The sequence below is a fragment of the Acanthopagrus latus genome, chromosome 12 (assembly GCF_904848185.1).
Source record: "Acanthopagrus latus isolate v.2019 chromosome 12, fAcaLat1.1, whole genome shotgun sequence".
NCBI classification, from domain to species: Eukaryota; Metazoa; Chordata; class Actinopteri; order Spariformes; family Sparidae; genus Acanthopagrus; species Acanthopagrus latus.
The window spans coordinates 16,835,272-16,944,177 of NC_051050.1; the positions used below are offsets into that span (position 1 = coordinate 16,835,272).

The following is a 108,906-nucleotide window of genomic DNA, read 5'->3' on the forward strand; positions in this document are numbered from 1 at the left end:
CCACCATGCAGCCAAAACACTGCAGAGTGAAGGTTCTGCCAAACATTAGTTACATCAAGTTTCATCAGGGTTGTTACATCGAGTTATGACATAAAGAAGCGATTAAGTCTTGTTCCGGCTCAGTCCATTTTCAGTGAAAGCAATAAACAAATAAAGTGCTCTGAGAGACCAGCATTAGCAGTTAAGAGAGAGCTTGCTGGACAAAGATGAGAAAACTATAATCTGTTGTGGCAGCATGCAGAGAGCCAACCCAGAAGAAAAAACAAAACCCAATACCTGTAAAGCATTTAGCATTTGGCCAATGACGCAAGAAGCTCGAGAATAAGTTAGTTGTGGCTGAATAGGAATAAATGCTGCCTTCAGGTCCACCTTTGGAACAAACTATCTTAAAGCTGTTACATGGATAAAAGACAGAGCCATTTCCTATACTACTCCTCAGTCAAGACACTTATCAGTGAAGCTTCTGCTCTGTCACATTCAGATGTGTGTCACAGCCTACCTTTAAGGCGGTGAGAAAACGCTCTGTTTTCAGGCACCACTTTGGGGTGGCTCATTTGAAAGATCGACTTGAAAAATTCAGTTGGAGAACCCCTGACAACCTGGCAATTTAAGATGAGGAGACAAGGAAGGATATGTGGAGGTGAAACCGCTCCTGAAGTGGGACCTGCTGTCCTTTCCTATCCAGTCGAGTCTGTTCGTGGTGGGGTTCTCCATGGGTGGCAGTCTTTGGAGGTGTTCACTGCACAAGTAAGGAGACCATGGGGAAGTCTGGGGACATGCCGGGTTGTTTACTTCTCTCAGCTGGTGTGGGATCCCCAGTTAGGTGAAGGGATGGATTGACGTGTGTGCAGGACATATGGTACAGAAGTGATTTATCACAGTGATAAAGGTATTCATGAAATGCAAAAAAATGGCATGATTTAGGTAAGTAATTATACCTTTCAGAAAATGCATCCATAAAAATATAAAAACTGACTGGGTTATGAGGTTGAAGTATATTTTCCAAAATATCAAAAATGTATGGGCCTGCCTGGTTTACATCCAAATACCCCTCTAGCACCTTGTAATTTTAATACAAGTGAAGCTAGCACTAAATCACAAAAAGGAAACAGGCAAGAAAACCATCTATTTTCTCCACCTGTAACTGTGGTCCAAGTTTAATTTCGTGAAAACTGAAAATTTGCCAACTTCTTAAGAGGTGGCCAGAATACATATTCACTCACTGCTGCTCCCTATGAACTGGCTACTGTTCATTGCAGGGAGAGGGGAGAACAAGGCTGGACAGCAGACTGGTACCAAACAGCCTAAAAGCCTAAAATACCAACCGATGCCTGTTTTAACACTGGCGATAAAGTATGGAGGTGATTTACAGCGGAGTGACTATGAGTCCTATGATTAGCGAACTCGCCACTTTTACATCTACCAGCTGAAAACTACTTGGACTACTGCATTTTGCTGTACAGGACTGGTGGAGCTAGCCTGTAAGTCTGCTAACTTCAGTAGATATTGCTTCAACATGTTACACTGTACATTTTACAAGTTGATTTCCTTTTTAAAAAGGCCAGTAAACCACTTACATCAGTATTACCACGCTGACTATTAAACTTAAGTTGCATGGGCTACAACATTTAAACAACTTACAATGATTTGTCTACTTTATTCTGTAAGTGTACATGGACCTCTCTGACATGATGTCCAGATCACTGTTTCTTGTTAGAACATTTTTTTAAACGTTTTAAACCAAAATTCTGGCCATATCTTAGAAATTTCTCATTAAAATGAAACTGAACGTCTATTTTCTCATATAGTATCATTAGTATTTGACAATGTGGGGATGAGAATCGACAATCAACTATCTTTCTCCAGAAAGTTACATGCAGGTGCTTAAATGTAATTACACAGTAGGTCCTTCGTCACACGTTACATCGTTACATCACATTTCAGGGAGCAGTGACATATCCATCATGCAAAAAAGTCACAAGCAATTATATCAATGACAACTCATTGCAGACTCTACATTTTTATGAAATGACGCACACTCAATAGTTATTGGCATGTAGGAGAGCAGGGAGTGGAGCACAAGGAGCAAGCATAAAAAGAAGAAAAAGCTGTTATATCACCTCTGAGGTTTTTGGGCCACACTTCAGCTCCAGGGGCGTCTGCATTTTGAAGGAATGGGATTTGCTTGGAGCACACAGCGCTGCCTATAAGTTCAAGGATTACCCCTGTCCAGGCTGCAGATAGTCATTGAGGTGTGGGCAAGTATATGGGTGCCTGTGAGAGAGAGCGGACGTCTCAGTGAGAGACGGGGGAGAGAGGCTGAGCCTGTACACAGTCTCGGCGCATGTAAACAACCCTGTGTGCAGCACAGCGCCTTAGGGTGTGAAAGTCTGAGGGAGAGGCGGCTTACTCCGACTAGCTTCAGTTATGCTCATATGTAGCTTCCCGAATTCAACATGCCCTCGGGCTTTAAAGGCTTCCTGTCCGGATCAGTCACAGATTTGTTAACCTGATCCTAAGGAAGGTATTTAAATATAGCCAAATGGGAATGTGAACTGAAAATGGTGTGTATAAATATTAATGTTTGGTCCAACTAACATCATTACGTTGACACTCTTTATATACTAAGGCCGCAGCATGATAGTACAATTCAAGTTTTCCCATGCTTCTGCTCTGCATTTCTGATTTCACACACTTATTTCCAAGCAAATTTGCTGCTTTGACTCCACAATGTGGCTGATTGTCTTCTTCTGCTCATGGGCCAGTTGAGCTATGCATTCAAAGAAAATAACAAAATATAGCACCATCTGCTGGTGGCCATTGTTAATCCATTTATCAGAGTAATTAAATGTAATGGGACATTTCCCTGCAGCCACTCATTATGTGGCGTTACCACCAGCAAACCTTGCATTGTAATGAAAGCTAAACCGGGATAGTTTATCTTTTTAATTTTATCATCATTGCCGGTCAACTCTACACAATTGACAGTTAGTGCAGTACTTATGCAGCGCTCAGGGACATACAATTAAACACTTGACCTTTACGGTATAAAATCACACAAGGGTCACGGTTAAACTGAAAATGGGAAAGGTTCCCACGACTCACATTTTCCTTCCAATCATCTATGCATTTTCTTTTTCTGCTAATGATGTATTTCTTTTTTTGCACTGCACATTTCCTGTCTTTCTGTCATTTCTTTATAGCACTTTGTAAACTTGTTGGTTTTGAGAAATGCTGGTTTTAAATTAAGGATGTTGTTGCACAGGGATTTGAGAGATAGAGATTTAATCCATAGATTGATATTAATCCATATGATTAAGGATGACTATTCTGAATCTCTTCGGCCATTTTAATCAATGACTCACAGTCATGACCTTTCCTTCTTCTCCCACACGAGAGGAATTTAGTTGAAGGTTACAGAGCTCGACCGTGCCATTGCTTCCATTCACCTCCCAGTGATCTGTCTATTCATACCAGCTCAGCTCATCTCTCCTTGTCCAATCCCCCTTTTTCTCCGGCCTCTTTCCTCTGTACTTCTCTTGTTGCAACCATCTTATATATTGCAGCCATCGTTGGTTCAGAAATGAAATCTGCAAATTTTATATGTCTGTTGGCATCCTCACAAGACTTTATTCAAATGATGTTGAAACTATAAAAAGTTGGCAGAACATACAGCAAACTGGTGTTCTTGATGTACGTTACAGATGAAAACAGTTTGTCGAGTAGACATGACTCTTCACACAGTGTTCCGAACATGTATTAACTCTAACTGTGTTCTATTTCCGTACCAACATATCATCATAGCGAACGACTGAATAGGTCGATTGCCAGCAACTCAGAAAAACAACATATATCCCCCTTCCCAAAACAACATGAGTGTCGCAGCAGACCAGCAGCAGGCGTTCAGGCTTTTTGTCGCATGACACACACCGTTTAACCCAACCTGCTACACCTCACCTCCTCCTTTGCAGCCACAGTAATTACTACAGCCACTATAGGTCGCTGCCTAACAGGAAACCTTAACATAGCAGTTGTCATAACAAGCTGCTGGCGCTAATTGTTTTTAGAATATGTGCTGGGTTGATACAGAAAAAGCGACATAAAGTATAGTCAAAGGAGTCCGTATGCATTAATTACATTAATGACATGTTCATCCTCACATTTATTTGATCCATTTAATGATGAACACCAAGTCGGCTGGAATTCAGTTACATAGAAGTTTATGTTTGCAACTGTATCACAGAATGTTTGTTTAATATGTAAATGTTTGCATCCGACAGCCGGTTTGATTTAAAAAAAAAAAAAAAAAAACGGGAAGAGGGACAGCTCTGCTTTCAGAGAGGCTGAGCAGATATATGGGTCTGAAATAAAGTCCCATACCGAGAATATATGTGTCCAAATGCGCTAGCACATATCAATCAATTGTCAATCAACTGCAAACAACCCTCAAATCAGGTCCTGTTAAGTTTAAACTTATCACAAGTCGTAATCATGAATCCAGTATGATTTGATCGGTTGATGAGGAACAGGAATTCATTACACATCTTGTCATGAATGAGTTCACGCTGAATATACGATATGTCTCATTATAAAGGGATACCTGAATTAGCTTGATTTGTGAGTGTGCTGTTGCCACAAGTGGTGCAGTGTACACAACATGGAGAAATGAAAGAGCTACAGTCATTTAATGAAAGAAAAAAATAAGAAAAGCTCCATAAAAATCTCAGAAAACATTTAGCTATTAAATCTTTGGACAAACAATTCTAATTGTAATCATTAGCCTACTTTCCGATTTCAATTAACATCCTTCATTATATCGTAGGTAAGGCTACGAGCTGACGAGCACCATTAACAAATACCATCTATAGTAAATTGATTAAGATAATTAATTGAACTCATTTTAGGCGAGCAAACAAGAGGTTGTTTTTCTAATAGTCTGACTAATGTCAAACACTAATGTGCTACTGACTCCGCTGCCCTTGAGAGCCTAGCAACACACTGATGTATATGGTCGGGAAGCAATTCCTTGGTAATGATAACACGGCACTTTTCTCCCCTTTGTTCCTCCAAAAAATCTTGCACATTTAGATTTTCAAAGACAGAATGTTTTTTTTTTTTGGAAGAAATCACAGCTCCGTACAATCCCGCTGTCTACTTATTCACATGTATAACACACAGGCTGTATGACACTGTCAGGAGAAAAATGCAAATCTGTCTCTCTTACTGACTCACACCTTAGTTTTCATAGAACAGAGCTACAAGAGGACCGGTTCTGCCCTTGGGTCGTTGTTACATGCTTTATGCACAGATAACAAACACATTTCAGCAGGCAGAAATTTTGCAGAAAAGAACAGATTTGTCTAGAGAAGTAAACAACCTGAAGAGGCAAACAAGAAGGCACACACACAGACACACATAATGCATTCATTGCGAGGCCAAGTGTTTCCATGGTCGGATTTGGAGGACATGGCAGCCCATAAACATGTATTGTGTGCCTTTGCTCCAGTCGTGAAAACACGATCAACTCTGTGTATGATAAAGGAAGAACCGAAAGGCCATAGATGGATAAAAACATTATTATTTTCATCATTTCGCCTCAACAATAAAGGTTATGTATGACTCATAACACCATTCTAGCAAGATGGCTCCCAATGTTTAAGATCATTGTGTTTCAGGTCACTCACATGGCCAAGGTCTGCTGAATCAGATGAAAATAGAGAAACAAGATGGACGGAGATTACTTTGCTGCGTTATTCAGTGGATTTGAATAAACAGTTTTTGTAAGGAATAACAACTGCAGCGTTTATTTTTTTCAAACACATCGCATCTGTGGAAGAAACTCAGAAAGTGACGACTTTTAAAATGATGATTGAAAAGAACTTGCGGTGTAGTGTTAATAAGTGTATTCTTCTTTTCCACTACACCTCAGAGTCAAGTATTTGTACCCTAATGTGTAAAATCAGCTCTACTTCGACCCGCTCCAACATATATGCTGCTGATACGATGATATTTAACTACTAGTCATACTATATATAATGTAATGTGCACACAGTAAGCCACTGGCAGGGTGACAGGGAGCGTTTTTCTGTCTAGCATGTACAGTATATATAAATACTTATTTTACTTCTGCAAAATAAAATGAACACTAAGCAAGTATTGTGACATTGGGGTGTTGCTACTTTTAGGATCTGATTACTTTTTCCATCACAGATGAAACCGGACTTTATGACAATGCTGCATGAGCAAAGCTGTGGTCCATGAAGGTCTTAAAATATCATCTTTGGAGTCAGAAACACTTTTTTGATCTTGGTTTTAATCTTGTGCCCCCTGGCGTGGGCTTCACACTGACTGCAGGCTGCACGCCCATGATACACCACTACAATCTGTCTTTTATGTGTTCAAACTGTGGTAAACTGTGAGCTCTCCTGTCTTCATGCAGAGCCACACAGCACATGTACACAGGGATCGGTAGAAACGGATTACATTTTAAATAACAGATTACATTTGAAAATAAAACACATTTTAAAGAAAGCAGAAACATCCCACACGTACAGAATATGCACAGGACACCTGAAGTTTGTGCCAGTGCTGTTTTTTTACAGGTGCAATATGTAAAAAGCACTTGTTTGCATTGCCTGTAAAAAAAATATTTATAAATACATTGTGAGACTCATATGTTTGTGAATATGTCCATTATTTTTCAAAAATATTCTGATTTTGTTTTGTAATCCAGTGGATAACCTTTCTAATTTTTTTTTTTTTTGTATTTAGTAACTGACAACATTTCATAGTAATCTGACCCAACCCTGCATGTACACTTCTTGTTGTGTCTTAACAACATTTTCCTCTCTGCTGCTGCATCTCTTTACTGTGGCAGCTTTTTTACGCAGCCATGTCATCAAATGGGGAACACAGTTCAGCTCACCCTCTGTGGATGTGACAGTCAAGTCAAGTGAAATATCGCAGAAGTGGTAGAAGATGAAACTAGTCAAATAACTAAGCCTTCTGCAACCTAATCTCCACAATAAATGTCGGTGGGGAATATTTATGGAAACCACAGATGTGCTGCAACTGTTTGTTTTCAAATTCGACAATGCTACAACTTTCTGTTTGTGAGCACATAAAACCATTTGGTCAGGGTTAGGAAAAAAGATTATGTGTTGTCTGAAAATACCTGCTTTGGTTGCCTCAAGAATTGCTGGAGATGTCCCTACTTCTCCTTTAAAATGTCCAGTGATGTCATGCTTACAAATGTTGAAAAGCAGTCTCAGAAGCACCCATGCACAACATAACTCCACCACCATCCCCTCTGCCTCCTGAAATGAAATGCATGAGGTTCTAACACATGAACTTGATATGACAGAAAAAAAAAATAATAATAATAATTAATTAATTAATACGTTTTAGAGTGTGTACTCTGGCTCTTTCTTCAGCATCGTTGCTCTGCCAAGTGTGCTGCATTTTATTCTATGATGTTAATTGTCCTGGGGGATGCTGGGTATCCTGGGAATGTGAGTACATGATGCTAGAGGTTTACCTGCTGCAATGTCACAAGGGTGGAAGAAAGACAACAACAAAAATACAAAGAATGTTTGTCATATTGACTTTATTAAGATAATATCGGACAAAACATATATTTCTTCAGAGACAACATAGACTTACATGACATCGGTTGAGTACAGTCTCAACAAATAGACCCATTTTAAATGGTAAAAGGCTGCCAAATCCAGCGCAAAAGTAAGACTGCATTTTATAAAGCAGACGCTCTGACACGTTGTTAAGGCTTCAGAGTGAGGGGTAAAAATTCTGAATTTGGAGATTATTAAGAGACTGGAGGGAGAATCTACTCATGTAGGCATAGTTTTTATTGTACACCTACACACAGATGAAGTGCAGTACATATAATATGTACATGCACACACAGACACACATTTCCTTGGCCGTGTCTGTGGAGGAGGAGGAAGGATTTTGTCAGAGCGAGGGGATCTGCAGGGTTAACAAAGTGAATTAACTGACAGCCTGCCTGATTTCACTGTCAGCACTCAGACAGAACCTGGTTCTAACAGGGCTGGCATAACAAAGGTACAGAATACTTGATATGTGGGGAGGGGAGGGAAATGTGTTATATTCTCACCAATTCCTAAAATTACATTTTCTTTTTTTAATTCACACAAACTGCACCATTTTCACAGTTTTAATTTGGAATCTTTGCTGCAAACAACAAGTTTGTGCTTGTTGAATATTGAACTGGGAGGCTTCCCTCCGGTGACAAATTAGACAATACAATGTCAGGATGTCAGTATCGGCTGAGATATGCTGTGTTTTTCGACAGTAGCGTGAATCTAGGGGAAAATGTCAAATGGGGTAAAACCAACAAACCAAATGTACTGTCTTTGACATGCGATGTGACACGTACTGTCTGTGGCTACAATGCTAGAATGAAAACAATCATTACTATACAGATCAAATCTTATGCATTCAATAAGTGCCTTCATTAGGTATTGTCCCAATTCTCCATATATGTAAAAGAGGTCAAGAAAAATGGTTCAAAGTAAGAATATCATACAACACTTACAAAAAAAACATGGTAAAAAAACTACATATAGACATTAAATACAAGTTTAACTCATCATATTGCACAAATACTCAAGTGGGAATTTGTACTGGCCCTCTTTGTTCTCTGTCTCGACACATTTACACAAAGACAATCCGGAATGCACACACACACGGGAGTGAGAGAGGGGTAATACGCTACATGGCTCACGTACAATGAGGACACATTTCACAAATGTAGAATGTTTTTGAGATTATATTCGTAGGTGAATAAATTATTTGAACAATCCAAATCTGAAGGTGATTAACTATCGGGAGTGTGAATATATATGTTTTAACATCAATGCAAGTTATGTGCTATGGATACAAATCACCATGAGACTTGGCGAGTGAAGAGAATATTTTTTAAAGAGGTAAAAGATTGGCAATAAAAATATAAAATACATTTACATTTGTACATTGAAACAAACAGTGGGTTCACGGATCAACCGTCGCTCTGCAGGTGTAGCCCTCATGGAAGTCCCCTTTATGCATCTATGCAGCTTTGTGTAGCGTTAGCCCTGCAGTGGCTGATGCAGCCTATTCAATGTTGACAGGAGAAGTGAATCATTTCGACAACAAACTCAGTTCATCCCACAATTATAAACACATAGTTTTCCTCTTACCTGTAGTACTATTTATCATCTACATTTTTTTGGTGTGACTTGCCAAGCTTTGGAGATATTGGCCATAAAGTTGAACTAGATTCTACAAAATCAACAGCAACATCTCTTTCAACAAACCATGACCCTATTACTCAAAATAATGTGTGCATCTACTCACAAATAAGAGGTTAGCTGACTGAGCTAGCTGATGTTACAGCTCAGCCGAAGGACGCTACTCATGCTTATGTCCCATTCTGTTATGAGGTCATGAGTAGATGCACACTTCCTTTTGCAAGTGATAAGGTGTAGTTCAGTAGTTGCAGTTTCTGGACAGAGTTCTGTAATGTTTTTTTCAGTTACAAACTCGGCAGCATTTGGCCTACACTTAAGAGGAAAAATAAGCATTTTTGATTTTGGGGTGAACTGTCCCTTTTAATGTGTCATGTAAAGCGAAAGTGGATTGACCAGTGTTTAGTTGCAAACAGCATATGCAAAAAGTGGTCAACTACTATAAGCTGCTATTGGTTATATTAAAGAGTGCAGATCAGCTGTATTCAGAGCTGGTGAATTTTATAGGAAGTTAAGGTGAAAAAATGTGCTTTCTTCTTGGGGTTTTTTTGCCTGTTGGTTAATAAAACAAACATTTGCCTTTAATCTCACTTCTTTAATTTCCGTCTGTGTGAGAAATACTAATCAAATCTTAATTTCATGGTTGAATATTTTGGCCAGTTGTTAGAACCCCTGCAACAAATCAAGTCTCTTGGAGGTGGCAACACTTCAGGGTGCAGCAGGAATCAAGGATTGCTTGTCATCAAAGCAAAGTCTCTGAATTCATCAGTGATCAATAACATTCATTAAATGTCTAAATATTCTGTTGCTTCTGGGCACATAATCTTCAATCACAAGATAGAGCAGAACACTAGTGTCTGGCTACATTTTGAATGAAAGGAGGTTAATTATGAGCAGACAGGTTGGACTATTTATACTTGCTTTATGGCCATCTTTATTTATTGGAAGAGGTATGGTTCATACACCATAAATAGCTGCTTCTAAGTATGTTGATTGATGATTAAACTGGCCTAAAAACACTTTAATGCAATAAATCTAATTACAACATATGAAGCTGATGGGGAAGATTGTGGTTACAACAAACAGTGAGACAGTGGTGGTGGACCTATTACTGATTCTGGAAGAAGGAAAAGTACTGGAATTCCACCTCCAGACAGACTATTTTGGGGAAACTCCACCCTGTAGGCGTAGCTGTATGAGTGGCGCTTGGTTCCATATTTAAGTCTGACGTCTGAAAACTGATGGCGCTAGCTTCCTCATTAGGGGCACATTACTCAGCTCTGAATACAGCCATGTGTCTCTGCTCGCTCTACTGTACATTGCAAGAGTGATTACTTCTGAGCTGATATATATATAAAGGCACTTTTTTTAATAATACTTAAGAATGTATTGCTACCTTTCGGTCATAAATGTGATTTGGTATTGATTTTGTTGTTATCAGGTAATCAAGTATATTCCTCTGTAGAGAAAAAACTTGATACAAGGCCCTGATATAGCTATTGGATAGCATTAAAATGGCACTTTATCTTTGAGAGTCAACTGCAAGATTCACCAAGTGACACAAGAATATAAAAACAATGGAAAAAAGGAAGAGAATAAGATCAATTCACCAGAGAAATCCAGTGTTAAGCTTAGACTTAGCTCCAGACTTCAAAATAATAGGAGGTAGCTGTTAATCATCGACCTCTAACTCCAATTAAGACAAATACCCCTTGAAGTGGGCATTTAATTGACTGGTTTGAGATCCTTTTCAAACCCTGAGGGGTTGTTGATAACATTTTGGACTGACCTAGCCAAAGGCCATGGGTATTTTTGTAGCTTAGATGTGAATGCAAAAAAGCTTTTCATCTGTTTTATCAAAGTCACTCTTTTGGTTGGTTTGTCTCCTGTCTAACTATTATTGTGCTACCATCACACAAGCACAATTCATTGAAAGGAATGCAGTGAATTTCCTGTTAGCTCTTGGGGGATATGGTTTGTTTTTCCTGTTACTGGGAGCCAATTTTTTTCCCTCTTGCCCTCTTTAACTTCCTGTCTAGGAGCTTGACTTTACAGAGAGGCTGCAGAGGTGAGCGTCAGAAGCCATTGATTAGACTTCTGTTATCCGTCACCCAGCGCCCTCCCACCCGCATCCACCCTTGCAAACTCCCAGATCACATCCATTTCAGGCTTGGTGTGTCAAAGACATGGGTTGTGCTTTTTAATGAGAATCTGAAGGGGGGCAGGGAAGGGAGAAATGCTTCTTTTAAGCATTACTATAGAAGACAAAAGCACAAACCCTGTATAGGTGACTTTGAGGGGAGATGGTGGCCCTGCTGGTGGTGGAGATTACAATAATCTCATGCCATGCTGCTAGTCGGTGTGCTCTGGGTACTTCCAATGCTCGCGTTGGCGCTGCTGTTCTCAGAGGGGGAAGGGTTGGTGGAAACAGGTTGTCGTTTTGCTCCTGAGCACGGACATCCTGTAGAAAGATGAGAGTGAAGCCAATAACATGAAAAGAAGAACAAGAAAACAATCAATTATAGTTGTCATTTACACTGGGGATGCTGGGAATATGTCCACACCACTTTTTTTTTTAAATGGCCAATTTTGTCCAATCACTTTTTATCGGGGATGGGCCTTTCAAGCAAAAACGCTACTCGATAATCACCAGGACTTATTCAACAGTCATTTTATCATTGCCACATATGTTTTACTGGAGCCTGGTGATGATAATGCAATTTTACCACAGCCTGTCATAACATGATAAATGGTGGCATCCCGTTATTTGCAGGCGCTGTTAAAAAAGGGGGAAAATATATATATATTTTTCAGACAAAACCGTAATCACAAGAACTATTTGTTTTTCTAATTTAACAAATATTAGAAAATCACGACCCATCCATACTTTTTTTGTGTGTAATTTGTTGAAAATGTACCAAGAAATGTAAATTAACAAAAGAGGACTGTTTTTTACAGTAGATGTGATATGGGCATTGTTCAATTGTTGTTGCAGATGTGATGTCTATGCGTTTATTTTCCCTCCTTGTTTATCCACTCTGACATCATACTGATCCCCACATTACATCGCCCAAAATCACATGTGTTGAGGACCATTTAAAAAAAAACCTCTTCATCTCAGCCCTTAAATGCCCACCACTTCTCAGCACAAAGTGCTGGAGCCATACAAAGAAAATTCAAAATTCCCTACCGGGAAGGTTTGCTGCAGTTGAGTTGATGTCCAATCCAGTTGGGTACCCTGAATAAAGCAGAATGTGAGCATTTCAAATTGAGAAAATCAAGAAAACATCAATTCAGATACACAGTATATTCAATCAAATTTAGAGTGTTAATGATACACTTACCTGTTTTAATTTTGATAAACCACAGTGCACCAATAAGTAATACTCCAATCATGAACCCTCCGAATGCAATGCCAAGTACACCTGGTAGGCCAAAATCAAAGCAGGGTTGGCCTGAAACATATACATAGAAAAAAACATTGGATGCAAGCTTGACTTAAACAACAGCAATCACCACAACCAATGTCAGAACTGATTAAAACTGAATGCAGACACAGAACAAAATCACAAGACTTTAAGTGATCTTGATAGAAAGAACGTTAAATCCCAGTAGACAGTCTCAAGTTGAGTGAGTTGAGATATTATGATATAGTGGCACATCCTGCAGAGATATGTAATATAATATGTTTCGTTTGGGTAACAGGATTGGCTCTGATCTGATCAGCTAATTTCTCCTGAGAACCCAAGTAAACAAGGAGTCAAAGTTTCTGTTGCCAGCAGCAAATTTTCTTACATTTTAACAAGACACCCAGACACTTGTTGTACTGTGTGTCAAGTGAATACTGTGTTTTTAGGCAAAAGAGTCTTGAGTTCAAGATGTGGGAGTTTCCTGGCATGCAAAAATAAAGGTGTGTGTGTGTGAAAATCCCACTTTCAACTACATAAATATGTAATGACTTTTTGACCAAAAATGGATGATTGAATTCAAGCTTTTTAATTGATGACACATAACAGTACGGTTTTCATACAACTCTTCCCCCTGTCCTAGATGCTGTGACAACACAAGCCAATGCAGTAAATAAAAGTAATTACTTTTGCAGGGTTAGACCTCAATCCAGCTGAAATAAAAAAAGTTATTTTGCCCTATCATTATCATTACTAATTTCAATTTATAATCAAGTTTGGCACTGCAGATGTGTGGCTGGCCCCACACAACGAGCTTCACTGCTAACAAACTTAATAAAAAAAAACATAAAATCTGATGCCAGCAGTGATAAAAAAAGCATTTTTCTCTCAATTCAGTTCTGAAAGAGTAAGAGAACAGGTGAACACTAAAGCTCGCTGAAGCCTCTGACATGCAGGGCTGAGGCACAGACATACTGCTCTAGCCCGGCAAGGCCATCGCACAGCTTTGCTTCACTCATTGTGGTCTGGCAAGGCCATGGAAGGATTACCTTGAGGCAGACTTCAATTCAAGAAGGCTGGATAATAGATCATTCACAGTTTCCCCTTCATTCAGACATCGACTTAAACTCTTACAACATCATGATTGTACAAACTAACTACTCACTGGGCAGTTGGCCATCTTTGCTTGTGATTTGAAAGCTAGAAAAAACATGTCAGACATTATTAAATCCTTGTGATCCTTATGTATAGTTTGGGAAGTTATAATTATTATCTGAACTTTAATGTCTTCAATATGCTTTGTACCTGACCAGGCTGTTGTTGAATTGTTTCGAGACAGAGCCAGTGTGCGTGCTATGTGTTGCATGTAAAAAAACAGCGGGCAAACGCAACATGAGTTTTCTTCTCCTATTCTTCTGTTACCTGTAGAGATCCTCCCACAAGTAACCAGAACCTTTGGAAGAAGCTAATCATCACCTTTGCATGAGTTTCTCTCACCTGCCTCTGCTGCCTCCTGCCTCCTGGTGGAATGTGCTTGGCTAAGAACTATAATGATTTCATACAGTACAGCTTTGCTTTTTCTGAAGTGCATTTAAGAGAGGACATGACGTACCGAAGATGGCATGTTTCTTTTTGTAGCAACTTGTCATCACTCTGTGCATCATATGTGTTTGAATAATTGTGTGTTGTGCGATTTAATGCTGATATCAGAAGACACATTTTACCTGAACTTCATGGACATTAAGGAAGCCTGATGTTGCACATGTGATTCCAGTTAGTTGCCTTTTGATTTTATTTGATCAAAATGAAGACTATATGAAGTTCTATAGTTGATTAAACAACACCAAATAGCAACTGAATTAAATATGAATTGGAGCACTGAAACAGTGACATCTTGTGGGCAATTGAACCAACTGCATTCCAGACAGCCAACCTTGTTTGTTGATTTTTCAGCAAGGAATATTCCTTGACCCTGAACGGGCCAGAAACATCACAGAAACTCAAGCAGGCTTTCTCTTGAGAAGTGTTTTTTTTTTTTTTTCTTTTTCTGTAATCAGTTGCTGCGTCGGGTTTGTACAAGTGAGGCTTTGACAGCAAAGCTGAGTAAACAGGAGCAGGAAGCAGAAGCTCCAGTGCAGGTAGAGAGGAGGATATAGACAGCAGGCCTGTGCTGTGACTCCCTGGAGCCCTCTGTACCAAAACTACAAAACAGGAATGATTGCTGAATGGAGCACTCAGCCCTTCCCAGTGAAGCCTCGTGACAGAATGCAGTCTGCTAGTCCTGCTGATACAACCCTTGTATCTCTGATGCTGGGATAATGAAAGGAACCCTCATAAACAGACACCAAACTGCCATTGTTCCTTTACAGCGAGTTCCATTCCTGTATTTCAGTAGTCTCCAGAAAAAACATCTCTAACTACGTACGCTAAAGCAAAACAGCAAAGGGGAGGACAAACCGGACACAGGAAAGCACGGACGAGTAGGTTAGTCAGCTTCCTCAACACTTGCAGTATGCCGTGTCCTTTATCTCTGGAGGATAAAGGAAGCTTAAAAAAATAAACAAATCTATTATCAGCTTTACAAAACGATCCTGACTAACTCCAGGTGATCCCCTATTCAATCAACATCCACTTCCTTTTGTCTTTTTAGTCACGATTTGAATCATTAGAATGTTCCTGGAGATTAATCATCTGGCTGGAGACTATTCATTCTTTGAAGAAAGACATCTTTCCTCGTTTGAGTCTACTGTGTTGAATGGTCCGACAATAGCGCTGAGACCAGTGGCTGTGTTTGGACAGTGTACACAGTCAGACCCACTTGGAAACACAAAGGACTTCGGCCCCCTCCCATGAGGGCCATTAGTTTTGATTGTGGCCACAAGGTCAGCCTGCAGACCTTCCGAAAGGACGAGGCCCGGCCCCACAACCCCTTACTGGCTTCACTGCTTATCCTGAGTTTACTGCTATGACAACGGAACGCGCAGCACTTGTTGTGCACTGAAAGCAACAATAGAAATGAAAATTACAGCAGCAAGTGGCAATTCACCAACTGAGCACCAGACTAGCAATTAAGTCCTGAGGGCAAAAAAGGAAATTTCAAAAATTTCACAATTTAAAATGCTACCGAAAGTTCAGACGGAGAATTACATTCATTTTCACGAGGACAACACCTGTACAACTTGTGCTACAATTTTGTGTCCATCATGACATTTTTGCATTCTGTATATGAGGAATTGTTGGGAGCGGCAACGTTATAAATAATATGAATAAGCTTTGTTTGACTCAAAAAGTAAACTGATCCATATTTTGGAGTTTAAACTGAACTCACTTGGTGGTGGTAGACACGGCTGGGTAACCTCCAGATTCCTCTTCACTCTTCCTCCATCTCCACATTTCTAATGAGGTGATGAAAGAAGAAAAAAAAAACTGATCAACCTCAATACAAAAAACAACCAAAGGAAAATTGTTCCACAGATTATGTTTTCTTAACACAGAGGAGGTAAATACATATATATACATTTATTTACTGACTGCAATGGAATGGTTTATTTATAATTAATACCACTTTCATTTCTCATGGTCTATTCCAAGTATCAGCAAGAAACAGTTGATTAACTCCTACCTCACTGTAGCAGAGTTTGACGGAGCATTCCAGGTCCCAAGTGGTGGACGTCAGCTCCTGGAGCTGATCCAAAGAGAAGCTGAGTCGGGTGCTGTTGGGACATGAAATTGAGGAGCACGGCTCTGGTATGAAGGGCAGCTCTTTCTCTACAGGGCAGGAGCTCTTGGAGCTCACAAAGCACTTGAACACCTTGATGTTCAAGGCAATATCCCCTAGTGGGTGCCCTGAAATCTGCAGGAAACAGAGAAAAGATCAAATGAACTGCAACAATGAATCTTTAAAATGGGCATCAGCATTGCAATGTTTGGGACAGACTGGCCAATAATATGAATTAGCTGCATTTCCCACCTTATCTTTAGCAAATTCTGTGCAGGATTTGAGGTAGGAGGTGTGAAAAGGGGTGAGAGGTTAGTTACCTCTGCATAAATCCTCTTGTCGCTCTGCACCTTGGTGCTAGGGTCCAGGGGAGAACGGTAGTCTGGGGAGGTGTACAGCTGCATCAACAGAGGCATCTGCTGAGGGGCATGAGTTGTATTGGGAATGACTGGCGTCTGCTGGTCTGGTATTTCTGTAACTGAGAGAAACGGCTGAAATTAAAAAGTGATCAACAAAAGCTAAATGTTATAGTATTGGTTTGAATTGCTCATTAAAAATGAGAATAATTGGCCGTGTTAATGTAATATTTTCAAGCCTGTTTTTTGTATAGTACTATTGGTATTTGTGCTCAGTAGACTTGGAGAGTGGAGTAACAATGTTTGTATCTGGAGACTTTGTTTTTTGTCACTTTCAGCGAGTCAAGTCAGTTTTTACTCGAGTCAGAACTCTTTACATCCTGCACGAAGTGGCAGGGACGGTCTTTAACAAGCTGCCACGACACCTTGTATGTTAAATATGTTAGTTGGGTTGATGTAATTTCTTTAATCTCTACTACCCTTAATGCAGATAGTTGTTGCTACTCTACCTCTGTTTTGGGGTCTATCACCCCCTCAGGACAAAATCAAAGTTTTAAGGTTTTAGCAAACAGTAAAACTCAAACTGAGAACTTAAGGAGAACTAAAAGGTTTAATTTACATTGCAGCACAGCATGGTACATTGCATTTTTTAAAAATTATACTAAATGCGATAATGATCATGATGATTATGTGATAATGATCACTGAAGCAGTCATTACCTTGTGACATGAATTGTGTGCTATTGCTTTTTCCATCTCCTCGCTTTTAAAGAGAAAAATGCCCTAATCCAAACCAAATTTTGATCTCTTATCGTCTTACCTACTGAGTCTTCTTTTCCGAGAACCAGAAAAATTGGAGTGGCCCCCGGCAGGAGTTCAGTATAGCTGGTGAAAGTATTAGCTTTAAAGTATTTTAAAGCCTCCCTTTGTACGCTCTCTGCACCGTCATTGTTCACTGTAATATTTGGCAGGAGTTTGTGTCCCATGGTGGCCAGCATGATGACATTGTTGGACTGTAGAAAGAGACAAGTTCAAATTAATCACTTAGAAACTGTCTTGTGCAGGTAGTCACTCAATAATACACACATTTTCACCGGCATTGTGTGTGAGAAATCATTTAACCATTACTTAGTCAGCTATATCACACTACTGACAACAATGTAAGCACACAGAGTCTAAATGAATTGTATCTCTGTGTGACCATGAATATGCTAACTATGCTAATATGAGCTGTAACAACTGGAGTGTGTGTAGGTGTAAACTTACACCAAATTGGGTGTGTTGTAGGTTGACGAAGGTCCATGTGGTGCCCTGAGGGCCTCGCAGAAACACACTGGTCCTCTTGCTGTCCACATGAACAAATACATTACTGCAGAATGAAGAATTAAGAAATTAGAAGATAAATTCCTTCAACAGCAATAACAAAAACAAAAAAAAATGCAATGACATTTCATGTCAATCTCAAAGTTTACCAAATGTTGCCATTCTCTGGAATGTTTATGATGTGGAGCTCAGGTTCATTGCTGGATGTCTGTGGGGAGCAAGATTGGAAGGCCAAAGGCTTTGTTGTGATCCTCATAAAGTGTTTCTCAAGTGCATTTTCGCTTTTTAGGATGCAGTCCGGAGAGCCAGGTTTGGTTCCTGTAAAACCACAAACATTAATTTTCCATCACTGTTCGCAAAACAAAAATGACATTCCAATTGAAATTATAGGCAATAAAATTACTTCTGCATGCATAATCCAATATAATAGAGAAGACAACAGCTCCAAAAACTGGACAGCCAGGACTTCTTTTTAAGTACTTCATTGTGGCAGTAAGGTGGTGGTTGCAATAAGCAATAAGCGATTTCAATTAAAACCTATTTTTTTGTATTTATTGAACAGGGAACTTAAACTGAGAGTGATGCTCTGAGAGTCCCATTCAGCAAGGCTAGTAACAAGGCTGACAATTCACAGCGTTTTACTCAGCCAGCCAGCACTAGGGATCCATAGGACAGTGTACAACAGGAGACCAAACTGCTGGGGCAGCCACATTAGCACCTTGTCTTCCCCACTATAGAGGATGATCCAAGAGCAGCCTCATGAGAGTGCATGATGCTCAGCCTTTGACCAAGTAAAGGTGACAGATGGTTTATGGGTGCACCCTGGTGCAGTGCTCAAATTGCTGCGCACATTTTGTTTCAAAACACTATGCTAGAAATGGGGATGATACATGTTTCCCAATGCACTCCATACAGTGCAATCACACCATTTGCAGCATTTTGAGCCCAAGTGCATGAGTGTTTGGAACATACTGAGCACATGGAGGTGGACACAGTGGAAGTGGGTCATGTCCAGGGCCTGGTTTGTGACATTTTTCCGCAATTGAGATTTGTTACTATTAGAGTACATTGAGAGGTGAATTTAAAAGAAAAATTCAAGTTCAGTCCTTAGTCATTATCTACTCATCCCCATTGTGATGGAACCGTTTTTTAAGTTTTGTAGTCCACAAAACATTTCTTGATCTTCAAGGCAGCAACAGCATTGCAGCACTCTATTAAACAACTAAAGAAGATGTGGACTTTTTAAAATGCAAAAAAAACCACAAAAAAAACAACAACACATAAATGGCTCCATACATAATCCAAGTCTCCAGAAGCTCAGAGATCCCAAATTGATTTGAAAAGACACTCAATTCTAGTACAAAACCACCCACTTCAGACCAGAGTTTACACTTTCAGCTTAGCATCTAAAGTGAAGATTGAGGCATTTTCTGAAATCAAAATGGGATCTCTAGGCTTCAGAAGACTTGGATTATGCCAACGCCATTTTTTTTTTTTGCATTGTAAAAATAAGTCTCCATCTGCTTGAGGAGTTTAGGAGAACGATGAGACACTTGATTTAACTTTTTGGGTGAACTCATCCTTTAACCTCATTGTTACCATCCAAAGAAGAAACTACCAGCTCTTATCAACATTTTTTGAAGCCTACAGAGGTCTACAATGATTTAAACTTTAATTACTACATCCTGACTGGCTTTTAGCTGGACACCTAGTATTAAAAAGTAATTTCCTTAACACAGCTAAACAAACCTCTTTTGAGCTGGCTATAAGATGTCCTGAATTTCAAATCACAGACATTCAAGTAACCTTGAATATCATGATTTTTTTTTCCTTGCATGAGCCTTCAGCTTGGCAACATCCAGCTGTGTACTGCACAGACTTTTAAATGCCTACAGCAAGGCCTACGCAAGTTCACCTAACACCCCATTACGGGCAAAGGGATACAACGAAATAGCGATGTACTGTAAACTGCTCCTCTGCTTGAGTAATCTGAATGCCCTTGTGGACTATGAGTCAGTGAAAACACGAGCTAAGACTAAGAGTGGCTGAAAACACAGCTTTTCATCACAATTTAACCAGCACATTTAAAATGGGAAAAGTGCAGTATACAATTGTCAGACAGGAACGTTAACCTGTAATACCCCAGAGCTGGCAGACCTGGAGAAGGACAGGCTTTCATAAAAACAAAGATTAAAATATCACTTGTGCATAATACTGTTTAAAAAAAAAAACCTTGCTCATAAAAGCAACCACCACTATTCAGCATCACCACAGCTCACTTGTAGCCAGAACCCATGTCAGAGCTCTGTTTTTGCTCAGACCACCCTAAGGAGGCTATGTTCGGAAATAATTGTGCTTGCATCGAGCATCCCACTGCTACTGCTGCTGCTGGCAAGAACAGCAAATAACATCCTTATTGTCCAGCCTTCACTTAGGCCACGAAAGCTTACTTTAAATCATAGTGTTTTTTGTGCTGCCACCTTCAGCATCTTTGTTCATTTTCCACCGCTTCCCATTGCCAACGTTTTGTCATATGCAATGGCACATCAGCATTGAGAACATTAAGCTCAGTCCCCCAGAACTTTACCTTAAGAAGGCAAAGGATTTGCACTGACTGCTTGAGACTTTTGTGAGGTATTTGAGTTTCAAACACGCATCACTATAAGAGGTTTGCACAGATTTAAAAAAAATCAGCAACAGCACTGCTTATTTTGAAATTTATGGTACAAAATTGGTTTAGTTGCAAAGGATAGCTCCATATGCGTGGTGCTTCATTAGGTACAATTGTTGCTGTTATTGCTCATAATGTTGCCTGGCTCACTGCTGTATATTAAACAGGATCAGAGGATTAATTTTTATAATTGTCATACATAGAGCTGTGCTAACAAGTATTGACAGTCTTAGCACGTACATGTAAAAAGTGATACATCTGAGTATGGTCACAACATGGATGGAAATATTAAGTAAGGAACTTATGGTCACTAAATGATCAAATGCAACTTGTCGATTTGTGGTCAGAGGGCATATCTGGGCTGGAAAGTAGGAGTCCAACAGATCACAAAACTCAGAATTCAGAATATATCACTGTTGTGAGTCGCAGATCGGATTAGTTTTAAATGTGGAAAAGAACACATGTAACTTTGCTTTCCATCTGCTGACCATCTGTAAATGCTCTTAAATGAATTGAAAACATTCAAGATGTCCGATGTTAAAATAAAATCTTAAATGACATAAACGTTCAACACTTAATTGTTAAATTAAGGTGGACAAATGACCCCAATGATTAGCCGGAGGTGTCATATCACGACTAAATTATTGAATTTCAAGGTAAGGTATTCCTGTCACTTCATGTTTTGTTGTTTTGGTAGCACGACAATGTGACAATACTGTAAAGTAATTACATGGCCATTTGTGCTTACTACATGACCTTATAACACAAGCCAAGGCAAATAGAAAAAAGGTTGTTATTTTAGCCCTGCTTCCTTTGTTATTTCATGGTGTTTACAAGGTTCATTACTGGAAGCTAGGCCCGTTCAATTTATATGAATTATTAAAGTTAAAATACCCCCTGCCCCTGGAGGTCTTTCACGTGGACAGCCTGTTCAACCAAACTCCATTACAAAAGCATGTGTTTCACATTTTGCTATAAATCTGCAGTTCACATGCATGGTAAACCTTGGCACTTGTGGAATGGCGGCCCCAGATACATTTTACAAAGATACAGTTTTAAGTATATTACATTATATTTTAAAAAGCAGTCTGGCTCTGTATGTAAAGTAACGTAGGGGGGCTGCCTTTGTTGTCACAACTCTCTGTTAACTCTGTAAATGTTCTGATCCTATGGATTAGGTAATATGTTTTCTGGTTTAAAAAGAAAAATGTTCAAAGTAGCACATTTGATTTCTTCCAATTTACCCATCATCAGTTGAAAAATCGGTTGTAATTTAAGAATTACTGAATAACAAGTATAGTCTTTCGGTCCTTCAACTAAAACATATATAATAATCAAAAAAGCTTGATAGCATCTGCAGACATTGCTTTTTTAGATCAGTGTGGTCTTCATCGCAGCACAGTGCTTTCTTAGTGATTTCATTAGAACATACTTAAGATAAGAGAAGAGGTAGGTAGGAAGAGAGAGCCCTGAAAACAGTACATCCATTCTCGATTACAGACTTGCTGCTGATTTATGTAAGCTGGAGCAGTATTTGTCGCCGACCGCGATCACTTTGCTCTTTTCAGCACCAGAAATACTGTTTCAGACCAAACAAAGATGCAGATAGCATATTCCAGATAAGCAAAGTGTCAAGGTTGACAAATCTGAAATACTTTTAGGTGAGCAGAGCGTCCTTCTTTATGATGGAATCCTATAAGGTATTGGATATATTTAGGTGTTCACACCCGACCCATAGGCCGACCCGCTCTACCACCTATAGGTGGTAGAGTTTGGAGGGTCGGTGGTTCGATCCCCGCCCAGCCACTTGTGTCCTGGTCATTGTGTCCTTGGGCAAGACACTTCCCCCACCTTGCCTCATGTGAATGTGTATGACTACTGTATGTATGAGGTGGTGGTCGGAGGGGCTGTTGGTGCTTAATGGCAGCCACACTTCTATCAGTCTGCCCCAGGACAGCTGTGGCTACTATCACAGTTTACCACCACCAGTATGACTGTGTGTGAATGAATGGAACCTGGAACCCTGTAAGAGCACTTTGAGTACTTAGAAAAGCGCCATACAAATCCATTATTATTATTATTATTATTATTATTATTATTATTATTATTATTATTATCATTATTATTATTATTATTAACATGCCATCTCACTATACCCAGATGTTGTAAATGACTCCTTTAATACTACCGAAAACTGCCCACAAGTAATACAAAATATTTTAATAACATAAATAATTCTCACCATCTGTTCCTGTCGATGTTACTGTTTCAAGATTTCTGATTGTTGTGAACGAGGTCACACCCCCAAACTTCTGTTTCGCCCACTCGACCAGCTCCTGACCTTCAGCTGGGAAATCCTCCTTGTGGATGTTGTTGGGATGATCATTACCATGAAAGACAATTTGGGAGTCGTTGCTTACCTGCAAAGTAGAGGCCAAGTCAATTAGTTCATTAAATACTTATTCCAGAAACAATCACCTACATTCTAAAATGTACAAGCCTGTCTTTCACCCATTGCTACAACAACACAGAATTGAGTGAGTCAGCTTTATACTTATTTATATTTGCTCACATTTTGTCATATCAAACATGTTTGCCCATCCCTCTTATTCTCCTTTATTACTCCACCCAACTCTCCCTCTATTCTCTAAGCAGGGTCCTGTTAAAAAGAAATGTTTATTATGGTTAAGTGTGCACGAGCCCAGTTGCACAACCCTGTTGGAGCCATGGTCTTTCCTTTGCTTCCTGAGTGGGGCCAGGAAATGGGACCTTTTTTAGCTTTGTGCGTCACCAGAGTCGGCTGGAATCTGGCTCCATACAAGGTATAAATATATACATCCATCTCATCGACTGGACAACGCTGTTTCCTTGTCTGGGCCAATGGGAAATAATGGAGTTTACATTAAGCCCCACATGAATAAGAAGGAAGGGTTACAGAGGAGTGGATATTGTCTACAGTCAGCTTTTAGACAGACATATTTAAAAATGTGTTTTATTTCTGGCTCAACCTTCAATGTATCTTAATCTGTACTGATTTGTCCTTCTCTTCTTCAGCAGCCCAAAGGCTTAAGTGGAAAATAAAGTGTTGTATAAGTACTGTGCCTCTTCATTCTGTAAACACTTAAGCCCACTGACACAATCCATTCTGCTGAAGGAAGCTCTTCAAACTTTTATAGGATGGTACAACGAGATCATTGGCCAGAAATACTTCTGGGAATTCTTCTATTTCAAGTGCAATTTTAAATTCAAATAAACAGAGCTGCACACAGTATGATGGGCCTCGTATTTTGGTACACGTTTGAATTATTTAATGTATTCATTTCATCAGCTTTAAATTCTTCTCCAATTATGTGGACAGTGTGACACATAATTACTGGATTCTGACTCAACAATTATTCAGCTTCCTTTATGTCACAATCGATACTGCAAGTGCTGTACAGATGGATGTTTGACGAAACACAGCTCATAATTAACCAAAATGGGGTAAAGTGGGAAAAAAAAACATGAAAATAGAAACAAAGTGTAAGGTTAGTAATTTTAGAAAGAACTGTATTTTCTATTAATCATCCTGTTCATGTATATCAAGTGTGATATGCTTGTTGAAATAACAAATATCTCCCTTCTGACCTGTCTACTCTGTTTGACTACTTGCGTGTGTGTCCTTGTGTTACAAAGCAAGACAGGGAAAAAAAATAAATGTTGAAAGCCAAGTAAGCCCGAGGGAGTTATCAGCCTTTCTACATGAATATTTGATTGACGCAAGATCAAAAATAGTGTGAAGGGAAACTCCAAAAATAAAAGAGGGAAAACCAGTCACGATAGAACCAGGAAGACGGGGCAGGCCTGAGAGGACAGACGGGAAGAAAAAGGGAAACAATAGTCGTCATTTTAATGGTAACACTGAAATTTACCTTGGATTAGTCTCCATGCAATCAGTTTGATATTACGCATGCTTACAGAGAGGTTCAAGGAACTCAAAGATGTTTTCAGAGGAAAACAAATCTGATGATAGTCTTTTCCTGTAAGACTTCTTTGTAAAGGATGTATGAGTTAGAGATGCAAAGCTTATGCTAATTGACCAGATGCTCTATGCTGGTCCTGCGCATGACTTGCAGCCTTGCTTGATCGACTCCATGTAGCTTGACATGGCTGCACCCTATATTTTATACTACACAGTGTGTTAAAAAGTCAAATACCTGTGATTGACAAATTGTTAATATAATGAACAATAAGTCAGAAGAGTCATGTGACTTTATGGACAAAAATCTTGCAGTAACCATGTTTTGTTTTGTGCTCTGCTTTTTTTTTTAATAACCCTGTGTACTGTGATTGTGACACTGTGCCAAGCTGTCAAGCCAGTGACGTACTTTCTCAGACACAAAACAGATGGTGCTTCTCTTACACTGCAATCTGCAGTAAAACACTATTATCCCCCAGTGATACTGCTCATCCCACGAAAACATCCTGCAGTCACAGGCGATGTTGTCCAGGCTCTCGACAGGACATGATACAGGATGTGGTGTCACACTGCTGTCAGCTTATCACTAACTGATGACACTCCAATAAACATTTCATCATTGTGAATGGTCTGCTGTGGTTTTTCTTAAATTAATTTTTGTCTATTTATAGGTGTTAGCCCATATGAATATCTAGATCTACAATCGTGCTGCTTCTTTTAAAAGCATTTTTCAGCTCTTTTGAGTCTCTTCCAGCAGTTCAAATTCACTTCAGTACAAACAAACTGACGAGTAGGTTATGAACTCTCTAAACATTAGTTTATCTTCACTATTTTGTCACTATGAAATTATTTTTGCGTGATAAAGTGGTAATAACAAGACAAGGCTTATGCAAAGTCTTCCAAGTGATGCATTTCTGTGCGGGAGGAGAGCTCTGACATTTGAGCGTTAGCTGCCAAAGAGCTTTGCACTCATGGGTAATTTAGTCATGAACTCAAACATTGAAGACAAACAACAATCTCTATATCTACATGATAGTAGCAGGAATTAAGGAACCTCTTTTAGAGGCTGCCATTTGGCAGCAGACTGTCAAATCTTAAGCATTCCCATGAAGACAATCCAAAACTGCAAAAGGATAAAATCCGTTCATTGTGATTCTCCTTCTAGAGGAAGTTTCAACTGTCACGATGTACTAATATGAAGTGACTGCCTGTAAGGTGAGAAAAACACATTAATCATTGCACAAAAGTGCAACTTTGACAACGCAAAACCAAAATGTGTAAGAAGGCAGACAATGTTTCTACAAAAGAGCACAGAAGGCTGAAACTGCTTAGCTCACAAACCAGTAGGCTTTGGAATATATTTATTTGCTTTAACCAAAGTTATTACAACTTTACACAAGGGTAAGGTTCTTTGTCTGCAGTAGCTTGACTCTCATGTCATGTCACAACTGACTAGGATCAGTGTTTTTGTGAGGAAATTTGTTTTTTCATCATTAACACACTTAGAATTACTAGTATAATTTTAAGTGACCTCATTTGTTTGGACAATCAGTATTAGTAAGATAGTTATTATACTCAATATTATTTCCTATTTAAGACATGCTATTTAGTTTGGTGACAAAAGACTGCAACATAGTCTGAGAATGCTTTTATTTCAAAACCAAATCTAAGGACCTATTGGTTTGTTTTAAAACATATACATTTAATATTTATATTTAATTTAAATAGTCTGACACACTGCAATAACCAAACTCTGTTAACTGCTGCAACACGTAACAGTATTATTTGTCTATTTGATTACACACTCAAGTGACTGAATAAAAGTTGTTTTGTGGCCTCAATATATTTACTTCACAGACACAATCTTAGATCACTGTGTTAAAGTCAGAAACTAATTTAATTGGAACATTAATTCTACAGCCGATTCCACCAGCCCATTTCGTTTCTGGCCACCCTTAAACTTTTCTCACTGATTTTAATGGTGTGGATAATAAACATACAAAAACACACAAACTGCCTCGTGCACAGCAGCCACATGGGAATATCAATGGAAAGCCATGACTGTCTCTTAACAGGCCTGGAGAGCTGCGCAGCTGTGGCAGTTTGACTGTATGTTCAACAGCTGGCACTTGACAGAAGCTAAGTACATCTGGAGAAAGTATAAAATTATACAATACTGAAAAAAGAACCACTTAGACTGTTGTCCCCACAACCTCTTAATTTATTATGATTAGTTAGTACTCATAGAACAACCTTTTTTATCAATGGCAACCCTCATAATGGAATCACATACAACAGTGTCACATATCAAGCTAATTTATTTTCCCTCCACTCCTTGTATAGCCGCCCATCTTGCATCCAGGAAAATGCTGGATGTGAGCCTGAATGCTGGCGTAGAAACACAAAGAGGTATTACTCACGTAAATGTTAACATTGGCGTTGATTCTGCATAGACAGTAGGCGCTTCCTGGAGAAATGAGGATGATGAGGTTCATTGCCGTGGCATTAACCATCTCCAGCGAGAACATTTTGAGGTCCTGAGGGAGGGAAAAAATTACATTCTTACTAGATTACTTTAAAATAAACCCAATGTACTATATTTCCAGTTTTCACGTCCAGAGTTTATGATTGCGTTGCAAGCAAAGAACGTTTGGCAGTGTAAATCTCCAGGTGGAACACTGGGACTGATTAGGAACATGAAGAAATGGTGTGGCATAAATATCCACTCACCCCCATGAAGGCATCCATATTGGAACAACTGTGCTGCCTATAATGAGTTTTGGTGAGTGTACCATGCTGTGTTCGCACTGTGTTAGACAAACAATTGGATAAACCAAAAAAAAGAAAGACTTTATGAAATGTTTTCAGCAGTTTAAACAATATTGTCTGGCAACAATTTTGCACCAGTTACACAACTCCTAACTGTGCTGTAACGCAGCACAGTGTATGGATACATTTTGAAGATTCTTCCTCCCATTACATGCACAGCACCAAAGATTTTAAGGCGTGACCTTAAGCATGATTGTGCATTAATTTTACGAGTACATCAAACTTAATAGATGACAGATTAATTTATCATTTGCTCTAGCTGTGGGATGTGGGGAAATGTAAATGTAAATCAATTAAACTTCTATCACAAATGTACAAAGTAATAATAATCATTATGACCTTTTTGCACAGATTCAAATCTGCCAAAATGCCAATTTCAAACCATCATTTATTTTGTCTGTAAAATAGAATATGACAATTCCTCTACATGCAAACCTCCCCATCTGGCATGGAGTATCATTAAATGAACAGACCTCAAGCAGATGGAGCAGAGAGACATTCTGCTTGCAGCACTTAGTTTAAAAATAGTTCCAACTGCAATTTAAGTTTGATTCCATTTCTGCCCTATTGCAAAAATCAGTGGGGGGGATGTGACAATTATCCTTATTTTCACAACAATGAAACGTCAACACATACACCTCTCTGGAAAAAGCAGTGCCTGTCATTTGAGGAGGGCTCGCAAAGACAGACAAGAAGCTGTCTTTGCTGTCTGCCTTCGTATTGACAAGAGACATTAATGAGGTATTGCTGCTTGGTTCTATTCTTGAGTCTCTATGCAGTGCGAGTCAACAATAGGAATAAGACAAAAGCAAATCAAAAGTTATCAGAATCATATATTTACATGATGTGCTGTGAGTTGCATGTTTTATGAATGTATGCTTTTTGTCTTGGTAGCATTGAAACTATGTAATAAATTATAATTTGATGTATTTTTTTAACTTACAGCCCAGTGTACTCCCCCCACAAATGGCTGGTCATGTTGGTATTTATATACTGTGTATAAAATGTAATTAACATAATTTAACACATAATGTAATATCTCATTAACCATATTTCCAGCTGAGGGAAACACAATGGCGATGTGATTTACAAATCACCACCACAGTGACTCTATGAATCAGCCTTAATTACCATGCTCCACATGTGCGTTGGGTAAAGCTGGTACCACTGAGTTACGATGAGTAAACCTTTTCATTGAGGACTAATAAGTCTTTGAGTTTACAGTCATTTGTTTCCAAGGTTGCCTTAATTCAAATAAATCCTAGTTCTAATTACTTTGACTCTTGTAATAGACCTAAGATAATTGGGTTGAGAAAAGTAAAATAGTCATGGATTTCAAATTGCTTCAATTGTATGACTCAATGCATTAGAAATGAACAGCTTTTTTTCAAAAAAAAAAAAAAGAAAGAAAGAAAGAAAAGAAATCCAGTGTAATGCTTTTGTGGGAACTTAGCATTCATAAATACAAATTTCTGCTTTCATCCATCTGTGATGCCTATTGACACAAAATACTTTATTCTGTTTATGTGGCGGTGGATTGTTTTCAGAGCCTGGCCTGCTGGGGAGACAATGAGCATGCTGGGGAAACAGTGTGAATTCCTAATATTAAATTCATTTACTTGCTACCTGATGCTACCAGGGTTTGATCCATGAGAATTATGATGAGCTAAGGCCTGTGCGATGGAAATTTTCAGACCAGTGCGGAACAAATTAGGTCTAAGGAGACCATCAACAAATTGCCTGCAAGCAAAGCACAGATGCATTGGAAAGAGACACTTGCATGCCCAGTGCCATGGTCAGAGATCTGTCATCACATACACACACACAAACCATATTAGCAATGCCTTGTACAGCGTGGGCTTTGCATAATGGCTGCTGCACCTCATAAATGTGTTCAGTCTTCTCCTTTAAAATATGGGGCATTGCCAAGGGGGCACTGCAATCCCGGGTGAAAACATGGTAACATTTGTTAATGAAAAAAACGGAGGCAGGATCATCAGTGAAAAAGACCTGCTCAGTGGTGCCTTGCTTTTTGTTGTTGTTTCAACATTTCAACGAGACATCGCTTTCCATCATCTGTTCAGAATTTATAAAAAGACATATGAAACATAAGAGGGACTGAATTATAACTTCCACCAAGAAGGTTGCGTTTTCTTATGAGTCCGCTGGTTGGTTGGTTGGTTGGTTGGTTGGTTGATCAGTCAGTCAGCAGGGTTTAACAATAGCTACTGACCATATTTCCATAAAACTTTGATGGAGGACATGTCTTGTCCCAGAATAGATCCTATACACTTTTGGTGCAGATCAGGATAAAAGGTATAGATCCAGTGACATTTTCTCACTACTTTAACATTGCAAAAAAGGGCTTTTTTCTGAGAGAATAATGCATGGATCTGGAAGAAAAAAATCTTGCATATTCAGGTGGCTGGTATCTATGAGTGAGTTCAATTTGATGGGGATTCGAGATCTGGTGAGCTCAAACTATAGTTATGGTCGGTTTAAAATCTAGAGTGACACCGGGCTATCGAGTTTGCTATTGGATTAAATGTATCTGTGGAAACTTGGTGGAGGTATACGCTCTACAGAATGCCATTCTAGTTGAAAACATGAGTCTCTATCTATCAAAGAAACTTTGCATTGTACTAATCCACTGTTTTCCCAGAAACACCACCTCAGTTTCACCTGAATTGTGTTGCATGACATGCAGTTAATGAATGAATGGCATTTCCTACGGCGTTCATTGTGCCTCACGCAGAGATAACTCTGTGGTGTTTCCCTTAACTACTCTTTCCTAATGAGCTTCATTGTCTTTGTAGTCTTGTTTCCCTACCTTCATCCTTTTGTGACTTTCATTCTTTCATTCTGAACTCCCCAGTCTTGACTGCCTCTGACCCTGATCACTCACCTTTGCTACTTTTGTTCCTGTGCTTTCAAGATACAATTGTTTTCCTCTTCAGACTTTTTTTTTTTTTTCTCGAGAGCATTTTTTGAAGGGCCTTTGCTGATGCAGTTTCCAGTTATTCTTTTGTCTCTCTCTCTTAACTTGAATTGGCTCCGTTGGTCTAGTCTCGGCCTTGTGCCAAGAACCCGACTACCCAAGCCAGTGTGTGACATCAATGGACCCTGTACAAGCAGCTCCTCCCTATGAATTCTCCTGGCCAGTGGCAGCCCCTTGATGCTCCCTTTATAATTCTCTGTGCGGTCAAACTGTGAGAGTAAACTGTGTCTGGCAGATTGTAAATCAGTATAAAAAACAAAAGGGATGGGGAAAAAGGTGATAAGAAAAATTTAGAGGACAAAGGAGGGGGGAGGCGAGTGCAAACCTCCCGTCCGACTGGACATTTTGGCAAGAGATGAAGACGTTCGCCTTCCTCTGTGTTTACAAGAAAAATCTGCTCTAAACAGACAGTCAAGTGTAGATAAGAGGTCTGTGTTAGGAGATCTCATGGCTACTTTCTTCTTTCGTTTGATAATGCATTCACTCATATGTCCAAAAGAAAACAGAATGTGTTAACTTTGTACCACATCCATTGCGTCATACAGACCCCCAAGCCAAATTCCACCCAGAAACCACAGGCCAATTTACACTATTTTAGAAGACTTGAACAAAACTTGAACAAACGCAAACATTTTGCAATGAAATGAGTCTTTCCTTCCTTTTCCACACAAGATAATGTGTCTGTTTTTTCTCTCCAGGCCTTATAAGATGACTGCGAGAAGCATTTCCCTCCTAATATGCTTTAAATCTGTTTAGTCATCAAACTGCTTTTCCTTCAAATTTCCAGTCCATTAAATATGCTGTAACACTGCAGTCCATTAAATGAGACTAAAGACTTGGCAAAAAGCAGCAATATTTATTCCAGAAACCTAGTCTGTGAGGGAAAAGCTTGACCTGCTTGCATAATGTTTGCAATTTTACTTAAAGCCAAGTAAGGAAACACACCTCTTACAGACCCAGGCACCAGACACTTAATGTGTCTTCTGTAACATCAAAACTAAACTTCAGTGTCCTAAAATGTCAAATTCAGAAGAATCATCTGAAGTAAAAGCCCTCACAATGTATAAATCAGCTTAACTTGCTAGTGAAAGTTTCCCTTGACAGAAAAATTATGACATGATTCTTGAAAGCTTTCCAAGAAGAAACTGAGGGATTTCTAGAGGTGATGGATTCAGGCATTGTATTGCACTATCCTGTGCTGGTGCCTGAGCCTAGACTGCACATAGCACATCTACTTCCCTCCTAATAATCACTACCAAATGAGAAAGAATGGCCAACAGAGTGAAAATAAAAAGAGACAATAGACAAACAAGAGTTGCTTAACACACGTTATGTGAAAGTACTACATAAAGAAGTCTAAGTGAGAACAAACAGAAGAAGCAAACAAACAGAGCACGCTGATAAAGAGATGACTAATGTGAGCTGACCGACAATGTTGGACAGTGAAAAATGGAGTCTGGCACAACAATAACAACATATAGATTAAAAGTTTGCTGGAGTTACTTTCTGCTGTCATTCCCCAAATCTAAAGGTTTCACAATCAAAAAGACCCAATACACTGCTTGCAATTATGGTCTGTGTTTGTTTAGCTGTAAAAAGGAATTCTTTAAACTCATAGCCAAAATTGCAGAGCTAGGTTGCCATAGAGGCCTGTTTAGCTGTGGCATGCTGACAAACACCATAGTTCTGTTATGTCTGGCATCTGTTAAGGGTTAGCTAGTCATCTGGCTGATAAAGGTTGCACATGTCGTGTATGTGTTTATATTTCATAGCATGGGAAAAAGGTTTTGAGGGGCTTATTTATTTAAAGATTAGGGTTAGAGTTTGTGCAACAACAATATTAAATGTACAACAACAATATTAACCAAAAGAATGTAAAAAGAGCGCAGATTTAGCATCACACTAAAACTGTTTGACTTGTGATGGACAGCTTGGAAAAACTATTCAAACTCAGTGCAGCAAAAACATATTCTTTTTTGATCTACAGATTCTTCTTCTTTGTCAAATCCTTGAGCAGAGGAGTGAGCCGAGGAGTGTGCGACAGAGGTCTGGTAATCTTACTTACTGTGTCTATAACCCATAATAAGATTTTCATATTTTTAAACCTGTAGCCCACACCGATGATGAATCAAGTGACATCACTTGAGGTGTTTTATTACATAGGAATTTTATCAGATTTCGCCAAACTCTCCCTGGAGCCACCAAAAGCTTTGTAAAATGTTGGTAACATATACAGTAGTACTTCCTAATACCTATAAACAGATTTTTATGTGTAAAATTGGCTCCCACATACCACCAAAAATCATATTACATATATGTTGCTCATTTCTTATCACCTCCTCTGACTCTAGTTTATCTTTTGACTCTATCTATTGGGCACACTAACCTCTCATTAGGTCATTCTGAAGTTGCCATATTTCTCCTGCCTGCCAACTAGCAGAGTTGAGTCAGCTTACCACTCGTCTGCCAGCTGCTCCTTGTTTGCGATTAGCCTCAGTATAGAAACAAGAGAACTATCAGTCAACCTCTGCCAGCTTATCCATTCGTCCACAGAAGAAATTTTGACTCATCATAGTTGGAAAACTACATTTACTGTTCCATGTAAGTGTCCCGGTAGTCTATGACATTGTGATAGTGAGCCCAGGTGGACAATAGCAGGGCTGCAGTCAGTTTTTTTTTTTTTTTTTTTTTGTTTAGGCAGGTTCCTAACTGGGTAAAACGACCAAGACTTATCTGACTGACAGCCACGATAAGAGCTGGTCAAATTCTCTAAATGCTGAGGAAAGGTCCCACAGTGTGTCCTTTCACATCTGCTGTAGTATATATAACACTTGATAATGGTATTATCAAAGGAAAGTCAATAATACAAGGCCTCGTGTACTTGCAGTGTGACTCTCTTGGCACTACGGTTGTCTTGTCTTTCCAAGTCCTTATGAATTGTCAGTCACATCTTTCCTGGACCTCAGGAAATTGTATTCAGGAATACATAGGACACAGGTCATTTTTTTACCATTTAACTGCGGCCAGTGACCCTGGAATGATGAATGATTAAAATATCTCCTGTCACAATGGCTGCTTTGCCTATTCTTCTGATAATTCTTTCAATCTATTAAAAATATTTACTTTTGTACCTTTGTCTTCACCATATTTCACCATATTCTCCAACTCCAGCTTTGACTGTAATGACACACTGCATGCAATGTGACAGAGCTTCCAGATGTGAACATGAAGGAAAAATGTAATTCAACCATATGCTGCATGTTTGTAACAATGAGTGACATGTTCTATTATCTGAGAAAGGTGTAAAATGCACAAAAGGGGAGCATACGTGTGATGCATGAACTGGCAGAAAGCTTCTTACGTGTGACTGGACTTGACATATTGTACCGTCATCCACTGAAAAGGATGATTAATTAGCTGATGAGAACATACCTATGACCGGCATTGGTATTGGATTTAAATGACAAGTGAGCTGAATTGTCAGCTTGACAGATAGCTGTGGTGTAGATTGTGCAGCCTTTTAAATTTATATGTTCGGTTTCCAATTATGATCTGGTCTGCAGAGAGGGTTTCGTTTGCCTGCTGAATTTTATTGCTACTATGCATGTTAAGCAAGTAGCAAGCAAGCATTTTTACTAAAAAAGTGACTTACATATTATCATTACCTGTCATGCATATTTTGTTCACATTTACATAATTAGCACTAGTAGCTTAGCAGCTCATTTGTATAACCTTGACATACTTACAGAGGGGGCAAAGTTCAGGTTGAGGATGTGGACCTCTGTCTTTTCCTCGCTGATGAAGCTGCTCCAACAGCCAATTTGCATCTCGCTCATGGAGATCCACGGGCTGTCTTCAACCTTCTTAGGATCACATGTCTGATGTGAGGCTGAAAGAGATCAAGCACAGATGGTTAAGCAGTGTCAGCAGCATAAATTCAAGTTAAACTAAATGATCTCTTTCCTTGACCACGCAAACTACTGCAATATCATACATCTAACAATGTGACAGATTCCTTGCCTGAAAGGAGCAAACTATGTTAGTAGTCATTGCGAAAGCATGTCCCTGGTCTCAGTGTATGGATGTAAACATGTGGGTAGGACTACATTGTTTAAAAACCAATCTGCCGTTTTAAGTTTATCAGACGTGTCAGGGTGGCGGGCTGCAGTCATCCATCAAGACTGCTCACTCTGCTCTCTGCTGCGAGCCTGCTGTTTAACCTGGGGATCCATGTCTCTAGAGGCTGAATTAATCAAGCCGAGGCTTTGTGGTCATGGATGAGGTTGGTTATAAATGCCTGGTGTTTGACCTGGGTTATGTGTGTCTGTGTATGTGTGTGTTCTATTGTATCACATTGGAGTGAGTATGCACACGTTCAGGATAACCTGTCTGAAGTTGGCGGGACAAAATATTCTTCTGCAAACTTCCTCTTTCCTCAAGGGGAACAGTGGAGAATACAGTGCGAAGGGTCAGATGTCTTTTCTAACTCAATCAGGAATCTCTTTCCTGGACCACCTCCCACCTTTCGCTGATTAGATATGAAAGGGTTTGACTGGGGCATCCTGTGGTACTGCAGTCCTGTTGGCAACTAGGGATGGGTATCCAGTAAGGACGAGAGCTAAATTGGCATCCCCCGAGTCAGTACCAAAACATTGATATCCTCCAAGACAAATGCTGTTGCTAAATCTTAAATTTCCTATAAACTGGAAATCGATTGAAATGAGCCAAAAAATTCAATCTTAAAAGAAAATATCAACACCTAAAAAAATTGGCACAGCTAGCTTAATGGCAGTCTGCAGCTGCTCTTCCAGCCCCCTAACCTGAGTACACGAAGATAATCAACTGACTGGTACTAGAAGATCCTTATTTAATTTTTTAGAAAGGAGGAATAGCAGTATTTGAGAAACAAAACTTTCTAATAAACAGAATTTCTATCTTTTCCAGTTTTTTGTTAAATTCCTTTTTTTGATGAACTCTGGTGTCTCTAGTTTTGATGAATATTATTTGAACTTGCCAAACCCTTAACAAACCTAGATGAGAAAGTCTAACAAAGGGCATAGCCGTTAATGCTAAAAATACATTTTGAATTGAAAATAGCATCAAATTATGACTTTAATATCGGAACTAATATTGAATCTTGTATACTGACAGTCTTGGCATCCCTACAATTTACTGAAATTGTAGTTGCACCCTAATGAAACAATATGCAACAAATACAACGTTGTATAAATCTCAAGCAATGCAATGTGTTTGACTGCTTTAGCAGCACTGATGCTGATGGGTCAAACTGAAAAAGTGTCTCTCTTGACATTGTCAAGTAAAGGTGACACGCATTATGGTTGTAAAAATAAGTTTGTTGTTAAGTAAGGAGACCTCAATCTTTGGCTTCAAGCATTTCAAAATTATTTTCCTAAATTTGTTATAGATGTCAGTCAGCAGTAACAGTTTTGTCAGTGGATTGCACAAGTCAGATGCCAAAGTCTGACCCATTCTCCATCACTAGGAGAAGTAAAATGACAGTGGTAAACAGAAGAATGTATCAGGGCTGTCAAATGTTTCATGTAAAGGATTTTACAACAATTTACTACACAGTCCAGTTGGTTTAGGTTTCCTCTGTAGCAAATAGCTAGATTTACTCCTTAGGATAAAGCCTTAAAGCTACGCACCTCTCATGGGATCAGTCAGAACTACTCTAAATATTAGATAAGCCTATCTACAGTAAGATTAATATTAGCAATATATGCTGAAGCGTCCAATGTGCATGCCTCAATCCCTCTCAAAACAGCTGGTCCTGAGGCACATAAGCGAGCACGTGTGATATCATGGCAGAAACAACTAATTTAGTAAGCAAATGCTGCATGACATACCGCTCCACTGACTTTTATGATGTATTTGGTCTGTTTACCCAGCAGGACACAATCCCTCAGAGAGGAGATGTGGTGTAAAAGGAACTGATGAGAGAAAGAAAGAGGAACAGAGCGAGAAGAGTTAATAGGAAATTGCAAAGTTTGGAAGGTCAACAGGATGTGCCTTATTTAGAAGCGGCACTAATCAAAGACCTTGGTTGAGGCAATGTCATCACTCAGAGTTGAGCAGAGTGGACAGAGATGGATAAAATAGAATAGAAAGTGATGAATGCAATGAAACACAGAAAAAAAGGGAGCTTGAACATGTTACATAATCAGCTCTTTCCCCTGTTTTTGTTGTCCCCCACAATGAAATCTGGTCAGTGTTATCGACTCTTATTCATTTGTTCAATTCATAAAACCCCTGACCCAAGATACCGCTGATGGAAAAGAAGCGCTAATGGGATATTATTTTAATTGGATCACTGTTGTGTCATACCTTTTATTAGCTTTATCTTTTGTTTGCATCCCCTTTTCTGTGGGAGTCAAGCTGGCCTTTCGTACTACTTTACAGTCAAATCAAGGACACATTTGTCACTAATTAGGGGACTGTGGGGGCTGTAACATTCTTGACCCAGCTTGATGGTTTCTTTTTCTGCTGCAGCTTTTCCTGCAAATAAAGATGGAGAGCCATCCATGCTTCTTTGCCATCTCTTTTTCCCTCCCTCACCACAGAGGTCAAGGCTGGTTTCCTGTTATTCTGGCCCTCTCTGTTGATGTCTGTTGCTCAATATCCACATCCATAAAGTTGTTTCTCTCTTGTTCTGCTGTGACAGAGTCAACAGCCCATGACTGTCGCCTGAGAGGTCTCGATATAAATCACACTGACTGCGTAAGGCTGGGCGTGTGCGTGTGTGAGTGTGTGTGTACATGCATGTGTCAGTGGTCTCCTCTTTACGAGTCACTAAAGGATATGAAGAACATTCATTTTGCCCTCTTGACCCCGGAAATGCCAATGGCCTCGCTAAGCGGTCTGCTGGTAAATGAGGTATAGAAGAACGATTCTATTCCCTATCCCCTTTATCTACTTATATCAGTCCCCTGCATTTTCCATTCCATGAGAAGGCATGTTTATGGATGCTGGTGATTTCCATTTAGATGTTAGGTATAAGGGGAGATGTGATAGAAAACATCAGGAGGCATTAGGGAGGGCAGAAAATGGCCTCAATTCATGAAAAGTCCATATAATCAGATTTGATCTTAAAGTCCGAGTTAATTCTTAATGCAAATTCCATTTCCGTAATTACACACATATTAAATTGGCATCAGTGCCTAAGGAGACTCCTACTAATTGCCATATTAACAACACTATATAGCCAAATTACCAGCCCTAACAGGCACTTTGTTTTAACTGAAAACGTATTAAACATATTATAACAAACTGATCAAATGCTTATAAAATTAAGACCCAAGAGAGTGTGCAGCCAAAATCAATAATGGCCAATTTGCTGTTAACAAAGCAGTCTTTAAAGAAAGCCCATTTCTGTGGACCGTGCCAATACCTGGGAGTCATGAAATTACAGCACGGTGTGCTTCAAACTGCCCTCTGCAGTTCTGGTCGTCTGCAGACTGGAGTCACAACTAACAAGGAGAGCAAGATCTCCCATCTGGTGACTTCACATGTCCAGGGTTTGTCTGCTCTGTCTTTCCTGACCCTCCAGGGCATTCCTCAAAACGATAGGAGACTAGTTCGCCAAATCACAGACATCCGTTTTCCGCATGTGTTCAGTTGTGCATAGAACCATTAAGACAGAAGCACTACTGTGACCATTTTAGGGCATATTAGGGTCAGCCTGACAATAACTATGCTCTGCTTCCATCAATCAATTTTGCTAACATCAGCATGTCAGCTAAAGTTTGAACTGCAGTTCAGTCTTATTGATGTGGAGCTTACCCTCATAAGAACTTACATCGATAGAGTCCAGTATAGAGCTAGTATTTACAGTAACATTGTTGTATTGATTAGTTTTTCCCATCTCATAAAATTCCCCCACACCCCCGAACAACAACACCCCTCTTAATGACTCTTAGTGTGCGCATCAAAGTGTCTCTATTGTTTCAAATTTTAAAACAAGACACTGAAAAAGTTAATTAATCCAAGTTGCCAACCTGAACATCTTAAATTAACTTTCACTGCCCATAATTATGCACCGTAGGTGTAGTGAGGCCAGGATCTGTGCTTGGGTATTACTGGAGTCTTGCCGATTAATCATTATTAGGGATCAAAGTACAGTCCCTGACAAAAGTCTTGTCGCTTATCCAAGTTATAGGAACAACAAATAATAACTTGACTTGTAGTTGATTAGTTGAAATAAGAAAAGGCTTGTATGAAAGGCAAAGGCCCCTAGATTGTGCTTATTATACCAAAATAAAGTTGTGTATCATTCATTGAGTTAATTTGGACAGAAAGTTCAGATTTTGCTTGGGAAAAAGTCTTGTTGTGTCTTTAAATGATTTAACCAATCACAGATTAGCGCTGACAAATACTGTAATTGACACATTCCCAGGTGTGTATAAAAAGAACCCCAGCACATCAGACCTTCATGTGAAGTGTAATCTGACCTCTGACATCATGCCAAAGATTCAACCACAGACCGAAGTGCTGATCATCAAGATCAAGTCTGCTGCTGAGGTGGCAGACATCTTCAGAGTATTCAAATGTCAAGTGGCCAGGATTAAAAAAGATTTGAAGAAACTGGTGACATTCATGACAAGCCCAGGTCAGTCAGGCCCCATGAAACAACTGTTCGAGAAGACCGTTGTTGCTTCGGCATTCCAGGGCCAGCCCTTTTTCAACTGCAGCAGAGCTACTTGAGAACTGGTCACCAGAAACCCCTGTATCTACAAGAACAGTTTGTTGAATTCTCTCACGCTGTGGTCTCCATGGCCGAATTACTGCTGACAAACCAGCATTAAAGGGATAGTTTGTGTTTTTTGAAGTGGGGTCATATAAAGTACATATAGTCGATCTGTTCCCTACCGTAATCACTGATCAGCGCAGCCTCAGTTTGGAGAAGTAGAGAGTCGCTCCAGCCCAGACTCTCAGCTTTGTACTGCAGTGAGCGGAAATAAACCACCTAAAACGATGCTCACCCTAAAAATCTATAACTGTTCAAGTGTACGGTGTATTGGGAAAATTCACACTTCTTTACATCGCCGTCAGACCTGCCTTTCTTTTGGCACTACATTTTTGTCAACTGTAGAACCTCCAAGCTCAAGGGAGTCATACACGATATTAAATCTTTCTTTTTCCCAAGGCACCATGACTTTACGTTCTGTATGTTAGTGTAGCATGTTTGTGTTTTCAAGCAAATCTGACCTTCTCTCCTAATTAAAAGATAAAATTTAATGAATGATACACAACTTTATTTTGGAATAATAAGTGGGCCTTTGAGGCCCAAAGAGGCCTTTACCTTTCATGTAAGCCATTTCTGATTCCAACTGATCAACTACAAGTCAAGTTATTATTTGTTGTTCCTACTTGGATAAGCGACAAGACTTTTGTCAGGGACTGTAAGCCTACACAGTGCTGACATCCTCTACTTCTCCTTCTGCTGTGACGTGCTAATGGTTGCAAATGCAGTACAGAGAACTTCTCTGGTAGACTCCAAAAATGGGACAAACGAGGATTTCCAGTCTGTCCAATAATCACATAAATGCGAAAATGAACATGTATATTTCAAAGTTGGGTGACCAGATGATGACACGATTATACTTTAACAAATGCTTTAGGAAATACGTTTCCATAATGTGGGTGCCCATGGAGGCAATAACGAGCCAAAAAGGTATGGAGCTTTATATGAGCAGTGTACTCGCAGAAATTACATTATGCTAACAGACCACAATTAAGTTCAGCATTCACCACACTGTTACACACCATGCTAACATTATGGTGCTAAGAAAAAATTAATAGTGAGAAGTCACTTCACAGTTCTTGGAAAGGATACACCGTGGCTCCTAACTGTCTACAAAAAGCAGAAGTTCCTAAATGCTGAGGCACAGTTACTGTATATCTAACTCACTATATTATCATTTCTCCTTTTGAAAATATTCTGGAGTGTCAGCATCTCATTGGTCAGCAGGAATTAAAATGACCTCAACATTTTTTTTTAAATGAAAGAGCGAAACAAGAAGTCACTTTCAGTAAAATTAAAGCACTTGGAAATTTGACTTGCTGGATTTTATTTATTTTTTGCTGAGATTGTTTGTTGCAATTTGCTGAGGTTGTTTTCCACATTTACAATGTATTACAGCCTATGTGCAAATTCTGTATTCGATGAAAGTGATGTATGAGATTTGCACTACCACCAAGGCTGTTTATGTTGGCCTGCTATGTCTGCAGGTAAATTAAACATATCAAGAGGTGCCAGCCCGTCTGTATCGATGATGCCTGATCTCTGAGCATCAGTGCTATGCCAACATTGCAGAGTACTGACAGGCAGTGGCGAGGCCTTGAATTTTCAATTTCTATCACACCATAACTAAATGTTGATTTACATTCAAGGGATTGACTACCTGCTGCCCAATAACTACCAGCTTTTTTCACTCCCTAGGCGAGCGAGCAGGCCAGCTTGATTTCATACCCTGTCTTTCATGGCCTGCCTCATTGTAAGTCACGGTGAAAAGGAGCATCAGCTACTTGCCTAGAGTTTAGATGCAAAATGAATTCCTGTAGAACTTGAAGCTAGAGCTAATGGCTGCTTTTGAAAGAAAGAAAAGAGAAAAGGAAAAAAAAACAGAAGGGGAAACCCTGACAGCAGACAACGTCAAGACCAACTGTCTCCCTTGGTCCCCTGGGGTCGAGTAAACTGTTTGTGTCCAGGGTCGGACAACGGAGTCATGATGGGGAAGGGGGAGGGAGGGGTCACTCCTATCAGAGTTAGTTGGAGAGGGAAAGGGGAGCTTCAAGGCTGGCTCGAGTCTCTCTCTGGACTTCACATACACACACACACCTATTGTCCCGACGTTTCCGCAACTGCAGATTGAGGCCTGACCATCCACAGGAAGGTAAACAAGCTCTTATCAGTGCTCTGCAGGGGCCTGCACTGTCCCCTGGCCTCTCACCCCTGCATACTACACATTACGCACACCACGCAACACACAAGCTTCCTGACCATCTCACCTCCCACTCCCGAATCCAGAAATTCTATCAAAAAGAATTTTGCTGATTAGTCTTGTCAGTTTAATGGCTCGAGACTTTTCGTGTGTGTGCCTGAGTGCCAAGTCCTGTGTCCAATGTTTGCTGGAGAGGAACTGAGGATGTGATAGCAGGTCTGGAGACAGCCTGTCTTCACACTAGCTCTGTTTACACCTCTGGGAGCCATTCGTCTGTCGTCTCATCATTGTCGGAAGCCAGCTGAACAACAAGTCCAACAGTGGCGCAAGGAAGGTCTATGCCTCACTTCCGCCGTTATTCACTTGCTGACTTTATAACCAGTCTGCAGCTAGTAATTAGCAGCTCCATATTGTTTGTGAAGCTATACCGATTAGTCGGATAATCAATTAATAATTCTAAAGAAAATTACGTGCCAACTACTTTCATAATTAATCGTTTAAAAAAAAAAACAGCAATTTTTGGCATTTTATGGATGAAAAGATTATTCATGAAAATGAACTGCAGATTAATTGACAATGAAAATAATTCTTTGATGCAGATAAATTTGATCATATGAGATGTGGTTCTACGTAAGCAAGCAGCAGCTGCAGGCATGAAAAATAAACCATCATTTTTGTGTGGACACTCTTGGGTGATGTGTTTTATTCCAGACACCATCAGTTACTGGATAAAATGTGTCTTTTCCATTCACTTAGTGGTTACTTTTTTTCTCCAACACGCTGACAGAGCACTAGCAAAACACAATTAATCATCTGAGTGTTAATTGGCGGATAGACAGACTAATTTAGCAAGTTTAATGCTAACTGCGAGCAAACCGCAGCAGATTGAAGCGTTAGAGATTCATTGCACAGTGGTTGCTCCCAATCATTCAAGATTAATGTAGCTTTGCACAACATATGCTTCATGTAGAACCAACACAGATTAGCCCGTTTTTCTCGACTGATTTTTGCCAGTAAATATTAATGCTTTCCGACATGAGGACGGCATACTAATGAAGGCGCTGTTATTTTTATTTTATATATATATATATATACATATATATATATATATATATATAGATGTATATATATATATATATATATATATATATACACATATATGTATATATATTTAAAGTGAGCAAAGTCAAGTGTAAACAAGTGAGATGACATACCACCAATGTGCACAACATGGGATCAGAGAAGCTACGACTCCCACATCGATTGACGGCTCTTTTAAAATTTACACACTAGACAGCCAAATATTTCTGATGCTATTCATTTGTTTACATCAGAAAAAAGAAGGATTTTCTATTGTGGCCAGTTGAGAAGCCCAAAAAATATATTATTAGTATGATTCCTCTCTACTTCAAAGATTACAATTTTTTTCATAGAGACAACTGTAAATTCATATGGTCACATAAAAGACTTACTGGGCTTCAAAAAGCAAAAGCTTTTTTGATTTATCGCACTGAGAGATCTATGAGATGGCTTCAAGTTTATGATTTCATTTTCACTATTTAACAAATGGAAGTGTCTCGACTAGGGAGAGTTGTTTGACAAGTGTAACTTTATTCCCTCCAGAGTCTGTGAAAAGATTATTAAGTATCCCATGTCTGACTGTTGGATTTGTTGTAGTTATAGTGTATGAGCAGATTAAAATAATCTGTCAGATGTCTTGAGGCTTTTTTTTTCTTCAAGTCACATTCTGCTTTCTGACATATCACAGATACACGAGCAAAATGAAAAATCCAGTGTCCAAGGGCTTTTCTCATTGCATCAAACATACACACGAAGTGCACACACAGGCACACACACACAGAGACGCACACAGTCAGACATCAGAGAGTGATTTCAGCTCTCTGAATACAGATTGACCAGTGTGGCACCTGAATCGACAGGAAAACTAACCACCCAGTGCTTGAATGAAAAGGTTCTGCCATAATAGAACACTGAGCTGCACACATTACTGAACATTTTAGAAATCAGGTTATGTCTATGCAGAAAGATTACATGCTGTCTTACAGAAAAAATATCAAGTAATTGCATTAACATTTACTATTATTGGTTTGGATGGCGTTTCTTAGGCTAACAGAAATGCTCAAAGCAATGCCTCTTTCTTCCATCAGTGTAAAATCATGACATGAAGTATTACACAACACTTAAGTTGAAGACATTTTGTTCATAGATAGTCTGCCAGGGACTGATTAAGTGGGTGATTCTGCCCTGCATAACATTACCCTCATTAATCAAAGTTACTCATGAATAACATTTTTTAATAAAAATGAAAACGATTTAAAACAATTTCCTGTTTTCCTGAGATCTGCAACCCTCCTGGAAGTCTCTTTAACCCTGCATCTTTAACTTAAAGTCATAGGTGAGTCCGCTGACCCATCAAGAGTTTTCCCTCCAAGTTCTGTCCCAATGTACAGGTACATTTCCTGCGTTTGTGCAGACCCCAGTGTTGACCATTGGCAGACAGACCTAAAGATAAGAGTACATAATGTCATGCCTTATCTACGTAGTCAGCGGGCATGTTGACACGAGCACAAGTGGTCGCCATGCTGACGAGGCATTTATCTTGCCCACAACTAATGAGCCATTCGGTGCTCATGCAACTGCATAATGAAAAGCTCTGGGCCAGAGGGCACAAGAAGTTGTAGTCATATGATGAAGATAGTCATAGAGGAAATTCAACAGTAATCAAAATCAATTTTTGAATGTGGGTGATTTCTTCTGATACAATGCATGATTAGCCAGAATAAGGTTGGTTGGCTGGTGTTCAGCAGGATTACACAAAAACTACCGAACAGATTTTCACAAATTGTATGGGTCTTGGCACAAGAGTAGTTGTTCTTTTTTGGATGTTTATCACTCTGGGTAGTTGACCATAACAGCGATCATAAAGCTGGTCAACCTATTGGTGTGCATGATATAGCCTATAAATACGGGTGTGGTTTCCTTTTTTAAAAAATATTTTTACCCGAAGAAGATCAAAGTAAGATCATACCACTCAACACAGTTTGCAGGCGTTATCTTTTACATTTCAAAAGCAAGAAAGATAATCTGAAGGAGCCATAATCTGATATCTGACCTATGATGGTGAACATTTTAGATTCCTGAACTTTTCACACATACTTCTGCACTGCTTTAAGAACTGACCATTAAAGCAATGCTGGTGTGCAGTTCCGTCACATGGAGGTGAAGATCAATCACTGTATGAAGTATAAAAGACAGGGTTATTGTTTTGAGATTTTAACCCCAGAAATGATCTTTTCTAATTTTTTCATAATTTATAGAAACAAGTGTCACTGCAACGACAGCCAAAAATATGTTTCTGGTAATAGAAAGTGAAGAGAAAAATAGGGAGACATCACAAAAGAGCTACAGAGTGTGCAGCAGATTGGCCAGAGTCATTCTAAAAGAATAATATTGACATGAGAGATTGCAGGATTTATTTAATTTTTCAACTATTTTCTATTATTTGCAATATAAACTGAATAAAATCACAGGTTTATTTTAAAATTTAAAACAGAAAGACAACTACTGTCCCAATACTTAAAGAACCCCCCCAGTATCATTTATCATCACTCAAAGTTACATGCCATTCAGTCGTGTTGTTTATTATGTATGTGGCATGTACATAATGATTACTGAAAGCTAGAGACATCTCGACAAACAGTCAAGTGTTAGCTAGTGAAAGTCATGTGGGAACAAACAGAGAGGAACATGGTGTTAGTGAGGCTCTCTTGCACTGCTTTCTGTATTCAAACAGAGGAAAAGCAAGGCAGTCAGAAATGGATTGTTATTTGGGAGGGGCATAACACTGGAGGAGATTGAAATCGGTCAGAGGCAGCGACAAGTGGTCGCGTCTCCCTGCCACCCAGTCTGACTGCAGGCTGAGCTGGCTCACTACAGTAAAACAGGGGAAGTGGACTGTTTTGACTCTCAACGCCATTTTTAACATGACGTTTTTTCTTTTCTTTTTTTTTTTCTTTGTTTGCTTTCGACTTATTCCACTACAGCATGCCTTGTGAGAAACCTTTGTCATCTCTTCCCATTTCTTTTTGCTTTGTAAACTCCCCCAGATAAGTGTTCTGTCAGTGTGATAAATTCATTTGTTAGCTAAGATAATGTATCATTCTCATTTGTGTAATTACTCATAGTCTTTTATTTTCACTTTTTCTGACTTAGAATTTAACTGGGTCTCCATATCTCCCCAGCTTTATCTCTGTCTTGTCCTTTTTCCTATCTCTCTGTTTTAATCCCCTCTTTACTTCTCTCTCCCCACATCTTCCCTCTGAACTACTTATCTGCTCTTTGACAGTCACATAAATTTGACCCCCCACTCCCTTACTGTCTCCATGAATCAGTCTTTATGAATTCTGTTATCTCTGTTTGTCTGTCTCTCTGTCTCGCTCCCTTTCCCTCTCCAACATTCATTTTCAGACGGCCCTCCCCTCCTTCTCCCGCGGCTCGCTAATCACTTTTGTGCTTTTCCTTCAGCCCGTGGAGGGAGACTCTGGGGTAGGCTGAAATGCAGCAGGAGGTCTGGCAGTTAACATCATGATGCCTGGCTCCCACTGGGAAAGTTGTTGCAGCAGGGGGCATATTCAACACTACTTCCCTGCCAGGAAATGCCAGGCACACAGTGGATAAAATCGCTGAATACAAAGACTGCAGCCAGACGCATAGATAATTGTTAATGTGTCCAACTGCTTCAGTCAGCTTAAGTGGTCTCGCTTATTGTACTTGCCATTATAAAGTGGTCTGGATATCATATGAAAGTCTTTCCTATGAATCTACTATATAACAATATTCCATATAATAGGCAGCGAGGCAACTGGACGCTTAGAATTTCCGTTCTGATTATCTTTAAAGGTCCATCAGCATGGCAAAGGTAGCGGAGTAAAATGCATAAGGTATACTAGAATTCTACCTCAAATGGATGCCCCACTGATTTTATGCATGGAAATCAGTTTACTCATCATGAGGAGGTACTAATTAGCCTGTGAAAACAATTACATAATGTCTTCTGTGTCTCCGGAGGGGCTTTGTCTAGCGTGAGAAAATAACCGATGATGTCATCAGAGTTATCTTGGCTTGGACTTGGAGACTACACATTTATAACGGAAAGCCTATGTATAATACACTGAGGATGTATGGTTTGTTTAACACGGGCATTTATCAGGCAGAGTGGGTCTGATAAAAGTCACTGTAGAGTTGCATTATGGGAATGTTAGTTGTTTTAGAGCTTGAACTGTAAAACAAACTAAAAGTCTTGGCTAATCTTTCTTAATCAGTCCCTCACTATGGTTGAGGAAATCACTGCAGTCACCCTTTCAGAGATGTCTGTATTTGGAGGTAAATCATGTATGTTGCCCTGCCTGAGGCGGATGTTTTCACATCCATAAGGCACAACATTAAATAAATGCCTTAAATGCCTTAAAACAGAATACAGTTCCAGGAAAGTGTTACAACTGCCCAGGAGCCATGAACAAAGAGAGTGAAATAAACAAGATTACGAAGAGTAACCGCGCCCCCCCCTCAAAAAAAAAAAAAAAAAAAAAAAACGAGCAGAAGCCAAGGACAAAATGTAATGCTTTAGCACATTTTATTAAAAGGAAGGAGGAAGGAGAATGAATACCACTATTGCAAAGTAATCGGTGCCTGTATGATCTTCGCACAAACAAATTCCCCAGTGAAATGACAAGAGAGATTTAGACAAACAGAGTAGACCTGAAAGGCTGGACAGGTGTAAAGCCTTCAAAACAAACAGCAACATTTTAAACACAATTAACCTCACGGGGAGGCAGTGTGGTGGAACTAAGACCAATGTGATGTTTTCCATCTTGTTTGAGCCTGACCATAGCCTATCCAGTGATTAGGGAAGGGCTGTAAACCCAAAAGACAGGACTGACTGATCCTAACATAGAGGAAGTTTTGATGATCAAGGTGCTGGGTGAAGCAGGAGGGATATTTCCTAGGTTTGAAATGGATCAAAAGCTAATGAAAACGGGATCTCGTCAAATCAAGAGTTGTTTCTTGTCGATTGTTTAAACTGGGCTTAACAACAACAACAACAACAACAACAACATCACAGAAGAACGCTGTTTAACATCCAGCTTATCCCATGGCGCTTAATAGTCTGTAAATGCAGGATTGGTCAGATTGTTTGGAATATTATGGCAGTTTATCTCAGGCTATATCCATGAAAATAATATATTACTGGCAAACTACTGCCAAGTAATGTGATACTGTTGAAACATGCACAATACCAGTTCCTCCATTAATCAGCCTGTCATCACTCTGCATCAGTCCAAAAATACATAAATACATGAAAAACGCCATAGGGGTTGCTCTGAGGAAGAATCAAGTTTACAGTTTCAGGAGATGAATGGATGAGCACCAGACTTAAACATCATCCTCTGGCTTTAATGAGTGTTTGGGTTAAAATGATATTCAAACAAATAAAAAGTTTCAGTAAAGCTAAAGCAAAACTGAGTTTGGTTAATACACAATATACCTTGTCTGCAACTTGCCAAGAGTGTCATGGGATTTGACACAAGCCTCAGGCAATTTACTGTTACTTTTTCTGTGTTTACTTCTTCTTTCAGAGAACTTTCACATCATTTCTGCTCCCACAGCCACACACAGCTGGCGAACACCCTTTTAAACAAAAAGACCTCGAAACACATTGAATATAATAATACATGGGGGCTGTAGTATTTCACAGCTCTTTATTTAGTCTGGGAATGTGCTAATTTGATTTCCTATAAAGTACACTGATGGCCTCTGTGTGTCACACCTAATGTCTGTGCAGGACCAAACCCACGAGACAACATGTGAGAAAATGACAAATTATTATGACAATACTGGACTGCATAATGATGAATACACAACGGCGGAGATAGAAGAACTCTTACATGTCACACCAATGTTTTGATTAATGCTTCAACATTCAGTACACAGGGTCAGAGTAACCCTGCTCTCTGAGAACAGTGTCACAGCTCCCTCTGGGTCTATACATAAAGCTGCAGTAGCAGATGCACAAATAAGAAGAGGAGAAAATCTCTGCAACCTCTTTCAAGACAGAAAATAAATGATAGCAGATTTAGGACTATGTGTCACAGGGGCAATTAAAGCCGAGCTAAACAGCTCCTTACAGACTCCACCAGCAGACAGCGAGACCGGTCCCCTGCGGTGGAAGCTGCGTGAGGTCAACTCTACAGTCTGCCAGTTGGCCAAAATATACCCCTGTATCCCTGCCACCAGCACCCCTGCTGAGAGGGTGTTTAGCACTTGTGGCAATACTGTGATTTGTCATATAGTAGGTCAGCACAGAAGCCAGATTCAGCAACTGAGCTTGTTTTTTCCGGCACATACTCTTTTAACAGTGATGTATGCTTGCCAGGGCCATTTTGCCATTTTTAAAAAGCAAGTTGGAAATGCCAACTTGCTTTTCTGATGTATGTTTCTAGACACACAGATTTAGTAAAAGGTTATTTTTTGTTATTTGTTATTTTACCTTCAAGCACATCATTGAAAAATGAATGCAGACAACTCCATTTTGCTGACAGTTGATGACAAATCTGTGTTACAAAACAGCAGGGTGCATTCTGCTTTCCTGTATGGCATTTGGAATCAGAGGGAAGTTGCACTTGAAAATATGCACTCAGCAATCAAAAAAATCTTTTAACGGAGTTTTCATATGTTATAATTTAGTGGGTGCTGTTTGTCTATAGCTGCAGAGTATATTAGGGTTGAAAAAGTTCAGTAAATCTCCAACAGATGTCAAACTAAAAATTTCTCCTGAAAAAACAAATCTAAAAGATTCCACATTTTTGATACCGACGTTTTTAAACCATATCAATAGATTTGTAATATTACTTTTGAGGATATCAGCACAGAACAATAAAAAATTTAGCATTATTTTATTACTTGAAAACCATGAGGCCACCGCAAAGGCCAGATTGCTGCAGGGAAGTGAGAAGCAAACACCCCAAAGCAGCAGTATCGGTAAGAGTGTGAGGCTGGATTACTGCCTGAGGGCATGGGGGGGGTCTCAGCTCCCTTTGCCACCTTGTATGGATTACAGGTTTGAGTTTGCTTTGGGCAGCTACAGGCAGCTGGTGGAGAAAGCATCAGAGGGGGCCGACAGAGGAAGATAACATATAAATCAGTGAGTGTCCCCACATGTTTTTCTCAATTCTTTTGGCTGGACTGTCTTCCAATAAATTATTCTTTATCACTAGAATCTGAAGAGCTACATGAACACATATGTCCCAGAATGACTCAGTGCTTTTTGTCTGAATGCCATTTGGAGCTACATATGTTTTTGGATTTGACTCTTTTGTTATCATATTTATTTCCCCACTCTACTGTTAAGATATTGCATGATGTATAATTGTTGAGTTACTATAAGAACAAACCAGTTTTCGAGGCAAAGAGATTTGCACATAACCTCTCTCTAAAGACTGGCTGTAAAAATCCTGATTTAGTGTGCAAGGGGAAAACACCAGAGCATATAATATTCTTTTATGTCTTGAGGATATAATGATCTCAAAACACAGGACAGGACAAGATAAACATCTGCCTTTGAACTTTACATTGACAGAAATAATCCCCGGGGGGCTCAAAATTCACTACATTTAATGCCCTATGGTCTGTTGTCTTACATCATACACTTCTATAAAAGCATATTTTAGCATGAAATACAGTAAATACCAGAAGGATCAGCGGGTAGACTTACCAGAGACTGCAGCAGTGATGCACAGAAGCAAGGTGAACCGCACCATGTGACCCTCCATCTCTGCTAAGTTTGAGTCTGAGGTGTTGGAAGAAGCTGAGTCCTGGGTCTCTGGGGTGTGAAGTGCTGAAGGTTGAACTGTCCTCGTCTAGTTGCAAGGCAGCAATGACAGCGGAGGAGCAGACAATTCCAGTCTTTGAAAGGTCGAAAAGGTGAGGAAGAAACACAGGGGCAGGAATCAGTGACAGCTGACAAGGATGTGATCCGCTGCCAAACTCATACTCAAGAGCGTGTTCTTGCAAAACTACCTCCCGTGTCGCGAAAAGGTTACAACACACATGTGTTCTCTGGCGCTGATATTTGATTCGAAAATGAAGAAACTAAATAATAAAGAAGACATGGGAGGTGTTCCTCAAATATCTTAAATCCTTTAAAGCGGGATGACAGAATTTACCCCCTGAGACAATCCCACAATATTTTCTGCCTGGTCTTCCTGGTGCACAATGAGGGGTCTGAACCCAACGGGTTATCTGGTGGTCACTCGCTTCTGGCCTGGCCTGTTTCAGGAAGCAACGACGGCATCGCTTTCTTTAAATAATACCACAATGTCGAGATCAGATAAGACTGCTCTTGTTATATGATTCATATAGAGGGGAAAGGAAGAGCCTGTGTAAACTGTTTATGCACCTCCAAAGGAAAACAGAAAAAGTCACGTTATTCCCCCTCCCAGACTTCTTACAGTAAGAAGGAGAAAACGTCTCCAACTCGAAACAGAATTAATAAAACCGTGCGTGGAAATAAATAAGACAAGCTTAATCTGTTAAATAAGCATCCAAGTCTTACTAATAAACATTAATAAGCGCATGATAATGGGATTAATGAGGCGTTCAAAGACTACCCACACCCCCTGCAATATCTGGCACCATTTACTGTCACTTAACCTTAGCATCAGCTCAGTCGATTCAAAACAGACATAAAACTGAATTGTCGAGGATTAAAACATTTAGTTATGGCTAAATTACAGCCCTCCGGTTGGACTATCGGGGAAATAAAACAGACCCGCACATCGCTGAGGCGATACGAAAGTGAAAACTAAGTTGTAAATCGCAAAACCTTACCTTTTTTTTCTTTGAAGACAGGGTGACTTTCTCTCCGATGATGTAGGCGTTATAATCCACGGGAGAGCATGTGGCTGCGCTCAGCGACGTAACGTGAACGATATCAGGACTTTCCCAAAGTTTTTGTGCTCGGCTGGGCGGTGCGGAGTTACTTTTGTAGCCCTCCCTCCACCACCGGTCTTTTTTTCTCTCCCTTTTTTTCCTTGTCAATGCTGCTGCCCCTCGTCTAAAGCATTGTGTCATCTGGTCAACACAGAGTATGTGAATACACACGTATAAATCGCAGTCTTTACATCAAATCACGTAACTGTTGAGCTGTACGTTAGTCTTTATCTGTTTGTGTAGTTACATGTAGTTTATCGAAGAAGGGATAGTGCAAACCAGTAAAGCAATACATAGGTTTAAAAAAAAGGTTATTTTTCACTGGCGTTTCGAGATATTTTTGCGAGACAGCTAGGCTTTTTATTTTCACAGCCAGTGACGTTAGCCTTACGAGAGAAAATGCTAAACTCGCAAATGGCTAACGCTCTTTATATCCTTATCTGACAACACGCAAAGTAGCTAATAACGAAATTAAACTTGGAAATCTTGCAAAATGCGCTTGCTAGCTTTCTTGACAAGAGCTGTCTAACGTCAACTTTAAACGAGAGAATCTGTATCACTCCAATGTCTGGCTAGTAGCTGCATAAAATAAAGCTTACCCAAAGTCAGGCGGCGGTAGCTTTAATGTTAGCTATCTTTTAAGCTAGCTAGAAGCATGGAGAATTTAAAAAAAAAAAAAAAAACTCACCTACCTTGGCTCTGTCGAAACATTTAAAAGGTGAATTCCTGGCCGACTTTAGTCACAATCTATTCTTCATAACTTGTATCTCTTTTTTTTGAAGCACAATCATCACTTTATAGAAAACGCGTAGTTATTGTATAGTTGTAGCTTATTGGGGTTAGTCCACACAAATATGTCACTGCTACGCAACTCTCTAGGTATTAGGCATCACACAGAGCTAGCTAATAAGGCATTCTGCTTTAAATTGTCTTTTAACCAAGAGTTACCAACGTTAACTATACATGGGAATATAAAGTTAAACATAAAGCTAGCTAACCCAAAGTCAGGAGACGGTTTACGTTAGCTTTAAAGTTAGCTAGCTTGTGAGCTAGCTAGCAGCAGGGAAACAAAATAGTTCAACAGTTAGCCTGGCTCTGTTCAAAGATTAAAATGAAGTAAATTCACTCACCGCTGCCTCAAAAGCTATCTTAATACCATGTGTTTGGTCATTTATTAGTACTTGTCTGTGTAAAAACATGTTGCTGAACGAACATGGCCGTGGCATTTACATGGCCGACACAGAGATTTGTATTCCTGAAACACTAATCCCATTTAGTCCAAAAACCCTCTCTAAAAAATGTGCAAAATGCACTGGCTTTTAAATCTGAGCTTCAACACTGCTGAGAGGCATTTTAAAATGAATAGACATTTACGTCAAAACAGTCTGCGGAAAATGTTGCAGATGAAGAAAAAAATCATGAGTTCATAGCTGAAAAAATTAGTTTTAGCAACAAAAAATAAACAAAAAAAAAAACAGAGAGGGACATCTCTTTTTTCTCTGTCTACATTCTTTTGTGGCAAATTGTAGTTGTACTTTCCAAAGTGGACTAACTTTAGGATCTTTTGGACAAAGGGTGGGTCTTACCATAAGGGACATGAGTTTTTGTGGAAGCATCTCATGAGTCATAACAGTTTAATTTGGCATCGGAGTGCGGCAGAACAACGGCGACCTGTAGCCTGTTAGTAATATCCTAACATTGTGGTCACCAGCGTTCTGTCTGATTCTCTTCGCCTCATCGGCTCGGTGAGATGGAAAGTCAGCAGGAAACGTGAGCAGGAAACGTCAAGGGAAACACCACCTTCTCCTTTTTTTGGTGGATTTGTTGTCTTCCTTTCTCGTTCTCGACCGTTTCTGAATCATTATTATCTGTTACAGTGTAATTGCGACGTGTCATGTCTGTGTGTGATGTGTCACCTTCTGTGTGAATGCACCAATAGTTATTATTTGCCTGTTAGAAACTGAGTGTGATCTGTCGAAGCGCGTGGATAGAAACATGTTGCAAAATTCGATCCATGGCAGCGTGGCACCGAGGGCAGTGCAACACGTGTCCATCTCCGTTGTGATTGCGAATTAACTCGCAGCGGCGTCAATATCAAGGAGGGCGGTAACCTCGATGAGCGCGTTGCAATTATTGTCGCCTCTTATGTTTCAACCTGAGAAGAGGGTGCAGATGTTGACTCAAATGTATTTCCTCTTTTTTCCCTCCAACAGCTCGGGGACCAAAATTGTCCTGAGCTGTTGCCATGGTTTCACGATGCTTCACTGTGAAAAGAAAAATCGTTTTTGTGATATGTGCTTTAATTTTTCCATTTGTCGACATAAATCCCATTCAGTAACTACCAAGCTTTTGTGTGCCACTGGGATGCAGTCTCAGTGTAATTACACTGCCAATAAGGAAACTGTCCTCCTATTGTGAGTTAAAGGTCAATGCTGCATTTCATGGGCTACTTATGCAACGGATGAATTGTATAATGCACAATTTGATGTCTCTAGCAGGTCTGTTTTTAAATTGCTCACCTGTTTTCTGTTGTGGTTCTGTTCTCTGGTTATTGAAAAGAGGAGAGAGACCATTTTTCGCCCTCCCCTTTTTACATTTTCAAGTGTAATTATGTTGGCGCTGCTGTGGCAAAGACAACTGGATCATTACTGTTTTCCTACTAACAACACAGCGTAAAACACGAGTAAATCCATTTGTTTAGTCTATAATGGAGATGTGAGAGCAGATAGAAATGGTGCCAGGCTCCCAGCCTGACTTGATCACTAGTCAGCCTTAATTTTCCCAGGAGATTTCGTGCCCGGTGGCAGACAAAATTACACACTGAAAGCAGTGTTTATAGGAAACCAATCTAAATGCTGATGGTGTCATTTTATTTCTGTCGCCATTCCGTTGTGCAATAAACATTTACTTCCAAATGATTATATTAACAAAAAAGAAACATGTCTATTGCCAGTATAATATGTAAATAAAGAGATTAATTTCCCCCAGAAACGTCAGGAGAAGAGAGCCTGACTTTTAAACTGATACTCCAGCACCTGTTTTTCTGTCCGCACACAAACCTGTGATGTCTGAAATGTGCCTGAGTTTGCAGCACTGAAAAAAATGCAGCTCTTCAAACCACTTAATTATCATGACCCTTACTTTTTTTTTTTTTTTTTTTGCACAGCCAATTGATGCATTTGTAACATATCACCGTATCTGCTGGAAAAAATCAAAATGAGTAAAAGTTGTCACCCCATGTTCTAACGCTGGTGGAGAGAGGCCGGATTTTTGTTTTGTATCAGTGAACCAGTGTGTGCTCAGTCCGGATTTCACTTATAACAGTGTATTATTGTCTGCAACAATTAAGCTATTATGGGCCGGTGGAAATGGCTTTTGTCTGAGGGGCCTCTTTACACCTTCACAGGAGTTTTCAATCATTCTGATTAGACCTCTTCCTAGGTTGAAGTTAGGTGGGGCTGTGAAGGGAATTATGTGACATTACTCCTAATGCATATAAATTCCCCCTCTGCCACTTCGTGTCACCGTCAGCGATGACGTGAAACAACGATGATTCATAAAGTGTCTGAGGTTGTGATTTACCGCTCATTATAGAGCAATGAAAAACGAGAGAACGAGGGTGTGATTGCAGACACACTTCTCGCGAATGAAGAAGGTGTTACCTGAGAAGTGGAGTGGGGGGGTTCTCACCGCAGGCACTTGTTGTTATTTTTAGGCCGGCTCTGTTGTAATTCAGGTGTCCCAGTAAGCCCCGGCAGTGAGACCATACAAGAATGTGGACAAATATCCACTGAAATTCAACGCAAACTTGAGCAGAATTTCAAGAAGGTCAGAGAAGAAAATGCAATTCGATGCGCACTGCTGTGCACTTCTGCTCTGCAAATGTTAGAAGTTGGGTGCATGAAAAATTGGTTCAAAGTTGGTGGTGCTAATTCTCAGTTCAGATGAAATTAAGCCACTGCACAAGAGGGAAAATGCAATGAAGTTTAATGTGTTTTATATGTGAAGAATTATGGTTAAAGGCTACCATCTGCAGGGACTTAAAGAGGTCTTCAGCAGTCCACAGCGCGCAGATCTATCTTTCCTTCCTCTTTGACATGTCGTAGCAGACAGAGCCCCGGTGACACGGTTCCATCAACAGTCCCAGTGCGCCACGCCGCTAAGTCAAGAATTGGACAATACCCAAAGAGCCATGGAACCGGCTCGTGGAACTCTACGGGTGTGTAGTTGACATCAAGATGAAGGCCAGGTTTAAAGATGGGCGTGGACATCTCCGTGAGTACTGAGTGCTAATGTAGTAAAGACTTTTGAGGACTCATTATTTGGAGTGTGAAAACTAGAGCAAAACTCAGAGCATGAAAACTTGAGATGCTCTCAATTTTCATCGTAATCAACCTTTTCCTTTTCCCCGATGACACACCAAACTGTCTGCCGTGAAAACGGTCTATTCACGAGCCGGAAGAGTGGAAATTAAGTATATAATTCATTAATCTCATCATTTAGATCTGTGATTCTGTGATGTTGCTAAAATGTTTTACTTGAAGCCCACGTTCCTGAGAGGAGGGAACATGAGTACAAACATCTGTGTGGGTGTAGCACGGTGACGTGGGACCGCTGAAAGTCAGAACCATGAATAATTATAAAAGAGATGTGTGTATTTACTTTGAACTCACTGGATGATACTAGCAGTGTGCGATTGTGAGCTGCACAGTCTGCCTAACAACCTCTCAGTCCCTTTCATATCACGTTCTTAAAATCCTCTTTGGTTATCCGTCAGTTAGTTCATCTCGATGAAAGCCACAAATGAGAGAAAAAAGGCAAGAAGTTTGGTCTTTGAGGCTCGAGCGTTTATCTCCGGCTTACTGCACCGATTGTAGTTTGTGCGAGAAAAAATAGACCGGAGCAAAAGTGTAGACACAACATCCTCTCCGTGTCGAACAGACTCGGAGGAGTCATCATTCCGTCAAATCAACTCTCCGCACAAAGTCTGCCGGCACAACAAGAGCAGCAGCAGAAAAAGAAAAACACACATATGAAATATAACAATACTACAAAAGAGTTTGGAGTTATTACAAAACTGCTGTAGCAGAAAAACACACACACACACACACTGCAGTCTTGCGATATCTGTTTTGGCAGTGTACTGTATTTGTGTGAACAGCAACGCTTTGCACAACAGGCGGGCAGGAACAAGCCTTACACTCTTCACTCGCTCTTCAGATCGAAAAAGAATTCTTTTTTTTTCTCAGTTAAATTTGTTCCTAATCCTGATTTCTGAAAAATAAGAAAGTTGAAAAGAGGCGTCTGAAGTGAATCAGAGCGTATCTGCTCTCCCCGTATACTGACTCCATGATTCAGGAGCGTGCTGTACCTGCAAATCACAGGGATGAAGTGCAGTTCCAGAAAACACTATTTGTGATCATAGATTTAGTGCAGAGAGTCACAAATATGTCAAATAAGTATTCGCAACTAGTGTGATTGCTCAGATGAAAACTCTTTATTGGCATCATCAGTAAACGGCTTTGATTAGCTAATAATTCACACAATGCTAAAAATCAAGCTTGGCGTGTCCTTGAACTGTAAACACTCAACAGGCCTAATCTAGTTAATCCTCAATTGCAGCTCATGAGTGCTTAATGGCTAATTGGACTAATTGATGTGTTAGAGTGCTAACATCCCACCAGTGCATTAACAACAGTTTTTTTTTTTTGTTTGTTTGTTTTTCTTCAGACTGGTTGATATTCTGCTCGTTGACTCTATGAACTTGCCCTGACCTCCTTCCTTCAGGCAGCACGAACAAAGCAACACACATGGGATCGTACACTAAATAGAGAGCATTTCGCTCCACTTGTGCTCCGTGTCACTTAAATAATTGCGGCCCTCTAGTAGCTGACACGAGTTGGATTTAGAGGCAAATGTCACGGCTGGCATTCAACGGCGGCACTCCATCACATCTGAGGCCGGCCAAAGGACACTTCTACAGTAGCACTCTCCTTCAGTGGCTTTCCTTTCTTTTTTTATTGGAGCCCTACCCGCAAATCTCCGACCCCCACCCATGAGTAGTGTTTCAATAACAGGAAACAATCGGCCATCGTCTTTCATCACAGGTCGACGCTGGTTCCCGCACGGTGCCACTGGGTCTCTGTGGTGCCAGCCAGCCAGTCCGCCACCGCAAAGAGAGAGAGAGGGAATCAAGTATGCGCCAGCTTTCTCATTTCCTTATCGTACTCCAAGGGGGGATCTGACGCATGGCCTTCCAGCGGTCATATCCGACACTGATACCCGACGAACTGAGGCCCCTTCGACCTCACAGAATCGCTGAATGTACAATGTATGTCTGCAATCCCATAAGGCAGCTAATTAGCAGGACTTTCATTATAGAAACATCTCATTTGCAAAATCATATCTCACTTTTGAATGTAATTCAGAGATTTCTGCTAGAAGTGCACTTTGGTTTCAGTTATTTGAGTTGTCCTGGTATATTCGACATGGGCTCCACAAAGCTGCACATAAAGTAACAGAGGGTTATTTTATCAGCAAGCTAACCATATTTAAAACTTTGAGGGTTCCTGTGTCACCATCAGATGATTAACTGACTAGCAGACAGCTTAATTCCCATGAGATACTTCTTGATACTTCTTACAATGAAGTAGCTCAATATATATCACCTCAGCACAGGAACATTCTTAAAGGGTAACTCCCCAGATTGTACAAATTAAAGTGTGTGTACAGGTCTCCGGAGTACTGCTGCATTGTGGCCCAGGAGGAAGCTGCATGTAATCTGATAAATTGCCTCCAATTATGTCACCAGGGGGCTGAGTTGCACTGTGGGTAATGTAGGCACCAGGTTTGGAAAAGCAGCCAACTGGTCTACCATAGGAACAGAGATACTGCCTTTTTATTTCAAGCATTCTTCCTCCTTCTATTAATAATGTGTGCATGCCGTCAGTAATTCTCTCAATCCAAGCAACATTATGTAGAAATTGTCATTTTGTGACAATTTGGCGCCCCCTGCAGTTTTCTGAGTGCCACATGCTGTGTCATAAATACAAATCCCTGGTCGATTACAAATTGTCAAAAGTGATGTAGCATTTCAAGATTTTAGGTGGGCGGAAATAAATTATTTTGTTCACCGTAGATGAATGGATGCTCCACACTTGTTTAGAATCGTGCCTCCCCCACCTATTTATTAATTTGACCAAAAGTTAATTCATTTTTGGAGAGATCCAAAAACTAATTAGTCTTGCCGTTCCTTTATCGTGGGGCCTTTTCATCACCCAGGCTATGTGACGAGATGTGGTGTGGATTAAGATGGCAGTTTAATACAGTGTACGGCCCAATGCTGTCTGCTTTATGACCACAGGAGGTCAGCGATGTTCAAATACTACAAATATGGACAGCAAGTAAATTGCCACTTGTAAAATGGTGCTCAAATGTTCTGCATTAGGCAGTCCGGGGGAGGAGGGGGTTGTCCTCAGACTTCATTCTTCGAAGGTCAGCCGGTCGGTGTCCTCTTTCCCCCACATTCGCAGGCATGTGTCTCTTGACAGCATTTCTCTCCCTTGCTGTACGTGATAAATACCACTGCCACCTTCCTTCTACCCCTTTGTTTTGCACCTTTATGAAGTAAGAGCAGCATTCCGAGCATTCAGGCCGCATCCTTGATGACTTTATGAAAGTGCTTACGGACGCCTCTTCTTGATTGACTTTCCGACAGACACATCCTGTCCCCCCTCAGAAGCCACTTTCCTCTTCCTAATCCCTACAGCGCAGAGTCATGATCAGAGGTCTCCTTGGAGGGTTGTCCGGATACCTGCTGCAGTGTTTGCTTGGCCAGCTGGACGTGTGTGTGTGTGTGTGTGTGTGTGTGTGTGTGTGTGTGTGTGTGTGTGTGTGTGTGTGTGTGTGTGTGTGTGTGTGTCTGTAAGGAAGGTGAGAGGTAAAGGAAGACCTGTTGGTCATGTAGGGGCTCAAAGGGAAAAGTTATAATAACAGGAGTGAGCTATGGCTACAGCAGCATGTCCTGTATCCTGTTGTGTCTACATGCTCCAGCACCTTGGCCAATGTTTTTCTGAACAGAGACGCATTTCCTTTGTCAACTTTAAAGCACTGTAACTTATTTTTGTGTTTGTGTGTGGTCGTCCAGGATTCCTCGTGATGTGTTTTTAAGTACTAATACAGATGGCATGTCGTCGGTTCACAAATACACAGGAATCTGGAGAGATTGAGAGTGCATTCTCCTTCTCTCACCATATCACCATTTTGCGGTCAGAGGTCAAAGCAGTCTATTTATTGCTATATATCTATATGGCTTCCTACATAGATAATGTCTCTCTCTTACACATTTTCTGTCTCCATCTAATTCTGTTACATAAATTCAATGTAAAGGGCCACATTTAATGCAGACATTCTACTATGCCAATAGTCAATGTGTATAAATAAAATAATTAGAGGTGTGATTTATTATGGGAGACAAAATAACCGATTGTAAATGCATTCCTTGTATGTGTAGTGCTTGAATAATGAACAGTTTAAAAGAACATTATGTTAATGCAGAAGGTGACCTTAACTGAAATAATTAAATAAACACATGAGGTTTAACTATAAGTCTGCATTAACTCAATTTTATCAGAGTTGTTTTGTTTTTTTGTTCAGACTGACCCTCCTTAAATGTGACCCTTTACACTGAACTTATGTAATAGAATTATATGGAACATTTATGTGTAATCAAAATAGCTGAAGTCAATGTTTTAGGCAAAAAAAAATAAAGTGAGAGTTACATGCACTTATTTATAAAAATATTCGAACCCTCATTTGAATCAGTAATCGCAGCCAATATTGCTGGCTGAGTGCAACACACAGTCTTTACATAAAAGTAAAGGCCCCTAAATCCAAAATGTCCAGTGTTCTGTTGTCATTCCAGTCCACTCTACACTGGCGGTGGTGTAATCCCACTAACTAATAAAATAATAAATAAATAAATAATGCAGCCAAAGTGCCTTCTTGGATGTCCATATGGCAGATAAAAACAGGACAGAGTGCCATCTGGGGTGCCCTTCCAGCAGAAAAACAGAGCACTTCACCACATTTTGTCCTTGTGCCCTCTCGAGGGTACCTCACCACGTTTGGTCTGCTGGAAGAGTACTCCAAAGGGCACTTTAGAGGGCACTTTATCAGCTATTGTAACTATTTCATTAAAAATGTATCATGACTCTTTGCGCACTGGTGCCCCCTCTGAATACAGCTGGTGCCCCTCAAACATCCTGAAAGAAACACTAAAAACGGATACGATGATCTCAGTCACTGCTTTTAAGGTCCTACTTATGAAATCTTGTCAGTGTTTTGATACTGTTCGATTAGATTCTGTATTCTCCTGTTTGTCCCCTCCTCCCCTTCCCTTCGGACTTCTTAACACTTGCCAGGCTGCAGTTGTTAACGAGAAACAGTTCCTAAAGGGGCCCCACGTAACAATCTATCAGTGTGAATCACTTTTTTTATTGGCCATATGTGAGCGAACTGTAACATGACGTAAAAAATGAACCGTCTCGTGTGCCTCTTCTTGGCGCCCCTCTCCACTCACTGATACAGAGTAACAGTAGCTAACATCAGTTGAGAAATGGAGCACGCTAGCGCAGACCAACCACCAACTCCACAGAGCCACTTTCATATCCTGCCGAGTAAAGTAAAAATCACGTTTCCCTTATACTTTAATTTTCTTTCTGTTACATATACCACTTTTTAGACAGCCATGTTACATATATATAAACCTTGATGAAAAAAATATAACATTTCTGTGCTTTAAATATAGTCGTAAATGTATGAAGTGCATGGTGAAAAAAAGTCTGTCCACAGTGAGTGATCTCCTTAAAGATTCTCTTGTTGAACCCATAAACTCTGGACTCGATATGACAGAATTAAAGGGGGGCAAAATAAAATAAAGATAACGTAAAGTGCAGGTTTGCCCCAGAGTGAGCATGGCGCCTTAAAGGTTCAGAGATGGTTGACAGTACCACGAGGGATGTCACTTGGATGCATATACACACGTCAAGCACAGAATGGGAGCTTGTACGAAGAAACTGATGGGTTTTCGAGAAGCTGCTTCAAGCAGAAACAGTTGTGTGCAAGCTTCGAGCTGTGGATTAATATTGCTGGAGTAGGAGTAGAGTTAAGGCATCTTTGAACCTAAACGGCCTTCAGTATTTTAAACCAAAATGAGTGGGAAGGGTGTTTGTTATGTTGTTGTTCATGTTTTAGTCCTTATGAAAATGATTCTGAAAAAATGAAAACAAAGTAAATACAAATGAAACAACAACCAGACACAGCTCATCTAGTCACATTGTTTTACTACAGTGCGTCAATAGCCTTGGAGACTTGGCTGAAGACCTCATCCACTGGCAGCTCAGAGTCGACCTGGGGAAAGCAAGATGACCACAAGTTATGTACAGTATATACCACAGAATGTGTATTTGCTCCTCCAAAGCACAGCTGTCATGCGCACCTTCCTGACGATGCCACGGCTCTCGTAGAAGGTGATGACTGGCTCGGTCGCTTTGTAATACAAGTCCAGACGCTTCTTGATGGTCTCCTCATTGTCATCAGAGCGGCCGCTGGTCTCGCCACGCTTCAGAAGCCTCTTGACCATGGTCTCTGATTTTGCGTCGACGTACAGCAGCAGGCAGGGTTTGCCGATCTGGAGGCCGAGACAGTTTTTAGCTCGTAAAAAAGGGTTGTTTGATTGCTGCTGCGTGGGGGATGAGTTATAGACCAGCATCTCGTGCTCTGTCCTACCTTCTTCTCGAACTCCTCGCCCTGCTTCACCTCACGGGGGTAGCCATCAATAAGGTAGCCCTTGGACACATCAGCCTTGGCGATCATGGCGTCCTTAATCATGTCTAAGACTGTGTCCTGGAGGCAGACCCAAGACATTATGACCAACCTTGACAATGATATGGCGCTTCTGGTGGAAAATACACTCAGTTGACAGTTTATTATACTGACAGGTGTTCCCGTTATTTTGTCCTCTCCTTTTATATCAACGAGGGGTAGGCTTGGTGAAAAAAACACCTCTCTGAATAATGCAATTCAGTGCAAAACAGAACCACAAGCTACATCACAGAGAACTATATTATTTCCAGCTTATTGTAGCGCATATGTTGTTTAGTATTGCACAAGTACACAAAGACGGTGATCATTGACTATTGATATAGTTGCAAATGATTAAAAACAACACTTGTTTTGAATTAAATCACACGTCCCATTCTCTTACCAGGGGAACGAGTTCTCCCTTCTGCATGATGGCCTGGAGCTGCTTGCCCCTATCAGAGCCAGAGGCCACCTCAGCACGGAGCAGGTCCCCGGATGACAGGTGGGTGTAGCCGTACTTGGCGACCACCTTCTCACACTGGGTGCCCTTTCCAGAGCCGGGCCCACCTGAACAGAAAAAAAGACAAATGAGTGAATGGCTGTCAGTGTTGGAAAAAGTACCTCAAAATCATGATTAAATTTAAGCCAATTTAACCAATGTTTTTGATATTCTGCATTAAAAAAAAAAAAAAAAAAAAAGTAAAGTTATCAAATAAACCAAGTCAAGTAAAAGTGCCAAATTTGTCTCCACAATGCAGTGGGGTGGAAGTATAAATTAACAGAAAAATGGTACTCAAGTAAAGTAAAAGTACCTCAAGTTGTACAGTGAGTAAGTACAGTGCTGAAGTAAATGTACTTAGTTACATGGGTTCTGTGTAAAATGAGACAAATCTGACAGAAGTGTACTCACCCACGACAAAGATGATCTTGGCATCTTTAATTTTGTCTGAAATGAGAACGAACAAAAAGAGGTTACGGGTCCATAGAGGTGACAAAGCAAAGCATTGTTCTAACCAAATGACACAATTAAAAGTAAAACTTCACTAGTAAAACATGTTTGTAACAAACCATCTCTGCAGTCACAAGTAGAGGAAAGGTATTCAGAGCTACAGGTATTTTCCATTTTTTCAGCTGCAGGGCACAGCGTCAGCATCTGGACAGCTTTAGTGCTTTGACTGTTTTGTGCAATTACTCAAACAGTGTTGCCATGGCAACTGTTGTCACACAATAACATCATATGGCCAGACATAACTGTTTCCAGGGAACTATGGCTGAAGTCTGAGTTAATAATCTAACAAGAGAGCAAAAAATAGTACACAAGATCTTGACTTGATATTAACTTTGTATAGTAATGGTGCAACTATTTAATGAGAAGATCTTGTTTTTATACAGTGTTGCTTTGGTATCGTCATAGCAATCTATTCTTCTGTAAAAAAAAAAATAATAAAAAAAATGGAACATCATAGTGCAGTATCTTTGTTTATAAGCAACGTTAAATGTAAAACAACTTTGTATTCTCAAAAACAACCAAAAGAGGGCGGTAGAGTCTGAGAAAACACAAGTCTGCTCAGGCTCGCCTCCACAAGATTAATGATAAAAGTATAAATGAACATTTCCCACATCATCAATGATCTTCATCGTCATCAACAATCTCACATGATATGTTATTTACCTGCCATTGTGTTGGGTTAGATGAGTGTTTTCCTTCAACTGAAAACCAGAAAAGGACAAAAAAAGGTCATTGCAGCAGATATTTGGACAAGGACAGAAAGCGAGTTAGACTCTATTGAAAAGTGGATAATATGTGTAACAATACAAGCGTACGTTTTAATACCAGTCAGTTGCTAATCATGTTTTTAATCATTTGATAAATTATCAATTATTAATTCTGGACTCTCCAAATAGATTCCTTCCAGTGTGTTACTTTTATTGTTGAAGCAGCATAACAAAAGTCATACAGTCATTTCATTATCCGTAACCGCTTATCCCTTTCCATGGGGTTGTGGGATGTTGTTGCTGGAGCCAATCCCAGCCTTGTCTCAGGGCGAGGGCAGGGTACTCCCTGGACAAGTCGCCAGTTCATCACAGGGCCCTTACTGATGAGCAATGTGGGGTTCAGTGTCTTGCTCAAGGACACTTCGACATCCAGCTCAGCCTTGCCCGGAGCCGGGATTTGAACCAGCAACCTTCCGATCACTAGTCGACCTGCTCTACCAGCTGAGCTACAGCCGCCCTCATGCAGTCATTTCCACAAAAAAAGTGCTGCAAATCCATTCAGATGATCACGACCGCTGTATTTGAAACTTTCTCTTTTTCTGCGGTGAATTTCGTGAAACACATTAACAACTTCTGCTGTTACTAAGAAACCCACTGCTCTTCGTAGACTGTCTAACCTTTAATTCTTGACATTATAACTCATGCTGTGAAGTTTTCAAAGAATGCTTTTTTTATGTTTTGATCAATAGTGACTTGACAGTGAAGCCACACTTAAATGTGGCATTGCAACACTACATAGCTTTTTTTAGTACGTGTCATCCCTGATAAAATGTTAGAATCATATTCAACAGTTTGTAGTTGCACCCGTCAACAGCAATCCAGTTCTTGCAGTGGACATTAGAACCTGGTCTAATGCTGCCATTTTAGAAAGAGACCACAACAATTAGAGTCCTCGGACAGGAAATGCTGATTAGTTGTGTGTTCCGTGTACTGAATGTGTCTGAAGAAGATGACCGCAGTATGGTTTCCTGTTCCACTTCTGTTTTAGCAGAGTTAAAGTCAGAAGAATGAGGAAGGAGCTCAGGGGAGTCAGTGGTGCCGGCATGTGTAAATAGATATCAACAAGTAGCTGCCTGCCCGTGTCATGTGAAAATGGTGTGTTCTGACTTTAAATAGCTTGTCTCGACAGGTTCTCAATTCACATTATTGCTACCTCCTGGATTTCTGTGAGGATTTTAGCTGTCCTTATGCTGCTCTTATTGTACGTATATACCGCAGCACCATTGTATTTCTGAGGACATAAAATACATTTAAATGAAATGGAAAATAATTTAACATCTGCTCTGACTATATAAGTTCTCTTTGGGCTGAATTTGAAGATGGACTGAACTTCTGCTCTCTATTTTGCATTTGACATTTTTTGCATTTATTTTGTATTTTAAAATATATTTCATTTCAATGCAGCTACCTCACACTGACTTCTGCAGTTCATCTGGAGTCAGAATGCACAGTGTGCGGACTGTATACTGATTATACTATCTACTGTGTAACAGTGAGGTCCGCCTTCCCATACATTAACACACACATTCGCACTATGGTAATTAAGTAACCCGAGAAGTTGCTGGTATGAGTTTTGTGAAGACAGATTTGTGACAAGCAGCAAAGGGCTGGTGTCTTGGGTTACCTGGTGAGGTCCAAGTTTGTGTGGTCACCAGGGAGAGAGGAACATTCTAATTACAGATGTTTTATGGGACCAGTACTGAATATTTTAAAGGGGCACTGCATATTTTGGGGGAAGAAATTCAAATTCAGAATGTTTTATCTTTAGAATATTAATGAGGTAATAATACAAACTCAGAGTTTTTTTTTTCCTTAACTGATTAAACAAGCTGATTTCAGAGAAAAATAATGTCCCCAGAACACTGTTAGCAGGTAGAAAGATGGCAGGGTCAGTGGATCAGTGGGATGAAGTGTATGAAGATATTTCTCATCTGATTACAATGTCTTCCCCAAAACTACACTGTGCACATTTAAGTGTAATTGTGGAATTTTGTTTTCCACTAACAACAAAATATAAAGAATACAAAATAGATAAATATGAGATTTATTTGAATGTCTGCAATATATTTTTTTCCTGCTGACAAGAGATTCAAACAGGGGCATGACCCTGGATTCAATTTAACAAGACTTGAATTTGACCTTGTGACCACGTGGCTGTTTGCCCATTGGCACACGACTCCTATTCAAACACTACAATACCAGACTGATAAATAAACATTAAGGAAAGAAGGGCATTAGCAAGGTTATATGAATAGTTTCACATAGGCTAAAAGTGAAATCATATAGAATCACACCATGTTCATGAATGGTCCAGATGGCAGATTTGTGTATTTCCAGGGCTAACACATGTTTCCTGGTTCAGTGCATACCGAGGCTGCATGCGCTGCTAGCTTGTTCTCTGGTTCTCACATGCGACACCCCTCAGTACTGGTGGTGCTGCTTCTCAGGTGTCCAGTTTTTATGTCAGTGGACATTAACCCTGTGCTCTTTGTAAATGTCACTTGGAGGCTGGCATCTGAGTCAGCACAGAGCCTGTTTGGGAATCCCTGTCTGGCCTATTATGGTGCCATCGACAGTCTGGGTCCCCTGCTTCTTTGGCATGTCAGACGTGTCCTGGTTCTAATACGGTAGAAAAATCACATTACTTTGGAATTGAACTCAATAGTACATGGAGTTATGGAACACATTGCACATGGCTTTACTACTGTGGGATTACGCTGGTACATTTCCCAACAGAGGCTGTATCAGTGCTGAAATGTGGCAAGATGTTTGAACTTCATGTGTGGACAAAGTCATGTAAATGTTGCACTAAGACTGGATTGTTTCCCCCTTGAAATGGATGAATCTCACCAACATAAATAATGTAGTACCATGTGACTGAGTGCACTGTTAATGCTGAGTGTACGAGTCCAAGAACCTAATACACAGGGACACATTTTGACATTTGATTCTTTGTAATTGTATCCATGAATTGAAATATGGAGGTACCAGGCTCACCACACCCCCCTCCCGTCTAGAATCTGAGTCCACCTCCCCTGTCCAGCTCTCATATCTTATTACTCTTTTTTAAAATGTTAAAAAAAGACTCGGCCGGACTGCAGCTGTTAAGGGATAGCGTGTCAACCATTCTCAAAACGCACATGGGCGCATCGAGTGCCCCTCTAAGCAACAGGAGTGAAAACAAAGTACAGAGCACATGATCTGTTAGAGCATTCTCCCTGTGTGCCGCTGGTAACCAAGGTGCACTGCAAATTAATTGGGCGCACTGTTCCTTTAAGGGAGAATAGGGGACCCTTTGACGTCAGTGCAGTGGGAGATGTTCCATGATGTTTGTGAAAGGATGGAGCGAGATTAATTTGGTGTTGTCCGCGGCTGATGTGGACGTGTTTGTGTTCCAAGTTGTAAAGCTCTAGGCTCACTTCAATGTGCAGCATCTACTCACAGGAATCAATTGTACTCAGCCCCTAATCAGATGTTAATGACCATTACTGGGGCTGGAAGCATGGCAAGGGAATTAAAAGGCTCGAGCAGCTTGTATGAAAACAGCCTTGAAGGGCTGTAGGTGGAGGATAATGCTGAACATGTTATCAGTGTGAAGGCAAACCACCTGCAACAAAATGTCAGAGCAAATGCATGGAGGAGGAAACAAGAATGGCAGTACATATTTTTTAGCTAACATCTATGACATCCATTGAGGGACACATGAGAGCTACGTGCCTTTGCACTATGCAGAAATGCCTGATCTTCTGACAGTGTCAACCATTTTCAAGAGTGTGACTAACCAAAGTGACAGTTCCCCACTACACTCTCTGTTACTCTCACCCTCCATCCCATCAAACAGCCCTGCCCACTGATCCTGCCAACATTCTCCCTCTCTGACATCTCTTTCTTCGTCGGTTCCCTCTGACAAAGTCAGCCCCAGTCCCTGTCACTTCCTCTATGGAGCCTTTGTCCTCTGTACTGACCTCTCTTTCGCGCTGTGGCTCTAGATCCCAGTGCAAGGGGGCTGCTGTCCCTGGATCCCCGTGTGTGTGTGTCTGCACAGTTCCTACTGCACGGCAGCCCTCCCTCCCCCATGCCATGCCTTTTTATAGCTCAGCTGAGCCTGCTCAGCCTGCGTTGCATTGTGGGTAAGAAGGAGGAAGAGCAGACAAGGGGAGGGAGGGAGGGAGAGAGGGATGATGGACATGAGGCATGGGTGAAATTAGAGGCAGAGGGAGTGGAGGGAAGGGTGGGGGCAGAATGCCAGACTGTTGAGTCGTTAGCTCAGACGACTTTGTTGCAAACTTAATAAAATAAATGTGTTTTGTAAATATCGGAAAGAGGAAATGTACTTATTTTGTTGCTCTCTGAAATAATTTTTTATTGCATTTTATTTTTGTTTTATTTCTTAACCAATATTTAAATGTCTGTATCTTCTAAGCACTTTAAAATAATGTATAGATATAATGTTTATCGTATCTTTTCAGGTGGCTGTGGCTCAGGGGTAGAGCCATTGCCTCCCTATCGGAAGGTTGCTGGTTTAATACCCCTTGTCTGTGTGTGTCCCAAGTGTCCTTGGGCAAGATACTGAACCTCAAACTGCTCCTGATGTGCTGGTTGGCACCCTGCATCACAGCCACCACCCTCAGTGTATGTATGTATGTAAAATGTAAATGTAAACCTTGTGGCATGGCTGTAGGTTCATAATATTGTTAAGTTGTAAAACTTGAATTGAACAATTTACTATCATTCCTGTGAGAGAACTGAGAGGTATACCTGGAAAGTGTTGTATAAATGTCTGCATATGTTTTGAATACATATTTGTACTGAATCTGGATTACGTAAACCAACCTGGAAGTTAACCAACAGGTTTGGTCAGCCTTTTGTGCTTTGTTCCACCAAAGATTAGAGGTTGGGAAATCCAATCCATCGATTGTTTTGCTCTCAGTGGGTCTGGTACTCATTTTCCAGTTTACTGAATGTGACGACCTTTCTGTTCTATAGGTCAGTGTGATTCATGTAACTTTCCACAGCTGAAAAAGAGAAACTGGTGGATGCAAACTTGGCAAATGTTACATTATTCTAACCGAAACTGAAACAAAAATAGAGCCCAGAGAAAACATCTGAAACATTTTATTAAAAGCATGAGGGGACATATTCATGTCCTCAAATGGAACATAAATACAAAATATATTTATATGTACAAATTATGGCAAATAGAAGCGTACCAGGTTCTTTCTAAAAATGTTAATTCACAAAAAACAGGAAAAGACAGTATTAACTTTATCTCCCAAATGTGTTGTTTTTATCAAAGATAGATGAATCAAACATAACTGCTGTGAACTTGGTACATGATCCATCATGGTTCAGAACATCTTGAAGGTTCAGAAGCTTTGAGGTACAAAAATGAGGTATGAACTAGCAAGCCCATAGGTTAGGTCAAATTGTTTTTGTACAGTACCATTAAACAGATGCTCTGTACAGCAAAATGTTTCAAACTTGGAGTTTTCATAGCATCAAATGGATCAAAATGTACAGTGGGCTCTACCTGATTTTGATCACACACCAACGGAAATGATTAGCAAAAATCTCCCCACTTATGCTTAAAGTTGGCAAACTTTCCCTTTGAGAAGGAAGTTGTCAGAGTCTACAAACATACAAATATTCACAAGTGGGAACAGACTTCACTCTGTATTTCACAGAGGTAATACAAAGTTTTGACCACAGGGAGGCAGCACATCTTAGTTTAGATTCCTCGAAATATAACACATCCATCTCATCCATTGGCGTCTATTTCTATGTTAAGACAAAATAATAATAATAATAATGGCAGAAAGCAGTAGTCTGTTAGCAGATGTTGAGAACATTATGGGCAACGGACAGCATTACTTCTAAAGCTAAGCAGAAAACACTAATTGGAGCTTGAATAATCACCCCACGCTAATCTTCCAACCTATAAAAGAAGCAGCTATTTGCGCAGTAACCATGATTACTGCATAGAGATGCATTTTTTATAAATGCACATTTGTCAATTTAAATTATTCATATTATTTTGTCTGAGTCAAAAAAAAATGAATCAGTGGAAAAGTTTAAACTGACCAAAGCAGTTTGTTTAACACTGGATGGACATCCCAAATACTGTTACTGCACAAATAACATAGTTTCTCCATGAGCGGTGAGAACCACAAAAATGTAACGATAACGGCAGCATTGATCATTACTGACCTGAAAACTGCTGGTTTAGACATTATAATTCATGTTTTTATAAAACTGGTTCAGATTTCAGTGCAAATCTGTCATTTCAACTCTGTTTTTATCATCAGATCTTTATGATTTCCACGACTCATGCTGTAGGTTGTCCATGTTCCGTGCTTTGAGCTTCTACAAAACACGTTTGACACCAGGAAATACAATCTTGAGTCTAAAAAATGCTGATTAAGGCATTAGATTGAGTACATATTTCGTGTTTGTGTTCATCCTGTTCCCCAAAACCTATTTTCTTCTTCTCCCTCACCAATGAGCTTCAATTCTGCTTGTTTTCCTGTTATATTTACACACATTTAGAACATAATACATCGAGCAACATTTGACAGGGCACTACCTATTGCACATGAAATTTGTCTTGTTATTAAAAATCTTGTTAGTTCACCCTTCAGTGCTGTCTTTAAATGTTGGCTCGCACGCTACTTTCACTTCTTCCATTTTGTTTTCTTTGACATGAAGTTGTGCAGCATTCTCCACCAAGTCCTAGCTGGAGAACCCACCAGGCGGCTCTGAATCAGGGGATTCAGAGTCGTCCTGGTCGTCTGTGGGCAGCTGGACACGCTGCTCGTCCATACGCTTGGCCTGCACCCTCTGGATCAGGCTGAAGAAGTCCTCGTCAGGCACTGTAGGGGCGTGGGGGCCTGCCTCTGGTGGGGAGCACCGCTGATCATCAATCCTGGAGGACTGCAATCAGAGAGATACAAGAATTCAGACAAAACACCACAGAATACATGTTTGATATTTGCTGTATTCCCTACACAACAATCCCAAAAGTCCATCAGACATATGTAATATGTCATATGTAAAACGTGGCTTCACCTGGCACTTAATTAGCATGTTGAAGAAGTCATCACTGGGTTCTTGATGATCTCCCTCGCCCACCAGGTGTCCCAGATTGTTATGGGTGATCCTCAGGCCTGGAAGGTTACCAACATTGACCCGCTGGTCGTCAAGACGGCGGCTCTGAGAGCTGGCAATCAAATCGAACAGCTCCTCAGTTTGGGGGGAAGTGGTAATTGAAGGATCTAGGAGAAGAGAGAAGATCCTAGTCAAAAAAGGCCAGAATTCAAAGGACGCTTCACAATGAACAAGGCTCAGCTCAACCAGACTGAGGCCAGTGAAGACTGCTGAATACCAGACAGGGGTGGAACACAGCCTCTTAGAGGGACGGATACCAGTAAGAAAACATGGGATGCAGTTAAGGAGGTGATTTACACCAATTCCTATCAGGAATGTGACTCCGTGGATGAGAGGACACTGATTCTCTTTATGCTGAGTTTGAGTCAGTTGTGTTTTAGATTTAACGGGGCAATTTAGTATAGTTCCAAAAAGGATTTGTTGAGTTTTTTGTTTAGTAAAGAACATTTGTGTAAAAATATATCGTTCTGGACGTGACCGCTTTTTCTCAACTGACCTATCATCTCGTTCAGGGATGGCATGGAGTTCGCAGCACCTTCTCCGTTGTCTCCGTTCTGTGGATCATCAAGATGGCAGCGCTGGTCATCCATGCGGCTGCTCTGGAACTTGCTGAGGAGGTCAAAGAAGCAGTCTTCATCTGAGGGATCACGGCCCAGCTTCTGAAAGAAAATGTCAGCAGAAACACTTTTTTTCAGCACAAACAGACAAAGATGGAACCACTTTTCTCTTCAATTCCTTTCATTTTGAAGACATTGAATTAAGATTTTGTTCTATCTTCAGATAAAAAAATGTTCTCTATTAACAATATGAATATTGTAGGAAGAGTTTGGCCCAGTTTACAATCAAATCTTCATGAAAATCTGAGACGTGATATTGTTGTTCACCTTTTTACTTGGCTACCTGATTAAGTTGACCTTTTCCTTGATCCAAGAAATATGACATGCAGACACATTATTAAACTTGATGCCAGTATGAGTTGGACGAGAATATTCAGGGATGGACTAATCTGATTAAGCCACAAGGGATGGTCATCCTGTGGAGATTACCTCGGCCTAAATACTGAAGGTGGTACAATATCATGAAATGTCATTTAAAAATAAACAACCCATTTGTATTGAAGTAATATAGCCCGAATAGTTGTTGCCTGTAAAATCAGATGGAAATGAAACTTGCCTCTTTGGGCTGTTCTTGTTATATTTTAGGTTCATTTAGTTTCTTGACCTTAACGGACAAAATTCAGAAGTACTTTTAAAAAATGTTATTTGTTGGTTTGAGCGGTGGATTGTTACACGAATGGTCTTCGGTTTTAAACTCAGTTGGCAGAGATGGAAATGAGCTTATAGCTCCGATCAATGATCAGCCAATCAATTATTCAATCACTGATTGACTGAATGCTTTTTATGTCCTCTGACAGATCGCTGTTTGTTTTGAGGACAACAAAAGGTGCTCTCTTGGAGTCACAGTCCAGTTAATGTGTTTATGCTTTGCAAGTGAAATTAATTATTAATGCTTGATAAATGTTTTAGCTACAAATAACACTGAGCAAGCAAAAGCAGATGTTTGACCAGTGCTGCCGAATTATTCTGACAATCAAACTGCAATGTCATCAAAGTCAGGTCATTCAACTATCATATAAACACAAAAACAGTATCATAAAAAAACAAACTTTCATCTGTAAAGTGCAATAGACAAAACTGTATTTCCTCTGACTTATCCAACAGATTTCACAGGCTCTACTTGGAAATGTCTGGGCTCTGGTCCAAGAAGGTTAAGAAAGATATCTGAATAATTCTGCAGAGTGAAAGCCGGAACCCCCTCATATCTGGAACATGAACTGCTGTGACTTTTACTCACTAAACCAGATAAATAATTAAAACTGCCTCCTGGAACAGGATCTTGATTGCCTTTTGATTTGAGCTTTAAAAACTGGAAAAATCAAGAGTTTAGTCTTTTAAAGCCACACATCTCAAAGCAGAGAATTAAAGCCTCCATAATATGGGCTGCAGCCAAAATTAACTTAAATTAACTAACTGATTCAATAGTTACCATAATAAACAAGACATACATATGAAAAATATAATTTTAAAATATCATCTGCAGAAAATAAAGCGGTAATCATACAGCTGAACTGATTCAAACATTCCTTTACTAAACTAAAGATGGACTAGGACTCATTTTAATGACAAGACATCACAGACTCAAAGAAACAACATAGTAAAAGTAATCTTCGATGCCTAAATATCGACAACCTCTCCCAAAGAAAGAAAATGTAAGATGAGATAAAAGTAAGCATCACAAATTGTAAAACGTCTGATAGTTTTGCATTCATACCTTTATTTCATTCACATATTTTTGACTATACTAACAAACTGTCCCCAATAACAATGCCCCAATCAACGCTCACAAAATTAAACAACAACAATTCCAACCAAAGCCAAACTATGATACCACACCTTCAACTCCAACCAGTGGATGGAGTTTGAATCACTTTCCTTTACAGCAAGATGTGAAGTAGGTCAGCGTGAGCAGACACCTGATTTCACTCAGCTCTATGCTAGGAATCTTCACTATCGCGTCTTTTGGTTTTTGAAAATCAAACTGTGCATAATACTAAACACAACTTTTTTTTACAAAAGATCATGAACAATTCTTAACTTACTCCAAATCGACTCCCTGAGAGACTGAGTGAGATATACATGCGTACATGCAGTGAAAACACACACAGAGTCAAAAATCTAAAAGAAAAACAAAGTAAACAACCTTTGGCATTTGTCCGCATTCTGCTGTTATTCAAACTGTGAAACGTAAATCATCAACATCTTACCAGCAGCACTTCCTCTTGTCCACTATCTTTTCCACTCTCTCTCTCTCTCTCTCTCATGTGTCTCTCTGAGCTCTCTTGCTCTGTCCACACGCCTGGCTCACACCTCCTCCTCCTCCCCTCCTTTCACCCATTGCTTTACATCACTCTCTCGCCCCTGCTGCACTCCCTCCCTCTAATTTCCTCTCCTCTTGTATCCCTCTATTCCAGCCGTCTTTGAATCTCTACCATCCACTCCCTCTTCCTCCTCCTCTCCGTCTCCCTCTCTTTCCCTCTTTCTGTCTCTCTCTGTCTCTCTCTCTCTCTCTCTCTCTCTCACTCTCTCGCTCTCTCTCTCGCTCTCTCTCTCTGTGGCTCTCCTGCAGGCCATTTTTGTCCTGCTCGCCCACTGTGGGAAAACAACTCATTATGGGAAGCAGGGGGGGTTGACCCTGTGGAGAGGGTAGCAGTTCTGTGATCAAGGTCACATTATCAGCAGAGAGCGAGGGAGGGCTGGGAGGGGGACAGAGAGAGGGGAGAGCAGAACGGGTTTGGAAAGATGGGTACAAACGTTATGAGTAAATTGTGTGCCAACAGTGGCAGGCAGCAGAAATCAACTACCTTCAAATGACAAGAACGCCCCATGTCAGCTCTCAAAACTCACATTACTAAGCTTAATTTTTGCTAAAATGCCCATTCAGAAAAAAACCTGTCCATGTTAGTGTAATTTACTACAGTAATCAGCCGTGACTTAATACGGTTTCTGTCCTCTGTCCTTGGCCTCGTGTCCTCTGAGCGGATCTCCTCACTTCCCTCTCTCTATTGTCCAATTAATCAAGTAGGCCAAAGGGACAGAACAAGAGAGAGAGAGAGAGAGGAGCACATGATGATGATGAGAGGGAGAGAAAAGAGGGAGACGAGAGAGTGAGAGGTGGGGAAATTAAGTTGTGTGCGTGTGTGTATGTGTGTGTGTGGACGAGAGAGAAAGGGAAGTGAGTTTGTAAATGAAAGGATAAAAGACCAAAGTAGTTCTTCCTGGATTATACCAACATTGTGCATTCTAATTTCATGTTTTACATATGAGGGCTCAATTACAGATGAAGAGCAAGGTAAAAAAGTTTAACCTAAAACACAATGGTGATAAAAATCTGCTTATAACTGTAAATTTAAGCTATGAAAACCAGTGAGTTAGTGCACCAGAATGTTTCATCAACTATATGCAGTGAGCCATTACAGTCCCAGGACAGTTCAGTCAATACTCATGTACATGCAACCAATCTATAAAATCAAAGAACTAACCTGCAGCAGATTGATTTTTTCTTTTTGCATTGTATTGATGTTGCTGTTGACTAATAAGATGTTCATAGGTTATTGAGTTCATCTGGGTCATGAGGAATAACAATGCTAGAATGTGAACTTCATCCTGATAGCTAATCTAATATTGTGATGGCATGACATCTTTCTTTTTGATTTCTAGCTTTGAGGAAGAGTGGCCCGAGTTCTCAGAGACACAAGTGTCTTTAAAAGAATGGCGCACTTGACAGACGGTACGCCTCAATGTCATGAGAATTACCAACATTAAGCTCTAGATGCTATTTCCAGGCCCTTGTGATGAACTATTATCACGTCACCCAGTAATTTTCACTTTTTTCGAACATGTCAGCTTGCTTATAACAACAATTATCATCGTCACAGAAAAACAGCATGATTGGGTGCTGTTAGGACACAGGGTTTTAGGGATACAACAGCTGCAAAACGGATTAAAGATCTAGTTCACGGCAAATGGAGCACTGTTGGTATTTAATGAGAAGACACCTTTTACACTGTATCTGACTCCTTACATCATACTATATCACCTCGTGGGAAATTAAGGGAAAATGTTCCCATTTTAATCTCTCTAATTTATCTCATTTTCTCTTTTAAGCAGATGCCCTGAAGACATCTAAGACATGGGGGGGGCGGTGAAAAGACAGTAATGGAAAGCAGTTAAGTGAATTCAGCAGTCAGCAGTTCAGGGCCCCCTCGATGCTTTCTTTGAGAGGAATTACACCCCTCTTTTCTCAGGTGGGCTTTCGGTGATTGAGCTAAAAAGGTGGGCATATCTTAGATTTACAGTCAGTGTGAGTTGAGGCCTGATATTACATATTTTGGTGGGCTGCTTAACACCCTGAGGCAGGAGGCTTTTTCTGCTGTCAGCAAAAAATAGAAGAAAAATACCCAAATTAAATTCTGTATCCGTAGGATTTTTATCAAATACAGCTGCAATAAATAAGTATCTTACTTCTTTTGATACTTAATTCACAAAAAAACAGACAATATGTTATGACTGCAGTGATGTTAGGTGTTAGAGAGTGCAAAACTAGCATTTCATAATCACAAATTCAGTTCATTGCTTGCACAATGTAGTGTGACGTATCCCTCCACGCTTCAAACCTTAGTGATCACAGTGCTTTTTCATCCTTAAGTCAGCCTACTTCACCTGCCATAGTTAGCTTTACATATTTGTTAACTGTATTTACTGTTTGTGTTTTGTTTTGCAGCTGACTTTTGCAAGACAGTGCGCATCAATCGCTTTTGCTCTTCCAAGCACTGAGTGTAAATAACAATCACATTATAGGCTTCATCATCCTTAGTTATTTTACTTTTCACAGTTAAGGTTGTGCATTTTGCTAAAAGTATTTACCATTCATCTGACTGGCTAAACTCGCTAGTACGGTGATTACCAAAACAATTCAGTATGTTAAAAACACTACAAACACGAGCAAATAGTGCATAGCACTAACAGTATGTAACTTTGACAGGTTAAGTCAAGTAAAAAGTACCGTTATTACTGAAGTTTGAGGCGTAGGATTACTATGGGTATGACAGGAAGTAAACAGACATGCAGTTTGTAAAACGGATGTATGTTACACTATAGAATTTAAGAACAGGCTGATGAATGAATGAAATATTAAGGCCTCTGCTAAAACTGATGTCTCAAAGAGTCTTTAAAAGAATAATTCTGTAAGGTAAGCTCAGAACTGGCACCACATGGGGAACGTAACTGGGTCAGAGCAGGAAGCCAATAAGAAAATAAGGTGACAGATACTCACTGGCACTGGAGGCGGGACTTGTACAGTGATGTCATCAGTGTCTACCGGAGAGTCCAACCACGGCCTCTCATCTGATGACTGACTGTCAGGGTAGCCTTTTCTTTTGCCTGGCTGTGATTGCTGACTCTTGGATCTCCTGGGTATACTTTCCAATTCTTGGTTCTCACCATTCTGCAGTAAAAGAGCACACTGTTAGAGCAGGATTGATAACTCTTTGGGGAGGGATGTGTGAATCACTTTTACAGACGCATTTCTCTCTGGAGTGTTGTACTGACATGTGAGAAAAAGAAATCACCTTATCTGAAGAGTACTTCCACAGCTCCACACTGTCCATGCTGTTTCTCTTGGTGAATTTAGGTCTTGCACCTATGGAAAAAAATAAGCAAGTCAATAAACACTATCACAGTTGTACAATCTCCCAAATCAAGCATGGAAGGTGTTCTTTTCTTTTAACTGCAGCTGCCTGTCATGTCAGCATCGGTCTCATGATGCCCGATGTGGATATGTGGTGTAGGCAGACAACCGAGCAAATAATCTGAATAAGAGTCTGTTTACCAACTCTGCAGCAGAGAGGGAAATGTAGGACATGGGTGTGAGTTTTTGCCCAAAGGAGGGTTCATGAACGCAAACATCACACTAAAGTCAGGCTGACTGTACAGTGCTGCATAAATGTTTCAAATACTCCTAAACTCTTAAGTACACATATCTTATGATATGAAGGATGTTGTCAAAACTAGACAAGCTATCTTCCTCAGACTGGGGTGAAGGACGACAATCGTCACCTTTCCCAAAATATGTTCACTCCCTTTGCTTTCTCTCACATTTAGCCTCAGTTCAGACACAACACAGACAGACGGTCTGCAATGTTTGTCTCACCTGAAGCTACTTTTACATTTTAAAAAAGCCACCTTGTGTACATATGAAGTATTTCAGTTAGCTTACTCAAGCCCACATGTGTTATTTATGTCAAACATTGAAGCTGAAAGAGCAGAATCTACAAACTATTTAAATACAGAAAGTCCCATAGTTTGTTTTTTCTTCTCTAAACTAATAACTGCTGTTTAAAAGGTGACTAATAAATGATTTGTGATTTACCAAACCCTTCAAACACATTTCTGATGCAAACAGTCTCACTGAGATACAGGATTTCTGTGAGATGAGAGGGCAAGTACAGTTCCAAGACAGCTGCCCCTAACCGCAGTTTGCAGAGTGCAGACTGCAGACAGACAGGTCTCTGTTTTACATTCAAATACAAATACAAGCATGCAAACAGAGTTGGACCTTTTCATCTGCCGCACCCTTTCCCTTGCCAGGACTAAAGGAAACGGAGTGACTTCTTTACACAAGAACAAAGAAACCGTGTTATGTGAGTGCAGGGTGGAGAAGACAACAGTGGCCTCAAGTGAACTGAAGTCTTCGGTTCACTGACTTGCTATTTCAATCCACTGTCAGTGAAGGCACCACAACATTCTTCTGTTTGTGTGTTTGTCAACTCAAACCTATGGTTGTATATCAATTTAGACATTCTTGGATATGTGGAATCTACAAGAGAATAAATCATAAGAGATGCTAACATGAATGTCCTTACAGAATGTACAAAGGACACCAGATTCAAGTCTAAGTTCATTTTACCACATCTAGGACACTGAAGTTATACAATGGTTCAGCAGACTGTATATCTTTCAGCTGAATAGCCAGTAGACCTGACTAACAGATTTAATTAATAGCCACTTTACTATCAAAGCTCTTCTGTTAAAAGCTCTTAACAATATGCAATAAAAGCTCTTCAGCAACACTGAAGGACAAAGACCCACACACCTCACATTATCATATTATCTGAACAGCTATGATTGGTGGGCACAGTAGCACTGTAATGTTTTAATGATACAGTAATAGGAGAGGCTTCCAGTGTTATTGCATTACCAACATCCAACAGAGGCTATATGACAAACATAGAGTAAATGAATGGCTCTCTTACTCAGATGCTCCGACTCATACATTTACTTTGTTTTTTGCCATGAGTCAGATGAGGGGACCAATACCACAGCCAGCTAGCCTAGCTTAGCATAAAGATTGGAAACACGAGGAAACCACTTACATGGCACTTTGGGAAGTCTGCCTACCAGCCCACATTATATTTTTTTTCCTTAGACTTTGCCTTGTTCAGCCTTACTGCACTGTGATTGTCTAGCACTCATTATTCTGCCAGTTGGCATTCAATCTTGACTTCAAACCCCTTAATGGCCAACTAAAACGTTATAGTAGTCACCAGTACTTTTATTTACACATGTTTATTAATAGAAAGCTTTCTCGCAGAAAATCTCTAGGAGACATATTAAAAAGATTTAGGTGGATGAGTGGGTGACAAAAGTACTCTGACCTGCAAAAACAGAGTCTGTTTCCTGTGTTAATCAAAATATTTACTTATTGCACTTTGGTTAAGGGCAAGAAAATGACTTAGCTTGGTTTAGGAAAGATTTGAGCGGTCTGGATTCAGACCATATAGAAAGTAAATCTCCTGGCCATACTTGCGTAGAAGCAACAAGAACTAGCCAGTTTAAATAAAGTTAAGTGAGACTAAGCAAAACAAACTAAATACCAGCCCTTTTAGTTCACCAATGAACACATTATATCTCTTATGACAGCGGGTTATGTCATTTTTGTGTCACCTTGCATCTCAAACTCCGAACTGGAGGGTGACAGGTCGCTCTCATTCACCCCCAGAGCCTCCATCAGCTGCTCCACATTCATTCTGGCTGTCAGTTCCCCATTTCTGTCTCCAATCTGAGGAAGAAATGAAGAGGCAACGACAGAATCATAAACAGGTCAAGTCGAGTTGCATGCAAGAGACGTTCACTTACCAAAGAAAGATTTTTTTTTATGGTAAATGTCTCACTTCTTTTGAGATGTCCAGGTGCTTGCGGGCATAGTGGAGAGCTTGTTTGTGGTTCGCCAAAGACACGTATGCATTTCCCAAACTCCAGCAGGCACGGCCCTCACCAACTCTAAGGAAACATAAACATTCAGACAGATGTTAAAAACTACCCCTTTGCTCATGCATGTTGGCATCAGATATTGCTCAGTCTCAGTCTACCTATCAGTGAGCTCCTGGGCTATATACAGGTGTTTCAGGTGGTAGTCGATGGCCCTCTCATACTGCTGCAAAAGAGTGTAGGTGTTCCCAAGGCTGTAACAGGCCTGAGCCTCCATCACCTGGTCCCTCAGCTGCCGTGAGAGTTGCAAAGTTTTCCTTTAGGAAAAGAAACAGAGGGGTAAAATAAGAGAGGGAAACTGAGGATGTGGCGCAGATATTGGTTCACTTCACCTTCCGTCCACTAGATGTCAGGCTTCACTCTTTCCTCACCTGTAATACTCGGTGGCTGTGTTGAACTGACCCAAGAATATCAGGGCATTGCCCAGGTTACTGTAGGCTCGTCGTTCTGCTGCTTTGTCCCCAAATTCTTTGGCTATGGATAATCGCTGTGAAAGACAAAGCAGAGAGTTCAAGTCAAACTAAATAAACACAGTTTGCCTCTTTAGCAGATAAACTGTTTATAATGTTAATTTCTACTTTACTTCGCCCTATCATGCACAAGCAGAGGCAATTACACCAGTTCAAGTCACACACTCTGTTGGCCACATGATTCTGTGAAAAGATGTGCTGCTGCAGCAGCGGTGCATCGAATCAGCTCCTCTGATTACCTTTAAAAGCAGCGTACGTCCCTACATGGCACACTGATGGATTTGTAATGGGAAGGAGAGGAGAGACCAGCTTCTCCCACAAGGAGACAAGTTGTTAACAATGGGAAGTGACAGCACACATGGTGAGACACAGCCTGAATCCCTGCTTGCCAGTGATTCACCAAGAAACCAATTTCCTTCATTTTCTCTACGAGGGACCATCAGTCTCTGCACACTGTGTAATGGCGGATCAGGAATTATTGGGAACAACTCACCCTGCTGTGTTGTTTGTGTTAAATCAGACTGCAATTATAGAAAGAAAACATCACTTTCAAACTGGCTGTGCATTGATGAGTCTTGCTAGTTTCCATGTAAAATTCTAGCCAGACTCAAGTCTGCACGAGGCACACAAGCTGGGATCTTTTTTCCAACAAGATGAAAATACTTGTAGCCTGTTTCTTCACTGAAATAAAACTGCAATATAGCCTTAAGGCCGCTATAAGCTAAAATCTCAAGGCAGGCATTCTGTGGTAACCACTTGTTTGCTTCTGGGCTGTACATGGCGAGAGGCTGAACAAGATAACGACAAACAGCATGACCACACAACAGCTTGTTTCAATGTGTATGGTAATGGTTTGGATGAGGAAAACCAAACACACTGTACAAAAAAAGGGGGGGATGTGTTTAGAGTTATGTTCATTATTTGTGAGACCTGACCTAAATAAGGGGAGATTGAAGAATACTCCCATAGCTCTACTCCTATCGACTGAATTCCAGTGCAATATCACAGCAAGCCACAAAGTCATGATGCAGCGAATATGGTGAGTCACCTTGTGTTAGAAGCACAGTTCAGTCAGAATGTCAATGTTCTGTTCGAGCCACAACAACAATGCTGATAACTCTTATCTAGTGCTACTGCTGGTATATGATGTAGGTATACATGAGTTTCTCACCTGACGGTGAAACTTTATTGCTTCAACAAAGTTTCCCAGCAGATAGTGGGTGTTGCCCAGGTTCCCATAGGCCCTCCCCTGAGCAGCTCGGTCACCTAGTTCTTTGACCAAACACAAGTTCATCCTGCAGAGACAAGACATCAACTTCATTGCAATACATGAATTATAAAGTTTGTTTGGCAAATAAATGTTATAAACTGTATGACTTGAGAAAAGCCTTAGGGCAGTCAGTTTTGATCAGCCGAATGAAGTCTAGACCGCTTTTTTGACAAGAACTGTAAATGAACGGTGCTCTTTTAACTCCAAAAAAGAGCAGTTTAACACTTTGAGTACTGACTGAGATTTTATTTCCCTGTTGTATATGATCATCGACAATACCTACTCATAAAAGCCGGTAGCCCTTTGTAGTGTGTCTCTGACATCAGGAGGCAGGTCCCCTGGTTCCTGGGTGCAGCCCCATAAGTGCTGTTTTCCCTTCGCATGAAACACGTTCCCTATGTTATACAGTGCTCTGGCCTCTCCAACCTACAACCAGACAGAGAAAAATTGCAAAGAGGGTTAAACAGGAAGGGAAAAGGGAAGACCGTAAGATTTTTCTGCAGGGATCTATTGATTTTTATTCTGTGGATTTAGATTTTTCCCCACAAGAACCACGTGTGTGGGTGCATTTCGGCATCCACACATACTGTACCTACAGAAATATGCTCAAGTATTTGTTATAATAACAAAACATTTAACTTAAGCAACATCCTACATGATGCACAATGGGTTCCCACATATAATTGACTCTACTCTCTCAAATTCAACAACACTTACAATGTTTATGATAAAAACTGGCAGGATTTACAGAAGCTCACTTTCATAAATTTCTTTCCTCACAGTTTATACTGTAAAATCAAGCATGCTCAATGAGTAAAGACTTCTTCTACCCATTTTCAATCACTTGATTTTTTTCTTCCAAAATTCTCTGACTTTCAAAGATTTCAAGCCGCTGTGTGAACCATTAAACATTCAGTATAGAAATGACTCAAAAATATAGCCTATGGAGCAAATAAAGAATATGTGCAGTAAACTTCAGAATGTATTGTAGCTTTCGAACATTTAAGGAGATGCTATAAATCAACATGTTTGTTACCTTGTCGCCCTGCTCTTGAGAAATATCCAGATGTCTTTGACAGCACACAACGGCCTCATCAAACCGTCCCAACACTTTTAATGTATTACCAAGGTTTCCACTGGCTTTTCCTTCTCCAATTCTGTCTCCTATTGTTCTGAGAAAGCAACAAAAAAACCCACAATTTTTAATGTTCAGCAGTGGACGAGTAGACTACAGTTTTTTGCATGGTGACATTGTTTAGTTAAGCGGCAGCCATTAAGCTACTCTAACATGATTTAACTGGGAGATGCTGTGTAGTAAATTTTTAATTGGATGCTTACTTCCGAGGAGCAGGTCCCAGTGGCCCTGGTGAGACTGTAATGTAACAAGGTAAATCCCCCCTGGGGCTTTGATCCGTTTCCTGCTGAAGTACCAGCTGCACTCACTGCAGGGGGACTGGATTACTCATATAAGCTAAATATCCAGCTGGTGGTAGTGGAGTGGTACTATATGAAAGTCCCCTCACTTTTCTTGGAATTTCCATTGTCTAACCCAGCATCTTCATAATGAAATCCTTGATGCTTTTTATGCATCTGATAAAGTCAATCAAATCTGGATGGTAGCTGGAATCCATCCTGTTTTGAAACTAAATAGCAAAATTATTAGCATATCATTCCTCTTATACAGACCCCTTATTGTATAAATGAGCTGACTTTAGTGCAATGAATTACTATTATCCGGCTTCAAAGCTTTCTGCATTAACCAAATTATAAACCATTACAAAAACAAAACTAACTGTAATTAAGCTTGGCCAGGGCAGAATACCTTTTCATTTGTTGTAAATGACATTGTTTCTTCTCTTACAGTCACTGATGTATCAAACACTTGAAAATAGTGAATATTTTTTTCCAGCTATGCAGACTGTCCTCATATTAGCCAGATGATATCACACTGTGATTATCGATATAAAGTCTGGTTTTTAAACATGACTAGAATCTTTAGTTTTCTTGTATGAAGATGATGCTGTACTCTGTTTTGAAATACAGTAGAATACTGTAGACCATTTGAGTCTATTTCCTACCACCTAATATCTGTCTGGATGAAAATGCCTCAATCAAATTCAGAATAACACAGTGGTTAGCAAATTCCATGAGGGGGAATTCCAGTATTTTTCAACTTGGCCCTTATATTCATACATATTCTAGCAGGAAAAAAATGCAAGCTGTAAAGCCACCATATTATCACATCTAACATAATGAATTAAGGGTTTCTTTCAACCAAACTTGAGTTGGTGATTGTTGGAACATCAGGAGGAGGAACCATGAATGGCTTACTAAGTTTTATTGTGTTTCTACAGAGTTTTGTTTTTCACTGTGGTAACATTACTATTTTCTGTAAAAGGAGTCTGGTGGATTTGGGAACAGGGATGTTGCATCTGTTTCTGGCCTATCTCTACAGATATCTTTTCAGTAATGTTGTACAAAAACCAGAATAACAATCTGATTCTGTCAGCTTCAAAAAAACAAGTACCAATTGACAACCTTGACTTTTAAAAAAGGTACAATGCTCACCTGGCCAAAGTAAGGTCATGTTTGTGGTATTCCAGGGCTTTGCCATACTCCTTGAGGTAGAAGTAGGCATTGCCCAACTGGCTGTAGATGGCACTGAGGGTCTTTAGGTCTTCTGTTCCGACCTGCACAGCTGCCTCAAAAAATGCTGTTCCACCTTTAAAGTCTCCAGCTTTGCACAGCCGCTCTCCTTCCAAGGCCAACTCCAGGCAGGACGCCTCCATCCTGAATGGGGCACACCCAGGTTGACACACGACAACATTAATATATGATCACTGTCATACGTAGAACAATGCAGAGTGATGTGGATGCTTATGACATCTTATCATGGTGAGGAACAAATCCCCAGTATCGCCATGACAACTAGGTCTGCGGCCATATCTGTGGACCGTTGCCCTAGCAACTGAGTCTAAAGCACTAAGATGAGCACCTTGAAAAGGTGTTGCACTTTTTGCTCATTACTGCATCAGCCTGTTGTTTTCAGACTCTGGTTTATAAAGGCATTCAGTTCTCTTGCTTTACTGGTTGACAATATCAAACCATATAACATTTCTGGAGTATCGAGCATATGAGATTATGGTCAAGTTTGCATTTTGTGTATAGCAATGCTTTATTTGAAAATATATTCATTTACTGATCTTGTTTGTAGTCTCTGTGAACATGAGTCAAAACAGCAATTCATTAATGCTGGTCATCCCTGAAGCATACTAGAGGCAACATGTTGCCAGAAATAACAATCAAAAGGTAAGTCAAGAAGAGTCTTCAGACCACTTCTACAATGCGTTGGTTGCCATGGAAACTACTGGCTCGGTGACGCTGACTCAATGAATGTAAAAGGAATATTAATTTGGCATTGATTGACAACTTCATTGTCATAAAAGGAACATTTAATTATAGTTTAAGCTTTAAGATGGAACATATTTTAATCATTTAAAAAAGTAGCTGTCACGCATACACACAGGCTGTTTTTGAAGTGTTTGTGCAAAATAATACAGACACCTGGTGTTATATAAGAGGTAAAGTGATATGTATCATAATATTGATAAAACAAGCTGAAAGTGTGCGTGTGTTTATGTGTGCCTGCGTGCGTGGTCTTAAGAGGCACAACAATGCCTCTTCAGTGAGTTATATCCAGAAAGTACCCACTCCAGATTCATTGTGTAATCCAGGATAAACTAAAGACCAGCCCCTTTGGTTGCAGCTTTAAATTCCACATAAGGTACTACAATGTAGAGTTAAGCTCGGGATTATCCTTGAATCTAATCTGTTTTACAATTGGCATCATTCAACATATAGTTAAAAGAGAGGTGTAGCATATGTAGTTTCACCTGCAGTTTTAACCGAGAACTTTACAGTGCTATATATCTCTTTCATCCCCCATTACAAAGAAACACTTTACGTCCTTCTCTTCTTGTCACTCCTCCTCTTTCATAAAGTATATCTCGCAATTATTTATTCTCTCTTTATGCTGATCACATTTTTTTTATCTACATGTTCCACTTTTCTTCTAATGGCCACTTTGCAATTAACTAACATGCATGATTATGTGAGAGTTACATAAGTTCACATGCACTCAAACCACTACTACCGAAATTTGAACAATATAGCAGTGTACTCAGTATTTGTCCTATTGTGTATGGGTACATATAGTAAAAAAATGTACTCAGAGGTAAGTGTAGATGAAAAGTATAATAATATGTTCCAAATGTGAAATAACCGACAGTCTCCTTGGTGAGAGTCCTGCACTTAATCTACTCAGTCTCAAAAGCTTGGTGGAAATGCAGACATTGTGACTTGAAATGACGGTCCTAGGGTTACATTAATCATGATGTTAAAGGAACAAACGCAAGACAAGTCACAAAGCTAAAGGAGGCTCTAGAACTGCATTAATTATGATGTTCTAGGAACAACATTGATATGGCAATATGAGGCACATATTGATTCACTCACCTAGGGATCTTCTGGTTAACTTTTCTGAACTCATTTAGAATCAATACGCTCACCAAGGTTGTTTGGTTTTGAAAACCTTGCTTGCTAAGCAAAGAACTGGTCATTTTACCGTTCTCATAGTACCTGTGTTTTTGCTTGTTTCGTGTTTTGTCCACATACACCTGTAGCTCCAAGTGTAAAGGTTTAAGCATCGATTGAGGTCGGGGTCCGTGGTGGACAAGTCTACACATCGCTCTCTCGGCCCCGGTCAAAGGGCAAGGGTCAGACGCCATGAGGTCAAGGGTTGATAAGACTAGCGTCAATGTCAATGAATTTGAAGAAGTTAGCAACTCCTTACAATGAGACTGCAGTTCATTCAAGCAGCACACTGAGCACTAATGATGCAATGCTGAGCCTTTGTATGAAATCAGCTGATACAGCTAATTGAGATGAAATTTCCACTTTCAGTCCATTAAATTACTCCATAAGAGTCCACAATGTCAGCAATATTGCAGCAAACCTGGACACAATCCAACTGGAATTTCTACAGAGAGTCCTGGAGCAGCCAAGAAACACATCTGCTTTGCTGGCGATTGTTCCAAAAAATTCATGGTGAAACCTCTAGTCACGCGGTCAAACCAGTCAAGAGGGAATTTCAGAAAATTCCATGAAAAAGCAACTGTATTTCCTTGCAAAAACATGTTGATTTAAAAGTCTGCTGAGGGCATGTTTCACTAATCCAGTTGAAATTAATCAAGAAAGCTGAGATCTCCATTGCTGTCGTGTCATTCAATCCTTACTATCCCCAACAGAAATGTGTCCTCTTCTTTAATCCTCTTCAACCTGTCCTCAGCTGTGACAGCGAGATCTATTGTTGTGCCTTGCCATTACAAGTCACAATTAAAAAGAAAGAGGGAGTGACGCAATGTAGGGAACATTCTGGGTAAGATCATGGGCACAGTCAGTGATGACAGAACAAGTGCAGTACTTCTAGGAATAACCGCTGCCCCAGTGAAAGCCAGAAAGGAAGGATGTGAGAGAGACAGTTGCTAATCCAAGGACCTGCACCCCCTTGGTAGAAACAAAACAGTGCACTGATTGGCCCAGACTAATCCAACTATCTGCTGACTCTGGAAGAAACGTTATTAGGTCAGCAGCCAGGACAAATAAGGTTGTGACTACAGACGTGGCAAAGGACCAATAAATGTCATGTGAGTGCACATTGTCAATTATTTTCCCTGAAAAGGAACAAAAACATGGACAAGAACTCTTAATTCATAGAGCGCATCCTGTTAAAACAAACAGAGCACTGCTGGTGCTGCTACTGTGCCATTTTGCTGCTTATGCAATGCCTACTTTGAATATGGATGTGGTGTGAAGCCATGAAAATGCCATACATGTATTGACACAGATTACATTAAAAATTGTTCTGTTCCATTTAGCGAGCAATATGGAATTGGAGACGCCATAGTTAGAAATAAGAGAAACTACTAACGCTCAGATCTAACAGCTACAGATGTATCCTGTGTTTTTTGTGTAACCCACAGTGGACGGTACAAAGTTTATCCATGAGCAATAATTTTGTAATGAAAGTTCTTAGATCTTAAAATGTAATATATTGCACTGAATGAGTAATAGTTTTATATCAAAAGTTTAAATGTACTCAAAAAAAAGTAATGGAGCAGTATAGTCCTCCTAGTAGAAGCCACTATGTTGCCTGGTTCTAGACATATTGTGTTGTGTTAGCTTTGTTGACCTTCTGGGAAAAGGACCAATTTGCTGACTTCTCACAACAGATGCTGATATAGCAGGCTGAGATCATACCATCCTCTTGAATCCAATAGAATTGGTTTGACCTTGGGGGTAACTGACCATGGAAGTGTCTACCAGATGGTCTATTTTGGACTTTTTTTCCCTTTACCTCACAAATAAAAACATTAAACATAAAAAGTCGTAAAACTACCAGTATTAGAGCAGGTGAATTTTAACAATTGACCAATTTTTGGACAAGAATAAACATTAAACTGTTTTAACCCTCATTCAAAAGGTGATCTGAGGTTACCAGACTGTTTTCCTAGTTCATGACAAGTAAATCTAGCTGTTGTTGGAGCAACATATCAAAGGCCTAGGGCAAAACTCCAAACATAAGCTGGCAATAACACAAGAAAGTCACCACTATGACAAGGGGGAACTGGTCACCACTGTAGATAAGAAGCCTTTCCAAAAGGTGCAAGGTCATCTCTTTGGCATTAAACAAGAGGGACTGAAAATAGCTGCATCTACGTTTGCAGCCATGGGGTAAACACTCCAGCTCTGAAACCCTTCAGTGGGAGAAAAGCCCAGAAATGCTGATAATTTCAGTTGCCAAATATGAAAAAGTCGACTAGGAAGGTTGTAGAAAGTTGTAGAAAGCATCAAGGCCACTCTTCAGTGCAAACAGGAAATTGGATCAGGCACTAATGGCAGTAGCCAGATGATAAAAGGAACTAGGCCAGTGCAGTGACAAAGGATTACAGAGGAAATATGTTTATAATGGAGAAATCCTTGATGTTAAAGACATTACATGACTGTCCCTGCAACTTTAAATTGTACTGTGATGCACAGATGAGTTTCAGCATGTCCTTGGGGAGCCAAAAGACCTACTAGAATGAAAGAAGACATCATTTTCTTTTGTGTCCTTTGCTTTTTATACTATCTGTCTGGCAAGAACAGGCATATGAACCAATGGCAGGAAATGTCATGGTTAGCAAGGACTATGTCTTGTGCAGTGCCTGATGGAAGGAGTTCAGGATGGAGGAAGTATACCATAAAATAGAAGAGACTGAACTGTTTCCAATTGATAGCAAGGTTTCAAGGAGGTAGGATAGAAAACTTGCATTAGTCCAATCAAAGGTGGATGCACAAACTTTGCAAGAACCACGGTGAACAAGTGTCTCTGAGAAAGCCAATAAGACCAAGGCTACTCCAAGTCTCTTTTTTGATATTTTCTCATCACTCCTAACTTTGCTTGAATCCAAAGGTCAGCCCTCTAGACTAATAAAACCCACTGATTAACAGGCCTTAAGACTACAATAATAAAAATAAAGGTAATTCTTTGATAAAGCAATTGTTTTACACATTTATAATAGACACCACAACGTCACACCCGTATTGCAGGATTTCTATGTATGCAAGTGGAAGTCTGCAGAAACTCTGCTTGAAGGCCCTTGTGGACTGGATGAATTGTGGGTTTGGACAGCCCTCAGCACTCGTGGACTTCCAGGAGTGCTCCTGCAAAGTCTGGGAGTCTGTAAGAGCAGCAAAGTCCATACTCTCAAGATGTAATCTTTGTTTCTACTCTGGGGACCAAGGAGAGATGAGGAATCTCTGAAGGGTGATGCTCAAAGATACACAAGGGCAGCCTTCCCTTGACTTCTAGTTGATCACTATGATGTGCAACACTCCACTCCTACATCTGGGATGTTTAATGAAGATATCAGACAAAGCTCCACACAGCACTTCAGAGGAAAGAACATCTCATATATTTTCTTCTATCATTACATGGGTTCCTTGCATCTTCTTAGTGGGAGGGACTAAGAGGCAAGGAAAAGATGCAAGGGAGAGAAACATGGATGCAATTTATGAGATTTGGGATGTGCCCACCTAGCCTAGCTGCAGATGGTGTAAGGCTAGGGCCTCTGGAAACAAAACTGTTAAACCCCGGGTTGTAAAGCAGATTGTGGAAAGAGGGTGTAGTCTGTAGAATGCATGGCAAATTGTTTAAATAACTTAAGCTGTTAAGTTACAAAGTGACAGGGTGCCATATATTAACCTTCATATTGATCAAAGTCAGTAAACAAAAAGTCATGAATGAGAGCTAGCTTGAGCATTAAATGAAAGACAAAGCAGGATTAAAAATGAAAAGACACCAAGAGTGTGCAAAAGACATTAATGGACAAAATGACAACAACACAAAGACAAAAACAGGATTAGTCTCCATGAGAGGATTTTCACAAAGTGACTTTCATTCTTGCCATCTTTGTGGTTGGCGTAAGAATGGATCTGAGCAGTACAGTCGGCCATTCTCTCCTCTGATTACCACTCTAATTGGTCTGTTTGGGAGACACTCATCCCATAATAGCCTGCCTGTGGTCTAAGAGAGACAGTCTCCCAGTGCTGTTACCATGGCAGCAGAGAGTACAAGTAACATACTGGACAGGTTTCAGAGAGTAAGTTAAGCTGTTGTGTGTAAGCTGAACTGTGGCCATGTTTGTTCTTTCAGTAGAGAACAGCATAATGTGAACAATGTACCATTGTCAAATCATGGATCACAATTCATTCATTGTTGATATAAATATGTGAGGATCATGTTATGCTGCCACTGTTATGCTGCAAAAGATAAGAGGGAGAGAAACTTCAGGCTGGGGTTAAGTAAGTAAGCTCAAGCAAGAGCACAGTGGCAGTACTATGAGAGAAGTAAAAGCTTGCTCATACATAGGACGGGACTTTGTTGCACATTAGGGCTGCTAAACCCAAGCAAAGCACGGTAACTGTAGACTAGATCAGTTGGACTAGGATACGGTTTGGCAGGAAGAGTTAAAGACCACAAACTGTGACAGTCCGTCCATAAATGGTGCTGTGCTGTACCCATTTTCACATACTGCAATTATAGACGATGCTGCAACTCTTTCTCTCTGAGAGACAATAAGATGTAAAACTAAATTTGGGCCTATGCTGCATGCACTAAAACAGGTCATGTGCATTTCAAGCAGCTTGAAATATTCATGGGGGTGCTCTTAATAGAATGAATAAAGTAATGTGATCAACCTATTCCGTCTCATACAACTAGAACTGGGACAATTAACCAAATCATTTGAGGACTGACGGAGACTTCATTTCGGATTTGAAAAATCTGATGAGCGATTTATCTTTTGAGACATTCTTCAAGCCAAAAATGCCTCAAATTTGGCAGATCAAGCTCCTTCAATGTCAGGATTTTGGTCATATATGATAGAAAACTGAAAATCGTTGGGCATTGGATCGGTGGTTGAATTAAATAAATTATAAAAATAGATGATCTTTGGTTGTGGTCAATTTGAACAAGCATATTGTACTTTATAGACAAAACCACTGATCATCGGTCATGAGAAATATCATTAGCTGCAGCTGTACTCATTTCACATAATTGGAAATTGGAAATCAGCACATTTTTTCACTATTTTATGACAGCAGGTACATTGACTATGGAAAAAATCATTAGTTACATCCACAGATATAGCTTTAAAAACTAAATACAACTCTGAATATCATATTGAAGAAACAGCTCTTCCATTAGGCTGTATATGAGTAAATAACCAAGTCAGAAGTGCTGATCTCCACCATCTTGTAAATGTACCAATTCTACTCACATTTAAAATCCTTTAACATGACCAAGTCTAATTTGTTAAAATGGCACACACTATGTCTATGTAATTTCACAACATACACACCATATACCAAAAAATAATACCCCAGATTATCATCAGACATCTTTAGTGTGAGATATCCATAAAGGAAAAAAAATGACTTTAGATGGTAATTAGTGACATGCAACAAAAAACAGATAATGAGATCTGAGACAAGTAGGTTTCGCTGACCTAAATTAATTAAAATCAATTTCTTCACAAAAATATGAATGAATCCTCATGCCATACACTCAGGGCTCTGTATTACTGTCCCTATTATTCTTGGCCTAGCAAAGACACTCTGTGCTCGGAGTAGTAATCCAGCCATAATTACAGAGTGCAAAGGCTAGTTGTCAGGGAAACCTAAGAGAAACTCTCTAGGAATGTTTTTTCCTCTTGCAGTGCATGTCTCCTGCAGTTAGAACAGAGAGGTCTTTTTCTTTCTTCTGTTATCTAATTCTCTTGTAAAACAGCCTTTTTTATTTTATGCGATTCAGTTACTCTTAAGCTTGTTGTTTGTGGCAAGATTAATAGGGCAATGATATCCTGTATCATCCTAGGAAACACTGAAAGAAAATAACATAACATTAGTGAAGAATACTGTAATAGTCCTAGTCCTTGTGCTTTACAAAATTGAGAGGTTAAGTCCATTTATGATGTTGCCTCAAAAATGTTTCAATTTAAATACATACATTTAAAATATTGCAGTAATTTCTAAGATCCTTGATATTTAAGCAATTGAGCAGTTGATTGATAACACTGAATAAACAAGGACATCAAAAGAGGAAATCTCTTGCAATGTAGTAGTTTAAGCTTTCAGGGTTGTGTCTATCCATAACCTCGACAAGTCCTTACAAAAAGCATTTTACAAGATTTTTTTGTTGAAAAAGACCACACAGATAACATCGATTTGTGGCTCATCTGAGTTTCACCATAAACTACAAAAGCATACACAAACACTCACACACATCTCCAACCCTCATCGCAGAAAAGGTCATGTGTTGACTTTATCTGTTTGTGAAATAGAGGAAGCACAATCAAAGGGTAGACCTGATCATGTGTGTCTGCATGTGTTTTTGTTTGATAGGGACATGACAACCTTGCAGATCTTTATGTCCCAACACAAAGAAAAGGAACAAGCCATTAGCCTACACTATATTACCTTGATTTGACCTCAAACTATTTCTTTGGAAAATGTTATTAGGGAGTCATTTACTTAAGTGTCTGTGTAATCCGTGGGTGGTATATCTGATTAAGTGTACTTGACTAATTAACAAAGATGTTGGGGGATCCTGATATAATCAGTGTTAACATGATTGATAATGTTCGAACGTCATTCGCAAACATTTCTCCAAAACCTTATCAGTGCTTTTTAAGATACACGGTGACTCGAGGTAAAACAACATATGTCTGTCCTGCGAGCCAATCAGAGCAACTGTCACCACATACGAATACACAGAGCAGAGACAATTATTCATTCTATAGATTGGTTGATTGAAATTAAAATCATTTTATGTCATTTCAGTCATTCAAGTAAAAAAGTGGGGCCGTGAGAAAGTTTTGCCATTGACTATGCTCATTTTTTAGGTAAAATGTGTAGGAGTATTAATTCATGCATATCAGGTAGAGTGGCACTTTATGCTGAAATCGGGTCAATCAATGGAAATTGGGCCATTTTACATCTTAACAGTACAATTCAATATATCCACAATTATGCATTTTTGGCCCTGTGAGGTAAAAAGTAGTTGATTAAAATACTCATAATGAAACCCCAGCAGGAAAAGCAAAACATATATTGTACTAATGTTCATATCTACTGTTCTTTTCGTGCGGACAGTTAAAAGTTTATACTGTTTTATGGCATGCAAACAGCCACATTGTTCAGACAGTGGTGAGACAGGACAAGAGGCGAGATTTGCAAATGAGTGGGAACATGGTTATCACACACATACACCCACACACCATGTATGCAAATCAGGGGGGTTGAACTGTCATCATTTTGACACTGACACTGCTGCACCATTCATGACACCATCACAATGTGTTTCATCCTGAATCTGAACTTGCACCCACCTGTGGCCAGGTTTAAACCCCAAACACGCCATGTGTGCTGTCAGACCTGTGCTCTCACACACACACATACACAGATTCACCCTCTTCCTACTATATATATATATATATATATATATATATATATATATATATATATATATATATATATATATATATATATATATATATATATATATATATATATATATATATTTCTTCCCCACCTACATATATACACACATACAGACACCCCAAGTGTTTCACATCATCATGAGGCTCCTCTATGTCTGTACATTCCAGCCACAGCAGCTCGATGACCCCGAGCCAGGAATGAGGGCTTGGAACCGGGGCTCAGTCTGCCACTGTAGCAGGGGTCTGGAGCTTTTTAAAAAAAAAAAAAAAAATCAGTGAAAGCTGGCTGGTCAAGTTCCTGCCTGCCTGCCTGGCTCCTCCTTAGTAAGCAAAAGAGCTGAGCTGAGCTGGCAGCCTCTATCATTCTCCTTTGCCTCTGTCTCCACAGCCGCTCCCTCTCGGCTCTTTTCTCCTCAGCCATTCAAGGACAGGCTATGTTAGACGATGAACGTACCCCCCACCCATCTTCTCCACTTCTGTCTCCTTACCTTGAATGCAGCCTCTTGCTGGCCAGGTCCTGGTCCACACCGTTAGCAGCCGACTGAGCCATAGCGCCGCTGCTAATCTTCCTTGCCTCCCCTCTCTCGGTGGCTTCCGTCCCGCTACGAGGCCCCTTTCCTCCAGGGGCGGCTACCCTTTTTTCCTTCTTTTCCTTCCTCTTCTTGAGCTTCTCTGTCACTCCCACTCCCCCCTTTTTTCCCCCTCTCTCGTTCTTTCCCTCTCACCCTCCCCTCCTCCGCCACAGCAATGGCAGCTGGCTTGCTGAGGAAGTGAGGTATTGCGCAAATAAACCATAAAAACGCACGGCCCCTCCCCCTAGATGACGTCACGGGCTGTGAATAGGGGAAGCTTGCCTGAGTGTGCTCAACATGTGCAAACCCATGGAGCTGCAACTAGTGTGTACAGGCTTCATCCTCACTGCAGCGACACGTGTTTTTATTGTGTGTTGTTTTTTTACTCTCTTTATAGAATTAACCTACAGAGAAAAGCAACATTTTTCTGTCACCTCTCTCTGGTTTAATGTCTCTGAGCCTGCTTTCACTCCACAGATGGGTGTGGTGGTTGGGTGTGGTCGCAAAGTGTGCTGTGTTTTACCTGGACTCACCCCAAGCCCAGTGGTGGACTCAAGGCTGATTAAATATATATATATATATATATATATATATATATATATATATATATATATATATATATATATATATATATATATATATATATGTCAATGAGGGTTCTCAGTCATCCAGGTCATTGTAAATCTAGGTGCCGTATCGTAGGCGACTTTTCAAGAAATTACAAGAAGTCCAGTTGCTTACGATGCAGCGTCTACATATATTAAAATCTGGACGCAGCGCTGGAGGTGGACGCTGCTCAGTGGTGTTTTTAAAGGCAAAATGGCTCGGTGTCCGTGTTAGAGTGTGTGCACTGGGACATCCCCTGACTGAGCCGGCTTACTTCCACTTAGGTGCCAGGGTAATTTTAATGGGTATAAAACAATTTGATCATGCCGCTCTTCTTGACCTCCGCATTTTATTGGACCAAATGGCCCCAATTCTGACGTGTCATAGTCTCGGGGGATGTGACGCTAAAAACTAATTATCCCCTATTTCACAGACACTTCTTTCCTGGGCTTTTTGGGCCCCAGTGCATCACGTGACAATGTAATTAAAGGGTTTGGCGGTCCTGCTGGAGCTTGGTCGCGAGGCATCAGTGCACGAAAGAGATGGAGAGACTTTGTATGGTGTTGAATGGAGAGAGACAAATCATATTCCAATCCCGTTTGAATTGTGCCATGATGCACATGATGTTTGTCAATTTAAACGATCATTTTCCAAGTTCAAAAAAAGTAGCAGGTTGTCATTAAACTAAAGAAATATATGCACAATTATAACTTCAAACATTGTAGAGCAAATTATGCTAATGTCTGACCCTTTTGCTTGTTATAAGGAACTGATTGAGGAATTATGTTTTTTTAGGGCCTTAAAACACGATGTGAATGTGTGCTGGTACTATTAATCCCACTGAGAATCAACCAGCAATTATTTAGCGTAGCACAGGTTTTACCTGCTCTACATACACTGTTTTAATCTTGTTGGAACTGTCTCTGTTCACCTTCCTCTCTCAGATTGAGTCCCCCACCCCCCCACCATCACTGTCTGACTGTGGGCAATCATCTCCAAGCTGACTGACAAACAGTGATATACCTTACACCACCCCAGGGGAAGTTGTGTAGCAAGCACAAATAAAAACAGGTTTCCTCTCAAGGTGCCTCCTTTCTGTTGGGCAGGATGTCGTGCAGCCTCGACCAGACGTTTTTTTAATCTGGATCATCATCCCTCAGGAGATTCAGGTTCTACCTCGCTGCTGAGTTCGCATGCGATCAAGTTTCTCTCTCCCTAGGGGTGGTTGTTCGTCCCAAGTGTAAACCCACTGTCACGTCACCCATTGGTGCGTGGACTGCTGTCAGTATAGAGCTGTACATTTATAGTAATCTGAGTCCCAAACTGCAAGAACAGCAACTTTACATTTGCCTGACAGTTCTTCGGTCTCTGTGGTGCTATCTGCACCTGTAGCCGTCAAACAGATATATTATTTTGTTTTATAGCCCTATTTAACTGATTGATTGTATTCCAAATAGTTTGGAAGTCCTTTCAATTAGATGGTGTCATAGCTATGGTCCACCCTGTTGAATCTTCACCTCATGACTCGGTTTGATGGCCCAACTATGAGATACTTCCACTGTTCAACAAACAGTCAGCAATTATTTGCATCTCAAGATACATTTTTGGAAACACATCTGAATATATTAAAAATAAGCAGTGTTGTCACAATCTGTCTATGTAATAAGTCAATTAATCAAAACGTTGCTGCAGTACTAAAGTTTTCGAGAAGTATTTAGAGGTCTAAAGATGTAAAAGGTGTAATTACAGTTGAAAAGTAATTTATACTCTGAGTAGTGTTTGAGAAGTATACTCTTTTACTCGCTTGTAACTGAGCAGGAGTTAATGATAATAATGATAATGCTTTGGATATGGCCAGCCCTGTTTTAAAGGTACCCTCATAGTCATTTAATATACAAAGGAGATCATCCGTTCTTTCTTACTATTTATGTAATTCCAATCAAATATTATCTATCATCAATGTCCATTTATGACACTGCTATATGGAGCTAGTTACTCACATATTACTTGCCAAGTCTATCCCTCATACATTCCTTACTTTCACTGTGTTATAAAAGCTGTTGAGCCATAGCTAGTTTTGCCAGAGCTAGTTATGTTCCATCTAAATATATCAAACCAGTTACCCCTCCATTCTGAGCCTCATATGATGTAGAGAAGTCTGCAGTACCTGATGATCACCATGGGAGGGCAACATCACACTGCTGAATGAGAAGCCTGGAAGGACAGCTTGTTCCTGAATGTTGGAACATATAAACTACAGAGGGTGGACACAATTACATGAACACCTAATAATACATTTAATGCCCAAATATTGTGGGGGGGTTTTGTGCATTTCGTATGAACTTGCTGAGTCAAGTCTTGTCAGGGCTCATTTCTAGTCTTTAATATTTCTTTTTTGTCACTGTCCTCTCTGATATTTGAGTTTTTGGGTGCTTTTATTTAATTCCAGCAGTATTTACAGACCCACTTTTTTTAATTCATGACTGGACATATTTCAGTACTTACATTTATTGCCTACTATCGTTACATTTACATTTTAGGGCATTCAGCAGATGCTTTTGTCCAAAGCAACTTCCAGTAATTCATACATACATTCATACACTGATGGTGGTGGCTGCCATGCAAGATGTAGACCAGCCGACATCAGGAGCGGTTTTTGCGGTTCAGTATCTTACCCAAGGACACTTCAACATGCAGAACAGGGGAATCCAACCAACAAACTTCGTATAACAAGACACTGGCTCTGCTCCTGAATTATATTAATATTGCTGCTAAACACTGTATTTGTTTGAAAATACCTTATTGCATTTCACTAGGGCTGAGGCATATATATATATATATATATATATATATATATATATATATATATATATATATATATATATATATATATATATACAGATAGATAGATAGATAGATAGATAGATAGATAGATAGATAGATAGATAGATAGATAGACAGATAGATATGGAGGCAAAATAGTAGCTTGATCATACTTTATTTATCTACCTAATCCCTCTCCCTCTGTATTTAATGGTTTATTTGACTGTATTTACACAAACAGGTTTACTTGGACTTGAGCTATACCACAAATGCAGCCCCAGAGTGAGTTTTGTTGGGTATAAAGATGTTTTTTGTGCTGCAGTGTTGACAATCCTGTTGTTTTGGTTGCAGCCTATCAGGTTTTAAAGATTTCCACTATTCCTTAATGCTCCTCTGGCAACATAACAATGTACAATGAGATTCAGATATGTGGAAATGCTGTTAATGCAGAGAGACATGCACCCATGTACTCCCAAGCTCCCTTCATCCACTAGAACTGGACAGTGAGCGCTCCACTAAGTGGAGGATAAGACATAATAGTGCATAATGTGCTTAAAAGATCATCATCTGTTTGTAAATTCAGGTCCTCTGTGACTTTTACTATTTGATGCAAAAAATATCATGGAATAATGAGTGAAAGTTCATTATATATCACACTAATCAATCATTTGTTCTGTTTTCATTCAAATATATAAATATTACTGTCAAACTATTTACCATTCAAATTCAGAAATTCATTCATTAGACTAATGTCTTTCTAATCTTACGTCAGATTTCTCTATCATTCAGAACTGCATCGACCAAACTAATAAGGAAAATGTCCCCAGAGGACAAATGGTCATGTAAACCTCTAATCCTCAGAGTACTATATGTTTATACTGTATTTGTTGTTGTCTGCTATTATAATATTGCAATGGAGACCACTCGTTTTAATGAAATCCCACTTGTGCATCAGGGAAATAATAAGCTCCTCTAAACAGCTACCGTACTTCATACTCTTAAAGTCTGTTGTTTTGCCGGCTTCTCTTGCTTTACGTTTTGTGTTGTGTTTCGGGCTTTAATCCTTCCAGCCGCATTTCTGTAGGATCTTGCGCGTGGACGACAGTGGCGACGGCTCATTACAAATGAAATGAGATTGAGGTAAGCTGATTTCAGATTTAAACTGAGCATCTCAAATTTGTTTCTCTCTTGTGTGGCGGAGCACTTTGCAATAACAAAACCATCTGCCTGCATCTATTAGGTACTCCAAAATTTGTATTGTTTTTCACAGGGTTATTGGAACTGCAGACAGGGCTTATGTATTAAAGGGGCCTCAATTTTCTTCACCCCTTCATGATATCACTGTATATTTATGTAGGAAAAAGTGTAATTTTTCATAGATGCTTGGAGTACATCTCTGATACTTTCACTGTAAAGAATTTCACTGTAAAAAAACAAAAACAAAAAAAAAACAGTAAAATTCTGGCAGCAGGGAGGCCAGAATTTTACTGTTGTTTTACAATGCAACTACCATTATTCAGTATATTACTGTTTTTTTGGATTACAGTATATGACTGTAGAATAACGGTGGGTGCTGTGGTTATTTTACAGCACATCTACCGCAATTTATCTAACAGTATAATACCGTTTTTTGCATTACAGTACATGATGGTAGGAGAAGTGTGGGTTATGGTAATTTTACAGTACATGCCAGTGTGTTATAAAATCTGTTATTTTTGTATTCATAAAAATCCTCACCAATTTAAAAACAAAGTATGCAGGGCTTCTCAAATACCCAGCCCTAGGCTACCACATTCATCCCAACAGTCAACATCCAAAAGTCCTACTATAAACACACAGCTTGACTTTTCTTGTATTTTACTAATGTCTTGCCTTCTAGTGCTTAGAGTGGATCAGAAACACATTCAGCAACTACATGCATACATCACTGTTCATCTGTCTGTGCTGTGTACAACGAGCACTCACTTTGACGCTGTTTTCAGGAACGAAGAAACAGAAGTCACAGAGCAGAGCACTCTAACACCGTTAAACTTATTCAACTGATAACTAATTTCACTGAACTTATTGAACTTAATAACGTCTACCAAACTGTCTGAGCTGTGTCTGCCTCAGTTTCTATCATCAACATGGGGTTTCTATGCATGCCGGCTCAATGAAGAGACATAATCATAACTAAATTGATTCAATTTTGTTTCGATTGCCAATCATTCCTAACCTCTGACCTTGAATAAAAATCAGATGCAGACCTTTAAGTAATAAGTTCGAGAACCCTGGTATAGAACACAAGAGAACATACATTCCATAACATTGCTGTAGTTTATTACAAAGTGCTCATTTGTACAGCAGACTTTGTAAGGTTAGTAACCTTGAGAACATTTGTATTACAAAAATGACAAGATATTGCATTACCACATTTGGAAGAAACTGTCTCCAATAAAATCATTAGTGACAGGTTTTACTTAACTCATGAGCATTACGTCAGACGCTGAATTGAAATACCTTCAAGAACAGTGTCACAGTCTAGCTTGAAATCAAGTCTTTTGCATGTGAACAATAGAAAGTGGACGTGGAGAAAGGAAAGAGGGGGAGAAAGAAAGAGTGAACAAGGAGTACTTGACAGCACGTTTGGCTGGTCTCCTCAGCCACCGATGACAAGTTCCTTGTAAATAAAGTTAATGAAGTTAAATGAATAAATGATAAGATACTGACACATTTTACAATTGAAAAAAAACTTTATGAAGTTCAGCAACACCTACGGCTAATTGAGCTCAAGCTAGCTACAGAGCTTACTTCACTTAGCCCTATTCAGTAACCTGAACTAATGAAACAGACCCAATGAAACATCCGAAATGTCAACAGTTCAATAATCACTGAGACAAAACAACACTGGACACAATTTCAGGAGATAAGCATAACATTACTTTACCTGCTCTGTTGAACTCCACATGGACTTCTCTGGCTGGAATGATATGACAGAGCTGTGCTCTCCAAAGTCATATTCAAGAATAGCCAGTTATGTTACATATTGTCACTCAAAAATGAGTTGTTTGATCAGTAAAGAAGTGCTATCATGAAAATAGAAACATAAGCCTGCAATCATCAGTAAGATGCTGATGGATAATGACTGGACTTGAGAAGGGATTAAAGAATAATATTATTTACCATTATTGTACAATTACTGCAAAATACAGTAAGATGCTGTTGTAATCCACCGTAAATTTTCAGCAATGCATTACAAATACTGTTTCATGCTGTTAAATTACAGTTATCTACTGTAATTGTTAAAAGGCTGATTTAACTGTTAATTTACATTTGAGGGATCAATACTTAACAGTATTTTATAATTATTTTAAAATACAGCAAGATACTGTTGCAATCCACCGAAAATATACAACAATTCATTTCAGTGTTGTGACACTATTTGATCCTGAACTCATGTCATATATGATTTGTAAAGTACCTGTTTGCAATAACTACATCGTTCTGTCCCAGTTTTAGGGTGGTGCTTGCATCTTGAATGCATTTTCCTACCTTTTACAAACTCAAAAAAAATGTTTTAATGAAGATTCTACTTTTTTCTGGGTGACCACCTGGAAATATGCAACAGTCCAGAAGGCCTGACTAATTGCTGTGTTATGAAGTTTCATCACTGAAAAGAAAGAAGAAGAAGAAAAAAAAAAAACATCCACCGCAATCAGGAAATGTGGGCGGTAGATTGGTTAAATTAATCTGTTCCCCTCTATCATATGTTGGCTTAAATTTTTTTCAGGATTTTGAGACATTTGTTTGTGGCAGCAGTTGTGTGATTGTCACCACTGAGGAGCCATAGGTCATCTTGAGCATCTGGGGATTAGTTTGTGACGGCTTCTCACCACATAGCACAGCTCAAACTGCATAAGTACGTGTTATACCAGCAACACACCAGGAGGATAAACAGCCGGTGCAGTGTTTTTAATGCTGCGGTTGTTGACAATGTTAATCATTCGTGCATCATAGAACGTGTAATATAATGACAAATAAATGAACCTCAGATGCCAACCTGAACCAGCATCAGTCAAGACCGAAGCGTCAAGACTCTGTGAAGCTTTTGTGGGTACCAAGTTAGATCTTCTCTGATAATGAAAAAAATATCAAAGTTAGCTTTTACAAGAAATGCAATTGCACCAATTTTGGGGGGAAATGTTAAATGTTTTCACCATTAAAAGAGATAGATAACAATATGATATTTATTAATGAATTCTCTTGACTTTAGACAGTAAGATCAGCAAACTTTGGTAAGTTCATTCAAACAGATCGAATCCCTACTGGTCCTCATATTTCTTCATATTTTGTTGCATGAGTCAATCTTAACCTGATGGTGTGGGATTAGGTTAAAGACAGAAAAATAAAGCAAACAGGAAAGAAGAAGCCACCAGTTCTCCAGTGATTGTGACCTCCCTTTATGGTAACATTAAAGGTAATATTCCTGACCTGTTTATCTTCTGCATCATTTGAGAATCTGTGCTTCCACTCGTGACTGGTGTTATGTGTTTTCTTTTGCGATAAGAATATACATATACAAGAATATAATCTTTCAAAAGAAAATGAAAGCCACTGGGTTATTTTGGCTCATGAGAAATCAATAACTAGTGGGTCGGTGAATGCGCTGGTAAGTTGGGGGGTTTTTTGCCCAGAGAAACAGAGGCCTGCTTTTGCCGGGCCACCATAGGCCACTAACTTTTTTAATGAATTAAAGTAAGAATTGTTCATCTTCAATACAAGCACTTATCACACAGTAGCAGAAAAATACCCCAGATAAATAGTCAACAAGTTTTCCTCCTAAAAGATGTCAAGAGACAGGTTGTGAAGGAGGAGTGACTCATTTTTGGCTTTTAAAACTGACACCTACATCATTTCCAAGCTCCAAATCCATTACTCTGAAAGGGAACATACACACTGAAAAAAAATTAATTGCATTTGACTTACAAGTGTAAAATATGCAGACTGTTAAATATGTAAAGCTCAAGCTTATATATGTATAGATTAAGCCAGTTTAAGACCACTTGACCTCTTATGTGAGGCAGCCTGAAGATTATTGCAATCTGTGCCCTCACTGATTTAATGAGTGGGATTTACACTTTTCCAAAGACAGGCATGTAAACCTTTTAACTTCATATTATTTTTCGTATTATTTTTGCATTCCATATATTCAAAATCATGTCCCCATCCAGGCAACTTTGAGTGTTTTGGGGATTAAATAATGTAGTATTTACACTGTAAATGGCCTGTAAAATGGGTTCTTAAATTAATTTCAGGATTACAGTATATTCATTGTCAACAGTATGATTTTTGGCACACAAGGACATCGATGAGAGCTAAATAATAAAATAAAAATTAAACATACATGTATACTGGTGGTCATAACATACTGCAGTATGTAAAAGATATCCATGAATTGTAAAATCAAGATTAACTGCTGACTGACCGATGAATCTATAGCATCTTTTCTCTACTGTTTCGCTTACAATTACCCATCAAACATCTTTAATGTCTAAAAGCAGGGAAGCAGGGCAGCGGGCCTGCATGTTTCCTTATAATACACTACGTTAAAACCTGCCAATCTGATGTGCATTTTTGGCCCTAATGATAAAGCAATCTCTCAACAAAACTAAGTGATGATGGGGAGGCTGCAGGAAAGGAGAAAACAATTTGCATAATGGGAAAAATCAGACCTAATCTTCACCGGAAACCTCAGCCTGGGAGCTTGGAGAGAAGATGATGGGAGGATGGAGAGGGAAGGGAAGGGAAAAGCAATGGATGAGCCTTTAAATCTGAGAGTCCAATTGCAGCTGAAGTCTCTCAGCTCTGTCCTTAAACCTCATTGAATGTCTCTGATCTTGCAGCAATCCCCAGTGACAATGTGTATGGAGGCATAGTAGAGTTTTCTATAATGTTATGCATACATGTTCACATCATGACAAGTGTTATTTTAAGCAAATACACCTCATGTGCATTAATTGCTCTGAATACAGAATTAATTGCTGTCCAGAGATTACATGTAGCATACAGATATCTTTTTTTTCTTTTAAAATTCAACATGCATCTGTCAGACTGTCTATTGAGCTTCTCACAGTGTATTTTAACTATAGTGTGAACCCAACAATGTACAAGTAGATTTTCTTCAGATGACCAAAGGGTGGCAGTATTGTTCATTCCTCTCTGGTCCGAGTTTACTCAAGATGGACAATTGTTGAGGAGAGGATTGTCATGTACAGTGACAGCACACAGACATTGAGGGAACGGTAGCACGGAACTGAATCAGGAATTGTGAAAACTTGGAGTAATACTCACATGCATGTAAGTTAGTGTTTCTATCATTGTTCTTCCCATTCTTTCTGGCACTGCACAGCTGTTCCCAATGTGATCAAAATGTTAGTGAGTGCGAGGGACATCATTTAATATCTCTGTTCTGCTTAACGTTCTCTTTGTAATCCAGACTGTGCTGGATTAAAAAATGTACTGAAACTTTGGACGATACACTTAATTGTCTAACTCAGTCCTGAAGTCTCATACTGACTTCATCTGACCCACAGCTGTAGCTACTCCCCACCCCCGACCTCGACCCCCAACAAAAAAATTCAAACTCATTTCCTGATGTTATAAAACTGTTAAATCAATTTAACTATTAATTCACAACATATTCTCAAGATCAAAATTCTCACTCCCCCAGGACAATTCAAGATAAGTATCTGAAACCACTCACCACCTCAGTGTGCCACTGAGGGTGGTCGCTTTTTGAAATTATCAACTCAGTATATCTCCCTGTATCTTGATATCACTGCAAATGAGGGAAACGTCAGTGATATTTTGAGGGTTTGAATAAACGTTTGAGTGATTAAATGAATGAATGAATGAATTATAATTCATTTTAAAAAAAGAAAAACATCTCTCCTTTGAGAAACAAATTCAACAATAAAACAACTTGAAAGTTGAAATTTAGAAAGACAATTCACCCTCAAAACAAAAAATGTATATTTTCATTTATCTTCATATCTTCGTATATCTTCATTACGCTATTTATCCATCCATATTGAGTCGATATAAATTGCAGAGCTTAGAGAAGTCGGTGTCCTCTCTAATGTAATAGACCTAGGTGGCACTCAGCTTAGGGTGCTCAAATCATCAATACGTTTAAATTGAAAAACTCAACACTAATGTCTCTCTCTAGAACGAATGACCCGGTTAGTCAAGATATTCCACAGACCTTGATGTGAGCAGTTTCAAGTAGGAACTGTTTTCTTCACTGCACCACAAACATATCGTCTCACAGAAAGCTCACCATACAGTGGTGTTTGGTTTTGAGCCTCACGAGCTGAGTGCCATCTAGTTCCATTACATTTAAGAGAGATTTAAGTTAAATTCAGCACCTTTTTTCAGCTACAAAATGGACGGATCACTCTCAACGGTGTATTTCTGTCATCAAGGTCCCCACTATGCGTATGTTCACACCAAGAATGACTTCATCTTCTTGCTGTTTGTTGCAGACACGTCTTCAGCAACACCTATCAGTGTTGCAACATGATTTTCAATGTCTGTAAATGTGCAGGAAAACTTCTCACCTCCACTGAGTCATTTGAAGTTGGCATTTCACGCATCCTTCCACAGATTCTTTGACCTAAGGTATTATCTGCACTGGCATACCTTACAGTTGCTGAAAAATGGCATATGGGGACGAAAAGTATTGATTTGTGTACACAGATTACTCTCAGCCCCTCCTGCCATACTGAAAACAGGGGTGTGTTAATCCGTCTAACAATGGAAGAAAGTTACCGTCACATAAGGAGATCCAGGGAATACATGCTGGATGGAAGCTGATCTTTTTCAGTCGAACATTGAAAGGTAGATGAATGGGAAATTAGACAAGACAAATATTGCAGCAGGTGTGTGTGTGTGTGTGTGTGTGTGTGTGTGTGTGTGTGTGTGTGTCTACTTAGCATTGTAGTAAGGAGTGCAGGTGAGCATCTGTGTGCGTCAGCTTGTCAGCATGTGCATCCATACCATACTGTGCATCAGCTTATACATCATCTGTCCACGCTGTCTGTCTGTCTGTCTGTCTGTGCATTTGCGCGTGTCACTCTTGTGTGTCTGTCTGCCAGCGTGATAATGCTGAGCCCCTCGTGAAGCCGCTTGCATCTCTTGTTGTGGCTCCTTGTTCTTGGCCTACTTTGGGAGAGGTGAATTGAGGGCAATTCGAGTCTATGGGTAAGGGGATTAGGTCTCCAAACATGCTCCTCTCCAGTTTGGGATTTTGCCCTGATGCCAGACACTTAAAGTCTGCCAGGGATTAAGATAAAGAGAGAAGTAAGAGCGGCGTGTATTGTGGTGCGCGTGGGGAGATGTTTTCGACAACAACAAAAAAGGAAGAGGAGGGGCGGGGTGGTGGTGGTTAATAAAAGAAAAAAAAATAAGATGCTTGGTGGTGATATGATCTAATAAATCTATGCAGCATTTGTTGACCTATTTGGCTGCGGCGCGTGCCATGATGTCGGTCAGTATGTTTTCAAGGGATAAGACAAAATAATGGAGAAGCTGTTCTTTTCATTTCCTTTGTATTAGTGGATGATCTCCGCTTAATTCAGAGGTTTAATTAGGAAAAGGCTTGGATCTTAGCTCAATATTGTTGGTATCTGGTACATTAATGATTAAAGGGACAAAAGCAGAGTCTTTGCATGGCACATGAGCATCGGGTGTTAAGAATTACCCAAGAGGAATCAGAGTCCATCTGACATAAAGGCCAGGCTTACGAAGTCGAAGTGTGCTGCCTTGCTTCACACGATTTTGAATAGTCCGTTAAAATAGATCATCATCTGCATAGAATGACATTTTCTTTTGACAAAGGTTTGGTGGAACACTGTGTCTGTATCTCTATCTAAATGGAATCTCAACAGGTGCAATCAAGAACAAACAAACCTCCTCACTAACATATTTTGCACTGAGAACGAAGTGGCACATGAATTATTTATCAGATAGGATGAGAAGAGCATCAGGTTGAGGTATTAGGGCTCCTGAACCTCTTATAGGAGTCTTTGCAAGAGTCTGTTCTTTTCCTTTGTCTTGACAAGGGTACAGGGGGGTTCCTCCGCCCCTCCACCCTGCGTCTGGAGGCTCCTCTTGGGTAAGAGGTCGCTGCTCCATCACGCTCCTCCAAGAAAGTGGGTCATGAGTCTGAGACTGTGGGATTACCGGCCGTCAGGCAGGCGTGTGCCGGGCCGCCCTCTTATCCATAATGTTTAGACCACCACCCCCCCCCCCCACTCCACAAACCCGACCCCTCCCTTTGGTGGAAAAGAAAGGCAAAACACACACACACACACACACACACACACACACACACACACACACACACACACACCCTCCAACCACCCGCGGGTACACAAACATCCATAAGCCTGTTAGTTCAAGGCAATTCAGAACTGACTTGTAATCCACCATGTCTGTTTGAGTAATTGAGAGAAGAAAGTATCATGTTGCAACTCCTTAAAAGTCATGTAGAAATATATTCACAATAATCACAACTTTGTATTGTTGCTAACAATATAAAACAAATAGAAGTCTTTTGGCAGGCCATCCTCAGACATGAGATTCGCACACTGTTCCCAGTAAACCATTTTGTAATTTACCGAACCCCAACCAGCTCAGCAATAATGACATCTAATAGCGATGCGATGATAAATGCCAGCTTTTAAAGAGCTGACCCCGTGATACTAATGGCAGCCTGGTTGTCCTGCATGCTCTGACATGGAGTATGATTAATCGGCAGATAAATTACTAATAATAAATACATTCATTTTGCAGCAGAATGATTACATCCATCATCCGAGGTCACCGTTGCCTCGTGCAGCCGCTAATCAGCGTCTCTTTCTACCTGCCCAATGGCAAAAGTAAGTACTGCACATGTAAGTGGAGAGTGTGTGGAGACTTTGAATTGAGGATGCAAGACTTGGGAAAAGAAAGACAGGATAGATGTATTGGTGAATGTGTGATAGGGGTTTTGAGTGAAGTAAAAAGGGAAATAGTCTGTTGTGTTTTGGCTGTTTCGTGCTGAAGAGAGGGAACTATAATTCACTCATGTCATCTCATTGTTTCAGTCCAGATTGGGGTCCAGCTCACTCTGTGTCTGGGAGGGTTCATTAGAGAGCGAGAGGGGAGAGACAGAGATTTCAATTAAAGTTCAATTATAAGCACTGGCTACCACACATGACCTCAAAGATCTCAACACGGCTCATGTATTTTTTATTTTTTTTGTTTGTTTTACAAGCAGGTTTTTGTTGGTCCTTATAAAGGTATAGACACAGATAATTGAAAAGTATTTGCACACAAAATTACATTATGACTCAATGTTTAATACAGTAAGTCATGAGACGGTTAATATTATTTTGTCAGTTTTGCCTGGAATGTATTTCTGTATTTTTATTTGAGTGTATTTTTTGCGAACAAGACATATCATTTGGCATCAGAGTATATATAACATATATCTGTGTTTTGTGAGTAACCTATGACTGAATTTTCAATAATTTCTTATCTTGCTCTAAATCTATCTGTGATTTTACCCAGCAAAGCACAATAAAGTCTAACTTTTAGTTTGGGGAAATTTTGCTTTTGAGCCTTCTCATGCTGCTCAGTTTAGGATAGTATTTGCCGCTGACCACAGAAGCAACTAAGACTTTATCAGTTTGCATTAAGAGTTGTGTAAGTAAATTAATAATGGTTGCATTACATCTACAGTAGGTGTTTAAATGCCAGAGTCTTGTTTTTTTTCCAATGCTGTCACCATCAATTACTAGTTATAACCCTAACCCTAACCCATATTCATTGGTTTCTTGGTTGGTTTGTGAGCAATATT

The 108,906-nt window shown here is 39.9% G+C and overlaps 3 protein-coding genes and 2 long non-coding RNA genes across 10 annotated transcripts; 1 reads left to right on the forward strand and 4 right to left on the reverse strand.

The window, feature by feature from the left end:
• Positions 1 to 665: 665 nt before the first annotated feature.
• Positions 666 to 7,284, reverse strand: LOC119030197. Its single transcript, XR_005078201.1, has 3 exons — positions 7,175 to 7,284; positions 2,121 to 2,274; positions 666 to 801 (listed from the first exon to the last, which is right to left on the reverse strand). It is a non-coding gene; the product is annotated as an uncharacterized LOC119030197 (long non-coding RNA).
• Positions 7,285 to 7,589: 305 nt separating this feature from the next.
• eng (endoglin) lies at positions 7,590 to 52,770 on the reverse strand. 4 transcript variants are annotated; one of them, XM_037117125.1, is made up of 14 exons: positions 51,393 to 51,530; positions 50,278 to 50,468; positions 34,272 to 34,414; positions 27,119 to 27,235; positions 22,983 to 23,160; positions 18,219 to 18,387; positions 18,013 to 18,115; positions 17,567 to 17,759; positions 16,712 to 16,869; positions 16,296 to 16,526; positions 16,002 to 16,068; positions 12,611 to 12,721; positions 12,457 to 12,504; positions 7,590 to 11,727 (listed from the first exon to the last, which is right to left on the reverse strand). In XM_037117125.1, exons 2-14 carry the CDS (start codon positions 50,333 to 50,335, stop codon positions 11,606 to 11,608), a joined length of 1,698 nt encoding a protein of 565 aa, XP_036973020.1. In that variant the 5' UTR covers positions 50,336 to 50,468; positions 51,393 to 51,530; the 3' UTR covers positions 7,590 to 11,605. The 4 variants fall into 4 exon arrangements, with proteins under 4 accessions (XP_036973020.1, XP_036973021.1, XP_036973022.1 ...); XM_037117126.1 differs by lacking the exon at positions 27,119 to 27,235 and having other exon boundaries at positions 51,393 to 51,545; XM_037117127.1 differs by lacking the exons at positions 34,272 to 34,414; positions 50,278 to 50,468; positions 51,393 to 51,530 and adding an exon at positions 32,912 to 32,930.
• Positions 51,511 to 57,347, forward strand: LOC119029909. The gene is made up of 3 exons (XR_005078128.1): positions 51,511 to 51,649; positions 55,601 to 55,968; positions 57,225 to 57,347. It is a non-coding gene; the product is annotated as an uncharacterized LOC119029909 (long non-coding RNA).
• Positions 57,348 to 61,817: 4,470 nt separating this feature from the next.
• On the reverse strand, positions 61,818 to 68,213 carry ak1 (adenylate kinase 1). Of its 2 annotated transcripts, XM_037118345.1 has the most exons (7): positions 68,099 to 68,213; positions 64,030 to 64,067; positions 63,268 to 63,303; positions 62,761 to 62,924; positions 62,283 to 62,399; positions 61,993 to 62,184; positions 61,818 to 61,904 (listed from the first exon to the last, which is right to left on the reverse strand). In XM_037118345.1, exons 2-7 carry the CDS (start codon positions 64,034 to 64,036, stop codon positions 61,839 to 61,841), a joined length of 582 nt encoding a protein of 193 aa, XP_036974240.1. In that variant the 5' UTR covers positions 64,037 to 64,067; positions 68,099 to 68,213; the 3' UTR covers positions 61,818 to 61,838. The 2 variants fall into 2 exon arrangements, with proteins under 2 accessions (XP_036974240.1, XP_036974239.1); XM_037118344.1 differs by lacking the exons at positions 64,030 to 64,067; positions 68,099 to 68,213 and adding an exon at positions 63,426 to 63,551.
• Positions 68,214 to 69,230: 1,017 nt separating this feature from the next.
• gpsm1b (G protein signaling modulator 1b) lies at positions 69,231 to 94,734 on the reverse strand. 2 transcript variants are annotated; one of them, XM_037117661.1, is made up of 14 exons: positions 94,512 to 94,734; positions 84,491 to 84,712; positions 82,959 to 83,094; positions 82,206 to 82,348; positions 81,824 to 81,947; positions 80,554 to 80,669; positions 80,284 to 80,439; positions 80,086 to 80,194; positions 79,859 to 79,973; positions 77,485 to 77,555; positions 77,190 to 77,360; positions 71,794 to 71,953; positions 71,199 to 71,404; positions 69,231 to 71,063 (listed from the first exon to the last, which is right to left on the reverse strand). In XM_037117661.1, exons 1-14 carry the CDS (start codon positions 94,571 to 94,573, stop codon positions 70,863 to 70,865), a joined length of 1,992 nt encoding a protein of 663 aa, XP_036973556.1. In that variant the 5' UTR covers positions 94,574 to 94,734; the 3' UTR covers positions 69,231 to 70,862. The 2 variants fall into 2 exon arrangements, with proteins under 2 accessions (XP_036973556.1, XP_036973555.1); XM_037117660.1 differs by having other exon boundaries at positions 71,794 to 71,956; positions 94,512 to 94,733.
• Between the last annotated feature and the right edge of the window lie 14,172 nt (positions 94,735 to 108,906).

What these genes read in the sequence shown, in the direction of transcription:
- eng (XM_037117125.1), bottom strand. Translation starts at nt 50,335, where the DNA reads ATGGAGGGTCACATGGTGCGGTTCACCTTGCTTCTGTGCATCACTGCT. An exon ending in AACATCGACAGGAACAGATG is followed by an intron (nt 18,388 to 22,982) that starts GTGAGAATTATT and finishes GTGGTTTTACAG; the next exon opens with GAACCAAACCTGGCTCTCCG. An exon ending in CGGAAAAGAAGACTCAGTAG is followed by an intron (nt 16,870 to 17,566) that starts GTAAGACGATAA and finishes CGTTTCTCTCAG; the next exon opens with TTACAGAAATACCAGACCAG.
- ak1 (XM_037118344.1), bottom strand. Translation starts at nt 63,510, where the DNA reads ATGCTGACGCTGTGCCCTGCAGCTGAAAAAATGGAAAATACCTGTAGC. An exon ending in GCGAGGAGTTCGAGAAGAAG is followed by an intron (nt 62,185 to 62,282) that starts GTAGGACAGAGC and finishes CTCGGCCTCCAG; the next exon opens with ATCGGCAAACCCTGCCTGCT. An exon ending in GCCGTGGCATCGTCAGGAAG is followed by an intron (nt 61,905 to 61,992) that starts GTGCGCATGACA and finishes TGCTTTCCCCAG; the next exon opens with GTCGACTCTGAGCTGCCAGT.
- gpsm1b (XM_037117660.1), bottom strand. Translation starts at nt 94,573, where the DNA reads ATGGCTCAGTCGGCTGCTAACGGTGTGGACCAGGACCTGGCCAGCAAG. An exon ending in AGCAAGAGGCTGCATTCAAG is followed by an intron (nt 84,713 to 94,511) that starts GTAAGGAGACAG and finishes TGCCCCATTCAG; the next exon opens with GATGGAGGCGTCCTGCCTGG. An exon ending in GGAAGTACTCTTCAGATAAG is followed by an intron (nt 77,361 to 77,484) that starts GTGATTTCTTTT and finishes CTTTTACTGCAG; the next exon opens with AATGGTGAGAACCAAGAATT.